Source organism: Acinonyx jubatus, chromosome A2, assembly GCF_027475565.1.
Source record: "Acinonyx jubatus isolate Ajub_Pintada_27869175 chromosome A2, VMU_Ajub_asm_v1.0, whole genome shotgun sequence".
Classification (NCBI taxonomy): Eukaryota; Metazoa; Chordata; class Mammalia; order Carnivora; family Felidae; genus Acinonyx; species Acinonyx jubatus.
In genome coordinates this window covers 76,642,122-76,786,300 of record NC_069383.1, presented here as the reverse complement: position 1 = coordinate 76,786,300, position 144,179 = coordinate 76,642,122, and the positions used below count along the sequence as shown (strand labels likewise).

Sequence of the window (144,179 nt, the reverse complement as noted above, 5' to 3'; positions counted from 1 at the left end):
CCCCTAGCAAAGTATCCTCATTGAGGCAGCTGAGCTCCTAGAGGGAGGTCATTCTGCCAGTTTCAAGGACTTGTCAATGGGCTGTAGACAGTAAGGGAATTTAATTTTTCATTTGCCTTAGTTTCCCACATTGCCATGGCAAGCACTTAAACCCTTTTCCTTTGTTCTTGGGTAGCCAGGAGTGTCCAAGGAATATCACACATATTCCATCTCAGGGTGGGGAGTGCTGTTAGCCTGTATTTTGTCCTCAGCTTTCCCCACACTCCCTCATCAAGAATATTTAGCATGAAGTTACTTAACTGACCATCTCTGCTTCTAAAGAGCTCTGTATATACTTACATCAGGTCCTCAAGGACACTGAAAGAGAAAGAGAGAAGTAAGGGAAGAAAAAGACAGACTAGGAAGATACTTTAGAGGAAGTAATATGTAATCTGCCTTTGAAGCACAAGTAAGAGTTCATAATCAGGCTTAGAATCCAGCAGGGAGTGTGAGGCACAGTGGTGGTCAATGAGCAAAAGCAGCTAAGGACTTCTATGAAGCCTGAGTACTATCTCGGGATCACTGGAGAGCCACTCATCTTTTTTTCCAGGAGAGTGATTGGGTCAGATTTGGATCTTAGATGGATAGCTCTGGCAATGGTGCACAGGGTTGGACTGAGGTTGTGGTGTGAGGGAGGGAGGTGGAGGGGGCATATAACAGGTGAAGAGCTTGGACCAAGTTCACTGCAGTGAGTGGAGAGCAATGGATGGGGTCAAGAGGCATTACAGACATTGAATGACAGGAATTTGCGAGAGGCTAACCATGAAGATAGAGAGAAGAGTCACAAGTCCACTAAAATGGCACCTAAGTGAAAATTTTAGAGGGCCAGGAATTACACAGGAGAAAGCGGCATCATAGAAGTCAAGGTGGTAAGATTGGAGGGAAGATGGTGAACAGTGTTGTCATTGTCCTGACCGCCTGAACTCGGGAAATTCCTACTAGATGCTTCTGCCTGTCAGTCTTACCTTTTAGGAATAACTCCTAGGACCTTCTGCCTAACTGGCAATCTTACCTTAAGAAATAACAGACTGCTCGAACAGCAAAAGAAACATTGGAGGAAGACACCTGCTCAAAAGCATCAAAAAGTGCCTCAGCCTCGTTATGATGTTAAAATCCGCCTCTGAATATTCATCTCAAGCCCTAAAAAAATGAGCCTGCTTTCCCTTGCTCAGGGAGTTACAGCTTTGGAAATGATTCCCCATGATCTCCTTATTTGTACAAATAAAGATGACCTTGTGTGATAACTCTGCCTGGGGTAGTCTCTTGTCTCTAGCACGCCAAGCAGGGGACCCATTTTGGTCCACCAGCAGTGTCACATGCTGCAGAGGTGAAGGAAGGTGAGGATGGGGAAGGGAAAGAGGTCATTGAATTCCGCTGACCTGTGGCACTTAGGATTGGGGTCACAGAGGCGGTTGCATGGATAGTTTTAGAAACACTATATTTTAGAAACAGAGGGGAGTGGGAGAGGAATGAAGAGAGTCTACTTGTTCAAGAAATTTACAGGTGAAAGGAGAAATCAATTTAGGGGGATGCATGATCTGTGGAGAGAGTTTGGTTTATGTCTTAGTATGTGCAGCAAATGAGCAATTTGTATAAGTAAGGCAAAGAATCCAGAGATTAAAGATAAAGGAGAATGAGCAGATAAGCTTTGAGTAGCTCCCTTAGCAGATGGGAAAGAATTGCATCAATAATACAGGTGAAATCTGGTAAAGGACGCTTCTTTCCTCTGCTGTAAAAAGGAAGAATGTAGACTTGGTAAACCTGTGGATGAGTCCAGAGGGACAGAGAAAAGAAATTGAGGAAATTCCTGACTTGATGGTGTCCACCTTCCCTGGGAGGCCAGTGGGAGAAGTCAGCAGGCTATGAGTCTTGTAAAGCTAATACAAAGGTATAGAGAAAGAGAGGGTGGAAGTCGCTTCAGCATAGGAGGCTGTGGCAAAAAAGGGCATTTATGTCAAAAGATGTTTTTTAGGGGTGCCTGGGTGGCTTAGTCGCTTAAGCGGTTCAGGTCATGATCTTGTGGTTCCTGAGTTCAAGCTCCGCATCGGGCTCTGTGCCGACAGCTCAGAGCCTGGAGTCTGCTTCAGATTCTGTGTCTCCCCCTCTCTCTCTCTGCTCCTCGCCTGCTCACACTTGGTCTCTCTCTAAAAAATAAATAAGTATTAAAAAACATTTCTTTAAAAAGGTGTTTTTTACTTACTGTAAAATACACATCACATACAATTTACCTTCTTGACTTAAACATTTTATTAAAAAAAAATTTTTTTTACATTTTATTTATTTTTGATAGAGAAACAGAGCACAAGTGGGGGAGGGGCAGAGAGAGGCGGAGACACAGAATCCGATGCAGGCTCCAGGCTCGGAGCTGTCAGCACAGAGCTTGATGCAGGGCTTGAACTCAAACAGCGAGATCATGACCTGAGCCCAAGTTGGATGCTCAACTGGAATGAGCCACCCAGGTGCCCCATTCACTTAAACATTTTAAAGGAATATTTCAGGATGGTAAATGCTAGATTGTGACCTAATATGTGAGTTTTTGTGTTGGAAGTGAACATCCTTAAAGCTGAGGTGAGGAATGATGAAACTCAATGAGGGAGAAAATTTTTGAAGGAAGGTTGTAGAAGGATGAATTGAAAGAGGCACAAGGCAGAGTCAAGATTACACAAACTCTGTTTTCTAATCTAGAGATAAGGATGTGGGGGTGAGCAGACTCCACCTGATCCTCAGGAGGGTAATCTTCATCAAGGAATACACTTCAGGTCTTCAGTTACAGTGCAGAGATGGCAGCATTTTAGGCAAGAGCTAACTTTCTAGAGAGAGCTCTTAGAAATTAATCTGTGGCTTGAGAATACAATCGGAAGATTTATTTATTTACTTATTTATTTATAAATTCAAGTTAGTTAACAGTGTAGTCTTGACTTCAGGAGTAGAACCCAGTGATTTGTCTCTTACATATAACACCCAGTGCTTATCCCAATAAGTGCCCTCCTTAATGCCCATCATCCATTTAACCCATCCCCCCCACCGCCCTCCCCTCCAACAGCCCTCAGCTGGTTTTCTGTGTTTAAGAGTCTGCTGGTTTGGTTCCCTCCCTGTTTTCATCTTATTTATCCTTCGTTGCCCCTATGTCCATCTGTTGTGTTTCTCAAATTCCACATATGAGTGAAATCGTATGATATTTGTCTTTCTCTGACTGACTTCTTTTGCTTAGCATAATACACTCAAGTTCCATCCATGTTGTTGCACATGGCAAGATTTCATTCTCTTTGATTGCTGAGTAATACTCCATTGTGTGTGTGTGTGTGTGTGTGTGTGTGTGTGTGTGTGTATACATACACCACATCTTCTTTATCCATTCATCTGTCGATGGACATTTGGGATCTTTCCACGCTTTGGCTATTGTCGATAGCACTGCTATAAACATTGGGGTTCATGTGCCCCTTCGAAACAACACATCTGTATCCCTTGGATAGATACACAGTAGTGCAATTACTGGGTTGTAGTGTAGTTCTATTTTTTATTTTAGAGGAACCTCCATACTGTTTTCCAGAGTGACTGCAGCAGTTTGCATTCCCACCAGCAGTGCAAAAGAGATCCCTTTTCTCTGCATCCTCACCAACATCTGTTGTTGCCTGAATTGTTAATGTTAGCCATTCTGACAAGTGTGGGGCGGTATCTCATTGTGGTTTTGATTTGTATTTCCCTGATGAGGAGTGATGTTGAGCATTTTTTCATGTGTTGGTTGACCATCTGGATGTCTTCTTTGGAGAAAAGTCTATTCATGTTTTTGCCCATTTCTTCACTGGATAATTTGTTTTTTGGGTGTTGAGTTTGATAAGTTCTTTATAGATTTTGGATATTAACCCTTTATCTGATATGTCTTTTGCAAATATCTTCTGTTCCATCAGTTGTCTTTTAGTTTTGCTGATTGTTTCCTTCACTGTGCAGAAGCTTTTAATTTTGATGGGGTCCCAATAGTTCATTTTGCTTTTGTTTCTCTTGCCTCCAGAGACATGTTCAATAAGAAGTTGCTGCGGTTGGGCTCAAAGAGGTTTTTGCCTGCTTTCTCCTCTAGGATCCTGATAGCTTCCTGTCTCACATTTAGGTCTTTCATTTAATTTGAGTTTATTTTTGTGCACGGTGTAAGAAAGTGGTCCTGTTGGAGAAGTGAATAAAGTATGCCAAAGATGGCCAATGGGGTAGAACAAACTCTGGTCTCTAGCTTAGCGACCCCTCCTCCATATTCTTCTTCCTTGTTTTCTGTGCACGCAAAAACCCCACAGACATGGAAGCTGACGACTATAAATTACCCTCCTCACTTGCATTCGGCGCTCAGATCTTTGGAGAAATGATCTCCTCTGAGCCCGCTGGTGTTAAATAAATCTCCAATCCACTAAGATCTCTGAGTGTCGCTTGGTTTTTCCAACAGCGTTCCAGCCTGGTTCCATAACAGTCCAGGTTCATTTATCTGCATGTCACTGTCCAGTTTTCCTAGCACCATTTACTGAAGAGACTGTCTTTACACTACTGGATATTCTTTCCTGCTTTGTCAAAGATTAGTTGGCCATATGTTTGTGAATAATTTTATCTTTATGTACAAATTATCCTGTTGTGATTTTGATAGAAATTGCATTAAACCCACAGATCAATTTGGGGAGAACTGACATTTTTGCCATGTCGTATCTTCCAATCCATGAACACAGTGTGTCTCTCCGTTTGCTTAGTTCTTCTCTAATTTCTTTTATTAGTGTTAGGTAGTATTCATCATATAGGTTCTGTACATGTTTTGTCAAATTTACATCTAATTTTTGTTGAACGATTGCAAATGACTTTATATTTTTAATTTCCCTGTTCATTGATAGTTCATTGATAGAAATACAGTTGATTTTTATCTTTTATCTTTGTGACCTTGCTGAACTCATATATTAGTTCTAGAAGTTTTTTGTTTGTTTTGTAGATATCTGAAGATTTTCTGTATAGACCATTATGTCACCTGTAAATAGGGGTAGTTATTTTTTTTTTTATGTTTATTTATTTTGGGGAGAGAGACAGAGTGTGAGTGGAGGAGGGGCAGAGAGAGAGGGAGACAGAGTCCAAAGCAAACTCCAGGCTCTGGACACAGGACTCAAACTCAGGAGCTGCGAGATAATGACCTGAGCTAAAGGAGGATGCTTAACCAACTGAGCCAATCAAATGCCCTGATACTTACTATTTTTTTTTTGATACTTACTATTTTCATAAGAAAATCTTACTTATAGGTGTGCCTAGTTGGCTTGCTCAGTTAAGTGTCTGACTCTTAGTTTTGGTTCAGGTCATGATCTCAGGGTCATGGAATCAATTCCCACATTGGGCTCCTCACTGGGTATGGAGCCTGTGTAAGATTCTCTCTCTCTTCCACTGCTGCTTGTACTCTCTTTCTCCTCTATTTCTCTCAAAAAAGGAAGGAAGGAAGGAAGGAAGGAAGGAAGGAAGGAAGGAAGGAAGGAAGAAAGAGCCCTTACTTACAGCATCATGTCATCTGCAAATAGATATTGTCTTATTTCTGATCTGTCTGCCTTTAATTGCCTTGCCTTGTCTATTCTGTTAGCTAGCACTTCCAGCACTATGTTCAATAAGAATGTTAAGAATGAACGTCTCTGCCCTATTTTCTATCTTTGGGGAACATCATTTGGTCTTTCACCATTAAGTATAATGTTAACTATAGTTTTTTGTAGATGTTCTTTGCCAGGTTGAGAAAGTTGCCCACTATATGTAGTTTTCTAAAAGTTTGTTTTGTTTTGTTTTTAAATAGTGGATGGCAACTGAATTTTATCAAGTGGTTTTTTGGCACTGATTGATGTGATCATGTGATTTTTCTTCTTTAGCCTGTTCATATAGTGGATTACATTGATTTTTTTTTTTTTTTAATTGATCAACCTTGCATTCCTGGAATAAACTACACTTGGTCATGGTATATAATTCTTTTTTATATTTTAAAATTCCATTTGTTAATATTTTATTAAGGACTTTGCATCTTTGTTTATAAGAAATTGTAGTCTGTAATTTTCTTTATCTGGGCTTGATATCGTAGTAACAGTGGCTGTATAAAATGAACTGGGAAGTGTTCCCTCCTCTTCCATTTTTAGAAGATTATGTAGAATTGGTGGTTGGTTTTTTTTTAAATGTCTTGTTAGAACTTTCCAGTGAAGCTATTTGAGCCTAGAGATTACTGTCTTTGGGAGTTTTAAAATTATGAATTAAATTTTCTTAATAGTTATTTGTCTATCCGAATTACTCATTCTATACTGAGTGCATTGTGGTAGTGTGTTTTTTGGAGATTGATCCATTTTGTTTATCAAATTTATGTTTGTAGAATTATTCATAGTATTACCTTATTGTCTCTTTGATGTCTGTAGTCTTCGTAGTAATAACCCCATTTCATTCCTGATACTGGTAATTTGTGTCTTCACTTGTTTTCCTTTGTCAGTCTTCTTAGAGACTTGTCAATTTTATTGATCTTTTCAAAGAATCAGCTCTTTGATTCATCGATTTTCTGTTACTTTTCTATTCAATTTCATTAATTTCTACTCATATCTTTATTATTTTTTCTTTCTTTTCACCCTAGGTTTATTTAACTCTTCTGTTGATATGCCCCGATTCGAGAGACCCCCCCGAAAACAAACCACCAGAGTCCAGAGTCAAAGCCAAGCGGCAAGGGTCGTTTATCGCAGGTTCGAACCCGGTCCTCCGCGCACTCCTTGCCGGTGACGTGAAGAGGCCCCGAGCAAGGATCTTACAGCTTCTTTTATAGACAGGCACAAACAAGTTAGGGATTTTTTGAGGTTACAGAGTGGTTATTGGTTGACATTTAAACTTGATTGGTTCCCGCCTTTAGATCAGACTACAACCAGGTTTCGGGAATGCTGGGGGGGGGGGGGGTGTCTTTTCTTTGCAGTTGTGAGTACACCTGGTAATTTTTCTCTTAGTCTCTCACTTTGTCTAAGATATTGAAATGAGAAATTAGCGGGGCGCCTGGGTGGCTCAGTCGGTTGAGCGGCCGACTTCGGCTCAGGTCATGATCTCACGGTCAGTGAGTTCAAGCCCCGCATCGGGCTCTGTGCTGACAGCTCAGAGCTCAGAGCTCGGAGCCTGGAGCCTGTTTCGGATTCTGTGTCTCCCTCTCTCTGACCCTCCCCCGTTCATGCTCTGTCTCTCTCTGTCTCAAAAATAAATAAACGTTAAAAAAAATTTTTTTTAAATAAATAAATAAAAGAAATGAGAAATTAGCCTATTGATTTGAGCCTTTTTCTTCTTTCTAAAGTATACAGTTAGTACTACAAAATTTTTCTTCTAGCATTGCTTTAGTTATGTCTCACAAATTTTCATATCTTGCATTTGCATTTGGTTCAATACATTTTTCCCCTTGAGACTTTGTTTGACCCATGGATTATTTAGAAGTGCATTGTTTAGTTTCTAAGTGCTTGAAGTTTTTAAAATTTTTCTGTTAATTATTTCTAGTTTAATTTTAGTGTGTTCAATGATGAGGGAGCATAAGGCCAGCTGATACCCTGCAAACAACCCTCCCCCTCTACCCAGGTGGGATATGTGTGACATTCCTCAGGCATTCCTGACTGCCCAAGAACAAAGGAAAGGACAGAAAACAAATGGTTAAACTGATCGTCTCCATCAGTTTACAATATCTGAGTAAATTACAAGAAAAAGTCAATAGCCTAATCAATAGCCTAATCCCCAAGAACTCCCTACTGTCTTAAAAATAATGCTTTGCTAGAGGGAAAAACAACCTTAGCCTGAAAATACCCAGGCCTCCAGTAATTTGTGAGTTTTCTTTAGCATGTAGAAATCCCTTTAAGAAACTTCCTCTTGACTTTATCTCCCCCAACTCCACAGTATATCAGCAGTCACTCTTCACAATCCCAATGCAGCTCTTTTTCTGCCCACGGATCCTGTCCCTGTGTTTTCATAAAATCACTTTTTTGCACCAAAGACGTCTTGAAGAATTCTTTCTTGGCCGTCAGCTCCGAACCCCACCATCACTTCAAGACCCCATCATTCTGTTAGTATGTCCTTGGAACCACAGTAGAGGGGACAGCCATCTTGCCAGTGCAACCCAAGGAAAAGCCCCTAGTAATGTGCCAGAACGAATTGGAGGTCAACCAATCACGGAGCCACAGCACGACCTGATGCGGAAAAAGGCCCACCCGGAACTGCTGCAGCTTAAAAACCCCAACCCACCACACCTGGGTGCAACTTCCCTGACTCCTCTCTCTCTCTCTCCCTCCCTGAGTCACGGAACCTCGCCCTAGACCTTAGTTCCCAAATAAAGCCTTTGACTGCTAAAATTTTTTAGCCTCTGACTCCTATCTTTACCCTTCCTTACGCCTGACCCTAACACATTCAACAATTATATTCTATGATTTTGTTTCTTTGAAATTTGTTGAGGATTGCTTTACGGTTCAGGATATAATCTAACTTGAGATATGTCCCATGTGTTTTATTTTTGTCCAAAAGTTTCTGTATAGCTGATTCACCACTCTTCTAGTCCCTTGGTTAGAGAGCAGGATTTCATTGTTTGGAAGTTTTTTCCTTTCAGCATTTTGTATCATGCCACTTCCTGCTGGCCTGTAAAAGTTTCTGCTGAAAAACCAGCCGGTAGCCTCATTCCCTTGGATGCAACAAGTTGTTTTTCTCTTGCTGCTTTTAAGATTCATTAACCTTTCACATTTAAATTAGAATGTGCTTGCTATGGACGTCTTTGGATTCATCTTATTTGGAATATTTGTGCTTCCTGGACCTAAATGTCTGCTTTCTTGCCCAGGTTAGAGAAATTTGCAGCCATTATTTTTTCAAGTAAGTTTTCTGCTCCTTTCTCTCTCTTCTTCTGAGATCCCTATATTGCAAATGTTATTCTGTTTGATGCTGTCCTAAAGGTCTCTTAAGCCACCTTTCTTTCTTAAAATTCTGTTTTCTTTTTGCTGCTCTGTTTGGGGGAGTTCTACTGCCCTGTTTTCCAGGTTGCTGTTTCTGCCTCATCTACTCTGCTGTTGAACCCCTCTAGTGTATTTTTCAGCAATTGTATTCTTCAGTTCTGTGACTCCTGTTTGTTACTTTCTTCTATTTTCTAACTCTCTATTGAGTTAGAGAGTTCATTCTTTTCTCAAGTTTGGTAAACACTTTTGACCATTACTTTGAACTTTTTATCAGGTACATTACTTATCTTCATTTCGTAAAGGTTTTTTTTTGTTTTGTTTTTGGTAGGGGGGAGGTTATCTTGTTCTTTCGTTTCAAACATATACCTCTGTTTCCTCATTTTGCTTTTCTCTCTGCATTTGTTTCTATGTATTAGACAAACAGCAACCTCTCCCCTCTTGGAAGAGCAGCCTTATCTAGGTGATGAAACTTATCTTTCAACTTTGCCCTAGTTCATGGTTATCTTTTGAATCTTTGTGATTACCTAAGCAGCCTTATCTTTTCTTGGTAGGCTTCTGCCAAGCCCAGTCAGTGCTCCAAAACGTGGGAGCTTGGTAAGCACCTAGTTTCAAGCTGATTTGAAGCCAGACCCTCTGGTAGTAGCTTTTAAAGTATATACAAATGTATACAGTACTGTGGGACTGCACTCATAATTCCTGCTGGCCTCCACATCAGGAGATCTTGGTGTCCCCTTGGTGACAGCTGTGACAACTGGGGCTCTAGACAAGTCTATAAACTCCTTTTTGGGAGGTACCAGGGAGCTATAGCAAGGCCAAGAGGAAGTGCTAAGCTGGTGTTCCCTGACCTACAGTCCCTGAGAAATCCTCCACATACTCTAGATGTGTGGTAAAACTAAAGCCTGCCCCTTAGGAAGAAGTTCCAGGACAAGTAAATAGATCTTTGTCACATGAAGATTAATGGTTTGTTTCAGTCTGTTGTCTGTGCAGTACCCTGGGGTTGGTAACCTGCCTAGAACTCTCTTTCCAATTGTTTCGGTCCCATAGGGTTGAGTCCCCATGTCCCCATGGCCACCAGAGCCAAGTGTTTGAAAGGTGTTCCCTGCATGGACTATGCACCCTTGTCTGCTACAGTGGGGCTCTGGGAGAGTGCATGGGTGAGGTGAGCCCCCTGGCTATACAATAGGGCTGTAGGAATGTGTGGGGGTGGGACAATGGGAGACAGTGACAGTGGGACAATGGGAGAATGTGAGGGTGGGACAAGTCTGCTGGCCTAGCCAGGTAGAAGGAGCACAAAAATGGCACCCACGAGGGCTGTTAGTAGCAAACTCGGGTGAGCTCACAAAAATGATGGCCACCAGTGTCTCCTTCCTGGAGAAAATCCTACCAGACCCCGGGGTCTCCAACAGACTTTTGAAAACAAGCTAACGAATCTGCTTTATGTATCATCGTGATTTTCAAACTTCTGCTTTGGTGCTGGATCCAGAGTGAGTCTGTGTGCAAACCCTTTATGAACAGACTTTTCATTCCCCACAGCCTTTTGGATGTCTGGGACACAAGCCCCATTGGTATTCAGAGCCAGATGTTTAGCCAGATGTTTTGGGGGTTCAACTTTCTGAGGTAGGTTCCAAAGGTTGGGGTTCCTGATGTGGGGTATAAACCCCTCACTCTTCAGGGAGAAATTCTGTATTTGTGAAATCCCTCCCAATTGTGGGTTGCCATGACAAGGATGGGTTCAGGGTAACATTGCTTCTCTACCTCTCCTAACTGTTGTGCTGTGACCCTTTGACCTTTTGTTGTGGAGGAGCTCTTCAGCTAGTTTTCAGGTCATTTTCAGAGGGAATTAATCCATATGTAGCTATACACTTGGTGTCTCCATGGGAGGAAATGAGTTGAGAATCTTCCTATGTCGCCATCTTGAATCATTCTCTCAGCATAATTCTTTTTTTTTAACATATTCTTTTTAAGATTATACATGTTATTACATTTATCAGTAATTCATTCATTTTTGTAGCTCAGCAGCATCCCATTGCATGGATATTCCACAAATTGTTTATTCTAAACTAACTTTAAAAAAATTTTTTTTAACGTTTATTTATTTTTGAGACAGAGAGAGACAGAGCATGAACGGGGGAGGGGCAGAGAGAGAGAGGGAGACACAGAATCAAAAGCAGGCTCCAGGCTCCGAGCCATCAGCCCAGAGCCCGACGCGGGGCTCGAACTCACAGACCCGCGAGATCATGACCTGAGTCGAAGTCGGACGCTTAACCAATTGAGCCACCCAGGCATACCTCAACTAACTTTTAAACATTGTTTTCTAAGCATCCATTGAGGAATTAAAATGTGCTGGGTATAGTAGCTTACAGTCTAGTGGGGGACTTATTGTCCTGTGAAACAAGACTTATTCAGTCCTTAAAAGAATGTGTCAGCACTGCCACATGGGGTTTACAGTATTTATAGTTACTGCTTAATAGTTTCTTTTGATCTCTTATTGAGAATGTAGATACAACATTTATTAATGATAAAATTTAACCAATTAAAAATACGTTAAACAAATATGTTAAGCATTAATACATTAATTCATTAAACAAATACAAAGCCAAATCAATGGCTTTAGATGCATGTGTATCAAGAACTCCAAAATGGATCATTAGAAATCCATGTGCTTATTTTTGTATTTTTTACCTTGTGACCAAAATAAGCAAAAGCTTTTCATGAAGTATTGGCATCAGAGAACTAGCAGTATCATCAACAATATGATAAATGTCTTTTGCAAATGGCTTTTTGGATCACAGGTCTGTTCCAGCATATCTTACACTGGACACTGGCGATGGAAACGATAGATCTATAAATGCTAACACCAAGATACAGTATAGACCTACAGTCTTCTATTAATGTTACACTACTGCTTTAAGCAACTCAAATAAAAATAGTCCTATCTGTTCAAGGAAAGTTTGTAAATTTGCCAATGAGATTTTGATAAGATAAACTAATGGAGGTAAGATTGCCATTTGAAAATGGTCCCAAGGGGTCCTGGATGGCTCAGTCCGTTGAGTGTCTGTCTGCCTTCATTTCAGGTCATGATCTCATAGTTCATGAGTTGAAGCCCAAGTCAGGCTCTGTGCTGACAGCTTGGAGCCAGGAGCCTGTCTCAGAATCTGTGTGTCCCTCCTTTGCTCACGCTTTGTTTTCCTCTGTCTCAAAAATAATAAAAGCTAAAAAAAAAAAAAAGAAGAAAAAAACCATCTTCTTTTAAAAAAAAAGAAAAAAAGAAAATTGTCCCTAATTATTGTCTTTATTGAAATATTTTTTATTTAAAATAACTTTATAAATTTATTCACATCTTATTCTCTCATAAAAATATTTGCCTATATATGTCTTTACTCTCCCAATATCTAGGTCAGTGTGATAGTAAGATTCTTCATGCTGTTTCTTGACCTCTTTCTTCATGTTACTCAATACATTAAAAAAAAATTTTTTTTTAATGTTTATTTTCGAGAGATAGAGAGAGAGAGAGAGGGAGAGAGAGAGGGAGAGAGAGAGGGAGAGAGAGAGTGAGCTGGGGAAGGGGCAAAGAGAGGGAGACACAGAATCCGAAGCAAGGCTCCATGCTCTGAGCTGCCCACAGAGAACCTACCACAGGGCTCGAACTCACAAGCCACAAGATCATGACCTGAGCCAAAGTTGGACTCTTAAGTGACTCAGCCACTCAGGCACCCCTACTCGATACATTTTTTTTATACTCCATGGATTTTTCACTCAAGTGCAAGTGTTGCCTTAATTTTTGATTTTCTCATCTCTTTCTTTCATATTACTATCTCTTTTCCAATGTATCCCGTCCTTCCTCTTTTCTCTTATTTTTTCCCCTGTCTCTGCCTTTAGGTGACACCAAGAGGCTTAAGACACTATTTAGTCCCACTGACATTTGAAGATAAAGGTGTTGGTGATTATTGTGACATCAGAAATCACTAATGTTTAATATATTTGCAAAATCAGGGTCGATAATTAGGTGAAGGAGGAAATAACCCACGATCTACCACTAGTTTTTTTCTATTAATGTCATCAACAGAGATTAACAATACAAATCTCCTCTCTGGACTTTCTCATTTAAATTTGTTAAGTCTGTTGAAGCTACCTATCTAAACGAAGTATAGAATGAAATTTTACTCTTCACAGAAATTTTGCCCTTCAGTGAAATTTTCCAGTTCACTTGGAAATCTACAATATTGGTAATATCAAAGTGCACATTTATTCTTTTCAGGGGTAATAACCTCCTGTGTCACTTTGTTCTTTGTTTTAGTTTTGACAAAATATTTGGAAAAAACCAAAGCTTTCCCTTCTAGTTCAAAATATTCTCTCTGGAATCCAGGTATTTTTGAACTTTGATATTTGACACTGATATGAACTGTATGAGCTGGAACTAATTTAATCCAAGTAAATAATCCTTGATTTGATAACATAATTTGAGACAAGTAAATAAAGCTGCATTTGGTAAATCAAGTGCTACTGAAATGAATTCCTATATAAGCTGGTCTTCAAATTGCCTACAGAGACCCACTTGAGCTTTATGGCCATTTTGGGGGAAGGTTATGCAGGTTTACAGGTGTGACCAAAGTTGTCAAAGAAAAGTACCTATGGAGGGGCGCCTGGGTGGCTCAGTTGGTTAAGCGTCCGACTTCGGCTCAGGTCATGATCTCGTGGTCCGTGAGTTGGAGCCCCGCGTCAGGCTCTGTGCTGACAGCTCAGAGCCTGGAGCCTGTTTCAGATTCTGTGTCTGCTTCTCTCTGCCCCTCCCCCGTTCATGCTCTGTCTCTCTCTGTCTCAAAAATAAATAAACGCTAAAAAAAAAAAATTAAAAAAAAAAAGAGTACGTGTGGCAAAATATCTAACTTGGCCAGGTAATGATTTCAATTACAGAGTAAGTATCATTAGTGGACAAATAGATAAAACAGATGTACTCTATGTAATACATCCATGACCCCACACACATATACAGTGGGTATTACACAACCATATATGAATGAGATTGTGCCGTTTGCCACGACATGGATGGACCTAGATGGTATTATACTAAGTCAAGTAAACCAGACTGAGAAAGACAAGTACCATATGATTTCGCTCATATGTGCAATCTAAAAAAAAAAAAAAATGCATTAAACAAAAAGCAGAATCAGACCTATAAATACAGAGCACAAACTGATGGTTGCCAGAGAAAAGGAGGGGTGATGAGTGAAATTGGTGAAGGGGAGTAGGAGATACAGGCATCCAGTTATGCAATTAATAAGTTAGGGGAATAAAAGGTGTAGCATAAGGAGCATTGTCAATGACACTGTAGTTATGTTTTATGGTGACAGATGGTAGCTACGCTTGTGGTGAGCTTAGCATAATATATAAACTTGACATATCACTAAGTTGTACACCTGAAACTAATGTAATATTGTGTCAAGTATACTCATAAAATGTATAAAAATGTATTAAGAGAAAATGTTAAATATATACAAATATTTGAAGTGATTGGATATACAGGGGCCAAAAAAAGAAAAGGAAATCTCACACCTTATTCAAAAATTAACTCAAAATGGATAATAGATTTAAATGTAAAATATAAAATTACAAAATGTCTAGGAAAAAAAAGGGAGAAAATCTTGAGGATCTAGGTGAAGAGTGCTTAAGATATGAAAATAGGATACAAAAAGGGAAAAATCGATAAATTGAACCTGATCAAAATGAAACGTTTTCTCTGGAAAAGACTTTGTTAAGAGGATGAAAAAGTCAGTACAGACTGGGTAAAAAAATATACCTATTTGCAAATCACATAGCCAACAACCAACTGTACTTAGAATATATAAAGAACTCTCCAGGGGCGCCTGGGTGGCTCAGTCGGTTGAGCGTCCGACTTCTGCTTGAGTCATGATCTCACAGTCTGTGAGTTCGAGCCCCACGTCGGGCTCTGTGCTGACAGCTCAGAGCCTGGAGCCTGTTTCAGATTCTGTGTCTCCCTCTCTCTCTGACGCTCCCCCGTTCATGCTCTGACTCTCTCTGTCTCAAAAATAAATAAATGTTAAAAAAAGAAAAAAAAGAAAAAAAGAACTCTCCAGACTCAGCAGTAAAAACTCAAACAGTCCTGTTAGAAAATGAACCAAGTACATGAAGAACTATTTCACTGAAGAGGATATACAGATGGCAAATAAACACATGAAAATAAGTTCAGCATCTCTAAACCACTGAGGAAATGCAAATCACGACTGTAATGAGAGGTCACTACCCACCTATTAGAATAGCCAAAAATTTGAAAATTTGTAATATCAAATAATGGTAAGGTAGTGGAGAACCTAGATTTCTCATACATTACTGGCGGTAATGTCAACATGGTACAACCACTCTGACAAAGGTTTGGAAGGTTCTTGGGAAACCAAACATACACTTCCCATGCAACCCAGCAATTACATTCCTGGTCATTTATCCCAGAGAAATGGAAACTCATATTCACACAACAACCTGCACATGTCCACAGCAGTTTTATTTCTAGTATGCTTAAATGTAAACAACTCAAAATGGATAACAGATTCAAATGTAAAATATAAAATTATAAAACTTCTAGTAACATCTGAACCTTGAACATCCGATATGTCTGGTACATCTGAACCTTGAAATGCTACCCAGCAATAAAAAAGAATCAACTTTCACGTACAACTACTAGGACAGCTATCAGCAGCATCTTGCTGAGTGAAGTAAGCTAATCTCAAAAGTGTGATTCCATTCTTACAACATTTAAAAAATGTTTATTTATTGATTTTTGAGAGAGAGAGAGAGAGAGAGACAGGGAGAGAGACTGAGAATCCCAAGCAGGCTCCATACTGCCAGTGCAGAACCCATATGTGGGGCTCAATCTTATGACCCACAAGATCAGAACCTGAGCTGATATCAAGAGCAGGATCTTTAACTGAGCCACCCAGTCGCTCCATCTTATACAACATTCTTGAAATGACAAAGTTGTAGAAAAGGAAGACAGACTAGTGGTTGCCAGAGTTTGGGAAGGGAAAGGAAGGGGAGGGGAGAACAGCTCTATTAATAAAAGGTTAGCACAAACGCATTTTTGTAGTGTTGGAATATTTCTGTACCTTCTTTACAGCTATAGTTACACAAATGTGATAAAATAACATAAAATGGTATACACACACATTGTTCCATTGTCAATTCCCTGGTGTTTATATGTACTATATTATATTAAACTATGTGGGGGAACTAGGGGAAGAGTACCTGGGACTTTTCTACACTACTTGTGCAACTTCCTGTGAATCTGTCATTATTTCAGACTAGACTTTTTTTTTAAGTCATACCTTAAAAGTTCAATTCTATTTTAAGTTTCTATAAACTGCTAACTTACACACTAAAGTAATATGTAAAAACAAAACACACACACACACACACACACACACACACACACCCTTACAGGTCAAGAGGACTTGTGTGGTGCATTCTACCAAAAATTCAAGAAAAAAGTAAGACCTATTTTACTCAAACTTTTACAGAAAATAGAAAAAGACACAACACCATCTCTATCTCATTTTATGAGACTAGTGTAAACTTAATACTAGAATCCCAGAAGGACATAACTAGAAATTACAATTTTAGGCCAATGTATTAATGAACACAAATGGAAAAATCCTAGATAATATATTAGTAAACCAAATCCAGTAATATATAAAACAGATAATACGTTATGACCCAAATCTAAGCACTGCAAATTAGTAATAGGTCTTTCTTTTAGCCCTCATGATTTCTGCCCCTTCTTTCTTTTTTTCTCCTCTAAGGCTTAAATAAATGTGGAATTTTCTAGATTTCCACTCACTTAATTAGTATTTATGGTTTTTTATATGTTCAGCATAGAAGTCAGGAATGCATTCACGGAAAGCCTGATAAAAGCTACATGCAAAACAAAACACAAGTAGGGCTGGAAATGGATCGTGATGAAAACAGTGGTGTGGATTCAACAACGACAATCTTCTTTTTTTTTTTTCTCCTTCCGTCTTCATAATCCTCATGCTTTCCATTTACAATGTCTGACTCAAGGCAGGGGTTCAACCTAACTGTAGCCTGGACTGCATAAGGCAGCTCTAAGTAAATCATCATAGATTCCGTAAGAATCACTAGGAAGATGAAGAGTTAACCCTTTCTTGTGCTTGGCAAGGAAGAGTTTGAGGTTGTAGAAGCAAGAAAGCCAATAAATATGAAGGAGGTGATTTGCAAAGTGACTTAAAAGGTGATGCTTACAGTTATAATTTACATTTAAACATTTTTTTTCTTTCTGTGGTGAACATAGCATAACGTGTCAACTTGTCAAATCACCAAGCTGTACACTTGAAACTAATGTAACATTGTGTGTCAAATATTCAAATAAAATAAATGAAATTAAATTTCTTTCAAGTTGGATTTTCTGCAACTGACGGTCCAGACATTTGTGCATTTAAAATTTCTATCTAGTCTATCTTTTCAAAAACAATCTTAAACAGTTTACAACTCAACACATAATGGCATTCATAAAATGGAGATTAGAAAAATTAGAACCAAGATAGAAAGAATAAACGATTAATCTTTAAAGTGATGGTGATTGAACGTGACCTAATCTGCCAGCATAGATAGCCAGCACATGTAAGTGTATTTGCTTTGTATGTAACTCTAAGGACCTTAAAGTGTTACATGATCAGTCTTTTTCTCCATTTCTTCTGTAGTAGGAAAGGATCTAGCATTTTATTTCATGAGTGGCTGAGTGATGTCTCTGAGCATCTTTTCAAAGTAACCTGTAGAGCTGCTCTAACGCCACTACTTTTAAGAACTAATTGGCCACATCTGTCGCTCATTTCCAACTTGACTGGCCATCTGGCTCAATAGAAGGCAGTTGTTTACAGACTCACATTTTCAAGAGCTTCTGTTCTTTTGTCTGTCATCCTCTTTATTCTTTCTATTCACCCTAGTTATAAACCATGAAACCTGAATGCTGATGCAGTGTGCTAAAGGTCTTTATTAAAATGTTAGTGTAAGCAAAGGATGAACGAACTTTATGTATGTGAAGCACTTTGTGTATTGCTAAAAATGTGAACACTCAAGAATTCAAAGTAGATCATGGTGATAGTAGCAGTTAAGTGTAGTGGGGGGGGGGGGAGACAGAATGGAGAAATTCTCTTTCACTCAAGATTTGCTCTGGCCTTTGTTGTAGTTGGTCTTATCCACACCACTGTTGCAGGGAATTCTGTTTGGAAGACTGATGTGATACCAAAGCCAACTCAAAATACTAGGACATATCCTTTTCTCAGCTATTTCAGACTTTTGGAATAAATCTTTAACTCAATATATCTTTAATTCAATAAATCTTTAACTCATACCACTATGAGAGTGGTTTAAGTATAACTTTGGGAGTCACAGAGGATCTAGGCTTGAACTGTGATCCATCACTTACTAGTGATGTTAGTGATGTGGCCTTGGGCACATATTTGGTATGCTTATTTTATATTAACTTCCTCTTGCTCCTGTAATGAATTACAACATATTTAGTGGCTTAAAACAACATAGGTTTACCATCTAAACTCAGGAAAAGGGGCTAAAATTGTGGGGTCAGTGGAACTGTATTCCTTCTGGAAGCGCTAAGAGCTATTTTGTTTCTTTACCTTTTACCAGCTTCTAGAATCATCTGCATTCATTGGCCTGTGGCTCCCTTCCATCTTCAAACCCAGGCAGGAATCACAGGATTCCAACATCTGACATCCATCTTTACATCTCCCTCTCTGACTCTGACCCACCTACTTCCCTCTTTTTAAGAACATCTGTGTACATTAAACACATCTGAGTAACCCTGGAAGTGCTCCCTATCTCTGGGTCTTTAACTCAGTTACTTCCGCAAAATCCCTTTTGTCATCTGGCGTAACATATTCACACCCCAAATACACACCAACATTGGGCAATATTATTGCTTTAAAAATATTAGTTAATTGTGTAGGTCTGAATAAAATCTTACCTTTTTAAACTGTCCAAAACTGGAATACCTTGAATGCTCAGACGAATTTAGTGAACTTATCCAACCAAGACAAGGTTTTCAAAATGAACTCCTGGCTAAAAATTTTCTGATGAGGTTGTTGTAAAACAATATGGACAGTCTGTCTTTAAAAATGCTGCACTCCAGCAGTCTGAAGTATCCCTCTCCCAAAACATAGATCAGAACGGCCATTTAAAGCAGCAGCTGGGGCACCTGGGTGGCTCAGTCGGTTAAGCGTCCGACTTCAGCCAGGTCACGATCTCGCGGTCCGTGAGTTCGAGCCCCGAGTCGGGCTCTGGGCTGATGGCTCAGAGCCTGGAGCCTGTTTCCGATTCTGTGTCTCCCTCTCTCTCTGCCCCTCGCCCGTTCATGCTCTGTCTCTCTGTGTCCCAAAAATAAATAAAACGTTGAAAAAAAAAAATTTAAAGCAGCAGCTGAAGTTTAGAAGCCTCATGCTGATTTGGACGGTGAGCATTCCTGTGTGAGCTTTCTCCTGTCCTACCTCTTCTCTTGACACGCCTCCTCTGCTTCTTGGACCTCAGCCACATGGATCTTATTTGGGATCCCTCAAAGTCTTCGCACATGATTGCCTTCTACATAGAGGACTCTTTCAACCATCTTCACCTGGTAAGAGCCTAGTTACCAAGGCACCCCCAGGAACATATTCATCCTTCAGGTCTCAGCTTCATGTTATCTATCCACGAGGTCTTCTTTTACCAAGTATATAAATTAGATATTTTATTTCACTTACTATCTTAATAAAAATTTTTAATGCTTATTTGATATTTACTTGTGTATTTCCTTTGCTTGTTGGCTGTCTCCCCATCTAAACTGTAAACTCCATGGGCTAGAGGACATGTCAGTCTTAGGCTCCACTTTATTTCCTGCACTTACTACCGTGACTGACAATAACATGGTAGAATAGACGGATGGATGAACCAAGGAGAAAAAATAAATGTGCCAAATTATTAGGGTAACAGCAGGACGCAAACTTTCACTTGTTTACAGGTTTGTGGACATTTATCTAGGATTGCGAACATTTCTAATGGTTGAGTATCATGTCCAAAGCCCAGGTTTCATTTACGACAAACCTAATCCCACCCATTGACCTTATGTTTGCTGAAAACACTTCTACTCCAGTAGAAAAAGTCTCTCTCTACCTCCAGCAATTCTGGTGTTCCCAAACTTCTTGCAGTCTGCCTCTTCCTTCTTGCATTCCACCTCTCTGCCATCTGGATCCAAGACCATGCATGATGGTGACCCAGGAAGGCAGCGGGTGAGGCTGAATGGGGCAAGCAATTGTCCTGGCTGGAGTTGGCCTCAGTCTATTCTGGGGGGCTCTGGAACAGGAGCTGCCCCCAAATTAGCTCCACCTGAGGCAAAGGGGCTGGCTTTTGTACCCTCTGGTCATCGCTCACTAGCAATGCCTGCCCCCGAAGGAGTGGAGCCTCCTGGGCCTGTAGCTCCCCTGCGTAGGGGCAGCGGTGAGCCGAGCAGTGGCAGCCGTAGGCTATTGTTGCAGCTGTCTCAAATGCCCATCTTCAGTGCTTATCACTCCTGAGCCAATTACTGAATAAAGGCTTCTTGTAGCATAAATATTGACCTATTACCTCTCAGCATTGGGCACTGTGTAATTTGAGTGGTATGGAATAGAGCTACTTTCAAGCTCAGCTTTGTCATGTGTGACCTGGATGCAAATTACATCATTAGGTGTCAATAAGAAAGTGAGGAGATTGGGGGCTGGGGGTAGGGAATGAGGCTCGGAAAAAATTAAAAAATAAATATGGTGATGAAATGTACTTTATATTAACCTATTGTATTTTCATAAAAGTATTACCTCAAATGCTAATTAATACATAAATATTTAATAAACTTTAAAGCAGTTTTTAAAAATGAGGATGCTGTAAGAGACAAGTAACAAGGTCTTTTCTATTCTTGACATCTTATGATTCCAGAATAGCTTCTTGAAGTACTCATTAGCTATTTTCTCTTCAGATAAATACTATTGCCATATTTGCTCATGGGATTCCCCTCTACTCTCACAATATGAAACATCCTTATGTACCACCAAGGCTACTTTAATTTTTATTTATGTATGTTTTTTAAGTAGGCTTTACATCCAGTGCTGAGCCCAGTGCAGGGCTTGAACTCACGACCTTAAGCTCAAGACCTGAGCAGGGACACCTGGGTGGCTCAGTCGGTTAAGCGTCCGGCTTTGACTCAGGTGGTGATCTCACGGTCAATGAGTTCGAGCCCCGTGTGGGGCTCTGGGCTGACAGTTCGGAGCCTGGAGCCTGCTTTGGATTCCATGTCTCCCTCTCTCTCTGCCCCTTTCCTGCTCATGCTCTGTCTCTCTCTGTCTCAAAAATAAATAAACATTAAAAAAAAAAAGATCAAGAGTCAGCTGCCTAACCAACAGAGCCACCCAGGTCCTCCCACCAAGACTACTTTAAACATCCCTTCTCCAAAACCACACCAGCCTGAGCCTGGCACCACTATTTTTGGCCTCATGACTTCTACATGTGACTCCGACAGTCTTGCTCATGACTTCGTGTGAACACTTTGAACTTCCTTTATTTAGTTCTTTCCAGTTCCCAGTCGGACTGTTATTAGTTCACACTTCTGTGCCCATGCTTCCCTCTGTCCAATTCTTCCCCTTCCTTGGCTGCAAGCCTCCTTCTCCCTTTTTGTACTGAGCCTTCTGCTCAGATTCCTAAGTTCCAGACATGGCACTGGGTATTCTCTATCATTTTAATTTTTGCTATTCTTTCTTAGGATTCTTAATGTGGGATGTGTAGCAGACACCTAGGTCCTGAGATTCTCACTTGCTATGCACTCCGCATACTTGGAGGGTAGGGAATGACTGTCTCCTTAGAGACGCAGATTCTGGGGTCCCACTGCTCCCTCCAATTCAATTAAAGCCTGGGGCAACCTTTGGGAATCTGCATTTGATACAAGCATTTCAGGTGTTCTGATGAAAATTGTAGCCCATGCTTTGATCAAGGCTGAAAGGGTATGTATGAGTAAGCTCCAGGGCATCTGTGAACCTTCAGAAATTTTTTACACTTTGTTTCTATATGTGTATTTGTATTTCTCTGAGGGGAGGTTTTCATAAATTTATGAATTTGACTTGTTGATTTGTTGATATTGAATTGAATGTTAGGTAAGGAGCAGTGCTCAGTCAATACTTGCTTGTAGGGGTGCCTGGGTGGCTCAGTTGGTTAAACGTCTGACTTCGGTTCAGGGCATGATCTTACAGTTTGTGAGTTCGAGCAAAGGGGTCTGTGCTGACAACTCAGAGCCTGGAGCCTGCTTCCAATTCTCTGTCTCCTCTCTCTCTCTGCCCCTCCCCTGTTTGTGCTCTGCCTCTCTCTCTTTCTCTCAAAAATAAATAAATTAAAAATAAACACTCGCTTGTATAGCCTTTTATCTCTGTAGCTAATCACATATGAATGTGTATGAAACACACGAAAAAGGAAGTGAATCTTACGCACACCAAAGCAGAATCCAGGATATTTGGAATGCTAACAAGAAAACTACAATAGTGGGCGCCGGTGTTGACAAGTGAATCAAATTGCTTAGTCATGTTAACTATTCAGGTTACGCATCTTTAGTGATGGAGGGAATTCAGGGTGCAATTGCAGCTGAGAAGGGTTCACAATGATTACACAAAAGGTGGGCAGTGGAAAGGATTTGTGAGGAAACAGGTACGCAGTCAGCCTGGGTTGCTGGTAAGGTGAAGGAACAAGAACGGGAAGGAAGGTTTCCCACAGCAGTTTGCGTGTTACGAAAGAGTGGATGGCAGCTGCAAGAGATGATGAAACCCATTTTGTGTTCTAAGGACTCCTACAAGTTTCGTGTGGCTGATTGTAAATCCTGCTCAAGCCAGGATGACTCCAGTTTCTCTTGGGGCTTCTGCCCAGCTGGAGACATGGGCATGATGGGCCCTGCTTTGGGACACCTGGTAAATCTTATTGGGAGTTTCTCAGAACTATAAAGTAGGAGCATGGAGCTTGGAGAGTATCATTTTATTTCCCAGAAAATGCCAAAGCCTGCCTACGTGGGGTTTGCATGATGAATCCTTGTGCAATTGAGAACACATGTCTCGCAGGTGCAGAAGTAGGTTTCTAGACCTTCTTGGCCTCTTTGCATCCAGCATACTTTGTTTTTGGCTGCTTCCCAAAATGACCACCTTTTTACTGCCTCCCCATTAAAAATAAGAACACTATGTCTTCCATATGTTCATTTTATACACTGGGATGAAAGTCAAGATCTATGCTATAGATTAGAGCTATTTATATGTTATTTCATTACTTCTTAGTGACAGGTAGTGACATAGTAAGCAGGCTATGTCTGAGGACCCAAAGGGGGTCTTATAGGACTGGAGGGTCCTTGGCTTTGTACAGGATAGAAATCAAATATGAGCCGGGAAGAAGTGAGAGCAGAGTTTAATGAATAACCTAAGTGATAGCACAGAACAGATAGAATACCCCAGATGGAGTGTCTGGGAGGCTCAGAAAAGAAGTGAGTTTCTCCACTGCTTAGGATTAGGGCTTTATGTTGGAAAGGGGTCCAGGGCATGGGTTCCTTCACGAATCCAGGGTAGGGTCCAATCAAAGGTGAGTGTCAGGTGAACAATAGGTGTTATTCCACAAATCACCGAAGGAAGGGGCTATCGGCACCAGTGTCTGCTGAGATTTGTTCTTAAGATGCTATCAGGTATATGGGGGCCTAGGACGAAACTCAGAGAATGATTAACTTTCTTGTTTCCCCCTTGGAATGCAAACATAATAGTTTCTTTGGTTTACTCAGATAAAAGATGAAATATAAAACATGAGCAAATGGGCCTAGCAGACAAACAGCACAGATGGACCTTTTCTAAAATGGATCCCCTTTGGGGTACCTGGGTGGCTCAGTCGGTTGATCCTCAGACTTTGGCTCAGGTCATGATCTTATGGTTCATGAGTTCAAGCCCCACGTCAGGCTCTGTGCTGATGGCTCAGAGCCCGGAGGCTGCTTCAGATTCCATGTCTCCCTCTCTCTCTGCCCCTCCCCGGCTTGTACTCTGTCTCTCTCTCTCAAAAATAAATAAACATTAAAAAAAAATAAAAAAATAAAATAAATCGGATTCCCTTCAGTTTCCCCATCACATTAGAGTTACAAGTCTTAGCAGTAAGCTAGTTGTACTTACTGGACTCATCTCTAAGGGCTTTTTCTATTTGTAGCATAGTGAGAAAGACCTATGCAGGACTAAAAATGAAAGATCTTTTATGGCAACTTAAAAAAATTTATTATCACCACTTATAGTACTTACAAGTTTTTCTGTAGCAAAATATTTTGATTCACAATCAGTTCTTAATCTTGGTAAAACTTACTGTTATCAATGTACTTCATGTGCCTGAAACATCTTCCTCACTAGCTAGTATCTTCCATATCACTCTAAGAAATGCAAACCAGTTAGAATTTAACTTGAACAGAACATAATCTGGAGTCTGCCATTAAAGTAGTTATTATGCATTTTGAAGAAAAATCACTTATATGCTTTTAAGGATTATTAGTACATATGCTTATCAGTATATTTTAAAATCTTTTTAAAAAGGTTTATTTTTAAAACTTTTTCTTAAGGTTTATTTATTTTTGAGAGAGAATCAGAGCGCAAGCAGGGAAGGAGCAGAGAGAGAGGGAGACAATGAATCCGAAGAAGGCTCCAGGCTCTAAGCTGTCAGCATAGAGCCCGATGTAGGCCTCGAACCCACAAACTGCAAGATTATGACCTGAGCTGAAGTTGGACGCTTAACCGACTGAGCCACCCAGGCACCCCAACATTTATTTATTTTTGAAAAAGAGAGCAGGTGCGCATGGCACAGACAGAGATAGAGAATCCCAAGCAGGCTCCATACTGACAGCGCAGGGCACCCATGTGGGGCTCCATGTCAGGAACCATACAATCATGACCTTAGTTGGGTGCTTAACTGACTGAGCCACCCAAGTGGCTCCTCAGTATATTTTAAGCTTACATTTTTTCCCTGCACACTCAAGTCTCCATTCCTGTCATTTTCATTCAGTCCATCTTTTTCCACCTTTCAAGAATCCAGGAATCTTTACAGAAATAACTTGTTTCCCCATAAGTCACAAGAGTAGGAGAAAGATAGTGAAGAGACCCTAACTTCTATGCCATCAAAAGGCATTAAATAAGCATAAATTTTTCAAGAGGTGCCAACACTCATCAGGAAGAAGAAAAAAGTACGATGAAGGCTTTTGAGCAGCTTTTTATTACTTTATTATTCTGTGTAAGAATACTATCTTATAAGCCAATTGTAACATTATCCAGAACACAACATTTACATACTGTGAGAAATATTCTTTATGACACCTTCAGAAACAACTGCTACAAATTTACAACTCCTATTCGAAACCTGTTTGACCTGATATAGTTCAGAATTCAGAACTTTTATTAGAAAGGTGTGTCTGTCATGTATTTTGCGACACCTTCAGCAAGGGCTGGAGCTGCACCATAATCACCCACATTAACAGTTCTGTAGGAAATTTAGGAATATTCAAACCAAGTGAATATTCAGTTATACATAGCTTCAGTTCCATTCACTTCAGATTTAACTACCAGGGAGTTAGGAAAGACAGATAAAGGATTGAGACCTGCATTGATATGTTAATTAGAAACCCAGTTCTTTATATTGGATATTTAGTTCAGAGCCAGGGTAAAAGATTGGTCTTTGCTTCCACACAAATGAAACAATGTATTTAAAATGAAAATTCGAACAGTATATTTTGTTTCAGGAGGTAAATGTAAAATAGACTGGCCTGTTTAACGAAGTTAATCACATTGTGATCTTCTTGAACTCGTCTAGCTCCATTTTGGTTGAAAACTCTATTTTTGGGCGCAATAGTAAAAAAACATCAGATCAACCCCAAGCTTGCAGGGTAAGCATCCCTTGGGGCTTCACCGACCTTGGGCATCATTAAGAATTGTAGACGGGTAGGGAAGCCAGGGATGCTGCAGAGTGCTTGAAGCATTATCTTCGCTGGGCAAACTTCAGTCTCAGTGGATAGAGAAAGAGATTAAGCAGATAATCTGTGTGGTCACTACTGTCTTGCCAAGACACAGGGTGAACAAGATTCCTTTAAAAAGCAATGGTATAAATTATTGCTTGAGGGTTGCAAAAAGAGTCGCACTGGTAAGGGGAAGAAGGAGCGGCTGGCAAGACAGAGCTGGGGCTAGAAGAGGCAGGTAAACAGGGCGCCGAGTCTTGCACAAACTGGACCAAGATGAGTCTGAGGCATCAGTTACTACGCCCGTCCCAGGGTTGTGTACCTGCGTAGGCGGAGGGCTGCCTGCCCGGAGTCTCCCGCTGTATCCCTGGCCCGGGCGCTGGGCTCCACCTGCTGAAAGCAGTCAACCGCTGTCCAGCAGGGCTGGGGCCGTTTCTCGGGCGTCGGGGAAGCCCCTCCCAGCCCCGCAGCCTGGAACCCAGCCTCCGGCAGAGGACGCCCGAGTGAGATTGGGCTGGGTCCTATCAGAGCGCAGGCCCGGCCCGTCCCAGGCTTCAAGTACGGGGCGGGACCCTCGCGGCTTTCCATCCAATCTTCGTTCGCCGGTGCCTGCGGGGCGGGACCCTCGCGGCTTTCCGTTTAATTCCTGCTCCTCGGGGGCCGCGGGGGAGCGGGCCAGCGCGGCTGTGGGCCGCCGCCGAGGAGGTGAAGGGCAAGCGGTGAGGACCAGTAGGCCCGATGGGGCAGCGCTCCCTCTCTCCCCCAGCCCGTGGAGATGGTGGGGAAAAGTTAAGTTGCGTAGAACATAGTTCCATAGCGTAGAACGGCGGAAGTGCCCGGACTCGGCAGGAGTGTCGTGTAGCCAGGCAGCTCGCCTGCCGCGGTCGTAGACGTACCCCGGAGGTTGGGCCGCCGGGCGGTGCCGTAGCGCTGCTTATTTGGATTTCTCTTACTTGGTGTCCTCTTGAGTGTGCAGAGCAACTTTTGGTGTGGTGGGAGAAGTCTGAGCTCTCCTCGCTCTGCACTTCTGTATCTACAGCCAAGCTTTAAGCTTGTCGCCCTGCGTCTGGGCGGGGGCCCCAGATCCCGGGCACCGGGAGCACTTTGTCTCTTGAGTGTGGTTGTCCAAAACCTGGTGAATCCCGTAACAATTGTTCGCCAGCTGTCTCGTAGATGGACTCTTTTGAGTGCGTGCTCTGATTCCCAACAGTTTTAAGTCTTAGGGCTTCATAGTCTGCAGATTTCTTGTCTTCCATTTTCTTAAGCCAGTTTTTGGTAAAAATTTCCATGTCCCCCCCCCCCCCCCCCCGGTCCCCGGCGGTTGTCACGCTAGTTTCTTGCTTCCCACAGTCACCAGCCTAGTTCAAACCCCTGTGTTCTCAAACAGGATGGTTTCAGCGGCCTCCTGGAAGTCCTAAACAGTTCATCTTGGTGTACCGGTATGTGACTATTTTTTTACTTGCTGTTCCCGATTCTCTTTTCCAATCTGTGTTTACATTTTATTGCCCCCAGGAAGCGATCCTGTAATTAAATCCAGTGTCATGATTTTTCTTAGTGCGTATGTAGGTTCTTTTAGACTTCATCTTTGTAGTTGAACATTCAAAACAGTCCTTGCTGAAAAAATCTCCTAATTCATATTTTCACTGTGTACGTTTTGGTGAGTTAAGACCATATAGGTATGGGATTGGTAGTCTTGGTATCATTTTTCTAGCGTCCATTAAGTACTAAGGGAGGTAAGTATACAGAGAATAGCTTATCTTTTCTACGTATGTGTATTAGATTCTTATTGCTGCCATAACAATTTACCATAAACTTAGTTAAAAAAACAAAACCACACAAAATCACAAAGTGGTTATCTCACAGCTTCTATAGGTCTGAAGTCCAGGTAGTTTCAGCTGGGTACTCTGCTTAGCACCTCACAAAGCTGAAATAAAGGTTTCTGTAGTCCTGGGCTCTGGTCTGGAGGCCCTGAGGAAGAATCCACCTCTAGGCTAAGTGAAGGTGCAGAATTTATTTTCTTGCAGGTGTAGTAGGGCCGAGGACCCGATTTCCTTCCTAGGCTCCAGCTGGGGGCTTTGTCAGTTCCGTAAGACCACCTGTATGTTCATTGCCAGACAGCACCTTCAATCCTTTTCATGCTTTTAATCCCCCTGACTCATCTGCAGCCAACTGTTGGAGTAAGCTTTCTGCTCTTGAGAGCTCAAATGATTAGACCCACCTGGATAATCTAAGGTCGCCTGTGCTGTGTAAGACAACGTGATCACAGTCATGGAAGTGATGATCTCGTTATATTCACAGGTTTTGGAGAGTGTAGGGGTGAAATCATGGGAGCCATTCCTAGAAATTCTGCCTAGCATAACATGGTTGTCTCAACTAGATTGCTTTATTTTTACTTTTTTTATTTGTTTTATTTTTTTAAACACTTTTTTAAATGTTTATTCTTTGAGAGAGAGAGAGACAGCACATAAGCAGGAGAGGGGCAGAGAGACAAGAGACACAGAATCTGAAGAAGACTCCAGGCTCTGAGCTGTCAGCACAGCTCGAACTCATGGGGCTCGAACTCACGAACGGGCAGATCATGCCCTGAGCTAAAGTCGGATGCTTAACCAACTGAGCCACTCAGATGCCCCAGATTGCTTTATTTTTATGATGTGTGTTTTTTTGTTTTTTATTTTAAGTTTATTTAGAGATTGCGTGCCAGCAAGGGAGGGGAAGAGAGAGAGAAAGAGAGAATATCCTAAGCAGATTTCTTGGTGTCTATGCAGAGCCTGACAAGGGGCTTGAACCCACGAATTGTGAGACCATGATCTGAGCTGAAATCAACAATCGGACTCTTAACCGACTGAGCCACCTAGGCGCCCCTGTGACGTGTTTTTGCAGTCATTTAAAAACAATCCTGGAGGCACCTGGCTGGCTCTGTAGAACATCTGACTCTTGATCCTAGAGTTGCAAGTTCAAGCCCCAATTGGGTATGGAGCCTATTTAAGAATGATAATAAAAATAAATAAAACAATCCTAACAACAACTCTTTCTGATTTTATGATTATCCTCTCTACAGATAAGGGAATTTGGTTCAAGTCAGTTGCCCAGAGGCTCATGACTAGAAAGTGGTAGAGTTGGCATATGGACCCATGCCTACATTTCCGTTAAGTCTAAAGCTAATGTTGGTGGATGGTCAAAATAAAGTGCAAAGTCATTAGATAGCAAGAAGCTATTAAATGGGAGGTCTTTGTTTTACCTTCTGGATTATATCTTTTTATTAGTGCTGTAGGTTGAACTGTTCTAACAAAGCTCGATGACATGAATGACACTGTTTTCCCATACATCTAGAGGGTGGAGGCTAGGGGTAATAGGAAGATTCTGACAACCTCAATACATGGTGTCTGTAAGCAGTTGAGATGTCTGTAAGGTGCTGCTTCCGTTGGTCATACCTGTTAGGAGAGAAAGCACAGGGAGAACACATGTAGTTAGTCCTTTATAGGGGCATGACCTGGAGGTGACACATTACAAAGTCATACTGAGCTCCAAGGCAGGGTAGGAGATAAAGCTGTGTGGCTTTATACCCAGTTGAAAGTCAGGATTCTGTTAAGAAAAAAAAAAAAAAAAAAGGAAACAGTTAATATTGGCTGATAACAGTCTCTGCCACACCCTTGCTTTTGATAATGTTTTATTTTTTAACCTATGAGTGGAATATTTTATTTGGTTTGCTATCAGTTTTAATTTAAAAAGGTTTGAAAGCACAGATAATTCTTAAGGTTCCTTGATTTCTCAGTTGCTATTAAAGACTTTGAGAAACTTAGTTTTCCTTTTAACATTTGTATACCTCATTCACATTTTGGGTTAATTTGATTTCTCTGATGAAAATTAATTGTTCAAGATTGCTGGGGATACTTGAAGTCATTCTGGGTTGGCTTCAAACCATCTGTATGCGGTTACAACAGCTTGTCGTATGATTGATGAATTCTGTAATATTCTACAAGTCCACAGCTGGATGAATCTTCTGCTTTTCATACTAGGCTCTTGGGAGTGCTCACCTTCCACCCAGCATAACTTGCTACACATCTGAATTCTCCCTACCCATTTAGAGCTCCTGTGGGTTCTCTTACCCGCTCTCTAGTAGCTTTTGTTTAAGGGGAAGATTGGAATCAAACAGATCTTGACCTTACTAGAGTTGGTAAATTGTCTTTTGAATTTTGGTTTCTTGGTATGTAAAATGTCAGTGAATGCCAAAAGGCAGAGATAATAGGAAGATTAGATAAGGTCTTCTATGATACCGTAGTACTTGGCAAATAGTAGGTACTGACTCTGAGCTCCAGCTCTTGGAATCTACATGTTTTTTTGTTTTTGTTTTTTTTGTTTTTTAATAGATTTTCTCACTCTGACAAGTTTATGACTTCTGTAAGGACTAGAACAAAGTTCTGTATATATTGTGGTCTCTAGATAATGATTTATTGCATTGGAACTAGCATATATAAGAATATTTATGAGATTGAAATTGTGAGGGCTTTTTTCTTTAGTTTTCCTGTTGTGATTGCATCATGGAAAATCAGTTGGCTAAATCAACTGAAGAACGAACATTTCAATACCAGGATTCTCTTCCATCTCTGCCTGTTCCTTCACTTGAAGAATCATTAAAAAAATATCTTGAATCAGGTATGTATGTTTGTAATTTTTTCGTATGTATTATATTATTAGTAATGTAGGAAACTATGAAATTACTTGAAGTTGATGGGGGTGTAATTGTTTTTTCCTTGAGACTCATGGTAATGTATCCTTAAAATGTGCAGAACTTTTTTGTCTTTATTTCTCAAGTTACTTTTTCCATAATTTGAAAAGCCAGATAGTATTTTTAGGTTTATAATAAAAAGTAGCAGGCCTCTGCGTCATTCTCTACTCCCACCCCCAAATCCCACTCCCTCAGGCAAGCATTTTCAAATATTTTCTCAGTTTTTTGATATTGTTTATCTCCAGATATCTTTTATCTCCAGATTTAAAGTAACATTTTTATGCTACTATTTCCTTTTTTTTTTTTTTTTTAGTTTTAGATATTATAAATTTGTTGGTAAAAAGATGTGGATTTAGCTCTTCCACACCTTTTACCTTTCCACTCTTCATGCTCAGCATATATGCAATCCAACATATCCACATTTTCCTTTTCATTCTCTCAATATAGTTGTACAGAATCACCATTTGGGATTAAATGATTAAAATTAGTATTCACTTGATTGAACTCCAGGTTTTACCTCATTTAAATCAGTATGTACCTGTGTTACTTTACCTGATCATTTAGGGTTTATGATTATGCAGTTAATCACACTGTGCTTTGGTTACCTTTTTGCTGGTTTTTTGTTTTATTTTGCCTCATTTTTCATTTGCTTACTTTGTATCCTTAACTAATTCACTCCCAAACACTTCAATACACTGAAAACCCTTATGTACATTATATATGATACATATGTGTATGTACCTGTACATATATTAAACACATAAGCTATTCTCTGAGTTTCATTTCTTGGAGACATCCCTCCTAGGGCCCTCTGTCCTCTTCTTTCAATCAGCATACTTTTCTTAAGTTGGCTGATAGCTGTTCTCTGGGGACTTTCTTTCCCCCATTATCCTAGCAGTTTGCTTCACCTCTCCCTCCTTTATTGGATTCTCTGGTTCCTGTCTTTCTTTTTCTTCCTCTTTTCACTTATATTTGTGAAGTATATCTTCAGTAGCTACTTGAGAAAAGAATTTCTGGGAAAAAAAGAATGTGAGACCTAAAAATTTATTCTACCCTCATATCTGATTGTTTGGCTGAATATAGAATATTCTGGGTTGGAAATGATTTTTCTTAGGAGTTTTGAAGGTACTGTCTGTTCTCTTGAGAGGTCTAATGCCATTCTGTTTGATCCTTCATATGTGGCTTGTTTTTTACTTTACAGATGTGTTTGGAAACCTTTTTATCCCTACCATTTTGATTGTTTCCATGTCCCTTAGTGTGTAGATTTTTTTTTTCTCATTTATTTCTCTGAATACACAGTAGGTTCTTTTAAGTTGAAAAATTCAAGTTACTCAGTTCGAGGAAATTTGAAAAATAGTGTTTCTTGAATAGTTTTCTCCTTTGTTTTCCCTCTCTTTCTGGAATTCCTAGTAATTGGATCTGGGGCATTCTGGACTAAGCTTTTAATTAAAAAATGATTTCCCTTATTATTAGTGCCTTTCCCTTCCTGGGAAAGGGTCTGTTTATTGTTTGGGACCACCAATCCTATTTTTGCTTATTCTGCCTTTGACTGTCATGTGAGAGGCTTTCCTCAAATATCAGAAAATCTGTAGTCTTCATATTTTAGAGTTAGACCCTAAAAAGCCGATTGGAAGCTCTATATGTGTGGGTAGGGATTTGGTGACCAGTGGGCCTTCTAGTGACTCTTGTTGCAGAGATCTAGCAGTTCCAATGGGACCATGCCCAGATCTAAGTAATAATTTTTCTTGGACTGATCTGTTTCCCCAAAGAGTCCTCTTTTGTTTAGAAGGCATGAGCCTGATTTCTAGTGTTTTGGGAACTAAGTAGGGGAAGGAGGCTGGAGGGGTCATTGTTCTGGGTGTACCCTTTCATCATGATTTCTTTTTTTCAATATGACTTAGAAGCCATGTATTCTGCTTGTCAATTTTTCCTAAGAATAAACCTCTAGATTTCTGCTGGCATTGGTAGGAAGTTGCCTGGCTTTCTAGAGTGGAGAAAGATCTACAGGAGACCTGTTTTCAGCCACTTTTTGCCCCCCCTTTGAAAGTCCATTTGCCTAGAATTCTTGAACCTTTCTGGGATTCTACTGCAGGAATTGACTTGCTTCTTGGTTTGCACCTAACCTTAACCTTGTATCTTCCTCCCTTCCGCTGTTTAGGCTTTAGACAGGCTTTCTCCATTCTACAAAGTCCCCATTTTCTCATGTGTTTTCTAATTTGTAAAATGTTAGCCTAACTGGTCTGCTGTCCTCTCCTTCCATATTCTTGGTCCTTATAGGTTTTTGCCTTTTTAATTACTGTGATTTTACTGAATTCTAGGAGGTTTGGAGATAAATGTATGCATTTGGTTCACTTTCTTGAACTGAAAGCCCTTGATGTTCTTTAAATTTCTTCTTTTCTCTTTTTCCTCAGGTACTTTTATCTGGGAATTCAAGTTTCTTTTGTAAAAATTTTGATGATTATTCACTGTTTTTGATTATACATTTCACTTGGACTGTTTCTAAATACAGCTGTTTAAATTGACTTTAAGATAGTACTTGGAAGAGACAGAATCATAAAAAAGGAAGATATTAATGTCCTTTGATTGCTAATTTGCTTTTCTCGGTAGCAAATTTTCAGAACAATTGGTTTTCATTTTCATGGACTAAAATCCTGTATTTTATTTGTTTTTGTTTTGTGTGTGTGTGTACACACAGTTTGGAACAGTTTGGAAGGAAACTCTTATTGGCTCTGGCTCTGGGCTGGAGGCAGGCTTTACACTTAAATTTACGTACATATTGCACTTACATACATGATGTTCAAGGCTCTGCTTGAACATTAGTGGAAAGAAATTTTAATTTCTCTTATTCATGGCTAAACAGGATTAACTTTTCTGTTGGACTAATAGCTAGATGATAGTTCTATCTTTATCTTTTTAATTCTCATCATCCAGAATAATTTTAAAATAATTTTTCAGAAAAAGGTTATCAGAATACCCAGTATCCACTGTTTTATTTTTCACCTTGTTTTGCATTGTTGCTTTTCAGCTATTTTTATGTTGTGAACTCTGGCATAATTTATTGGACTGCTGTGATAATTAATGCATTTATAGTTTTACATAATTAAGTCTCAAGATTTATGTAATAATGTGAGTTTATGGTACTTGATGTCTAAGTATTTTAATGCATGTTTTATCTTTATAGTCAAGCCATTTGCAAATACAGAAGAATATAAAAAAACTGAAGAAATTGTCCAAAAATTTCAAGATGGTATTGGAAGAAAATTGCACCAGAAATTACTTGAAAGGGCAAAAGGAAAAAGAAATTGGGTATTTGTGTTATTGTACTTATAATTAGAAAATTGATGATGCTTGAATGAAAAATAAAAATGTTTTATTTAAATAGCTTTCAATTTAAAATTATTAGTGTAAATATCCTTGCAGTCGTTGTTGTAATCATCCAGAAGAATGAGGGAATTGTTTAACTCTAGGGAGTTTTAAGTGTTATGTGTGAACTTTTCTTTTACCACATGGAGAACTTGTTAAAATGCAGACTTCCTGGGACCAGTGATTCTGATTCAGTATCTCTGGAATGGGGGCCCAGAAGTCCTTATTTTAACTTTCCATGTGGTCCTGGTGGAGGTGATCTGCAGACCCTGCTTTGAGAGAAACATTTTGTTCAGGTAATCCTAGCCTGAAAAAAATAGACATGCCACATAGGTGGCATACAAATACTTAAACATTGCATGGGAGAGAAAGGGCCATTACAAAGTTGGAGTGGAGAATGGTTTTGAGTATCATATGTTGGAATTAGATAGATTGAGGGGGAGATGTTGATACAGTCATTACTGAGGCAGTGCATAATTTTCTTTAAGGAATCTTGGGCTTCTTCAGCTTAACTACTCTGCTTCTGTAGTGTGAACCAGAGGTTAGGTTTTTGTAATTTAAAAAAATTGCCAGGGTGCCTGGGTGGTTCAGTCAGTTAAGCTTCTGGCTTTGGCTCAGGTCGTGATCTCGCAGTTTGTGGGTTTGAGCCCTGTATTGGGCTTTGTGCTGACAGCTGAGAACCTGGAGCCTGCTTCAAATTCTGTGGCTCTCTCTCTTTCTGCCCCTCAATGACTCGTGCTCTCTCTCTCATAAACATTAAAACAAAATTGCCTTAATCTAGAAATAATGATTGTAACTATTTAAGCTTTAGAAATAAAAAGCAAGTTGATCTTTCCATTTGTCATTGATAACTATGAAGGAGTAACAGAATTTTATACTTTGAGATTTCTTTCTTCGCAGTCTTGAGACTTGAGCAATTTTAATTGAATCAGGGTAAGGTAAGAAGTCTGTATCCTTTTTGGTTACTTCCTTTTCTGAATGATTATAGTTTATAACATCCATTTCTTAAAAATAACTCCAGATAATTTGATGAGATCTGCATATCTGCCTGAAATTTAGTTGCATATTATAAAAGAAGGACACAGAAAGCACTGAAAATTCTAAATTAGTTTTATGTGTACTGAAAAGGTTTCATATTTCTGATTTAGCACTGCAGTTTTTGCTTGGAAAAGGAAAATTGCAAATGTCTTACTAGTTGTTATAATTAAGTGAGGATTTGTTAAATATTTATTATCCCCAAAGTACTCTGGGAAGACTCACCTAAAGACTTTGGTGTTCTGACTTCAGTATGATCTATCTGAAGGTGCCTTTTCAGTGCTTTCTTGTTGCCTGTTTTTGGTAATGTAATTATAATTAAGATCCTGTAGTTCCGGAAGAAAGAAATGATCATAACACCATTTTTCAATATCTGTGATAATTTAAAACAAGAAAGTGTGTTTTTATTTTTTATCGTTTTTTTAAAAAGAGCTTACTGAGGTAAAATTGACTTAAAGTCCATTGTCCGTGTACAATTTGATGTGGGTAAGTAAATGTGTTTTTAAGTGTTAAAGAGTAAAGAGAAAAGAACAAATACAGTTTTTGTTTTTTTGGTTTTCTTTGGCAGCAATTATACATTCAAGTATACCCAATTGCATTAGGCTGAAGTTCTTAATTTCTTTTAGCTGGAAGAATGGTGGCTGAATGTTGCCTATCTGGATGCTCGTTTACCGTCACAACTGAATGTCAATTTTGCTGGTCCTGCACCTTATATTGAACACTACTGGCCTCCAAAGGAAGGGACTCAGTTGGAAAGAGGAAGTATAAGTCTTTGGCACAACTTGAACTACTGGCAGCTATTAAGAAAGTAAGGACAGTTATGTGAATTTAGTAACAGGTTTACCTACAGTTTTAGGTGGCAAAATGTTGAGAAGCTGAATTTTAGTTATTCAAGGATACTATAGTTGTGACTACTTGTTTTACAAGTGTTATAAAGACTCGTTGACCAAAATACTTTTTTTTTTTGTTTGTTTTAATAGGGAAAAAGTGCCTGTTCATAAAGTTGGAAATAATCCTCTAGATATGGATCAATTCCGAATGGTGTTTTCCACATGCAAGATTCCAGGGATTACTAGAGATTCAATTATGAATTATTTTAGGACTGGTAAGTAGAAAACATGGGTACTTTTTTGGTTAAGTCATTAGGATTTGGATAGTTGTGCTGTGGTTTCTACTCTGATGCTGTGGATGACTAATTGGAGGCTTTCTGTGAACCTTTTAGTTGTAAGTAATTTATGGGAATGGGTTTTTTTTTTTTTTTTAATGCTTATTTATTTTGAGAGAGAGAGGGGCACAGAGGGAGGGGATAGAGAGAATCCCAAGCCGGCTTCTTGCTGCCCGCCCAGAACTTGACATGGGGCGTGAACTCACCAATTGTGAGATCATGACCTGAGCTGAAATCAAGAGTTGGATGTTAAACCAACTGAGCCACCCAGATGCCCTGGGAATGGATTTTATAAAATGTGTCTTACCTAGTTCTATATAAAAGCTGGTGCTTATGTTGCATCATTTGAGTATTTAAATTTTAAAGAATATTATCAATTAGAATATTGGGAAATCTGGAGCATATGATTTGGATCTTTCTGTCTCTACCCTCTTACTTGAATTTTCTTTTTGAGTGTTTGCTTATATACGGTTATTATGCCCCATTTCTCTGTGAGTATGCCCTTCCTTCCACTCCCAGCCTTTTGAAGTGAGAGCCTGGTGTCAGTCTTCTTGAAGGCATATGAGTTCAGATTGACTCACCAAAGTTTTTGTTTTTACTGTCCGCTTAATGGTAAATTCTGCTTGGTGTGGTAGCATATCTCAAAATGGAAAAATCTATTGTAGTAACTACTTGTTTTTGGTTATTTCAGGATCTTTTTCTTTTTTATATATTTAATAACATAGTTTATAGTTACTGCAGAATGTAACTATGAAAGGATATGTTTCTTACCTGAAATTTTGTTTAAAAGTAAAATTTCTTTGCCAGTTTTGCTTGTAGTGTGAGGAATATGAGTTTACTTTCATAAACTCCTCTTTGTAAACCTCATTAGATGCTGAGATATTTAATGTCCTCAGGCCCACACACATTTATCTTGATGTTGCAAGTGAAAAACCTGGTTACTTAGGGCATAAAGTTTAATGCCCAAACATGAATGGAAAAAATGAACAGGAGAAAATGGAATAGCCGTAGCAAAGAGAGAAATGTGCGTATCGGTTAAGAACTCCAATCAGTCAACCTGGTTTTCAAGTTCAATCTTTACTATTTCATAGGTATGTTCTAAGATAGATAAAATAATCCTTTAAGGTACAGCATGTATTGCGAGTTAAAGTGTGGGATTGTGATGCTTCCAGCTTTGGTTTTCTTTTTCAACATTACTTTGGCTATTTGGGGTCTTTTGTGGTTCCATAGAAATTTTAGGATTGTTTTAACTCTGTGAAGAATGCTGGTGCTATTTTGATAAGGATTGCATTGAGTGTGTAGATTGCTTTGGATAGTTTCGACATTTTAACAATATTCTTCTAATCTATGAGCATGAAATGTTCTTTGATTTCTTAGTGTCGTCTTCAGTTTCGTTCATAAGCTTTGAATAGTTTTCAGCATACAGGTCTTTACCTCTTTGGTTAGGTTTATTGCTAGATATTTTATGGTGTTTGGGCATGTAAAATGCAGTCACTAATTTAACAATGTGCCTCTTAATACAGTCCTTCAAGCTATCATAAACTACATTCTTATACTTACAGCCATGCAAAGAGGTATAGTTAGGGATAAAGCTGAGGTAATAAGTAAACAAATAACAGAGTTGGTGATAAATACTGTATAGAGAATTCAAATAATGGGTAAGCAGGTGGCTGTTTAGTCAGGGAAAGCATCTCTGAGGATATGAATAAGATGTTACAGCAGTTTTTTGTCTTTTTATTTTTGATTGGTTCATATTGTTTTTGTGTTGAGGGAAGAAATCCCCTGGGCATGAATAAATTTGGCATGTTTGAAGGGAAATATGGATGGAGCACACTAGGCCACGGGGAGGTGGCCTACTGGAGTGGTGACTAGAGGCTGGATCATATGGTAATTTGGAAGCCAACTCGTGGATTTAGATTTTATTTAAAATGTGAATAAGATAGTATTAGTGAGTTTTGAGGAGGAAAGTGATGTGATCAGGTTTATGTTTTGAAAAGATGATTGTACCTGCTGTTTGAAGATTAAGATTTTTAGGAAACAGACAGTGGTAGAAGCAGGGAGATCAGTTAGAAAATAGTTTTAGTAGTTCTAGTGAGCTACAATAATGACTTGTACTAGCGTAATAATATGGAACTGATAAAAAGTTCTTTAGATTCTGGATATATTTTGGTTTTGGGTTTAGCAGAATTATTCATAGATTGGTTATGAGATGTAAGAAAAAAAAAGGGGAATCAGATGACTTCAAGGTATTTGGCTTAAGAAATGGGGTAGATAAGTGTGTTGGTTGATGAGGTGGGAAAAATTGGGACGAAATATTCAGGGAGGAAATTAAGAGGTCCCTTAGGCTATGTTGAGTTTAAGATGCCTTTTAGACATCTGAAGTGGAAATGCAAGTAGATAGTTGGATGAAAAGTTTGGGCTGGGGGAGCAGTTTCAGTGCTGCACCAAGAGATTTAGGAATCAATATTAGCAGGCATAGAAAACATTTTAAAGCCCTAAGAGTAGCTTTTGTAACACATAAAGAGGAAGATTATCAAGTGAACAAATAATGATGCTTAGCACAATTAAATATGGTATTTGGTGGTCTGAAGAGTCGAACACAGCAAAAGAGACTAAAGTGGGAAGGAAGCAAGGACAGTGGTCTCCTGGAAGCCAAGAGGAGGAAGTGTTGTACTGAATGCTCCAAAGGTCAACTGAGATAAAATTTAAAAGTGACCAAATTATTTGTCAACATGACATGGACCGGCTGCCCTCGACAAGAGCAGTCTTAGTGGAAGTTGGGGAAGGGAGCTCGACTGGAGAAGATGAAAGGAAGCCAAGTAAGTAGTGACAACATGGAAATAATCCTTACGGAAGAAGTTTTGATGTACAGTGGGAGATACTTTATTTTTTTTTAATGGGTACTATTGTATAACAAAGAGAAATAAAAGGCATCCAAATTGGCAAGGAAGAAGTCAAACTTCCACTATTTGCAGATGACATGGTACTGTATGTAGAAAACTCAACAGATGCCACCAAAAAATTGTTAGAACTAATACATGAATTCAGCACAATCACAGGATATAAAATCAACATGCAGAAATCTGTTGCATTTCTATACACCAGTAACAAAGTAGCAGAAAAAGAAATCAAGGAATTGATCCCATTTGCAATTACATCAAAAAACAGTAAGATGCCTAGGAATAAACCTAACTAAAGAAGTACTCTGAAAACTATTCAACACTTGGGAAAGAAATTGAAGAGCACACCGAGAAATGGAAAAGCATTCCATGGTCATTGAAGAACAAAACATTGTTAAAATGTCTATACTACCCAAAGGGATCTATACATTTAATGCAATCCCAATCAAAACACCACTAGCATTTTTTGCAGAGCTAGAACAAACAATCCTAAAATTTGTACGGAACCACAAAAGACCCCGAATTGTCCAAGCAATCCTAAAAAAGAAAAGACTGGAGGCATCATAATTCTGATTTCAAGCTATATTACAAAGCTGTAGTCACCAAGACACTATTGTTACTGGCACAAAAAGAGACACAAAGATCAATGGAACACAATAGAAAACCCAGAAATGGACCCACAACTACATGGTCAACTCCTCTTCAACAAAGCAGGAAAGAATATCCAATGGAAAAAAGATAGTCCCTTCAACAAATGGTGTTGGGAAAACTGGGCAGTGACATGTGGAAGAATGAAGCTTAGACCACTTTCTTACATCATACACAAAAGTAAATTCAAAAAAGATGAAAGACCTAAATATGAGACATGAAACCATCAAAATCCTAGAGGAGATCACAGGTAGCAACCTCTTTGACCTTGGCAACAGCAACTTCTTACTAGACACGTTGCTGGAGGCAAGGGGAAAAAAAGCAAATGTGAACTGTTTCATCAAGATGAAAAGCTTCTGTACAGTGAAGGAAGCAATCAAAACTAAAAGGTAACTTATGGAATAAGAGAAGATATTTGCAAATGACGTATCAGATAAAGTCTATAAAGAACTTGCCAAACTCAACACCCAAAAAACAATCCACTGAAGAAATGGGCAGAAGACATGAATAGACACTTTTCCAAAGAAGACATCCAAATGGTTAACAGACACATAAAAAGATACTCAACATCACTCATCAGGGAACTACACATCAAAACCACAATGAGATAACCACCTCATACCTGTCAGAATGGCTAAAATTAACAACACAAGAAACAACAGGCATTGACAAGGATGCAGAAAAAGGGGAAACCTCTTGAACTGTGAGTGGGAATATAAACTGGTGCAGCCGCTCTGGAGAACAGTGTGTAGGTTCCTCAAAAAACTAATAATAGAACTACCCTATCATCTAGCAATTGGACTATTAGGTATTTACCCAAAGGATACAAAAGTACAGATTCAGAGGGGTCCACAGACCCCAGTGTTTATAGCAACATTATCTACAATAGTCAAACTATGCATGTATGCATATATATGTGTATATGCATATACACATATGTATACACACATACACCCACACAACGGAATATTAGGCATCAAAAAGAATGAAATCTTGCCATTTGAAATGACATGGGTGAAACTAGAATGTATTAGGCTAAGCAAAACAACTCAATTAGAGAAACCATATGATTTCGCTCTTATGTGGAATTTAAGAAACCAAACATGACCATATGAGAAGAGGAGGTTGGAAAGAGGGAGAGAGGAAAACACCACAGGAGACTCTTAATGATAGAGAACAAACTGAGGCTGATGGAGGGAGGTGGGTGGGAGATGGGCTTAGATTGGTGATGGGTATTAAGGAGGGCAGTTGTGATGAGGACTGGGAGTTGTATGTGAGCGATGAATCACTGAATTCTGCTGAAACCAATACTGCACTAGATGTTGGCTAGCTAAAATTTAAATAAAAATGAGTGCTATTACATCATGAGATTGACATAGGAGAGAAAGAACAATGATCTTACAGGGGTAAGAATAAACAGCCAGAGTCTTTGAAAAGATAAGAGCTGAGAGGGTCAAAAAAGTAGAAATGGTGGAGGGGTTGGTCTTTGACAAGAGCAATGATGAGAGGGAATGCAGAAAGTGTGCATCTAGATGCAGACATAATTGACCAATTTTGTTGTGGGAAGATGAGGAGGTCCTATGAATTCCTTGTGTTTTCATTGGTGAAATGAGAACTGAGGTCATCACCTGGGGTAGAAGATTTGAGGAGAAAGGAGATGGTGTGAAATACTAGTCATTTTTGGAAAGTGGGAGAAGCACATTTGGTATGGAAATGTAGGGTAGCTGATCAGTGTTGAGTGCCCATTTGAAATGGTGTTTACGAATTTAAAATTGGATGATATATTCTTTTTTTTTCCCTACAACAATCAAGCAGGTGCAGAAAGAGAAAGTGGAAGATTTAAGTGTTTTGGAAGAGAGAAATTAAAATGGGTCATGAAATCTATCTTGGAGACAGAGAAAATTGAAGAAATGATGTATGTGGAGGCAGCCTGTAAGCTGCTGTGGCTCAAAGGATGGTGTCAATAAGGAGGCAATAGTTAGAACTATTTTTATTTTTACTTCCTCCTTAAGAGACCATTAACACTAATTCCGTCATGCCTTTTGCCCTGTTTACCTCATTTTGCCTAGAAGTTCAGACTTCTCAGATCATAGCCTGTCCTCTGGATTCGTGGATTTGTGCATAGCCTAATTTGATCTACATTCCTTACTACTGTGACCCACTCTCCTTTCCTTTTCCAGACTCTTCTGTACTTCCTGAAGCACACAGTCAGCAAAATCCTTTATATCTTCAATCTTTTCTCTGAAAGTTCCTGTTTACTTTGAAGGGTTCTGTTACTGAACCTGGTTATTCTCTGAGCTTACTGCGTTCCCTATAACCATCTCAAGTGGGTATATTTTCTCTCATACTTTGGTACTAGAAGAAAGGTAGGAGATGTTGTATGCTCTTTATCTCCTGTTACTCTTTCCACTTTCCCTTCTTCCTTACAGTTTGAGCTCTGGAAAAAAGGAAAGCTATCAGGTGAGATCCCCAGAGCTTGTCATGATTGCAGTGACTTTGTTTTTGACCATTCCCCTTTGTTCATTGATTGGTATAGCACCAGGCTCCCTGCATTTCTTTCCATTACTACCTCAGTCACATCCTTGATGACTTGAACTTCCAATTGTTGATAATCTGTGACTTCTGCTTTCCTTCACTTTCTTCCTCTAGTAATCTGCACCTCCATTCCTTCTCAAGGAGCCACATACTCCTGTGGTCATGCCCTAGACCTTGTTATCAAAAACTCCATCTCCAATTTCGATGCTGCATGGTAATTATAAGCATCTCACTCCATGGTAATTATAAGCATCTCACTCTGATCTCCACCTTGTCTTCACAACTCCCTTCCTTTGGGAGTCTACCTTAGCTCTTTCTTTGATCACATTGTGACTTAAATGCAGTTATTCTACAGTTCTTCACAGTTCCATTCCTGCCACCTCCACTGTAATCACTCCTTTGCATACACATTCAAATCTTTGCCCACCCCCCCCTTCCCCACTCCACCCACCCCTCATCACTGTTTAATTATAATCTTCTCTCTTACCTCTACATATTACCATAGCAATTTCCTTGGCTTGAGAAAACCTCACTTAATTTTCTCAGTTAAACCTCAAATGGACCCACAGCATACCTTGCCATATATATATATTTTTTAATGTTTGTTTATTTTTGAGAGAGAGAGAGAAACAGAGCATGATGGGGAAGGGGCAGAGAGAGAGGGAGACACAGAATTAGAAGCAGGCTCCAGGCTGTCAGCACAGAGCCCGATGTGGGGCTCGAACTCACAAACTGTGAGATCATGACTTGAGCCAAAGTCGGATGCTTAACTGACTGAGTCACCCAGGTGCCCCGATCTTGCCATATATTTTTGTCAGGTTATTCTCTCTCTTCCAGAAAGACTGTCTCATGGTTTTCTTTATTCTCAGCTAATGAACTCTTATTCTCAATAAATGTAAAGCAGTCTTTCCATCACAAAATTTACCAACCTGTTAGGCAGAATAATGCTCCTCAGCCCCCCAGAGATGTTTGCTTTCTAATCCTTGGAGCCTGTCAGATGTTTTAGGTTACATAGTAAAGGGGAATTTAGGTCAAAAATGAAGTTAAGTTTGTTAATGAGTTGACTAGACATGGGAAGATTATTCTGGAATATTTATGTGGACACAAAATAATCACAAGAATTCTTAGAAGTAAAGAAAGAGGCAGAAGAGAACCCAATTGATGGCAGGATGAGAAAGTCATGATCCTCCTTTGATGGTTGTGAAAATGGAGGAGAGTCCTAAGGGCAAGAGTGTGGGCAGTCTCTAGAAGCTGGAAAAGCAAAGGAAACTGATTCCCCCCTAGAGCCTCCAGAAGGAACACAGACGTGCTGACCTTCATTTTAGACTAGTAAGACAAGTTTCAAACTTCTGTTCCCCATACCTGTAAGATAATCCATTTGTGTTGTTAGTGGTAATTTGTTACAGCAGTCATAGAAAACCTACTCATTCAAATACTTGTCCATCCTGCAACCCCCTCACATTACATTATTTTACGTTCTGCCTTCCCTTGTTTAAACGGATGAACTGCTTTGTCTCATAAAGACAACCTTCTGTATGGTACACTGGGCCCCACCTCTTCTTGTGTAATCAAGGACCTTGCTGCAGACTTATCTTCTCTTTGCTGCGTTGTCAGTTTTCCCTCTTTACTGGATTGTTCTAATCTGTAGTATCGCTCATCTGGAAAGAAAAAAAAAAAATTGACCTCTTGTCTGCTTCAAGTGTCACACCTCATTCAAAGCCACCATCACCTTTCACATAGATCCTTGTCTCCTAGATCACTTTAGTTATCTCTCAACTGATCTTGCTGTATGTTCTCTTCACTGTTATGATCTCCTCTTCATAGAGTAGCCTGAGTGACCTTTTTCAAGTACTAATGAGGTCACATTATTACTGTCTTACTTAAAACCCTCCATAGGCTTCCTTTTCATAATATTTAAAATTGGAAGTGCTTTCTGAGGCCAATGTAACCTGGCCCTGATCCTGGCTACCGTTCTACCCTTTTCTCTCTCTGCTGCAGCTATACTGACTTTTTTTTTTTTTTAAAGCAAACTATCTCATTTTGTCCTAATGCCTTTGCACTTGCCATTTCCTCTGCTTGAGATTCTCTTCTTGCAGATATTTCCATGCTCACTCCTAACTTCGTTTAGGTCTCTGCTAAAATATCCCCACTTAGGCCCATCCTGAAGTAGTACCCTCCTGTCCTGTCACCCTCCCAACATTTGTTGATGAATTTGCCATCAGGCTTATTTTCTTTTTTCTTTTCCAGTCCTAAATTTTGAATAGGGGGTGGTCAGTAAATGGCAACAATAAGATGTAGTAGTATTAAACGTAAAAAGATGAGGAGGTTTTTGAAGGAGAAGAGAGAAGAAATGTATTGGAAGTAGCCATGAAAGACAATGAAAATACATAGCTTACCTCCTAGAACTGGAAGAAATAGGATATAAGAGAAAAAAAACAGTGCTATGAGGAGATGATCTTTCCTCATAGTTGATGGGTTTCATGAGATAATGTGTGTAAAGCATTTACCACAGCTAATTGTACATATCAATCAGTACATTTCCTTCCATTGGCAGTGTATGTCTTTTCTGTCTTTTTTCTTAGAGTAAAGGAACAGGGACCATATAGGAAGACCTTTGTCAAAGGCAGTGGTAATAGAAAAGTGAGGCTAAATCAGAATATTCTGAGATTTACAGCAAACATACAGTTCTTGGAGAGTTAAAGTGTGCCCAAAGAATCATAGAATCAATTATCAGTGGCTTGCCAGGTGTGATTAGAGCCTTAAGTAAAACTAGATTTGGCAAAAAGCATTCTCCTTGCCACTCAAACAGTGCCCTTTTTCAACTGAAAACTATTTTATTTAGAAATCATAGCTAGATATTACTGCAATTAAATTATCTGATAAGCAGTCAACATTGAAATAAAGCCTAGGAGCAACTAATTCTCATAGCTCTTCTACAGGATTTCTTGCTGCCCTTTTCCCTTTGTCATTTCTATCCATGAATAAACTAGAAAGCCCTGCAGGAGTTTGGGATTATATAAGTCTCAAGGTGTACAAATATTTGAAACTCCATGGATTTTTGGCTGTTTCACATGGACAGATTTCAAGAGTGTATATTTATATCATAATTGAAAGTGCATCACCTTATTGTTCATATGATATTTTTGATGAATATATGAATATATTATCAAGTATTGGAGCAAGGATTATTTTCTTCTTTTGGATGTAAATAAGCAGTTTTACTCTTGTTTAACTTTGAGAGATTGAGTTTGGATTCCCTGTTTCTTTTTCCAGAGAGCGAAGGGCGTTCCCCAACTCACATTACGGTGCTTTGTCGAGGCCGAGTCTTTGTCTTTGATGTAATGCATGAAGGATGTTTGATGACCCCACCAGAGATTCACAGGTTTTCAAGCTACTTTCTTGAGTCTTAAGGTGTTAAGTTTTTGCTTGAGTTAAAAAAATAAATTTTGTTCACAATTGCCTTTGTATAAAGGGACAGTAAGCTAAAAAGAAATAACTCTGTATATGCTGATTTTTGCAAATTTATTATTTTTAGCTTTCATTAATTTTTAACTTTACTAGATGTATATGAATCTATTCTACTTGGAGAATATTATCAATTCCACTTCTTGCCCCAGAATTTATCACCATTAACTAGTTTGGTGTATTCTGTCCTTCTGTATCTGTTCTAGTGAATTTATATGCACATAAAGACTTATAAAAAAGAATGTAGTTTATATCTAGTATGTATTTAAATGCATATAAATAGTATGTACACGTAGTATGTACGTATAGTATTTTGTGTGTTTATATTTTCAAAGTATATTATGGAAAATTTCAAAATTTTGAGGGAACTGTATAATGAAGCTCTTCCATGTTCTCATACCCCAGCTTCAACAGTTATCATCTCCTAGCTTCAACAATTACGAATTCAGAGCCTTGTATCGACTCACCTTTTCTCCTCCCCTCAGTCTCCTATGGATTATTGTAAAGAAAATCTCAAGACATAATGTTTCCACTGAAGTATTTTAGTATGTACCTCTAAAAGATAAGGACTCTTAAAATCATACACATGCAGTACCATTATCACACCTAATGACTTGCTTCTTTTAGAAAATGAGGAATTCTTTAATATCATTAATATACAATCATTTGTTCAAATCTTCCTAGATTGTCTTATAAATGTTGAGTTGTATGTATCTATATATATCTTTAAAATTTTTTTATTATTACAAACATGTACAAAAGTGCATACAGAAATATACAGCTACATACTCATGTAACCACCACCAGGTCAAGATAATAGAATATTTCCAGTATTTTAGAAATTTCCTTCATACCACTCGTCAGTTACCATGCTTTCTCTTCTTTTCAAGGGTAATTATTTAGGTGGCTTACGGTTTTTACTAGAACAAAAAATGATGCTGTGAGAATCCTTGTACGTTTTCTTTCTGATTACACTTAGGAAAGGACTTGTTGAGTCATAGGGTATGTGAACATTGAAATTCAGTACATAATGCAGTTTTTGAAAATAGTTATACTAATTAGCACTTTCATACATATATGACTATGTGGGAGGAGTTCTTTATACTTTTTGGATGTGAGCCTTTTGTTGTGTTTAGGTGTTGAAATCCACGGAATAGAAGATGTTTGTACCCTATTAAAGTATCTTTTTTTTTTTTTTTTTTTTTTTTAGTTTTTCTATTAGGGAAGTTGGCACACAGTGTTAGATAAGTTGAATTTTTAATTTTTTTTAAATGTTTTTATTTATTTTTGAGACCGAGACAGAGCATGAGCAGGGGAGGGGCAGAGAGAGGGGGAGACACAGAATGTGAAGCGGGCTCCAGCTGTCTCAGCTGTGCTGACAGCTCAGAGCCAGATGCGGGGCTCGAACTCAGAGTGAGATCATGACCTGAGCTGAAGTCGGACGCTCAACCGACTGAGCCACCCAGGCGCCCCAGATCAGTTTTAAGTGCGTAACATAGCGATTCAACTTTTTCCTGTGTTACACTATACTTACCAGAAGTGCAACTACCAATCGTCACCATACAACACTATTAGAATATCATTGGATAAAATTAGTAAGAGTTGGTGATTGGGCTTAGAAAGAAAAGAAGGTATTAAATAGGACTGAAATTTTTAAACATGGTTAGGTAGGCAAGTAGTATTATAACAGAAGGAGGCAACAGAGGAGGAGGAACCATTTCATTTTCTTTCTTGTTTTTAATAACTACTTTATTGAGATATAATTCACACACCATACCTTTCACCCATTTAAAGTGTGCAATTCTTGGGGTGCCTGGGTGGCTCACTTGGTTGAGTGTCCGACTCTTGATCTCAGCTCAGGTCATAATCTCAGGGTCATGGGTTCAGGCCCCACACTGGGCTCTGCTGGGTGTGAAGCTACTTAAAAAAATAAGGGTGAAATTTGGCATGTTTTAGAATATTCACAGAATTGTGCAATCCTCTCTACAATCAATTTTAGAACATTTTGTTACCTCCAAAAGTAACCCTGACCCATAAGCAGTAAAGCCCTATTGCTCCCCAGCTTTCACCCCATCCATTAGTAGACACTACCCATATCTCCCAAACACTGTAATCCCATTAGTCTGGCATAACCACCAGTGGACTTTTTGTGTCTGTATATTTGCTTATTCTGGGCATTTCATACAAATGGAATCTTAAAATAGATGGTCTTTTGTGTCTGGCTTCTTTTACTTAGCATGATGTTTTCAAGGCTCATCTGTGTTGTAGCATGCTTTATTACTTTATTCTTTTTAATGGCTGAATATTCCATTCTGTGGATATGCCACATTTTATGTAAATATTCATCACTTAATGGACATTATGAATAATACTGTCCTGAACATCAGACTTTTGTGTGAATATGTATTTTCATTTCTTTTGGATACATAACTAGGAGGGAATTGCTAGGTCGTAGCTCTGTTTAACTATTAGAGGGAATGCCAAACTGTTTTCTAAAATGACTGCACCATTTTACATTCACTTCAGCAGTAAATGAGGGTTCTAATTTCTCAGCATCCTCACCTCACCAACACTTGCTATTATCTGTCTTTTTGGTTATAGCCATCCTGTAACCTTGGCTATAACCAAAAAGTGTGACGTAGGATCTCATTGTGGTTTAGTTTTGCTTTTTTATAATGACAGGGATCTTGAGCATTTTTTTAAATGACTAAGAACTTTATTTTTTTTTAAGTTTTTGTTTTAATTCCAGTTTAGTTAACATACCTAACTGTATTAGTTTCAGGTATACAGTATAGTGATTCAACAATTCCATACATCAGCCGGTGTTCATCATCGATTTAACCCAATCCTCCCCCCACCTCCCCTCTGGTAATCATCAGTTTGTTGTCTATAGTGAGGAGTCAGTTTCTGGGTTTGTCTCTCCCCTTTTATCCCCCTTTTGCTCATTTGTTGTGTTCTTAAATTCTACATATGAGTGAAACCATATAGTATTTGTCTTTCGCTCACTTATTTCACTTAGGTCCATACATGTCATTGCAAATAGCAAGATTTCGTTCTTTTGTATGGATGAATAGTTTTCACTTGTCTATGTATACCACATGCTTATCCATTCATCAATCAGTGAACACTTGGGCTGTTTCCATGTCTTGGCTATTATAAGTAATGTTGCTATAAACATAGGGGTGTATGTACCCCTTTGAATTAATGTTTTTGTATTCTTTGGGTAAGTACTCAGTAGTGTGATTGCTAGATTCTAGGTAGTTTTATTTTTAACTTTTTTAGGAACCTCCATACTATTTTCCACAGTGGCTGCACCAGTTTTCATTTCCACCAATGGTGCAGTAGTGTTCTTTTTCTTCTGTGCTGTTGAGCATCTTTTCATGTGCTTATTGACCATTTGTGTATCTTCCTTGGAGAAAAGTCTATTAAAATCCTTTACCGATTTTTAATTGGATTGTCTTTTGATTATTGAGTTGTAAAACTTCTTTGTATATTCTAAGTATGTCTCTTACCAGATACATAATTTGCAAATATTTCTCTCCCTTTCTGGAGTTCTCTTCTCATTTTATTCTTGACTTCCTTTGAAGCACAAATGTTTTAATTTTTACAGAGTCCACTTTTCTATTTCTTTGGTTGCTTGCGCTTTTGGTGTTGTATCTGAGAAATCGTTGCCTAATCCAAAGTCATAAATATTTAGGGGCACCTGGCAGGCTCAGTTGGTAGAGCATCCCACTTTTGAGCCTAGCATCATGAGTTGAAGCTCCACATTGGGCATGGAGCCTCCTTAAAAAACAAAAACGAAGTCACAAAGATGTATACCTATGTTTTCTTCTAAGATAAGCTTTTTTTCTTTTAATTTGGAAAGGGGACAGGGAGATGATTTTTAAATCTAGTTTGGAATGCTGACTGAAACTGAAGTAGAGATATCAGCAAGCATTAGGAAATTTGGGACCAGAAATTTTAAGAGAAAGTGGGGTTAAAGTTAGAGATTTGGTTGCCTCTTACACAAAGGTAATAGACAGTTAAAGCTCTTAAACAAATTGATGAAATTACCAAAGGAGAAACTTGTAGAAGACATCAGGAGAGGTCAGTGACAGATTTGGGGGAACGTTTGGTGGTGAAAAGAGAACAGATGATCAGTGAAATAGACTAAGCAGAAAGCGAGGTAAGGAGACTGCCGTGGAACAGTGCTACAAAAGCTAAGATAGAAGATAATTTTAAGATTTACTCCTGGGTGTTATATACTCTGTGATCAGGAAAACAGGACTGAGATAAACCTACTACATTTGTTTTATGGGATACTGTTGGTGACTTTCAGAAATGCAGTTTCAAGATAATCATTGGAGGACAAAACCAGATTATAGTAAATGAAAGTGGAAAGTAATGAAGGCAGAAACCAGATTGTGAGAAAATCTCAAGTATAGAATATTTTGAAAGGTGTAGGAGTCTGAAATGTAAATACTGGTAATACAAATTTTGTGCTTTTAAATATCAAACAATGCATGTGTAGCTAAAAAACAGATGCATAGATGGCCAAATTAAAGGAAAAGGGGTTATCCTAGTTACCAAATCTGTAGCATTTAAAAAAATTTGAACAGACTTTTAAAAACTTTATTGAGGTGTGATTGACATATGAAAAGCTGTACATGTTTATTGTGTACATCCTGATGAGTTTGGAAATAAGTACACACCCATGAAACCATCACCACAATCTACCATAAACCTATCCATTACCTCCAAAAGTTGCCTGCCTCCTTTATTTAGTAATTTTTTTGTGATAACACTTAACATAAAACCTATCCTCTTAATTTTTTAAAGCATACAATACAGTATTGTTAATTACAAGCCCTGTGCTCTACAGTAGATCTCTAGGATATTCATCTTGGATATTCCACAAAGCTAGAACTTTGTGTCCTTTGACTAATTACCCACCCCCCCCACCCTTTCCTCCTTACCCATGTCCAGGAAACCACCATGCCACTCTATTTTAGCTTGCTCCTGTAAGTGATATTACATAGTATTTGTCCTGTGTCTGACTTACTTCACTTAGTGTATTGTACTCCAGGCTTATCCATGTTGTTGCCAATGGCAGGATTTCCTTTCCTTCTTTTTTAAGGGTGAGTGATACTCCATTGTACATATATGTTACATTTTGTTTATCCATTCATCTGTCAGTGGATACTTAAGTGTCTTTCACCTCTTGGCTATTGTGAATAATGCTGCAGTGAACATGGGAGTGCAGATGTCTCTTAAGGTCCTGACTTCAATTCCTTTTGGATATACACTCAGAACTGGGATTGCTGGGTCATAAAGTAGTTTTGCTTTTAATTTCTCAAGGAAACTCCTTACTATTTTCCATAGTGGCTGCAGCAATTGACATTCCTACCAACAGTCCACAAGAGTTCTTTTCTCCACATCCTCACCAACACTTACTTCTTACTTTCTCATAACCATCCAAATAGCTGTGAAGTGATGTATCATTTTGGTTTTGATTAATATTTCCCTGATGGGTAGTCATGTTGAGTACCTTGTCGTGCACTTGCTGGCCATTTGTATGTCTTTGAAGAAATGTCTGTTTAGTTCCTTAACCCATTTTTAAATTAGAGTTATTTGGTTTTTTGGTATGAGTTGTAGGGATTCCTTATATATTTTGAATATTAACCTCTTATCAGATACATGGCTTGCAAATACTTTCTCATATTCTGTAGGTTGCCTTTTAATTTTGATGTTAACTGTGCAGAAGCTTTTAGTTTGATGTAATTTTTTGCTTTTGTTGCCTATGCTAAACCTCTGTGGATTTTGGATTGATGAAAGTGTATTTCTTTATTGAAGAACCCTGTTATTTGCCTGTCAAATGTTTAAAGATACAGGAAACTCATCAGTTTGGGAGTATAGAGTACTTTGGAGTGATATTTTTTCTTTAATAGAGTCTTTAAAATGATTGTAAGTAACATGTGAAAACATTTAAAATTGACAACGTATTCTATTTTTGAAGTTACCCACAAATATTAATTGGTTATAGAGTAATTCTGTTAAACATATATGCACATAGTTTTTAGTTAGGTAAGATGTACATAATATTTGTGATATCATTTACAGAATATTTTTCAAGTTCTCTATTGTAAGGGGTATTTACTTAGACCCCAGAAGTACATGTACATTTTGAAAATATAAATAATACCAGCCAAACAGCAAATTTAATTACTTAAAGTTATTAAATATACTTTTGTGTTAATAGGCCACACACTCACTTTAAAAAAAAAAAAAAAAGGAGATAAGGTGTGGGAAATTGCTATTGAGATCATAATCCCTTTCTTTGGATAATACATCAAAACAGTTAAGTACTGATAAACAATATGACCTATTAAAGGCTAAAAGTAGCTAGTGATCCTGCTTATGCTTTTTTTTACATATTCTTTCTTTAATCTTCCCTAAGGCAATTGACATATATTCACAAGAAGTGCCATAGTGAACCCGATGGACCTGGGATACCAGCATTAACCAGTGAGGAGCGAACCCGATGGGCTAAGGTTATAATTTATAGTTGTGTGTTTTTTTTTTTTTTAACTGAAGTATAATTGACATAACATTATATTAGTTTCAGGTGTACAGCATAATTAGATATTTGTATATACTGTAAAATGATCACAATAAATCTCACATAATTAAATTTTTTGTCTTGTGATGAGGACTTTTAACATGTATTCTCTTAGCAGTTTCGAAATATGTAACAGGGCATTATTAACTGCACAAGTATCTCCCACTTTTTGAAAGTTTTGGTTATGTCACTACACTCTCACAAAGTACCTACATTAGTACTGGGTTTTGTGCATTGAAAGAAACCCAAGGAGGATTTTTGCTTTCATGAAAAAAGGCAAAAAGCAAAAATAGTGTCAGCAAGTGTGTGTCACAGCACGTTCCTTGAGCAGCAAGAGTGGCACACGAAGCTCATTCCCCTGGAGCTGCCTTCAGAATCTCACCATCAAGCTCTGGGCATCTGTATCTGGGAGCACCTGTGCTTTATCTGACTTTATTTGTGCATCCCTTCACAAGATGTGTCCTGTGTTATCAGTAAAGCAAAAGCGAGGTTATTTTTGGAGAACGTTCAAACCTGTTTCCATATAAATTAATGGTAATTGCCTCTTTGCTCTTCTATACCATTTTGGCTCATGAAAGATTTCATAGGAATAGTCTACTTTCAGGTAGAGGTTTATGCTTTTCTTAATAAACCTTTTCCCTAACAGACTATTTGTAGATTTTCTGGATATATTTAGTTTGTAACATTTAATCATTATTTCTTTGTCTCTTAGGCACGAGAATATTTGATTAGTCTTGATCCGGAGAACTTGACTAGGTTAGAAAAAATTCAAAGCAGTTTACTGGTGTATTCCCTAGAGGATAGCAGTCCACATGTAACGCCAGAAGATTATTCTCAGGTACTTGACTATCTTGTTCTGTTACTTCTTCTCACAGATTATTCTGGAAGGCTCTTGTGTATATTAAAGATGAAAAGATTTTTTGTTACATGCAGTTTCTTAAAATTTTTACTTAGCTGTCATACATACATTTACCAGATTGAAGCTTATACATAAATAATCCTTTGTAAATTCTTGCCTCATTGTTTAGGTAATTTAGATATATCTTGTACATTATTTAAAGAAGTATGGCTGTTGTTTGGATGAACGGAAAATTTGCATGGGACTCTGGGCTAAGTGAGCTTATCATGCCAAAGGTGACATGAGAACCTTCCGGTAACCCACAGCAGTGTGCCTTGACATCTTAGTTGGTGAGGTCTGTTCTAGGAGTTATATCACTCTTGTAAGTAATTTATCATTTGATTTTTATTGACACACTGACTTTTAGTGAGGTACAGAGTACAGAGTAAATGTGGCCTTGCTTACTTACTTACAGAGTGAGGTACGAGTACAGAGTAAATGTGGCCTTACTTTGTTTCCTTCCCTGCCCCCCCAGGGTAATGTTATCATTTCCTGGGAAACAATAAAAGGTAGTATTCGTACCTGTAGAAGTCTCTTAGGCTTTTGAAAACACTTAAATTATTTCATAATGGATTCACCACGATTAAATAGTAGAAAAAATAAAGGATTGAAAAATTTTGTAAGTAAAAATAACTTTAGCTGGACTTTTTTAGTAGGAAAGTCTGCAAGCTTTTTTTAAAATTTTTTTTTAATGTTTATTAATTTTTGAGAGACACCGACAGACCGTGAGCGGGGGAGGGCAGAGAGAGAGGGAGACAGAAAATCTGAAACAGGCTCCAGGCTCTGAGCCTGGCCAGGGGCTGAACTCAGCACAGAGCCTGATGCAGGGCTCAAACTCATGAAGTGTGAGACCATGACGCGAGGCAAAATTGTATGCTTACCCGACTGAGCCACCCAGGTGGCCTGGGAGAGTCACCAAACTTCTTGAGGAAAAATGTATTTTAATGTAGTGTTTGAACTTTTACTGCAGTCTAGTTAGACATGCATTTAGGTTGTAGCCCACTACACGCGTATACACACATAATGGAAGTTTCACAAAATAGTAATTACTTTTACTATTTGTGATAGACTCTGATATTTATTTTTATTTTGTACTTTTTTTGTAATGAATGTTTACTCTGATGTGCTAAATTGTTCTCATGGCTCACTAACAGGCCAAAACCTACTGTTTAAGAAACAGGCTTAGTAGGGTATGAGTTCTTGAATTATTCTTCTTATAACTAGACTCTAATGACGAAACTTATCACAGCTTCGTAGACTATTCAAGTTGCAAAAGCTTTGTCTTTTCCCTTTGAAGTTCTCTAAACACCCATGAGTATTTTACCAGCTTTCTGTTTACTGGTGGGATTTCTTGAGATTTTGAGAAATACCTAGAGACAGGGCTGGAATTAGTATGATCTCTTGAGTATAATTATTATCATTTTATTAAATTTGGTTTACCTGAAGAGGAAAAGTGGGTTTTGTGTGTGTTTGTGTGTGTGTATATATACACGTTTAAGGTATAAATACTTATATACCTTTTAATATTAAAATTCTTTTAATTTTAAAACATTGAATTTGTTTTAGGTAACTGCAATGATTCTTGCAGGAGATCCAACATTACGCTGGGGAGACAAATCTTATAACTTGATTTCCTTTTCCAATGGAGTATTTGGCTGTAATTGTGATGTAAGTAAACTACTAAAGTTACTTTTCCTTTCAATTGTTGAGGTTAATTTAGTGGCAATAAACTATAGTAGTTAAGCTGTGCTGTGGTCAAATAAACACTTGGGTAGTTCTGTAACATTATACTAAAAGGCTTAGTTATGATTTCCAGTGAAGACAGAGTATAGGACAAGTTATTTTTATTCGTAGTAAGGCTGACGGTTTGACGTGTATCTGCAAAGTGGAATTTGCGTGTATTTTATGTAGTTAAGGATTTTAAAGAGTTTTGAAGGTCTTGAAGTCCACTGTTACCTGTTGGTTGAGAGTTACAACCTATTTTAAAAGATAGAGCATTGGGGTACCTGAGTCAGTTAAGCCTCTGACTTGGGCTTAGGTCATGATCTCATGATTCGTGAGTCCAAGCCCCACATCAGGCTCTGTGCTGACAGCTCAGAGCCTGGAGCCTGCTTTGAATTCTATGTCTTCGTCTCTCTGCCCCAACTCTGCTCACATTATCTCTCTCAAAAATAAAGATAATAAAAGCATTGAAAAAAAAAAGATCATTATGTGTATGTTCTGTGCACAGAGAGATATATGTGGATATATCTCTAGATTTACCCAGGAATTATTAAACTATTTTCCTAAAATGGCACATGATCCTTGGAATTTTTATTTACACTGTAGATATTAAAGTGATGCTTCTACAATTTTTTACCTTCTTCATAATAAAAAGAAAAAACTTGTTTCTTTTATTCTCCTTTGATCATCTTTATTAGCTCTACCTTGCCATTTTCTGATGGCCATTCAAGAAGTCTATAAACCAAGAAAATTAAAAAATCAATCAAAGTCAGAGTTGCAGCATACACTTGTAATCTCATTTTAAGACCTTTCATAAAATACGTAATTTGCTATAAAGTAGTATTAGGTAGATTGTTTTTGGTTGCCTTCCTCCAGAAGCATTTAGCAACTATACAATACTAAAAAGACCTGTTATGTTGATCTGCGTTCAATAGTTGTGTTAATCAGTATTCAGTGGTGGGTGATAGAAACCTAAATTATACTGGCATTAGCTTAAGGTATTTGTTGGCATAAGGGTACAGCTGAATTTGGGTAAGGCTGACTTCCAGTGTCCAAATGCTTTTATTAGAAATTTCCCTCTTTAGGGGCGCCTGGGTGGCGCAGTCGGTTAAGCGTCCGACTTCAGCCAGGTCACGATCTCGCGGTCCGTGAGTTTGAGCCCCGCGTCGGGCTCTGGGCTGATGGCTCGGAGCCTGGAGCCTGTTTCCGATTCTGTGTCTCCCTCTCTCTCTGCCCCTCCCCCGTTCATGCTCTGTCTCTCTCTGTCCCAAAAATAAATAAAAAACGTTGAAAAAAAAATTTTAAAAAAAGAAATTTCCCTCTTCATTTTTTACACTACTTCCTGTGTTTGACTTCAGGTGGACCATCCCATGTGGTCGTTGTACCCAAAATGTCTTGTCTTCACATTCACAGCTCCCTTCACAGATTAGTGTTCTTCATGCAAACGTCCCCCAAACGTCCCCCTCCCCCCCCACACACCGCCTCCACCATCCTAGTGGTTCCAGCAAAAGCCCTTGGAATAATGCTCACTGGTTGTGATTGGCCTTTGTCTATCATGTGCCCATTCTGAGGGATCAGGTGCTCTCATTTGTGTGGCCTGGGTCACATGTTAAACCTTGGAACCTAGGGGGTAGAATCACTCTCATTCATACCACCACAGCATATGTGTTGGTTGCCTACAGAAAAATAAATCTCAGAAGAGGGTGAAGGGTTGATTAGCAGGTAATAAACTAGGTGTCTATTATAGTACCTCATCAGAGTGCAAGTTTGTTTTGAGTCATTTTAAAGATTTCTTGTCTATTATCTTCCTTGGGATTCATTGTTGACAAAATACTTGTTGTTAATTGCCTCCATTTTCTTGAGTTCCTTCTATTCCCCGGAAACTATCCTTTGTATAGTAGCTAACTACTTCCTAGTGTCTTCCTCTCTCTTTCTCTTGACTTGTCTGCTGCAGTTGATTACCTTCTTCATACATATTCTGACATTGCCTCCATCTCTTAACAGTCTTGTCCTGTGTACTGATTCTGACCTTAGTATTAGTCTCACTGTTTCCTCTTATGTGTGCTCTCTCCTCTGGTTTAATAGTTTCATTGACCATTTGTATATGGGTAGCTTAAAGTTATTCGTTTTTTTTTTCAAGTTTTTGTTTAAATTCCAGTTAACATGCAGTGTACTATTAGTTTCAGGTGTACAAAGTGGTGATCCAGTACTTACATACAGTACCCAGTGCTCTTTGCAAGTGCCCTCCTTAATCCCCATCACCTATTTCACCCTTACCCCCACCTACCTCCCCTCTGGTAACCAGCAGATTGTTTGCCATAATTAAGAGTCTCTTTCTTGGTTTGCTTCTCTCTTTTCCCTATGATCATTTTTGTTTGTTTGTTTCTTAAATTCCACATATGAGTGAAATCATATGGTATTTGTCTTTTCTCTGACTGACTTGTTTGGCTTAGCATAATACTCTCTAACTCCATCCATGTTGTTGCAAATGGCAAGATTTCATTCTTTTTTATGGCAAAGTAGTAATATTCTATTGAGTATGTATACCACAACTTCTTTATCCATTCATCTCTCAATGGAGCAGTTATTCTTTTCTAGTTTTTACCTATTCTTATTTTGAGAATTTTGTTGCATTGTATATTGTTCAAACTGGTTGTTATATTGTTACATAAGGGTAAATTATTCTCATCATCACTTTCAACACTCAAATCCCTCCAAAAAACTCCTTGCACTACTTTGACTTTTACTAGTAGCACTAAACTCTTGATACTTGCTCAAATTCAGGATGAAAATAACTTTAATGATGTTTTTTCATCTCTAAATGAAGAATATTGGTCTCAAAATGAACACACATCTCAGCTCAAACGAGATGTTTTCCTGTAGTAAGTGTATGGACATGTTTTGTGTGTATTTATTAATATCCACTTATTTTAAAATTCAATGTAGGTTTCCCTTGTAACCTGAGATGATTACAGAAAAAAACAATTTAACCTATGTAAAATATCATTAATAGAGTGTATACAGTTGACCTTTGAACAACATGGGTTTCAACTGTGTGGGTGTAAATACATGGATTTTTAAAAGTATATATTTTATTTTTATTTTTTAATTGTTTTAAGTATATATTTTATATTGTGATTGAAAAATAGAAGTTGCCAAATGACTAAAAGTGAAGGAAAGGTAGAGAAGAGATGCTGGGAAGGCTGGAACAGCAGGGCTCCTACGTGCTCCTGGCAGTCCTCACCTCACTACCTGTGCGAAGTTTGGTTCACTGAGGTCCTGAACTGAAAGGAGCAGAGGAACTGGAGGCCAGTCATTGTCCACAGTTGGCCAGGAACCACAGAATGATAATCTGCACTCCTTCCAACCCTTTCTCCGTGCCACGGGTCCAGGAGAATATCTGGGGCAGGATAGCACCTGGCAGGAACCTGGGTTGCAGAGCTCAGGGCAGGAAGGAATGCTGTCTGAGGTGCTGAAAATTCTCTGAAGTAGAAAACTAATACTGCTGGGAGCCGCTTGCCAGCACTTGCCACAAGCAGAAGCTGAGTTAGAACCATGCAGAGGGGTCAGGGGAGCAAGCAACCTAGCGAGAAGGGTAATGGTGCTCTCTCTTCGCCATTTCTCTGCCTTCCCCTAGAATCTTCTTGGAACGAGGTTTCCTGCATTCCTGGGTAGCTTTGCTAATTTGGGTGGGAATGAGGAGATGTGTAGTGCCTTGTTCTACTAATGTACTATACAGTAAGTGTATTTTCTCTTGCTTAGGATTTTCTCAACGTTTTCTTTTCTCTTAGCTTTATTGTAAGAATGTAGATATAATACTTATAACACAGAACATGTTAATTGACTGTTGATGTTATTGGCAAGACTTCGTTCGGGTCAATAGTAATTAAGTTCTGGGTAGTGAAAAATTATATATGGATTTTTGATTGCATGAGAGGTCAGTGTTGTTCATCTGTATACTCTAAAAGTTGGTCTACTCTATATCCAAAGCCATGTCACTGCTGTATTCCATTGGTACTTGAATATGTACTTTTGTGATTATAGCAGTTAATTACATTTCCCTTTTGGGGTTTAAAATCCTGGGGTCAACTATTTTGTCTTCTCTATACAGGCTTTGTTTTAGGGCTTTGTGAAGGGCACATAAGGAAGCATATAATAAAGTAATTAAATAATAACAGCAGTTACTGATGATTGCTGTGGTCCAGGTTCTGTAGTAAGTACTTTATAAGCATTATTAAAATCATTTTTCTCACTAAGTCTGTGATTATTATCCCCACTAACAGATGAGGCAGATTACTTAAAAAATTAAGTAACTTTTCAACACTTGAACAACTAGGAAATGGTAGAGTTTGGACTCCGAATCAAAGCCCTCATTCCTAAACAGTATGTTACACGTATTGTCTCCACATAAATAAAAAGAAAAGGAAGTTAAAACTGTATTAACAGATAAAACGTCACGAAAGCATTTAAAGTTTTCATAGTTCCTAACTTTTAAAAAAATAGATAAGCTTTCTACCATGAGATGGGTAGGGTAGAATTATAAGTCAAAGAGACTTTTATCCTCCAGTCTTGCTTTTTCTTACTGGCTCTAGTAAAAGAGTTATAAATTAATAGTGTTTTCTCAAATGAAACATTATGTGATACCAATAAAAAATTCTTTGTAAAGTTGCAAGATGCAGTTAGAAAATGTACTTGTCACTGATCTGTGTGTCTTAGGGGTGCTGTTGCTGACAGGTGGGGTGAGTTGTTCATGCATCTTGTTGTGAACTCTCTCAGGAGCCGTTCCTCGTGTTGTGGCTGCTCTCTAGTTGGTAACAGTATTCATCTGTACTTCTAGGCTCCACTGGGCTGTTCGAGAGGGCAGCGGATCTCTGTAATGTTAGGGTGATATTTATGATACCTAACTCCCTCTGAAACTGGGTCCAAGTGTGCTCAGTTCCTATCTTAAGCCTCCATCTTTCTCTCCAAGGCTGGTAGTGCCACATACAGTTCATGGATGGTAACTGTTTAAAGTGAAGCAGTAACATGGAGAAAAAATAAAACTATTTGATGCAATTGTCAAAGGACATGGGAAAAAGAAGGCATAAAGTTTGTCTTCCACAGTAAATGATGGAAAAATTCACTAGCTGCAATTCCTTTCTCTTAATATAGTTGTCAAACACATAATACCCCTGTAACTCAGCCCATCTTTCCAGGATTCCTTAAAGGTTGAGAATTATTTCTGCCACATCTGAACAGTTTTGTAGACATAAACACAAAATTGTTATGCTTTTTGATACTCAACCTAGTGGTCTATGTCTTCACCTAAAAAGTTTGCATCCATGCTCAGTTTGCCTTCAGAAAGTCTGCCAGCCTTATTTGTGTTTTGCACAGTGCTCTTAAAATTTCAGAGCATCTTAGCACTGCACACATACACCTGCTTTCACTTCCAGTATAAATATCATTACCTAAGGATCTCTAATTAGGTGCTTCTAGCTTTAAGTATTTGTTCTTTTGCAGCAGATAAAATATAGCAGTCATTTATTATGCCATATATTCTTATTAGGTGAAGCATTTGAATTTTGCAGTTTATTCTGTATTAAGAATGAAGGGCAGGGAAATTGAAAATGAAATATTGGGTCAAATTTTAAGTTGACATAAAGTATTCAGTATCTTGTATATTTTCATTTTAGCATGCTCCTTTTGATGCAATGGTTCTAGTAAACGTCAGCCATTATGTTGATGAGAAAATTGTAGAGAATGAAGGAAGATGGAAGGTATGTCAGAAAAAATATTTCATCCTTTTTTTTCCTGGTAGTTTTTTGATTGAGCATTTTTAAGTCTTCCCTATTTTCAGGGTTCAGAAAAAGTACGGGATATATCACTTCCAGAGGAGCTCGTTTTCACTGTGGATGATAAAATCCTAAACAACATTAAACAGGCTGAAGCCCAATATCTCAAGCAGGTAGATTTTTTTAACTTTTTTTCTTAGAAACTGATGCTTTGTCTTTTAACTACCGTATATAAAAATTTGGCTACCATCCAAGCATGACAACATAAAACATTTTAAATTATAGCTTTTGATACCTTTATTATTTAATATCTAATGATTGATGCAAATGATGATTTGGTTATCTTTGGGGTATTCTTCTTAGGTGATTTTTCATTTTTCCCATTTAATTTTTTTTGTTAGGCATCTGATCTGCAGATTGTGGTGTATGCCTTTACATCTTTTGGCAAAAAACTAACCAAGAAGAAGAGGCTTCACCCTGATGCATTTATTCAGCTTGCACTTCAGCTGGCCTATTATAGACTTCATGGACGGTGAGGACCATTCAGTTTCCATTTTCAGATCTTGAAGTCCAAGGGTATATCTTTACCATAGGTATTCCATCATAACTCCTTCCCATTGTTTTTCCTGACTTTTCTCCCAAGTAGCACCTTGTCCTAATTGGGACTTAACATCATTAGTATATTAGAGTTTTGATCTGTGACACTTTCATAGTCTTGTTTTTCATAACCTTAATACTTCTGAAGTGTCTGCTTTGTTCTACGAGGGGTTTTATGTTCTTTGGAATTCAGATCACTTGGTTTTCTTGTAGCCTCAGTTTCCTGATGTGTTCATGATTTTATAGATTATCCAGTCTTTACTAATTTTTAGGATTGGAGAAATGGTATGTTGAGACTTTCTTAAATCTTAAGCAGAAGAAGAAGCTCCTTGATCTTGCTTTTTAAAAATCCAGTCTGAGGGACACCTGGGTGGCTCAGTTGGTTAAGCGCCTGACTCTTGGTTTTGGCTCGGGTCATGATCTCACAGTTAGCTCAAGTCCTGCATCTGGCTCTGCGCTGACAGTGTGGAGCCTGCTTGGGATTCTCTTTCTCCCTCTCTGTTTCTCTGCCCCTTCCCCACTCCTGTTCTCTTTCTCTTTCAAAATAAATAAATAAAACTTAAAAAAAATCCAGGGGCATGTGGGCGGCTCAGTCAGCTGAGTGTAAAAAAAAAAAAAAAAATATCCAGGGACACCTGGGTGGCTCAGTTGGCTGACTGTCCGGCTCTTGGTTTCGGCTCAGGTCATGATCTCTTGGTTCTTGAATTTGAGCCCCGCATCGGGCTCTGTGCTGACAGCTCAGAGCCTGGAGCCTGCTGTGGTTTCTGTGTCCCCCTCTTTGTCTGCCTCTTCCCCACTCACGTGCATGCTTGTGCTCTGTCTCTCTCAAAAATAAATAAGCATTAAAATTAAAAATCTAATCAGGGAATATGTGTCCTTTTTTTTTTTCCTTTCTCTTTTTTCTTTTGAGAGAGAGAGAGAGAGCATGCTGCCTGTAAGCATGGGAAAGGGCAGAGGGAGAGAGAGAGAGAGAGAATCTTCAGGAGACTCCACACCCAGGGACGCCTGGGTGGCTCAGTCAGTTGAGCTTCTGACTTCGGCTCAGGTCATGATGTTGCAGTTCGCGAGTTCGAGCCCCGCATCAGGCTCTGTGCCGACAGCTCGGTGCCTGGAGCCCGCTTCAGATTCTGTGTCTCCCTCTGCTCCTCCCCTGCTCATGCTCGCTCACTCTTGCTCACTCTTTCTCAGAAATAAAGAAACTTAAAAAAAAAAATTAAAAGAAAAAACAGGAGACTCCACGCCCAGCACAGAGAGCGTAACGTTGGGCTTGATCTCATGAGTATGAGATCGTGACCTGAGCCAAAATCAAGAGTGGGACATTCAACCAACTGAGCCACCCAGGCGCCCTGAGAATATGTGTCATTAAATAGGATATGTAGGTCATTTATATTTAATATAATTATCAGTAATGATAGGTTTAAGTCTACCATATTGCTGTTTCTTTTCTTTTTATCATATCTGATTTTTGTTCTTTTTCATCTTCTTTTGATTTTTTTTTAATGTTTATTTTATTTTTGAGAGAGAGACAGAATGCGAGTGGGTTAGGGGCAGAGAGGGAGACACGGAATCCGAAGCAGGCTCCAGGCTCCGAGCTGTCAGCACAGAGCCCGACGCGGGGCTCGATCTCATGAGCTGTGAGATCATGACCTTAGCCAAAGTCAGAAGCTCAACTGAGCCACCCAGGCGCCCCTCATCTTCTTTTGAATTCATTTTTTTTCACTTGTTCCCTTTTGTTTCCATTGTCAGATATACTGTTTTGTTTTGCTTTTAATAGTTGAACTGGGGTTTATAAAGCACATCTTGAACTTAACAGAGTCTACCTTTAAATAACATTTTCCACTTGAAGTATAATGTAAGAACCTTAAAACAGAATGTTTCTATTTTGATTCTCCCATCTTTAGTGCTGTTGTTGTCATAACATTATATTTCTACATATGTTACAAGCCTTACAGTACACTGTTAGTATTTGCCTTAAGCATTTGAGTATCTTTTTTTTAATGTGGTAAAATATATAAAATAGAACTTGCCATTGTAGCCATTTTTAAGTGTATGATATAGCAGCATTAATTACATTCATAATGTTATACAACCGTCACAACTGTCTATAGCAAAATTTTTTCATCACCCCAAACAGAAACTCTGTACCCATTGAAAAATAATTTCTCATTCCTACTGTTTCCTCAGCCCCTGGTAATCTAATCTACTTTCGGTCTATATAAACTTGCTTATTTTTATAGATATTTTATGTAAGTGGAATTTGTCTTTTTGTGTCTGATTTATTTAACTTAGGATAATGTTTCCAAGATTCATCCATGTTGTAGAATCAGAACTTTATTCTTTTTTATGGCTAAATAATATTCCATTATGTGAGTATACCACATTTTGTTTGTCCATTCATCTCTTGGTTGACACTTGGGTTGTTTCTATGTTTTAGATCTTGTGAATAATACTGTTGTAAACATTCACTTACAAGTATCTGTTTGAGTCCCTGTTTTAGTTTCCTTTTGAGTCTGTACCTAGGAGTGGAATTGCTGGGTTGTGTGATAATTCTCTTTTACTTTTTGAGCACCTGCCAAACTATTTTCTACCATGGTTATACCATTTTACATTCCCACCAGCAATATGTAAGGGTTCCAGTTGCTCCACATCCTTGCCAACACTTAATTTTTCATTTAAAAAATTATTTCTATTATTTGTGAAGTAGTATCTCATGGTGGTTTTTACTTGCATCTCCCTATTGACTAATGAGGTTGCGTAGCTTTTCATATGTTAATTATCCATTTGTATATCTTCTTTGGCAAACTGTCCATAAAAGTCCTTTGTGTATTTGGTAATTGGGTTGCCATTTTGTTGCTGAATTGTAAGAGTTCTTTATGTATTCTGGATATGAAACCCTTATCAGATATGTGATGTGCAAATATTTCGTCCCATTCTGTGGGTTTTCTTTTCACTCTCTTGATAGTACCCTTTGACGCACAAGTTTTTAATTTTGAAGTCCAGTTTATCTGTTTTTTTTTTTTTATTTGTTGCCTGTGCTTTTGTTGACGTATTCAAGAAATAGTTGCCAAATCCAATGTCATGAAGTTTTCCCCTTACATATTCTTGTAGGAGTTTTGTGTGGTAAGGGTCCAATGTCATTCTTTTGCAAGTGGATACTCAGTTTTCCCAGCATTATTTGTTGAAGAGACTGTTCTTTGAATGGTTTTGATGTTGTTGTTTAAAATCAATTGATTATAGACGTAAGGGTTTAATTCTGGGGTTTCAATTCTATCCCATTGGTCTGTATGTCTCTTCTTATATCAATACCATACTATTTTGAGTGTCATTCAGCTCTTTTCTCATCTGAAGGTACTCAGAAGGGATCTGCTCCCAGGCTCACTCATGTGATTATTAACAGGGATCACTTCCTCCGAGGCTGTTTTCCAGAGGCCTCCCTCAGTTTCTTGCTACCTGGGCCTCATTGTAGGGCACCTTCCAGCATGGCAGCTTGTGTTCCTCGTATTGAGGAAGTGAGAGCAGTGAGATCTCTTTGTAACCTTATTTCAGAGATGACATCACCTTTGTCCTGTTCTTTTCAATAGAAGCAAATCATGAGGTCCCTCTCACACTCCATCTGAGGAGTTACACCAGAGCATAAATAACGGGAGGCAGGGATCACTGCGGGTGCATCTTACAGGCCATCTACCACACACACTCCAGTGTACATAACCTCAGAGCAGCCAAGCCTTGGAAACAGCCCGTATTAATACCAGGCCTTGTTGATCAGAATACCTTTTTGCTCTTTGATACCGAAAATAGTCTCTTTGTTATTGAAAGTCTCGACTGTGGTCTGTATTACAGAACTTAGTCTCTGACCAAAGCCAGCTTTATTACGTAAGCTTTCTTTGGATGATGTTTGAGCATTTTCTTTCTTGTGACACATCCTTGTATTTTCATTTTTTCTTGTAGCCCTGGCAGCTGCTATGAAACTGCCATGACCAGATACTTTTATCATGGCCGCACAGAGACTGTGAGGTCATGTACAGTAGAAGCAGTCAGGTGGTGCCAGTCCATGCAGGATCCCTCTACTAGTGTGAGTATTTGAAAAACAAAAAATTCATAGTATTTATTTACTTGTTTAAAGGATCCTTAGACCTTGAATAACGAACCCCTTGGCTTCAGTTCTCCTGGATCAGTAAAATACTTTCAGATATTTTTTTCTGAAAGTTTTTGAAGCATTCATTCATTTGCTAATGAAGTATATACTTGGAAAAATATGAAACAGGAAGGACCTGAGAAGCAGTCCATTTGTGTCTGTTTCCAGGCAAAGTTGGTTCCCTCCCTCCCTCCCTCCCTCACTCCCTCCCTCCCTCCCTCACTCCCTCCCTCCCTTCCTTCCTCTTCTAAGATTTTATTTAAATTCAAGTTAGTTAACATATAATGTAGTATTGATTTCAGGAGTAGAATTTAGTGATTCATCACTTACATAGAACACCCACTGCTCATCACAGAAAGTGCCCTTCTTACTGCACATCACCCATTTCCCCCATTTCCCACCCCCCCATCTCCTCTCCTGCAACCCTCTGTTAAGAGTCTGTTACAGTTTGCCTCCATTTCTGATTTTATCTTATTTTTCCTTCCTTTCCCCTTTGTTGATCTGTTTTGTTTGTTGAATTACATATATGAGTGAAATCATATGGTATGTGTCTTTCTCTGACTTACTTTGTTTAGCACAATACACTCTAGTTCCATCCATGTTTTTCAAATGGAAAGTTTGTTCTTTCTGAAGGCTAATATTCTCTATATATAGAGAGAGAGGCACACGCGTGTGCGCGCGCGCACACACACACACATCTTTATCCATTCATCAGTCAGTGGACATTTGGCTCTTTCCATAATTTGACTATTGTTGGGAGTGCTTCTGTAAACTTCGCGGTGCATGTGCCCCTTTGAATCAGTAGTTTTGTATCCTTTGGATAAATGTCTTGTAGTGCAGTTTCTGGGTTGTTAGAGTAGTTCTATTTTTAACTTTCTGAGGAACCGCCACACTGTTTTCCATAGTGGCTGCACAAGTTTGCATTCCTGCCAAAAGTGTAAGAGGGTTCCCCTTTCTCTGCATCATTGCCAATATGTTTCCTGAGTTGTTGATTTTAGCCATTCTGACAAGTGTGAGGTGGTATCTCATTGTGCTTTTGATTGGTATTTCAGCAAAGTGTCTTCAATACCATGAGTATTTTACTATTATTGATCTACCTTTGAGATAACACCAATAAAGTGAAGACTTTCCCAAAGTGCCTTAAAAGGAAGCTTTTCTTAATGTGGTTGAACATTTTTGAAATCACAGATTCTTGTTTTAATGTGTTGGAACCAGAACAGTTTTGTTTTATATTTTTGTTTTGTTTTAAAAGTAATCTTTGTACCCAATCTGGGGCTTGAACTCACAACAGCGAGATCAAGAGTCACATCTCCTACCAACGAAGTCAGGCAGGCACCCCTATACTTTATTTATTTATTCATTTTTGAAGCATTTAGACGATAGGGTAGTTCCTTCCCCCTGGTATTTTGGTATTGTATTTTTTTTCTTTAGTTTTGATAGACATAGTTATGTATGTGTTAATTTATTTTAGTGTCCTAGAACTGCTTCCTTATCATTTTGAACAACTGTGTGTTAGTATTGAAATCCTACTTGTTTCTGTCTTGACAGTTGTTAGTGTCACTTCAGTGCTGCCCACAAGTTCCTATTGTTTTTCCTGTTCTGGGAAAGAAAGAATCAAGATGCAGGACCTATAGGAAAGAAAAGGCAGTAGAAGTGAGGAAAATAAATAGAAGCATGTGTCTAAAGGTCTTTTTAGAAATCTTTTCTCTCTCAGATGACCCGCATCCTAACTACATTGAGCTCAGGTTTTTTTGTTGTTGTTGTTGTTGCTGCTGTACAGTTTATTGAAATATGTCTTGATTTTTAACACAGCCTCTTGAGCGACAGCGAAAGATGTTACAAGCTTTTGCAAAACATGATAAAATGATGAAATATTGTTTGGCTGGAAAAGGTACTTAAATTGGAATTATTCTGACTTAAAAAAATTCTCTCATGTTGAAAAATGTTTTCTAGCTTAATACTTGGGGTTTCATTGCAGGATTTGACCGTCATCTTTTAGGTCTTTTACTCATAGCAAAAGAGGAAGATCTTCCAGTTCCAGAACTCTTTACAGACCCACTTTTCTCCAAAAGGTAATATAATGTAATGTAGTGTTTAATAACTTAATCAGTTCCTTCTTTCTGAAGGTTACAAGCTTTTTTTAAAATTTACATTTATTCATTTTTGAGAGAGGGAGACCGAGTGCCAGCAGGGGAGGGGCAGAGAGCGAGGGAGACACAGAATCTAAAGCAGCTTCCAGGCTCTGAGCTGTCAGCACAGAGCCCAAAGCGGGGCTCAAACTCCGCAATCGAGAGGTCATGACCTGACCTGAACTAGGAGGCCTAACCAACTGAGCCACCTCTGGGCCCCTAAAAGCTTTTCTGAAGTAATGTAAGTTTCTGTAAGCCTAGTAAAATATTCTCTCTTTATGGCATACAGTGGAGGAGGTAGAAACTTTGTTCTCTCAACAAGTCTGGTTGGGTATTCAAGAGTCCTGGGAGTGGTGGTTCCCATGGTACACAATGGCTATGGATTTTTCTACCACATCAGAGATGACAGGTGAGACTGCTCTTCTCATTCTTACTGTGCTATAGAGTAAGAGAGCTTTTATTCTGTCTTTTGAATGTCTTTCTTGCACTGTAATTCTGACTGTGTTGTCATCTGCCACTCGCTAAGTAGGTAATTATTTTTACCACGTGGGCATTTAATGTGTGTTTGTTTCTCTATCCTGCTTTTGGGACACTGGTCAAATCAGTCCCTTAGGCATTTTGTGCAGAACACCGATTTAGGTTGACTCAGTGATATACTGCCATCATCCTTAAATCTCAGTACACATATTAACATATTCTGGGCAAGGTGTTTTATGGTAATAAAACACATAAAATGTAATTGCCTATAAATATGTGGTGGTTCATGTAGTCCTAACAGTACTAATGTGACCAAGATAAGAGACTAGGTAAATTAATTTATATTCCAAAAAAGAATGTTTTACCTGCTCAGATGCAATTTCAGATGAGGTTTGATTGGTGTTTGTGGAAAGAAAGAGAAAGAAAATACTAAAACCTGTTAGGTGGAGAATAAGGTAATATGAAATTGGAAGAATGGCTTGCAAGGTCTTCATCCATATAGTCTGGCCATCTCAGAGATCTTTGAGAGCTTGGGGGGCTTTGTAAAAAATCATCTGGCCACATTTAGCACTATGTGAATAAGATGGTAGGATTGGGGGCTTCGGATGGAATGTGAACAATTGGACTGATAATATGTCTGACATATTTCAGTTTGTAATTTATTTTTTTCATTAACTTTTTAAAAAGAGTTTACAGTCAGGGTTGTTCTGCAAAATGTTCTCTTCTGCCTCCGTGTCAAGTGTGACCTGTGCATATAGTCTCTTACACCAGTGGTACTTACATTTGTTAGCATCTAAGTCCTTAGATATTTGTTCCCCTAGGATTTAGTTTATGTCCATGAATGTACAAATTAAAGGTTAAATTACAAAGGTTCAACATAGATCTTACTATGTTTTCATATAAAGGGTCTACGGTCTAAAATCATGACCAGACACAGAGCATAAGCATTCTAACATATTTCCTGACAAGTATGGATCTTGTATTGCATGCAGTGACAAGGGTTCAGTCCAGACACACCAGGTCTCTGACTTTGGAAGTCCCGATCCTGGGGCAGAACATCCATTCACTCATTCAGGAAGTATGTAGTGGAAACTTGTAGCGTTTTAGGTGCTCAGGATGCAAGACAGACCAGATTTTCGCTTTTAGAGATTTTATTTTCTCCTGGGGAAAGAGGGACAGAAGCAAATAAGCAAGGTAAGTAGTGACAAGTGCTGGGAACCAGAAAGCAAGCTGATGTGGTAATACAGACACACTGGTGGGGAGGGCGAGATCGAGCACCGCTTTACTTAGTGTGGTCAGAGAGCAACAGGGAAGTTGAGATGTTAGGGATGAGAAGGAATGAATACTATGCCAAGAAAGCAGCTCTCCAGACTCTGATCACCGCCTCCTACCTCCAGTGCCACCATCCGGGCTGAGCCACCGTCTTCTCCCACTGAGGTTATTGCAACAGGTTCTCACGTGGTCTTCTGGGTCCACCCTTTCATTCTTACGGACCACTGTCTACACAACAGCCCTGATGCCCTTTTAAAAATGTGACTCAAGTCCTATCATTCTTCTCAAAATTCTCCAAGAGCTCATCTCACTCACAGTAAAATTCAGAGTCCTCCTGTGAGATCCTGTCTGATCAAGTTCTCAGTCACAGATCTGACCTTTCCTCTCTAGCTCTCCTCCTCTTTCACTCTACTGCAGCCACCCTTGCCTTCTTGTACCTGTAGTAGAGCAAGCAAGCTCCCTCCTCCTGGCATTTGTGGTTGTGATTTCCTCTGCCTCCTACTCTTCCTTGAAATAACATGCAGGGATCACTCCATTAGTCCGTACAGGTATTTGCTTAAAATTTGCTCTGGTCAGGGAGGCCTTCTCTGATGGTCTAAAATAGCCCTTGTGCCTCCTTCACACACACCTGCTGCATTTTTTTTTTTTTTTTTAGAACACTCATAACCATCCAGTGGGTATCCATGTTTGTTTGTATGTTCTCTTTCTTCCCTTCCTAGGATATAAGCCCAGAAGAACAGGGGTTTTGATTTGTCTGTTGTTGTATCCCCAGCCCTGTAACAATGCCTTCTAAATAAGTAGAATACACTTAACGTTTTCACAGTGACTTTGCTGGTGAACAAAATTATATGGTCGTGGGGTAGGAAAGAGCCTGATATTTATAAGGAACAGAAAGAAACAGCATGACAATTAGCAATGAAGTTGCTTTGGGTGGGGGTAGAAGTTGAAGAGGTCCTCCATTTGGAGGACCGTGTTCTCAAGTCTGGGTACACATGAGGATCACCTAGAGAGCTTTAAAAACATTGCTTCTGGAGTCTTGGTTTGGGTGGTCAGTTGATACAGGGCCTTGAAATACAAGAAGTCAGAATTTTCTCCTAAGTATAATAGTAGGCATTTTACCAGATGGTGTAAAGGTCATGGCTGTGTTCATCATCACCATGTGGAGCCTCTTTGTGTTGTGATTTTTGTATAGTACTTAATCATTTTTTATTTGTGCTTCACAGGTTTAATGTGGCCAGTACAGCCTGGAAATCCTGCCCAGAAACTGATGCAGAAAAGCTGGTTCAGCTGGTTTTTCATTCTTTCCAAGATATGATGCAGCTGATGAACACTGCTCACCTTTAGAGACTAGTCATTTATTAAGCATTTACAAAAATATTACACTGGGTGTGGAGAGTGGGTTGTTGATGTGAGATAGGAATATTGATTTAAGGAAACTTGTTAAATGTAGAAATAGGTAGAATCACGTTTTTTAAATCTATTCTCACCTAGAAGATAAAAATAGGATTTTTAAGCTTCCTCTGATGCAGTAGCAATGCAAATTGATACAATGAGATATAGCATCATGCGAAAGTTGAAGATGAGCCTCAACAATGCAAGTCTACAATTTTTAATAATGCAAGTCTTACTCTTAACTTACAAATATTTTTGTTGGTACCTGTATAGGTTATAAATCCTCTGACCATCATTGTAGAGTCTGTCTTCCAAGCACTTTAACATTTTCTAGTTGCCAAAGGATATAAAGTACATGATGAAATGCTAACTCCCCATGAAATCATTGCCTTCCACATTCAGCACAGGGATACAAGCCTGCTTTGTTTGATGGGAAAGGCCACTACAATTCACTGGTCATTTAAAAGAATTTCTGTTGGATATAAGAATTAGAGGGAGGTTTATACCCTGTGATGCGTATAGACAAAAAACCTATCAAAATTCATTATAACTAGTTTGTGAATATATAAAATGAAAGCACATATTTAGAGTTGGCGACTTTAAAAAGATTAAATGTTGAATCAGATTCTCAGGATTTTACAGGGTTTTTTTCCCTGCTGTTCAAAATAGAAAATAAAGCTGTCAATCCTATAGCTTCTTGTATGGTGTTTGGATAACTAATCGATTCCTGTTTGACCTTCTACTTTCTGATGTAACTTAGGTGCTGCTGTGTACACCACCGAAAACTAACGGTCTTAAATCAATTGATTATTTCACACGATGGTGTCAGTTGACTGTGCCCAGTTGGGTAGTTCTTCTGATCTTGCTGTAGTTTAATGTGGCTGCATTCACTAGGGTGCTGGACTGAGGCTGTAAAGCCCCCACTCCCTGGGGACTTGGTACCTGGGACACTCTCCACATGGTCTCTGATCATTCAGTATTCTAGCCTTGACTTCTGTACTTGGCATTGGGAGTGTTCCCAGAGAGAAAGGTAGAATTTGCAAGACCTCTTAAGGCCTAGGCTCTGAAGTCACCTGATGTCACTTGTTTTAACCAATAAAATGCCAAATAAGTTGCAATAGCAGTGTAGATTCGGGGGGAGGGGTGTCATTTCTTGATAGAAGAAACAGCATTTTTTTTTTTAGTTTTTTAAATGTTTTTATTTATTTTTGAAGGAGAGAGAGAGAGAGCATGAGTGGGGGAGGAACAAAGAGGGAGACACAGAATCCAAAGCAGGCTCCAGGCGCTGAGCTGTCAGCACAGAGCCCGATGTGGGGCTTGAACCCACAGACCGTGAGATCATGACCTGCCCTGAAGTCAGAAGCTCATCCGAGCCACCCAGGTGGCCCCTGTTTCTTTGTGAAAAGTTGAGTGGGCTTCTTTAGCAATGGATACATCCTTAACAGTTCATATTTCCTCCTATTCTGTACTTTGGCCCTTTTTCCTCATTAGTACAATTTTATAGACTACATTGCCATGGGATTTAGAATCATTTGGTTCGCTGTTGTTGAATAATGTCTAAAGACTTGGGTATTTTAGAGACTATTCACCTCCTGCAGAGAAACCTCTTCTGTCCTACTTTAACACGTTTCCCTAACCTGCCTGATGTAAAAATCATCTGTAATGCTTTTTACAAAGAGCTTTCTGGGTCTCAACCCAACTGGTAGTAGTAAAATTTTCAGAGGCTTTTGAGTCACCACTTGGGTATTGAACCCCTTGCCCTATTCTTCTCTTGGTTAATCTGAAATTTAGTCCACTACCCACATGGTTCCATGTGAAAAAAATCTTTGGTAAGATCTGGTTTGTTACAGATAGAGGAACGGAGCTGGGGCAGTTTATTTACCTAAAGAGCCTGTGACAGAAGTGAGAATGGATAGTGCCTCAGTAAATTATAAACAAATGGGAAATTAAGGAAAAACCTTTTAGTATGGTTACAAAGGTTGCCTAGATTTCTTTTCCCTATCTCAACATATTCTGGGCAAATTAGGATTAGTGATAAAAAGTAATAGAGAACCTAGCATTTTATTGTTGTTTCCAATGTTTCAAATTACCCTTGAGATAACTGCAATTTTTATGGAGTTAAAATTTTAATTAATGTTCAATTTTTTATTTTACAGGAACAGATGTGTGCCTGTGAAGTTAGCTTGTGTAAGAATCTCATTTTCTCTTGGACTTTGATGATAAAGTTGGGAATCCATTCTTTTGGAAAAAACAAACCTCAGGTCCCCAAAAGAATAGTTCAGAAACTCACCAAGGTAGACAGTAGGCAGTGGAACAATGAATGTCTTTTTCCTTTTTCTTTGGAAAATTTTCCAATCTATCCGGTCATCTACCCAGCTATTCAGGACAGTAAGAAGTTTCCCTGTGTCTGTGCTGTTAGCTCTATAGCTTTATTTTATTTGAACTTGTCTTTTCTCTGTATGTTTCTGATAACTCAACAGCTAGGCTGCCATTTTTATACCTCAAGACAGGTGTCACTTGTAACTCCTGAATTTGCACTGCTATAGTAGCAGCAGCAAATCAGATGTTCTAAAACTTACGGAATGAGATACATCTGAATTATATGATTATTTGTAAAAAAACGATTTCTAGTTTAAATCAGAGAAAGCTATAATTTGAATCTATTTTTAAGATGTAACAAGAGTTCATAAGTTCTGTGTCCCAGCCTGGACACTGACCATGGAAAAGTAGATGCCTTTCTGAGCCAGCAGCTGTTGATGTGTGCCATGCTCCTTGACCTTGCCATTCTGAAACACCACTATTAGGTCTGCGTTCTGGATGGTGGACAGGCGGTGAGCGATCACGATGCAGGTGCGGCCTTCTCTGGCTTTGTCCAGGGCTTCTTGCACAATCTAATGATCAATCAGAACAGAAACCTTAAACTTTCACCATCACAGAAGAATATTTTACTTTTTATATTCTCATCTCTGAATCTTTGAGTCTTTGGTTTTAATGCATGTAAATTTACATAAATGGCATTTAAAAAGTATTTTCTTTTTAATTATAATAAAAACCGATTCTCACTAAATCACAGGTATCTAAGTTTTCTGTCCAGTTCTCTTACTTAATAGTTCCCTTTTATTATTTTCTAGTTTTTCATTATCTTATTAGTCCCCCTTTATTTCTGTTTTATTATTGTGCTAAAAACGTGATGTATGCTGCTTTTTTCTTTTGAATATTTTTGGTTTAGGAAATCAAATAATTTTACAAAATTTGGGAAAAATTTGTTTACTTTTTTTCGTAGTTGATAGTGCACAAAAACTATTATGCAAAGTAAATGGAACATCAGGGCAGAGGCCACACCTTTTCACTTTCAGTATCCAGAGCTGATGTAGCTTCATCCAACAGTAGGATTTGAGGTTGTCTGATAAGGGCTCGGGCGATAGCAATCCTCTGTTTTTGACCTCCTGAGAGCTGAGTTCCCTTATCTCCCACTCTTGTTTCATATTTCTGCAAGTTAACCATTAGTAAAGTTAATCAAGTCCTAACCCCCCAAAATGATTCATGGTATACTGAATAAACTTGTACTTTGCAACATTTGACAGTTCTGCTTAACAGGAAAAAAATATTTGGAAACAGAAGTTTACATAACAGCTACGTGGTGATCCATTTAATTTTTCCCCCCACTTAATCACGATCAAACTAGAAGAAAGTTCTTTAGTTCTCACTAGTGTTCTGCAACAGAAATTTGAGCAATAAATTCTTGAGTTCCCACCATTCTCATAATGCCAATTGATCTGATGTCTTTGCAGTCTTTAAAGGTTAAATATAAATATTTGAGTTTTAACTTTAAGGTTAAATATTCATATGGAACCTAGTGTATTCTCTTTTCAACTCATTCATTCACTTAAATATTTATGGAATACCTGTTATACCAACAACTGTGAGAAATATAAAAATGGAGGCAGCTTTTTTTTGTTGTTAACCCTGAAGGAATTTATAATGTGAAGAGATCAGCCACCTATACAGCACTCTATTTAAGGTCAAATAGGTGCCAAATGAGTAATATATTCAACATGGTATGAAAGATCAGAAGCAGCAAATAGCAACTATGGAGAGAAAGGAGAACAAACAAGAGATACATGAAAGAAAGAAACCTTTGTGTATGAAGGAAAGAAGTTGGAAAGCTGCATCTTGAGAAAGAACATTCTAGGCTGGGGGGGAAAAAAGCAGAAGGAATAAAGGGCCAAAAAAGTACTGTAGGGCTTAGGCAGTAATGTGAATTTCCTCAAGTCCAATATCAGTGAAGAGCTGAAGCTTTAGCTTTTCTGCTAATCAAATTCTATATGAGGGTCCATGACTAGGTGTTAAGGGTGAGTAAGGTTAACCAACATGGAGGGTTTGACAGTGTATGACTGTGATTGTTAGTTACAGCAGAAGAGAAAAGGTAAAAATAGTTGAGATTTACTTCAGCTTAATTCAGTGGAACCTGAGATGCTAGCTGAGACACAAGATTAATGATCCCTGCCATCACTTTCGAGTTTCAAATAATCTTTGCAGGACAACTCACCTTTACCAACTACTGGAGAAAATTGTTCCACTGAACTTTTTCTCATTTTTAAATCCATAGTGACTTAAATGCACTTTGGCTACAGACACAGTAGCTACAATAAGCTAACAAGGGAGAGTTGGGGACCATGCAAATAAGAGAATAATGCCCTCTCCAAATGAATAAATTGAAACAGTAAAGAAAAACTTTATCCGAAAATATAAAACTTAAAAAAAGATGGAGAAATTCTTCAAGACCTGGGGCTAGGGAAATAGCCCTGTTTCATACCAAGTGCACAATGTGTATAAAGAAAACGTGTTAACTGGACCTTATCAAAATTAAACACTTGGCTCTGCATAGGACCCACCCTGTTAAAGGATGAAGAAATAAGCTATCGATTGGCTCAAAATATTTGCAAACTATGTATTTGACAAAGGACTAATAACTAAAATATGTAAGTATCTGTCAGAACTCAACATTTTTTTCAAATTAGAAAATAAGTAAAAAAAACAAGTTATTTCACCAAAAAGGAAATACAGTCTGTATTTCCAAGTAAGTATGTAAGTATGTAAAAAGATGTTCAACATTTCTCATTAGGAAACCCACCACAATGAGTTATTACTACACATCTACCAGAATTACAACAGCAAATGCTGGCAAAGATGCAGAGAAGCTGTAATTCACACCTGCCGTAGGAACACAAGATGGTACACTCTGGAAAACAGTTCAGTTTGTTAGAAAACTGAACACACAATTACCATATGGTCCAGCAACTGCACTTGTGGCATGTATCTGAGATATAAAAACTCCAGTTCACGCTAAAACCTGTACAGTAATACTTAGGAGATTTTAATAGCCAAACCTAGACACAATGTAGATAGGCTTCAACAGGTGAATGGCTCAACGAGCTGGTATATCCGTACCATGCAACCTTACTCGTCCTACTAATCAGGATGGCATGGCACTAAAGAGAGAAAAAGGCATGAACTATAGAGAACAAGAACTTGCGGGGATTATGCTGTGTGGAAAAAGCTCATCTTAATAGTTTATGCATGCTTATATAGCATTCTTAGAGTAGAAAATTAGAGGAATGGAAAACTTAGTGGTTGGCCAAAGGTTGGGTGGAGTGAGGAGAAAAGGGAGAGGTGCCTGACTGTAACGGGGCAACATGAGGGATGCTGGGGAGGCGTCTGCACGTGCAGTAACAGTGCAGAGAACTAAACTCAGAAGCAAATGATGACTAAAACTAGAGGATCTAAGATGAGCACGTTCTATCAGTGAATATCCTGGTTGTGATACTGTATTACAGTTTGGCAAGACGGCACTGGAGGCAGCTAGGTAAAGGGTACGTAAAATCTCTGTTCCTTACAACCACATGTCCATGTTTACCTCAAAAATCATTAAAAATATAAGTACCATAAGGGATAAATCAAACAGGACTGCAATCTGAATGCAGCCCACAGCCACCAGTTTGCAACCTGAGAGACGGTGTTTGCAGCTAATGTCACCTCATTTGCCTCTCACTGCATTTATAAGATCTAGACATGATGACCAATATTCTCATTTGCCAGTAAGGAAACACGGTATGCAGTTCAGTGTGTTGTCCAAGGTCCCAGTGCTACTAAAGAGATAAATTCTCCTCTAAGATTTTGTTGGTGTGTAACTTTGTATACTGCTTGGAGGATGAAAACCGTTTGCAGTTGACTGTGATTTCATCCTAAGAAGTGACGCATTAACTTACGCGGGGTAAGGTCTCGATGAAAGGATGGATGTTGGCTGCTTTGGCTGCGTTCACAATTTCATCCTGTGACACCACCCGGCTGTTGTCTCCGTAGGCAATATTCTCAGCAATGCTGCAGTCAAACAGGACCGGCTCCTGGGACACAATTCCAAGGTGGGCTCTGAGCCACTGGATGTTAAGTTTCTTTGCCTCTTGACCATCTAGGAGCTGAAAACCAAAGTCCACAAACTATAAGACGGGCTTAAAAAGAAAAAAAAAAAAAACAAATCATAAACTAATAGATTTACCATTTGGAGCATTGTTGCATGTGGGCATCATCAGTTTGTGAAGTAACAAGACTCCCAGCCTCTAAGTGCTCACATTGTTGGAGGCCAACAAAATGATTTTTATGGTGACTAGGCCATCCTTTCCTGTATCTCACCAGCAAAATGGTAGCTTATTTGGCCTTGTCTTTACAAATTCCTCTTCGTCCTTATCTGCCCTCCTCCAGGCCAGTGTTCCTTCTGCCTCTAGAAGTCTGCAATTAGGTGTCCTACTCATATCTGCTGTTCCTGGAATGACTCCAACCTTTCAACTTGACTTTACTCCCCTCTTCTGGGTGGACCAGTTAAAAAAGCTGGTAAGTATGTGGCCCCAGATTCTGAAAGTTGGGTATTTCCTGTCCTACCTCTACCACTCTTTCCCTGAGGACTACCAGCCTTAAATTTCTCCCATTTCTCTTTCTGATGGCACTAAGGACAAGAGTTCAATACTACATAAAACAAGTTCAAAGGACACTGTCTTTGGGAATATGGTTTTGGTGGTGGTGATTTTTTTTAAGCAGGAGGCACAGTGCTTCTAGAGAAGTCTTGTGATATATTAGCTGAGAATGCAGTAACCTTCTGGGTGAGGGAATAGAAACAAGTACATTTAGTCTTGACCTCTCCATAAATAAAGATATTCCCACCAGAGTATTAGTACAGAATACCTACACAGTGTAGTCAAGCTATTGTTACCCTATTGTTCCCATCTCCTCATCTAGGGGTGCCAGTTTGAGGTTTATAGAATGTGGTCATCACACCAAATAGGATTATAGGCCTTTATTTGCCCCATTTTTTTCCATTACAAGAATACTGGTTTATCAGCCACTTGAAGTAAAGCCTTAAATCAGGTTACAAACTTAAGAAAGTGTGCTCACCACTGTTCCGGCCATTGGGTCGTAGAACCGCTCGAGGAGCTGGACCACCGTGCTCTTCCCGCAGCCACTGCTGCCCACGAGGGCCAGCGTCTGGCCCTTTTTCACCTCCAGGCTCAGCCCCCGAAGCACTGGGGTATCTGGTCGAGTGGGATAGTTGAACAGGACTTTATTAAATGTCACATTTCCTTCCAACTTATCCTAAAAACAAAACAACACCAAAGTTTAATGTTGCTATTATAATTGGTCTGATAATTATTACAAGTCTTTCACAGCAACTTTAGCAAAGATAAAGTAGAAAGACATAAAATTCATATTCAGTTTAAGTGTTGGCACTGGTTATTACTGAAAGCAAGTTGTTGTTACATAAAATGAAGATAGGAGAATGGGGTAAAAGTTAGAGTCACATTAGAAAGACTTGTTCTCTAAACTCAATTTCTGGTTCATTTAGATAACTATTTAGCTTTCCCAGATGAGGATTCTGAGGCTAGAGCCAAGCCAGTGGCCAAAGGCTCAAAGGCTTGGGCGTTCAGTGCAGTGTCTGAGTAAGGTGTCGGTGGACAGCCCTGGCCTCCAACCCTGGCACCTTTTTTTTTTTTTTTTTTTTTTTACTTTTTGTGAGAGAGAGAGAGATAGAGAAGGAGGGGCAGAGAGAGGGGTGGGGACAGAGACTCCCAAGAGGGTTTTACACTGACAGCAAGAGAGCCCAATGTGGGGCTGAAACTCATGAACACTGAGATCATGACCTGAGCTGAAATCAAGAATCAAGACACTTAACTGAGCCACCCAGGGTACCCCCTGGCCACCTCTTTATCTCATTCGTGGGGCACGGCCATTTTCTCAGCAGGTGACATCCATGATAAAGTCCCAGAAAAACTAACTCCTCATTTCTTTCCCCACACTGCTGCTTGTGCATTATAATGTACAGCAGCTCATGTCCTACAATGAACATTCAGATCTAAATTTGAATTAACTTTGGAGACAGTATAGCATTATTACTCTTAATGTGAATGAAGGAGCCTTCTTACCAATTTAACACTGTCATTACAAAATGTGATTAAAGCCCAATTGCTATTTTTAATATTTTTTAAAGATTGTATTTTTTAAGTTATCTCTCTACCCAACATGGGGCCTGAACTCACAATCCTGAGATAAAGAGTTGTATGCTATATCCACTGAGCCAGCCAGGCACCCCAGCACAATTGCTATTTGAATTTACCCATAGAATTACATGCATAGACCTTCATGCAGAAATAACTAACAGTTTTCATGGGAATTACTTAGTTCCTGTATATCTGGAGTATTTTAATTTTTTTTTAAATTTCATTATTATGACTTTTCATTCGATACAGGAGGTTTTAGCTTTTCAAGATTAAAAAAAAAATTTTTTTAAGTAAGCTCTATGCCCAACATGGGGCTTGAACTCACCACCTCAAGATCAAGAGCCGCATGCTCCACTCACTGAGCCCAGGCTCCTCTTTCTTTACTTTCAGTGTACTCTATTTCAGAATCCTTGAAACCTCTTATGAAATGTTAAACTGTTAAGGATGCAGGCCAAATATTAGCCCTGTAAATATCCCAGAGTAAGCTAAAACAGGCTGATAGAATCATTACAAACATATCCTGCAGTTATAATCTAGCAGACATCAAGCCTTTCGGAAAAATTAAGCAAGCATTCATCAGGCAACGGAGAACTCACAGGCCTCAGGCCCTCTTTACTGTAGCTGTCAATCAGAGGTTGCCTTTCAAGCAGCATGAATAAGTGGGCTGCAGACAGCTTGGATTTTGCATAGTCCGGAGCAAAGGAGCTAGCGTGTCCTAGGGCTACCGCACCAAACACAATAGCTGTAAAAACCCTAGAAGGAAGGAGAGGAATGAAAACCTTAGTTTCTATAATTAGCTCTGTGATATTTCAAAGTCCAAAGACATACTGCTTACTAGTATTGATTTTCTTTACTCCCTTGAGTACCCCTTCACTGATCCCTGCCTCCCCCCGACCCCACCACAAGACCACTACACACATTTCCATGAAATTCCACTAACAAAGGACATCTAGAGAAGAAGCAAAAATTGATGTAACTTGCCACGGTTTTTCTTTTTCAGGAAGTGGCTTATAACTGAATCTGACTGTGACCTCAAGTACTTTTAATGACTAGTTATACCCTTTTTAGACCTGAGGGAACTGAATGAAGTACATACAGAGTGCTGGGGGGGGGGGGGGTTGGGAGGGTGGCTGGGGGGTGGGTGGGAGGGTGGCTGGGGGGTGGGTGGGAGGGTGGCTGGGGGGGGTTTGGGGGCAGGTGTGATCAGCCTCCAACAAGAAAGGATGTTTCCTATTGAAATGCTGGCCCTGACTTCCAGTTGGTAGTTTCTTCTAGGCTCCCAAACAGTATTAATCACTGTAGTTAAAGAAATTTTGTTAGGGAAAATAAGCTCTTTTACTAGAACTAGGTTTTCTCTTACAATTCAGCTAACTATTGGCACTACCCTCAGAAAAACAACTGCCCTAAAGTTCTATTTTCCAATGATCTTCTCTTTGAAGAATAATACATTATAGTATCTTTTAGGAAGGGCTAAAGATTCTGAGATCTGTATCTCCACAAAACGATTTACTTCTGACATCAGAGCTTCCCTAGAAAAAGGGGAGGGGAGGAAAATTTTTATCTAGCAATACTTAAAAAAATTTTTAAAAACTTTCATGTCCCAAACTTCTAAATCTAAGGTATCAAACTATGTTTTAAGTACATGGGGGGCAGGAATGGTGGGTGTAATAAGGCTTTCCCTTAAATACTGGGTAAGTTTGGTTACCAAAAACTAAATTTTAAAATAGTAATGAACCAGCATGTTGCTGCCTAGCTTTCTGATATAGCCTATAAATTAGCTTTAGCATTGAAGATTAAAAAGTTGTCTTCCAATTATCCAGAATTTAATTTATTAATGGTAGTGATGAAGTTTTGGGGGGATGGTGGGCTGGTGCAGAGCCAACGACTAAGAAAGAATTCTTGAAGATGTCTTTGTTACAAAAAGGTGATTTTAATAAAGCATGGGGACACGACCCATGCAGGGGAAAGAGCTGTATGGTATGGGGTCTTGACGGGTAAATCATTATATACCCTCAGGTTGGGAAGGGGTCAGGGAGAGAGTAAGTCTCTAAGGAATTTTGGAAGCAAGGTTTCCAGGACCTTGAAGGGCTAGCTGTTGCTAGGAAAATGCCATTTTTTACCATTTAATAAAACCCCAGCCATGAGACCCTTCAAATGTATACTGGGGAGGGGGGGCATAAGCTTGGAGTATGATTGCCAGCATATATCCTGGGGCAATTGAGATAAAGGAAGTAGAATTACAGGATCCTTGAGGTTGGGATAATAAGCTAAGGTTCTCTTTTGCCCCTAACAAAGTGTCATTATCTAAGCAGCTCAGCTCCTGGAGGGAGGTCACTCTGCCAGTTTCAAGGACTGGTCAATGGGCTGAGGGCCGTAAGGGAATTTAATTTTTCATTTGCTTTAGTTTCCCACACTACCATGGCAAGCACTTAAACCCTTTTCCTTTGTTCTTGGGTAGCCAGGAGTGTCCAAGGAGTATCCCACAGATCCCACCTGGGGACTGGGGTGGGGGTGGGGGGGTTGCTAGCTTGGGCTAGCCTGACTCATATTCCCTCATCAGTAGAAACAAAAAAGCAGGGCCAATTTTTTCAGTGATGCTCTTCTAGAAAATAAAAGTTGTAATTCCCAGAGCTGGATATTGCCCTTTGTGCCTCTCCAACCACTTTCTGCTCTCCACCTCACCCCCACCCCCCATCTTGTACCATCTCACTTCCTGCCTGAGAGGCTGACCTTCATGGATGGCATCAAAAGGTTTTTCTTGTCCTCTGGCTTTTGATGGGGTTTGGCCATGAAAGGCAACAGCAGGGGAAGGGAGGGCTGGAGGAGTGTGAGGCCAGGGTATTGGCTCTGTCTGGTTAGGTTCTTGTGTTGTTGGTGTCCCTCCATCAGGGACCACAGACGTCCCCCTATGCGGGGTTCTGAGATTCTTCCCCTCCTCTGGCCCTTTAGGCTGAGGCTCTCAGTGGTTGGTTCCTAGCTGCAAACTGCTGGGGTGTTCACAGCTTTCCTGGGTAGTGCTTACCTTAACTCTTCTCACACCTTTATAAACAGACCCTTTAGCAAACTCTTAGTTACCACTTTGAAGGAGCATCTGTTTCCTGCTGGGATCCTGAAAGCTATGAACATTATATATATACCTTTTTTCATAGTTATTTTAATTTTGGATGAAAACGCTTTCCTTGTCTTGACCCTGTTCAGAAAAAAGGCTGCTCACTACTACTACTTTAAAATCAACCCATTAGAGCAGAAATACGCCCAGTGATCTTAAAAAGAATGGCTTCCCTTTGGCAAAACAAGAATGCAACCTAATTGAATGTATTTAGCATATTTTGAAAAGAGGAATGCATCCGTTAGGAAGACCACTGGTTAGCCTTGGAAACCGAGAAAAAAGGAGAGGCTACGAGGCAATGCTGGCAAGGTCATCCCAGGCCTAGTCAGGGGAACAAGGCTCTGCCAGATTTCAGTTAAGCATTCCCATCCCATTATCAATGCCATCTTTGGTTGCAGATCAACAGCAAGCTATTTAACCCTCTGTTTTGAGTCCATGGTAACCAGCGATTTTCTCATTACAATTTATTTCTGCCTACACTCGCTCTCCTCTTGACTGGAGTTCTGTGTATTACTACAATTCTGGTATATGATCATTTTTAGGAGCTTGGTTCATTTTAGTTCAACTCGGATGTTTAAATTGTACTTGGAGTATTATCAAGATCAGATTTCTGTGGCAGATTCAACTCTCTGACCTCATTTTAGAGTACGTGTTTTTTTTTCTATTCCCAAACTTTACATAGACCTACTAAAACCTTTTTCTAAAACCTTTTTATAGAATAATTTTTTTTTAAATTTTTTTTTACTTTTTTTCCTTACATTTATTTATTTTTGAGACAGAGAGAGAGCATGAACGGGGGAGGGTCAGAGAGAGAGGGAGACACGGAATCTGAAACAGGCTCCAGGCTCTCAGCTGTCAGCACAGAGCCCGACGCAGGGCTTGAACTCACGGAGTGTGAGATCATGACCTGAGCTGAAGTCGGTCGCCCAACCGACTGAGCCACCCAGGCACCCCTAGAATAATCTATTTTTAAGTTTACTTACAGAATAACATCTCTGAAGCGCATGTGTCCGTTCACGATGAGATACGCACCAAATCGAAAACAACCGGCATAGGAAAAATACATAAATGCTTGTGAAATACTAAAAGTAATTCCATAGACATGTGCCTTCTGCACAGAATTCCTGAAAGGCAAGTTAGTATATTCATAACCCTCTCTTTGGCCTCTCTTAGCACTTTGTCATAGAAAGAGCAACAGCTTCTAAGGCTGGGTTTATATTCTGACTCCAGTTTTATTAGTTTGAGTGAGTGACAATCTCTCTGTGTATCATCACGTTTTCCAATTTGTATAATGGGAATAAACAGCATGATGCAGAATTCTTTTGAGGATTAAACAAATATAAATGTCTAGCAAAGCACCTCATTATTGGTTGTTCAAATGAGAGGTGCTGATATTATTAAATGTTAGTATCTAGTCAATCAGATATTCAACCCCTATGATATAAATATGACTGTTTTATCAAAAATGTGGAGGATGTAAAGTTAGGACTAAAGTTGGAATGGTCTCAATGCAATTTCTTCATTACTATCTTGCCTTCTAATAATGACAAGGTATAGCCTCATACGTCAAAATTCACATTTCAGATTCAGACAAGTAGGGTCACTGAGGTTTATGCAGACACCCATCAGAAACTCCTCCCTGAGCTAGATCCCACCAGCCCCAATACAATGTGTTTCACACCATTTCTAATTAGACCACATGCTATCCTTTATCAGTATAGCTACTTTATTATATATACTTCAGTATTCTAAATCCTCCAAAAGAACAGTAATTTATTTTCTCCTAGATTAAAATAGGAAGTCATTTGGAAAGACGGGAAAATTGAAAATATTACTGATTTGGATATTTTAACTTATATCCTGTGAGCACGGTCAATATGTAAAATTACTCAACAATTTACAATGCTATTCAATCTTTAAATTATAATCAAATTGAAAATGAATTCTCCCTTAATTCCCTTGCAATTCAAATTAACCTTAAGTCTTAGGTAATGGCACATACACGTATATGTCAAGCATCAAATGGAGAGAAAAATTACTTCATGAAGTGTACATAACTAAGGAGATAGAATGAGAATTTCAATTCTCCCATTTCGAATTTATAAGCGTTCGAACTATTGTTCTCGTCTACAAAGTTGTACTGTAAGTTGTTTTCATTTTTGTTAGTTTTAAAATATATTCATTTATAAAACTAGGCCTTGTCTGGTTGGAAACCAGTGGCAAATAGTGCCACTGAGTTTCTTAAACTGCTCGAGTAAGAACTAGTGAGACAGGAGACGTGTGTTTTCAGAGTAGGTTGGGTCTGGTCCTCATCCAGAGAACAAATGGAATAGTCTAACCAAGTAAGTCTCATCTTTAGTTCAGTCTACACAGTTCCAAGAAAATAAAAGTTTGAGGAATTCCCTGAAATAATATTGATCCTTAAACGCCTACACTGGGTGTCTGGGTTGCCTACACTAAGGAACATTTGTTTGCACAGACCTCTGTGTCATTTAGGTCTTGGAGAACACACCTATTTTTTCTACGAGATGTAAAAATCCAATCCTATAGCGCAAAAAGCTACTTACTTTCAGTGAGATACTGAGAAAATATCATCCTTCCAGTTCTATTGTTGTTTGAGCACAATTTTTATTATCTTTTGGGAACAATAAACCTCAGCAAAGCAGTAGTTTCTTAGCAACAATCACATATGCTCATTACCTGTAAGCTCCATACAATTTTTCAACGTACATCGACTCAAATTTTCTTTCCTGGGTTAAGGACACAACTGTCCTAATATTTTCTATTGCTTCCGTTGCAATCTGTAACACAGAACAGATCTTGATGAGAAGTGGGGCTTTCATTTTTGGATAATGAAAAATATACACTTTAGGGCTCTGTCAAAAGAATCCTCAATATTTTGTTGACAGGTTTTTAATTTCTTCAGTTTTGACAGCAATGGCATAAGGTGTTCTTCAAGATGAACTCTGTGACAAAATTGGACATCTTAAAAGCAAATCTTGTAAGACTTGGTGGGCAAGTCTTCAGATGTCCAGGGAGACTGACAAGCTTAGAGCAAACATACTGGTCTCGACACCAGAAACCGGTTTTTATTTGCAGCCCTGCCAGCAGTCAGTTACTTGACTAGTTTTAGTCACAGCCTTTTGTGGCTTTGCTTTCTTTACAGGGTAGGGCCCTAAAAGAGAGGGTCCTAGCATTATGCTATGGAATTTATAAGGGCCCACTGAAGGGGCCGGTCATTTCCTCCACGCACATATCCCTAGAGAAACTGGTCACTCACAACTGGAATGAAGATCCCGATTGTAAACAACATGACTCTGCCTTAAGTCCCTGCTTAAACTAGGGACAGACACCAGATGGATAGGTTTACTAGACTTGGAGGCCACTGCTTGACCCAGGATGTCCTGTGGATTCAGAGATGAAGGTCTCCATGTGGGGAGCCACACTGGGTATGCGGAGAAAGCTGGTCTGAATATTCAGCAGGGGAGGAAGGGAACAAAGGTGTAAAGAGACTCAGACACCATGGAGCTTGTGGCTCTAACAGAGGACCTGGTGGCGATTTTACAGTAATATAATCCATGTGTATTCCCTGCACTTCCCTGTGTCTTTATCTCAAAACCCTTTTTACCCAAGCCAGTCAAAGCAGTTTTTTGACTTTTATAGCCAAACCACCCTTGACTAATGTTAATGGTCTGTGACTTAGTTTAAAGCATAGTTCCAGGGACACCTGGGTGGCTTAGCCCATTAAGGGTCTAAGGGTCTGACCTGGACTCAGGTTACAATCTCACGGTTCTTGAGTCTGAGTCCTCTATTGGGCTCTCTGCTGTCAGTGCAGAGCCTGCTTCAGATCCTCTGTCTCCCTCTCTGTCTGCCCCTCCTCCTCCTGCTCTCTCTCTCTCTCTCTCTCGCTCTCTCTCAAAAACAAAGAAACATTTAAAAACAAATAAATAAAGCATAGTTCCACAGGCGGCTCATCTAAACTATTAACACAAAGAGCATAAGAGTTTATGTTTTTGTTTGATCAGATTTAAGATTTTTACATCAGTTCTCTGCAACCAGATGAAGGCAAGATATTCGATATTTTAGGCTGAATGACCTTTTATCTTTAATTAGAAATGAAAAATCTAATGGTAATGATAGCCAGATTAGAGAATACTTGCTTTGTGAGCTTTTGCTATGTGCCAGGTATTCCTTCACTTAACTGACAGGCTCCCACTTAGCCTCACACCAACCCTGTGAGATCAGTATTTTCCTGTTTTTATAGATGTGGGAACTGGGGCACAGAGAAGTCACTAACTTGCTGAGGCTCCAGAGTTGAAAAGTAGGCAAGAATTCCGTGTCTGCATTCGTAACCCGTCATGCTTACTGCTTGCCCTGCTTTGTAATTTACACAAGGAGAAGCTAGTTGTTAATGACTTCACACTCACCTCTTGATTTTCTGGTCATGGGCTAGGCTTGGTTCAGCGGGGTTATAATTTCAGTCATTAGGCAGGGCCCTTGTCAGGAGGATTAAATGCAGCCTCTCCCCACCTCTTTACCAGCCAAAGAGTCAACATCCTCATTACCAAGCCCTTTTTGGAAAATGGAAATGGATCCCAAATCCTGATGTACTTAACCATGATTAATCTATACCCAGGTTAATAAGAGCTTTTATTTTTGTGGGGGAAAACAAAAACAAAAACAACCCACAACCAAAAAACTGTGATGGGGATGGGGGGCGGGGGTGTTCCAGGACCTTTTTTCTAACCCTCATTCTGTGTTAAGAGTTAACTAAGTAAACAAAATTGAATTATGACTCATTGCTAACAACATCTAAAATTTCTAGTTTCTCACATTATAAATATATACACACACAGCTTTTTTTTTTTTTTTTTTTTTTTTTTGAGAGAGAGAGCTAGGGGCAGATGGAGAGGGAGAGAGAATCTTAAGCAGGCTCTATGTTTAGTGTGGAGCCTGACACAGGACTCAGTCCCACAACCACGAGATCATTACCTGCATAGAAATCAAGAGTCTGATGCTCAACCGACAGAGCCCCCCAGGTGCCCCACTCACATTATATTTAAAAAAAAACTTTATTGGGGCGCCTGGGTGGCGCAGTCGGTTAAGCGTCCGACTTCAGCCAGGTCACGATCTCGCGGTCCGTGAGTTCGAGCCCCGCATCAGGCTCTGGGCTGATGGCTCAGAGCCTGGAGCCTGTTTCCGATTCTGTGTCTCCCTCTCTCTCTGCCCCTCGCCCGTTCATGCTCTGTCTCTCTCTGTCCCAAAAATAAATAAACGTTGAAAAAAAAAACCTTATTAGGTTTAACTGGTTATTAAAAATAATTTCAGACTGGACATTCCAGGTTATTCTCTGGTTCCTAGAATGAGAGTATTAGCTGGAAGAAAGAAGGGACATTATTGGATCAAATTTCTCAGTTCATTAAAGTATAAAGTGAGGACCAGAGAAGTTGGGGATCTTCTCCTGTATCATACACAGTGACTACCAAGACGGAGACTAATAATCCAAGAGGTTATCTTTCATTTGCCATAAGGTCATTTCTAACTGCCCTCCTCCTGATACCTTTCAGTGTTCCTAGTCATTTTCAATAGAGTGAAAACTATTATCTTAACTAGATTCGAGATGTTTTCTTTCATGTAACTAGTCTAAGAAAACTTGACCTTCATTCTACCTACTGACAATTTTCCCTTCTGAAACGTGGAAGAAACAGGGTTCGGGGAAAAGGGAAATAAAAACTACAGAGTTTTTTTCAGCAGTTAGTTGTGCCAAACACAAGTCCAGGAGGTGATGCCTTAAAATATACACAGCCAGCAGCCAAGAGAATCTTCAAGCACTTTGAACACCCAGGGCTTCTCAAGTCTCAGAACTATAAAATGTCCTAGTGGCTCCAGGAGAGGATGTGGGCTGAAGAATGAAGCATTCTGAAGGAGACCCAGGGGTGATGTCAACATGACACTGAGCTACAGCTGATGTGGGTTAAGAGACAAACAGAAATGGTTTCCTTGGACATTAGTGGGTTAGTGCAAACATGCTTGCAGGGAATTTTAATCTCATACCTTAGGTGACATACATCTGGAACAAGTCACTGACCCTCTGAATACTTTCTTCCCTGTAACATGGCCATACTATTCACCCCCCTCGCATAACCAGAGTGAAAGCCAGTCGCAGTAACATGGTTGAAAGGGCTGTGTAAAGTGTGGTGCTGTAGAAACTAGATCACAATTTCTACTTATTACCTGTTTACCCTCCTCATCTTTCAATAGAGGATAATACTGACATAAATAAAAATATTCCTGGCTATAATCTATATTTAAATATTTAAAAGCATATACATGTGAGTAAAATGTTTAGATGTAGATTTAGATACATTTCAATACATAGGGACCACATACTAAAGGGCTTTGACATTAGACCAGAACTTGAATCCCAGCCAACGCCTTTAACTAGTTTCTCAAGTTCCTCATTTATAAAATCGGGATAACGTTAGTGCCTGCTTCATAGAATTACTCTAAGAATGTGATGAGTTGGTGCATAAACACAGTAATTGGTACATAGCAAGGGCCGAAGTAAATATTTGCCCAATTGCCAGCATAGTTGGAAGCACAAATCAAAGCATTACTGCCATCTGGTGGCCACCCACCTTAATTATAGAAATCACAGTCAAGAAGAAAAGACTGCTCCCCTATGCACCAGCAAATTACTAACTTAAACAATTCGCTTACGCTCTCTGCCCTAAGGACTCCTCCTGTGTAAAATAGGGGTGATATTTATTTCAACAATGGCATCAGGTTATGAAGTAAAAGGCAAAACAGACTTCAGATATTCAGAAATTCTTTATAAGAACCACACATAAAGTGCTTTTCTACAGGCTGAGACGCTTATATTAATGATCCCATTGTCAGATTATAGGCATTATTACAGATAAACTTTTTCATGCAGTGTTACAGTTATTCACTTGTATCAAGCACATTTAATTATCAAAACATGCATGTTGGAATAACTCAAATAAAATACATGTCTAAAAACAATACTTACACTAACTGAAGCCTTATTTGACCCACCTTTCCAGCAGTTTCCAGTTCTTTTTTATCTCTTTTGGCATTTCCGGCCAACATTTTCATTTCAACGATTCCTGATAAAGCAATAATTGGAACAACTGATAATAGCAAAAGGGTCAATTGCCAACCGTAGATAAACGATATGACGATACCAGTTCCAAGGTTAGCTGCATTCTGTGCGATTAAAGCCAGCCTGGTCCCCGTGGCCTGGAAGAGCAAAAGAAAAGAGGGAGCTGTGTTTTAAGCTGCAAATCCCGCAGGCTTCCAGTTCAGAATGAGGAGAGCGTTGTGGGTCTGGCTTACATTTGCTCCCTTTCATTGCAATAAACCCACAACACCTGTGCCTAACTCATGAGGCTCTGCAGTTCTTTTTTTGGTCATGCCCCTCAATTCTCATTCCTGTCCTTCCCACCTGGATTCAGCCTTACAGAACCAGGCCATCAGCTGCTCTGCCCTAGGGAAAGGATGTGGGGCATAGGCACTCTTGCACAAAAGCAACATTTAGAGAGAAAACCCCAGCCTACTCTGGTCATTTGGAGAACGCTTTGCTGCAAATGTGTAAGAGGGGAATTTATATACCTCAAGAAACCATCTGTTATGAAGTGTACGTGTCCTAACAGACTACCCACCAGAAAGCATACATCGGATGAATTACTGTGTGTAGGCTCAGAAAAGGAGGGCTGGTGTTCGGGACGTGGCAGGTGGCTCTCCCACTGCTTCTGCATTGTGTAGGAGCAGGAAGCTTCAAAGGAAAAGCCCTCAGCTCCAAGGGTAGGGACCTACACCAAGGAGATGCGGCCGTCCCCAGAGACAGTTATCGCTAAGGGTTGGGCAGATAACCCAAATTAGCCTTAATTAGATTTAAGGGAAGGTGGTTGTTTGGTGGTTGAGGTACAGGTGGGCACTCTCTCACTGGACCCTCCTGTTTGTCGTTGGCAACCATCTTACCACCACGAGGAAAGGAGCGTTAGGATAAAGCCATCTTGGAAGACTGAAAGCCACTCAGTCACACACACAGAGCCACACACAAAATCACACACAGAGGGCACACACACACACAGAACATACAACACACAGAGGGCACACGCACACACAGAACTACACACACATACACACAGAGGGCACACATGTCCTTCATGACGGCTTTGAGTCAATGGATCAATCAACCCTGAAGTCCAACTTTCCTCTTTATTGTTTAGGTTTGAGTTTTCTGTTATTTCCAGCTGCATCACCGATGCAGCTATGCCATATTTGTATTCAAAACCACAGTAAAGAAAAAGAGTAGAATGCAGTCTACATACTCCTTGGACCTGGGAGGCATCAGTTGCAAGTCTTGTAGAAAGGGCACCGGTACTGTTTTTATGATCATCAAACCAGCTCATGTCCTGTGGCACAAAGCACACCTTTAAATTAGTTCCAAATTAAAACGAGCCAAGAAAAGTAGATGAAACCTCCAAAACCTTCAATGCTGGAAATACCCATACCTAATGTGGCCCCGGAGTCAGGGGAGAGTGGACATGCAGTGCGGAGCTGCGGTCCCTGACAGGAACACGCACCCTTGGGGTCCATTAGGACCCCTGCTCCAGGCTGCCCTGCTGTGGCCGGGAGAGCACAGCTGATCTGGGGGCCGGGAGTGGGGTAGGGCTTCTCTAGCTGCAGCTGTGTTCCCCGTCAGCTGCACCTGAGGGGGTGGGCACAGGTGGGCACATTTCACCACCCCATCCTTACCCCATGCACTGCAGACACCTCCTCCCTGCTGAGGTGATGTACTGCATAGATGGGATGGAGTGGTGCTCAACACAGCTCCTGTAACTCCTAAGCAGGAGAAAATCAGCCCTGCTTCCTCACCGTGTTTTGTTTGGTTTGGTTTCTTTAACCAAAAATTGAAAAAGCGTACGTTAGATAAGATTTTAACCGCAGCCTACACTCATCCATAGCATGTGAGTTTCACAACAAATCATCTTCCCCACATAGCAACACTGAAAAGATACTGCAAAAAACGTTTCTCAACTCAGACCTGCTCTAAATAGGATACCTGCTATGGGCTTTTTTGTGAGCACGGATATAATCACTTCCTGTCAAGTGCATGGATAATATTCTGGCCCTCTCTCTTAAGCCTCCTCCATAAAAACAGAGAATTCATATAAGCACATTTCCCCATATGTCCTGCACTAAGACTGTGGACTTCTCAAGAGGGCACATAATGCATTTTATAGTCCCGGCTAATAGCACAGGGGCTCATAGTTGGTAATGACTGAGTGAATCAACACATGAATTAATATGAAAACAGAGCTCAAGACAAAACCGAAACTCAGTTACCAACATTTGGGAAAATGTATAGTTAGCACAGTCAGTTGTGGCACATGAATCCTACTAACCACCTTCTCCTTTGTTTCAAGATATCTTGGGGTCTCAGATTCCTAGCTTGGGCCTGCATAGAATCCAGAGAAGAGAGATACAGGTCCTTAAAAATGACAGTATACATATGGATAGAGACAGTTACAAAATAAGCTCAAAAAGCTACCTAAATTAAGCATACTCCCATGAAATTCCTGAAAAGTCTTTGGATATTGAAAGACCAGGACAACTGGTAGGGCCCTGCCCAGTCCCTGCAAGAAAGCATGGATGGGGTAGGTGGGCATGGTCATGAACTACACACACCCAAATGACAGAAAGAGGCTGTGAATTTAAGAAATCTGAGCAGAAGGCATTCTCCAGTGCACACACCTACCTGTCTTAGCATTGCTTTAAAAGCCATTAACCGAAGCCTTGTGGTGAGGATCTCACCAGCTTTGCCCAAAGTGAAGCCCTGGTTAAAAAAAAAAAAAAAAAGCTGTTGTCCCTTTTGATGATCGGTAGTATTTGACCCAAGTGGGTATACTCATATTAGTTTTTACATTACACATACATTAGTCCACTATTCAGGTAACAAAAGTCTATGACCAAACATTAATTCCAAGTCCGAATTTCAAATTCATATACTTGCCCAATCATTAGCATACAAAAGAATCCTGAGACCAAAAACCTTACAAATGTCCAGTTATGGCTTCTGAAACATTCTTTCAAAAAATTTTTTTTAATAATTTATTTTTGAAAGAGAGAAAGCACGCAAGCACGTGAGCAGGGGAGTGGCAGAGAGGGAGAGATAGAGAATCCCAAGCAGGTTCCACACTGTCAGTATGGAGTCCGACATGGGACTAGAACCCATAAACTGTGAGAAAGTGGCCTGAGCTGGAATCAATAGTCAGATGCTTAACCGACTGAGCCACGCAGACACCCCTGGCTTCTGAAACATTCTAAACGTGTTTCCTTTCCCCAACTTTCAAGGGCATCTCAGTAAGCACAGAATCATACAGAATTACAACTTTTGGCATGTTCCTGATACTTTAAACCACCGGAAGCACAAGTAACAAAACTCCAAGCGGGAACACATTCTGTCTTGTGTAGTGTAGAGGGAAGGAGGAGGTCTGTACTATCAAGTTCCACACGAGTTTGCTGGTTCTCTGTCACAGCTCCACCTGTTCTCAGATTGGGGGAACAATTAGGCTATTCTTCCTCCTCAAGCGGCCTTGCCGGAAAATTCCTCTCTCAATTATGCCATGTTCAAATGGAAGAGCAGCACAGATGTCCACCGCTGGGCTGGGTGAGACCTCCAGGCACACAGAGCTTTGGTGTAGGTGTGCAGAGAATGCTCTGGGAGGACACATCAGGAGTCTTTATTAAGCCAGGAGAGTAGGTGATCAGTACCTGGGGATGAGTCTGCCCCAGGAGTCCAAGCCCGGGCTACTGCGGTCTCCTCCTTCCTCGGCCGGCACAGCGCTCAAGGCCAATGTGGGCAGTGCAGTTCTATTCGTCATCCCACTCTTCCCACAGTATATAAAATACATTTCTACAACTATCCCCACTCCCTAACACACCAGGGCCTGGGATGGATTGCATCACTGCGTTGCTACCAGTAAGGCAATGACTTCCAAATAAAAAGCTTGGCTTACTTTTACCATTGGCTCAACAATGACAGAAGACAAGCATAGTGGACAAGACTAGGAAACCTCATTTTGCTGACTTACTGGATGGTATTGGAAAAGCCTGTGTGGTGCTGAGTTACAGAGACAAAAGAAATTTAGTAAATCTAGGTAGAAAAGTACAAACAGAACAGGCTTTTTAGTTCATTTTGCCCAGCTTTACAATATATAAATGCAGTATTATAGATGTTCTTACACAGAGTTCATCTGTTAAGAAGGAAAAGATCAGAGAAGTTGCTTGAAACGGTACCAAAAGTAATAGCAAAAAAGAGAATATACTGGTGTACTGATTTTTTTTCTAGTTTATAATGAGTTTAACTGGTACTTATGTTCTCTTATGAATTCAAGTCTCTTTTTTCCTTTGTAATGAATGTCTGCTGTGGGCAAACCTGGGACATAATATAATTTAGAACATAGCCAAGTCTCTATTCCTTCTGCTCAGGACACTGCCCTCTGAAAGAGCTGCACAGACTATGTTTGCAATTCATTTCAATTTAAGATTCAAAAGTTCCATTAGGTTTTAATTGATAATTAATGTATATTAATAGATAATAAAACCTAATAGATAGTTTATATTCTCTAATAGAAGGTAGACTTACGAGAAGATGAAATCATAGGTACCTACCTGAAGGAAGAAAGTAAAAAAAGAAATAATTCCCAGACCTAAAAAAAGCAACGAGAACATGTTGCATTTCCACTGCTTTACTTCATCATCCCCTGGTCCAAAAACCTACAAAAGAACATTTAAAATGCCCACTTGGATTACATGATTCTCTTCACTCTTCCCATAATAATGGCTTCAGCATTACAGTTTAAAAACTGGGCTTTGAACATGTGGGGTTTTATTTTAAATTGTAAAATACATACAATAAAAACTTTGCCATCGTAACCATTTTTAAGTGTACGATTCAGAGGCATAAGATACATTCACTGTGTCGTATCATGCAACCTTCACCACTACCCATCTCCAGAACTTTTTCATCATCTCAGATGGCAACTCTGCACCCGTGAAACAGGAACCTCACCGTACCCACTCCCCAGGCCCTTGGGGACCGCGATGCTACTTCCCATCTCCCAGAACTTGAGGGTCACGTGGTAATTAACATGAGAAGAAACACTGCATCTGGATTGTGTGTGGTTGCACATTTTGGTGTTTGTTCCTGTTCCTCTGCACTGCTGTTCCCTCTGCCCCAACTGGTGCCTGCCTGGCCCCAGCCCTGCACCCCTGCCCCACAGGGGCTCTGCCTGCTCCTGACCAATTAACATCAAACAGCACCTCCACCTCCAGCCCCCTGCTGCCAGGCCCTGCCTTTAAAAGACTTGCTGTCCCCTGACACGCTACGTGTTTGTGTTTTGTTTGTGTGTTCTGTGTTTGTCCCAACAGAAAGTAAATTGTTTGAGGGCAGGGCTTGGTTTATTTTCTGCTTTATCTCTGGTGCCCAGGACACCATTTGGCATGTAGGAGAGGCTCCAAAATAGAAATACAGTCTGCACAGCTCTTGAATTGCAAGAGAGCTAGGGATTGCTTTATTTTCTAATTTTAAAACATTTGAAGGGTCCTTTCTAATTTACTACTGTTTTGGCTTGTGCTCTTAATTGGAGACCAACGTCCCATGTCACAAGTACAATAAACTTATAACATGATGAAGAAGAATTTATCTTAACAAGAAAGTCTCTGCAATAATGTTAGGGGTTGACTAAGATTATACAATATAAATGGTGGGTGTAATGGAGCCTTAGATGTTTCTGATAACTTTCTCTAAATGTTCCCCAAGGAAGTTGGATTAGATACTATGAGTTTTCTTAGACTCTTCAGGCCAGGGAAGGATTGCTAAAACAATGATGTACTTGCTGTTAGTTTTTGAATACTCACTCTGAGGCAGACACTCTTAAACACTCCCCTTTGTAGTTATCTGTAGCATCTCTTTCCATCCTCAGTCAGCCTGTGAGGCAGGATTACTTTATACATGAAGGAACTGGGGACCGACAAGGGCAGCACCCAGCCCACGTATGCACAGCCGGGAAATGGCAAGGCCGGTCTGTGCCCAGCGCTTGGTCCTTGGGGGCTGGGACTTGAGCCTGTCCTTCACCTCCTCCCAGCCTTCCTGGAGCCTGCACCTGCTCTCCTCAATTGGGAAAAGGAGCACCGTCTTCACCTCAATGAAGAGCTAATTAAAAGCCTCTGTTAATGATTTTATAACTTACAGTTTCATTAGTATCATAACTTGGAATCGTTTGAAAGGCTACCTTTTCTTTTGCCTTGCGTCTTTCCTCAAAGGGGAATTAAAAACTTCAGCTTACTCCAAAATGGAGGCAGCTTTACTCCAAAATGGACCCAGTGGGGAGGTCGGCACAAAAACGGATGTTTAATTTTTATTAATTTTTATTTTTTTTCAAGCTTACTTATTTTGAGAGAGAGAAAGCATGCAAGCGGGGAAAGGGTAGAGAGAGAGAATTCCAAATAGGCTCTGCACCATCAACGTGTGGGGCTCGAACTCACAGACCGTGAGATCATGACTTCAGCCAAAATACAGAGTTGGATGCTTAACTGAGGCACCCAGGTGCCCCGAGAACGCATTTAATTCAAACTACTACATGATGGTTTCAAACTTACCGCTAGCATTTCTGAGAACATGATTGCAAATGCCGGCTGAAGGGCCCCATTGGCAATGGCACATGCTATTCCCACCACGAAGTAGGGCCATTCTGTTTTATTCAGCTTCAAGATCTTCAGAAAAGACACTGGTGGCACATTTTCATCCTATAACACACACATACACACACACACACACACATCTATGTATCAGGACAAACTGGTCATAACACAACAGTTACCACCAGAGTTTGTAGACAAAGACACAGCATTGTCCTCAAAGAACTTCCAAACTAGGTGCTGAGAATAACCAGTCCACACCAGTCTCCTAGAGAGTAAGATGGTCTGTTATCAAATGTTAACAGTGTCCACTGATTACATAAGGTAAGAGCTGTTCACTCAAGAAGCAGTCTTCATGATGTGACTAGCCCAGCAGAGGGAGGAGAGGCAGGACCTGGGCACAAAATGCTCTAGAATCTTGTCCCAACTCAACACAGGGATGATGTTGGGGTTAAATGAGATAATACCCATGAAAAGATGGATAAATGTCCTTATAAATGTGGGATACCATTATGAACCTGGACCTGGTCTCCTCACCCCCAGAACCCTGTCCAGTGCTGCCTTTTTCCGTGACGTGTTCCTAACTCACAAAACCAAATTAATTATGCCCCTTTTCTTTTATCACTGTTCCTTGGCTTCTCCTATTTCAAAGCTTAGCTTATTTTGCATTTTCCCCCATTTACTTATTTCCAAGCCTTGTTTTTTAATATGTTGGGTTTTTTTTTTTAAGGTGAAGACTATGTCTTTTTTTTTTAAATTTTTTTAACGTTTTTATTCATTTTTTGAGAGACACAGAGACTGTGAGTGGGGAAGTGGCAGAGAAAGAGGGAGACAGAATCTGAAGCAGGCTCCAGACTGTGAACTGTCCACAAAGAGCTCGGGGCTGGACTCGAACCCATGAACCATGAGATAATGACCTGGGCTGAAGTCTGCCACTTAATCAACTGAGCCACCCACCCGCAGACTATGTCTTTATATCCTTAGAAACTATCCTAGTGCTTGGCCCATGTCAGATTCTCAGCAAATGTCAAATTCAAGGTTTGCTCAAACATGAAGGATTTAGGTCATATAAACTACTTTTGGAATCAGAATATTCTCCTGTAAAATTAAACTAGATAGAAAAGGTGCACATGGAATCCCATAGCCTTATGGTCATTTAAATAGGTCATGTTTGGGACTCTATGTTTTGTTGTTTTAATGTTTATTTTTGAGAGAGAGAGAGAGATACAGAGTGCAAGTGGGGGAGGGCAGAGAGAGAGAGAGAGAGACAGAATCTGAAGCAGGCTCCAGGTTCTGAGCTGTCAGCACAGCGCCTTACGTGGGGCTTGAACCCATGAACCGTGAGATCATGACCTGAGCCGAAGTCGGATGCTTAACTGACTGAGCCACTGCAGAGCCCCATGTTTGGGTCTCTATGAAACATAGAACATAGGGGTAGATTCTACTCAGCTTTCATTTTTCAAGCCACCCATTTTCTGTTTTATTTTACCTCCCCCCCCCCCAATAGTTAGCATTATCTCTAAGACCTGGTCTCCAGCCTGATAAATGAGCCTTTACTCAGACTGCTCTTCAACACAACACACGCAAACAGGTGTCCCCAGGTCCCTCTCATCACACTTAATTCCTCCCTCTCCTTGGGCACACTGTCAAACCCTCTCTGATGGTACTTGTGACAATTTGTTGACTGTGGCATTTTCTGCCTTCCCCTCTTCTCTGTGCAATTCTTCAAGGGAAGTGCATTTCCCTTCAAGTGGTCCTCTGAAATACCAGACTGTAAAGACTTAGCAGCACAGCTCTTAAGATAAATGAGAAAAAACTGGAAACTTCCATAGCCAAAAGATGGGGGGTATTTATATTACTTCAGATAATGCAAATTCACAATAGTATGATTGTTACTCTCCTTTTCATAAATATACCAAGATTAAGACCTCTAAGGGAGCCCTTGTAATTTCTGAAGTAATGTTGTGGGCAGAGAAAAACAGATGCAGCAAACTCTCAGTACGATTAGTTTTTTAAGGCTAAGACAAGAGTAAAAATAAACTCAACCTTTATCAAGTAATGTGTTTTCAAACAATCTCTTGAAATAAGAAACTATGTTTTCTTGGAATGGATTTCCCCTCGATTACAAAAGTTTCTGTTGACTTGAATTAATGATATCACAGGTCTTCGGGTGAGAAGTGTTAAAGAACATACAATTTTTGCTATTTCTGAACATTCTCCCCTTCTTTTAGTAAGAGAATTCCAATCCAATTCAGAGTGGTAATAGCATACAGTAAAAAGATTCAATTTCTTACCCTCCCTTGTAGCTAGGTGTGGCCGTGGGATGAAGTTACAGCCAATGATATAAATAAAAGCATTGTATGGAACTTGTGGAAAATCTCTGTTTCCTCCTGCTGTTGGGAATAAAGATGTTACAGCTGGAGCTTCAGGGGCCCTTTTAGGTCACATGGGTGCAAGTCACAGGCAAGGACAGTGAAGATAAGGATGAAAGGAGCCTGAGTCCAAGGGAACTGTAGAGCCACGACCATGCTAGCCTTGGGTTTCTCACCACTAAGGCTTTTTTATGTCAAAGAAAAATGCAGAGTCTTACTTCATTTAAATGGATGTTATTCTGGTTTTTTCAGCCCAGGCCATGAGAGGTAATTGTCCGTTAACAGAATGCAAATATCGGAGCCTTTTACTTTAGACTAGCTTTATCTCTGGATCTCAAAGATGAATGGAGTATCTTTTTAATCATCGAAACACAGACTGTGTATCTGGATCTACCAGAAGTCCACTTTTAATTGGAATTGATTTCAATTCATTGTCCAATACATTTAAAATTGCAATTTCCTTTTTTCTAGGAAGGGTATAATTCACAGTAGGAATCATCTGTGCCTGCAATATACTTGCAAGGATAAGAATTTCAACAGCCAAACTACATCACAAAAGATTTAATTTAAGTGAAAAGCAACTTACGAGTTCTTTGATTTCCACATCAAGGCCATTCTGATACTTTCGTGAATTCCTAAGGCTTTTATGGGTGGAATTCCTAAATATGCGGGATGTCCAGCCATTGGGGGCCATTCCTATGGCAGCCTTTTCATTACTTAGTTCCACATCAAATTCTCCTGACTCCATCTGATTTCCTGATGTCTGAAAGAAGAACAAAATGTTAAGTTGTGCACATGTGTGCGTGTCCCCAAAGGGAGATAACCTCCATGTTTAGAACCATGGAGTCACGGTGAATATTACATGTGTCATGACTTTAAGATTCTCTAACAGCTTTTCAATCAAGGTTAGCTTGAAAACTGTAAAGAGGTGTTACAACACACAGAAGTTGTGTTCAAGGTTAAAAAGGACAGAAAGGTTAAACTCAATTTGAACAATATAAATATTGGAGTATAAAAGTGTTTCCCAAAAATTAAAAGGCCAAATTTTCATCATCCGGCAGGTATATAGGAGTTCTGTCAACATGCAAGAATGCAGGGGCCAGGTCATGACCACCACCAAAGGGAAAAAGAATAAATAGAAACATTACCAAGGGCTCATTTTTAAAGCTACAAAGAAAAGCTGGGTCACTCCCCATGGGAGGCAATTAAACTGCTTTCCTTGACTAGCTGACTGTAATCATTTTCTTCCTTGTGTCCTGCTCAGACTCACGTCATCACAGGTGACCTCACTTGCAGGCTAAGCCTCACTGCCTGCATGGGATCAATTCTCTCCTTAAAGGGACCAAGCTAAAGGTAACTTAAGGACCTCTAGCTCAATGAATGACGAAGAACATCAAGCCAACCTTGTGGGAATCTGAGTCTGGTTCTCCATTTGCTTTCTCCATGTTCAAGTGCACATCTTAATGGGTTATACAGGGCCTGAGTTATTATAGTATTGTGTGTCTTGTTCTTGCTCATCTTCAGGTCCTGTGCCCAAATCCAATCCTATGACTGTGCCTTACTGCACCTACAGTGGCCTATCTAGAGCTCTGCATATAATCTGATCCTAGCTTTCCAGTTGTGCTTTTGATACCTGACAAAATATCACCGATGTGCCTGGAACCACATTGCAGTGATATGTTCTGCTTGGTGGACTTCCTTACTTGCTTATAACTAGAACTATTTTATACCATCTCCTAACCCAAACGAACCTAAAGCCTTGGCCTTGTAACTGATCCCTGCATCCTCGCTACCATCCACTCCCACACTGGTACCAGATTCTTTTCTCTAAAGGGCGGTTCTGCTCAAATCACATCCCAGCTCAAAGTCTTCCACAGGTTCACCACATGCTCAGGCCTGGCTCCCCCAAGTTCTAGCTCATGGCCTGGACCACCACTGATGAAGGCATTTTCTTTTCCTCTTTTTGTCATCTCCATGCTACCAAAGGGTCCACCTCAACAGACAGTTCTCCCAATAAGCCCATTATGATTTTAGCCTTCTATGACCAAATGAACAATCCCTCTCTCTCTCCTGTAATACGTTTTTCTGTGTCCTACCTGAAGCCCTCATTTGGTGGGTGCTGAGGTCACTGAGCTCCAAAGTCAAGATGGCTACTTTCTGCCAGGTGATGAGACGCATACGTTTAAAACCACTAGCCCTTATTTATTACACCTGAATGTATTTTAGCTGTTTTAAATATTTAATTATCAAAGCAAAACAATAAATGTTGAAAGAAAATACGATGAATATCCTAAGAACAACTCCAAATCCTGAAGACGTGAAGAGAAAAAAAATGATAATATAACTACATACAGTTTTAAATCTTTTTTATGGTAGCTAAACAAACTACATAGTGAAACTGAAATAGCAAAGCAGGAAAAACATTTCCAATACATGCAGGAGTATAATTCCTTTTCATGCAAGGAGTTCTTAGAAGACAACAAGAATGTCATGAACAACCCAACAGAAAAATGGCCTAAAATAGGAACACTTTAATGTAAGAAAAAACACAAATGGCCACTGAACATGTGAAAAGAGGCTCAATCTCATGAAAATTAAAGAAATCTGGAAATCCTGTTTAGCTCTTTCAGGCTAGCAAAGATGAAAAATATATACTAAATGGCTGCTAGTGATTATCAACAGGGGTTTGGATTACGGGGAGTCTTTCAAGTTTCAAAGATATTCATGTTTGGATTTTTTTTTTAAGCTTCAATTTTTAAAAATAAGAGTGCATTACACTTATAATCAGGAAAAAGTTAGTATACATGTAACAGAAACAACTGGGGCACCTGGGTGGCTCAGTCGGTTAAGCATCTGACTTTGGCTCACAGGTCATGATCTAACCAACCTCTGTGGGTTTGAACCCCATGTCAGGCTCTGTGCTGACAACTCAGAGCCTGGAGCCTGCTTCAGATTGTGTGTCTCCCTCCTCTGTGTGCCTACCCCCACCCCCCACCCCAACTCATGCTCTGTCAAAATTAAATAAACATTAAAAAAAATTTTTTAAACAAAAGAAACAACTAAGAGCCAATAATCTAACTAATGAAAAAGCAGTGACTATTCTACTTAGAAACATAACCAAGACCAGGTTTTATTAACACTAGGTTGGGCTTTGGAAAAAAAAAGAAACACGTTAGTTTGAGCATTTAGCGAACACTCAGGCCCACTGCGGCTCTTTCCTCCATCTCTGCAACAGCACCAGCAAATAAATGGTTAAGTAAAGCCTACACCAGAAATGAGAAATGCGAGGGTACCAAGACAAGAAGTTCAAAGGGGCTAAGAATCACGGAATGCCAGAGCCAGTGGAAATAGCGGTCATCTTAGTGCACACTCCACTCATTTAAAAACCGAGGGCGCCAAAACGCAATGACTTGCTGAAACCACTGCCTAGTTGGTGACAGGCCTTGTCTATCACACGACACCGTTCCATCTTTCACTGTACAACTTCTCCCAGGAACAAAAAGTTAGGGAATACCTAGAGAAAGGTCAGAGCTGTCCTTACCCCCCGGCGGCCTCCCAGCCTAAGTGCCAGTGGGAATGGAAGGTCATTCTTTTAGGGGCACAGACGCAGGCCAGACAGGGGAGAAAGTGGCCACCTCTTTTGAGGATGTAAGGTGTCTTCACAGGCAAAACCGCACAGCCTTAGTACCCATTAATACAATGAAAACTAAAACTAAATTAAATGAACATTATTCATATTTTTTAAACTAGGGAAATGATAAAGACCCTGTGATGGCTAGGACATATAAAGAGAGGCAGTTAGTAAAATTTACTCCCATTCTGCTGGAAAACATTCTCTGGCAAGTTGTGGCAAGAGGTATAATACTTTCTATCATTTCATTTGGTATTTTTACTTTGAGGACTTTTAAATTTCAGCAACTATTATTTATCGTGCATCTATTTTGTGTTGAGTGCTTCTTTTTTTTTTCTAATTTTTTTTAACGTTTATTTATTTTTGAGACAGAGAGAGACAGAGCGTGAATGGGGGAGGGTCAGAGAGAGAAGGAAACACAGAATCCGAAACGGGCTCCAGGCTCTGAGCTGTCAGCACAGAGCCTGATGTGGGGCTCGAACCCACGAACCACGAGATCGTGACCTGAGCCGAAGTCGGACGCTTAACCGACTGAGCCACCCAGGCACTCCGAGTGCTTCTTTTCAAATTTTTTTTTACATTTATTTATTTTTTAATAGACATAGACACAGCACAAGTTGGGGAGGGGCAGAGAGAGAAGGAGGCACAGAATCTGAAGCAGGCTCCAGTCTCCAAGCTGTCAGCACAGAGCCTGATGCGGGGCTCAAACCCACAAACCGTAAGATCATGACCTGAACCAAAGTGGGATGCTTAACGGACTGAGCCACCCAGGCACCCCCTGAGTGCTTCTTTTTAAAAACCTACAGTTTTATTGAAACAATTCGCATACCATAAGAGCAACTCTTTTGAAGTTGTTGTTTTTGTTGTTGTTGTTGTTTTTTAGTATAATCAGTTGCTTATTTCTTAACCTTATAACAAACTTGCATGGTAGATTTAGTACTTTTTAAGTGTTTATTTATGTATTTTGAGAAAGAGAGAGAGAGAAAAACAAAGAGCATGAGTAAGTTGGGGAGGTGCATAGAGGGAGAGGGGGAGAGAGAGAGAGAGAGAGAGAGAGAGAGAATCCCAAGCAGGCTCCTTTCCATCAGCACAGAGCTCCATGCAGGGCTTGATTTCTTGAACCATGAGATCATGACCTTTGCCAAAATCAAGAGTCGGATGCTTAACTGACTGAGCCACTCAGGTGCCCCAGAGTTAGTATTTTAAATGTGGAAACTGAGGCTCAGAGAAGTGACTTGTCAAAAGGTAAAGCCAATTTTTGACTTAACATTTTTAGTACCATGTTTCCAAGGGACAGTATAGGTATCCCCTGCTTTTTGAACATCAGCATTATGCTACTTCATTTTTATGAAAGATCTACATTAGTACCTGTTGACACTAGCAAAACGAAATATGAAGAGAATTTTTGCTCTTAGGAAGAAAGGTGAAAAGTGAAAACAGCGATTAGCATTTGTTTCGTAGCCGATGCCAGAGAGGCAGTGCCCCTGGGCATGGACAGCGGCCCCACCAAGCTCTTTCCCCAGAACTACACTCAGCATTTCAGCAACAAGCCGCCAGAGCTTTTTTTAAAATTAATTCATTTATTTATTTTAATATGAAATTTATTGTCAAATTGGTTTCCATACAATACCCAGTGTTCATTCCAACAGGTGCCATCCTCAATACCCATTGCCTACCCCCTCCTCCCTCCCACCTGTCATCAACCCTCAGTTATTTTTATTCTCAGTTTTTAAGAATCTCTTATGGTTTGGCTCCCTCCCTCTCTTTTTATTTTTCCTTCCTCTCCCCCATGGTCTTCTGTTAAGTTTCTCAAGATCCACATAAGAGTGAAAACATATGGTATCTGTCTTTCTTTGTATCACTTATTTCACTTAGCATAACACTCTCCAGTTCCATCCACATTGCTACAAAAGGCCAGATTTCATTCTTTCTCATTGCCACAAAGTATTCCATTGTGTATATAAACCACAATTTCTTTATCCATTCATCAGTTGATGGACATTTAGGCTCCTTCCATAATTTGGCTATTGTTGAAAGTGCTGCTATAAACATTGGGGTACAAGTGCCCCTATGCATCAGCACTCCTGTATCCCTTGGGTAAATTCCTAGCAGCACTATTGCTGGGTCATAGGGTAGGTCTATTTTTAATTTTTTGAGGAACCTCCACACTGTTTTCCAGAGTGGCTGCACCAGTTTGCATTCCCACCAACAGTGCAAGAGGGTTCCCGTTTCTCCACATCCTCTCCAGCATCTATAGTCTCCTGATTTGTTCATTTTAGCCACTCTGACTGCCGTCAGAGCTTTGAACTATATCTGCGAGCATCTGTGCTGTATCTTGATTTCTTCTGTGCATCTGTTAGCAAGGTATAGCCTAAGGTATCAGAAAAGCCTAAGAGAGGTTAATTTGGAGGGTCTGGGAATGCTCAACAATTTTTCTATGTAAATTAATGCTAATTGCTTCTTTGCTTTATGCCATTTTTAAAAAATATTTATTTTTGAGAGAGAGAGGGAGAGACACACACAGAGTGCAAGCAGGGGAGGGGCAGAGAGAGGGAGACACACAATCCACAGCAGGCTTTAGACTCTGAGCTGTCAGCACAGACCCCAATGCAGGGCCCAAATTCACGAGCCACAAGATCATGACCCAAGTTGAAGTCAGATGCTTAACCAACTAAGCCACCTAGGTGCCCCAAGCTTTACGCCATTTTGGCTTATGAAAGGTTTCATAGGAACACTCTACTTTTGGATAGAGGAAGAAACATGTATTTAGAATAGAGAAATACTGGAAATAAACCAAGTATTCAACTTTAGAAAAATGACTAAGCAATTCATTACATATTAATACAATGGACTGCCGAGCACCCATTAAAATGTTAGGATCCAGATGATCTGTATCTGAAATGTTAATGGAAAAGAAAAACAACAAAAAAGTCCATGACCATACTAATTACAGTTATATTTATAGAAGTATATACATTTGCTTGGTCTAAGAATCATATTTATAGAAAAATACTTACAGGTTATTTATTTTGCAAAGTGCACAAGTGAACACAATACAAGGATAATACAAATAAATAATTATCAGTATTACCTGTTTTAGGAGCTGCAGCGCATGATTTTTTTACAAAGAAGACAAAACTATTCACTTCCTAGAGTCATGAATCTTGCTGTCGGTTTTGTTAGGATCTTCTAGGAAGCGTTTCAAAATCACAAAGGCCCTCCTCCCACCATTAGAGATCCTGGCATTGCCCCCTTGCTCCTACCACTTCTCCGATGGTCCCTAACCTTACGGTGCAAAAGACCTGCAAGTTTGAACACATTCCCCAGGCAACGAAGGGTCTTTGTCCTGAAGAATAAATGCAAAGTGTTTTTGACATTTTTCTCCTCCCTCACCTTTCTCTCTTCCAGCAGGATTCTTTCGCTGATTCTGAATTGAAGTCTCAGATGCACATTTTAGGTATCTTCCTGAAGTTTTATATTTCTCAGCACGTCATTAGCTGCCCAATATTTTACTAATATAAAGAATACTATATTGAGAAGCAAGAACATATCCTGGGGAACACATTACCTGCATGTTAACAAGCTTGAAGTACACCCCTTCCTTCTTCATCAGCTCCCCGTGGCTTCCTTGTTCCACAATGACACCATCCTCAAAGCCGGCGATGACATCTGCATTTCGGATTGTAGACAGTCGATGGGCTATCACAATGGTGGTCCGGCCTTCTCTGGCCTAAAAGGGAGAAGGACAGACGTGGTGCGGCAGGGTCACACTGTCGATATACCGTCAGTAGCACACACAGTCAAGCATTTGGATGCCTGTGTTTGCGGTGGATGAGAGTAGCTTACCCAGTGTGATTAGGGCTCACAGGCATCCTTATCTATGAAAGGTCACAGGGACACTTGAGTTCTGGACCAGAAAGGAGGCCAACCGTTCCAGTATAAGGATGGATAATTCTGCAAGCTCACCGTGCAGGCTTACCCAAGCAAAACAAGAAAAGGCGTGACCTTTCTCAAGTGTTTTTACACTTGTCTGGGGAGCCTATCTTGCCAGTTATATGGTACGCTAGCTCTTTAGCAGCAACATGTTGGAATTATTGTCAAATGCAGCCTTCTCTGGGGTTCTTCTCTAGGGTTTCTTCTGAAGTGCCTGATTTCAATTGTAATTCTGATGGGCTCCATGCAGGCAGTTTAGGTGAAAATGTAGTTCGAGATGAGGACAGTTTAAATTATAGTTCAAAGACCATCTGCATCACTATCTCCAGAGTGGGACCCATAACTGCTTTTTAACAAGTGCCCCCATCTAGCCCCAAGCTAAAATCTACAAATCACCCCAGTAGGTAGTTCAGTGAACTCACATGTTGGCTTGGTGGGTTTATCAGTGGGCATTTAAATCCTGGAAAATGCTCATCAAATTATTCATGTTATGTCATTAATAAAGGTTATTCTTTTTGATTCTCTTTAACTCTATTAAGATAACAGCTTCTTACGACCACTTCTATTCTGAGGCAATAAAACCACATCATTAGGATGGTTATTGGAGTCCAGCTTAATTCACCTAAGTAGTTAAAAATACAAATTAAAACGACAGCCTAGATTCATAATAATCAAAAAGTGGGAGTAATCCATGTGTTCATCAGTTGATCGAAGGATAAACACCATGAAGTACATTCATACAATGGAATATTATTGGGCCATAAAAAGGAAAGATATTCTGATGCATGTTTGAGTATGGATGCACTTTGAAAACATTATGCTAATATCAATTATAGCCAAACTATGGAGAGAGCCCAAGTCTCCATTGACTGATGAATGGATAAAGAAGATGTGGTGAATACATATAATGGAATATTACTCAACCATCAAAAAGAATAAAATCTTGCCATTTGCAATGACATGCATAGAGCTAAAGTGCATTATGCTAAGTGAAGTAAGTCAATCAGAAAAAGAAAAATACCATTTGATTTTACTCATATGTGGAATTTAGGAAACAAAACAGATGAACATATGGGAAGAGAAAAAAAGAAAAAAGAGAGGGAAGCAAATCATAAGAGGCTTTTAATGATTCAGAACAAACTGAGGTTGATGAAGGGAGGTGGGTAGGGAATGGGACAAATGGGTGATAGGTATTAAGGAGGGCACTTGTTGTGACGAGCACTGGGTATTGTATGTAAGTGAGGAATCACTAAATTCTACTCCTGAAACCAATATTACACTACATGTTAACTAACTAGAATTTAAATAAAAATTAGGGAAAAGAAGAAAACATTACGCTAAATGAATGAAACCAGTCACAAAAGACTAGGCATTGTATGATTCCATTTATATGAAAAATCAAACTTAGGCAAACCCATAGAGACAGAAAGTAGATTAGTGGTTGCCAAGGGCTGGGGTGAGTATGGAGTGGAGAGTGACTGCTAATGGGTACAAGGTTTCCTATGGGGATGATGAAAATCTTCAGCAATTAGATAATGGTGATGGTTGCAAAATGTAGTGAATATGTTAAAAAACCACTGAGTTGTACATTTCAAAAGGGAGAACCTCATCGTATATGAATTATATCTCAATTTAAAAAAAGAGCAGCCATGAAAATTCTGGAAAAGAAGTTAGTGAGAGGGAAATACCTCCACCAAATATTACACCATTAAAAGCTATAGCAATTAAATTAATAAAATCCAGGGGACAGTATCACATGAATAGGCAACTTGATCAATAAAACAAAATAGAGGGCCCAGAAATAGACATAAAACATTTAAGAATTAATGTCTGATAAATATGGCATTGTCTATCAGAAGGGGAAAGGTGGAATATACAAAAGAATGGTATTGAGCCATATGTGTAGGCTCCTGGAAAAAAAAAAAAGGGTCTTTCTCCTTCTGTCCTTACACTAAAATAACCACCTTCAACTGTGTTTAAATAAGTATAAAAGAGTTAAACCATAGGAAAAGACAGAGACTAGAGCATTGCTCTATTGGACATTTAAGACTGTCTGATTTTTAGTACATAGGCCCCAAAGAGGCATTCAAAAATAGTTACTGATGTGGAAGTTGCACGGCTCAGTCCAAGGCGCATAGGAAATAACTTGATCAGTCTAATCATATTCATGATACTAAAAATAGTGATGTGTAAATTGCTAACAGTGATTATGTTAACATTATGATAATAATAGGTTGATACTATGTCAACACTAAAAAAAAAAAACAAACCCAGAGGAATTACAAACAGACTTATGAGTAAATGATCGGTGTGCAAGAGAAACAAAGGATATGTTGGTGAATTTAAAAGTTAGCAACTGTCACCCTTGACCAAAAAATCTTGGCCAGAATAGAGATTTGACACAAAGAGATTTCTTTTCAGAGTTATCAGATGTTCCAATGATGAAAAAACACTGGCAAATAAATATCCAAGATTCAAGGACACCAACTATTAAGAAATTTGGACCTTCTGCTAATTTTGGATGTGCAGGGATGAAAGGCAGGCCCAAACAAAGGGAGTACTGATCCATTAACCTTTCTGGAACTTCTGAGGAAAAAAAAGAGGTGGGGGAGGTATATAAAGTGAAACCTTTGGAGTCATTTGATAAAAATCACATGAAAGCTATTTTTTATTTTTCTCTTGCCCCTCCAGTATGGTAACACTGTGAGTAGGCGAGTCATGTAGGTATAAAATCTTGTGGTTATTGACTTTCTTTAAAAAATCAAAATAATAAATCTACATTTGTATTCTTTAAGATCTTATATTGAAGAACCTGTTGTATGTTTTGATAAATAGTCATTGAGTCAAAAGCTGATGTCGTCATTAAATTCTTTTTACGTAGTCATGTATGATTTCAATGAGCTGGATCACAGTAATCAATTCAGTCAATATTTATTTAGGGTCTAGTATGTGCAAGGCAGCGATTGTTAAAAAGATATAAACATAGGTGTGCCCAGCTGGCTCAGTTGGTAGAGCATGTGATTCTTGATCTCAGGGTCCTGAGTTCAAGTCTGGGATAGAGCGTACTTTAAAAAAAGATATAAACACGAACCATTCAGTAATTCTGCTTCTTAGAGAATTTATTCTTTCCAGGAAAGAGAAGGCATATAAATAAATAACTAAATAAATAACTACAGTAAGGTGGTGCCACACGTGAGGTACTGATAAATGTAGAAACGATCCACAAGAGGAAAATATTCTTACAGGATAGGTAATCAGGAAAGAATAACAATAGATGAAATAGTGCTATATCCTTACGCTCCTCAGAGGAAAGATAATGAACTGCAAAATTCAATTTTTCATTGTTAAAATGTGTTTATACCTTAGAATGACTGGCCCAACTGACTGACTTGTAACATTGAGGGGAGTGTAGTGATAAAAGATTTCCCCTTTAAAGATACAATTTATTGTCTGCAAAATATATTAGCTTAGTAATTTTGCAAAATATGGAGTCGATTATGTAGATTATAAACTATTCATGGCAGCTATGGTACATTAAACATGGCCACAAACACTTTGCAGGCATTCCCATCCAGAGGGGAAGTCTGTTTCTCCATCTCCTCAACTCCAGGCAGGTCTTGTGACTTGTTTTGACCAAATGAATATGAAGGAATTGATACTTGTGCAATTTCCAGAATCTGGACTTCAAAAGGCTTTACAGTTGTGTGTTTGCTACCTTGAAAACATAATAAAAGGAAATCTGTCTAATCTACTGGAAGATAAGAAGCCTCATGGGAAGAACTGAGCTGCCTCAGCCAACAGCCATCACCAACTAACTGCCAGGCACAAGGGTGAGGCTATCTTGAATGTTGCAGCCCAGCTGACTCTGGGTTGGAAGTAGCTGCCTGAGGGAGACTAAGTAAACCAAAAGAGGAACCACACCAGCCACCTCACTAAGTTTTGGCTTAAAACAACTGATGCAGAAATACTGTTAGTAACAGGGCGCCTGGGTGGCTCAGTTGATTAAATGTCCGCTTTGGCTCAGGTCATGATCTCGCAGCTTGGTTTGAGCCCCACACTGGGCTCTGTGCTGACCACTCAGAGCCTGGAGTCTGCTTCAGATTCTGTGTCTCCCTTTCTCTCTGTTCCTCCCCCACTCATGCATGTGTGCGTGCATGCTCTCTCTTTCTCTCTCTCTCAAAAATAAATTTTAAAAAACATTAAAAAAAAAGAAATACTGTTAGTAAAGTCTAGGAGAAAAGTAAGGGAATTGGTATTGGAGCCTGGAAAGAGGGTTACCTGCATTATGCAACGTTGCAATAATTGCTTAAGAATGTTTCCTGCAGTCACTTGGAAGAAAGTTATTTTATCTACTGAACTTGTACATCTAGTTTCCAGAGATCTCTAAATAGAATGTTGAAAGTGCCAACTGGATTCCAATAGCTGTATTTTATAAGGTATGGAAAGAGAAAGGTGAGCTAAAGAAAAGAGCTATTTGGTTTGCAAGGTGAATTTAGAGGAAACATAGAAGACCCAGTGCCTGCTTGGTTGGAAAGTGTATCGTTAACCATCTAGGGAAATGAAGCCAAAGATCAAATCAGTGTGTAAGATTTTTTGTTAAAATCTCTGAAAGATTTAAGGTACAGTCTAGTACACACCTGCATCTACATAAAAGGGTTTCTAAGACTCTTAAGTAAGGGTTTTCTCATGGCAGCTTCACACACAGCCCAAAGTAGAGGGAAGTTTATTTTTGAAAAAAAAAATTATAGATGTGGCTTTGGAGGCTTGAGTGAACCATAGCCAGATTCCAAGTAAACTAAGTTTTTAAGAGAACTCATCAGCTTGGACTGAAAGAGACTGAGAAAATTCAAAATATGAAGAGGCCTGTAGGTCCCAAATTTCTATATGCAGAAAGCATACTGAGAAAGCTGATCAGAGGCAGACACAGGCCATTTCTTATTGAAAAGGAAAGACTTCTCAGAGGGAGGATCTAAGAGCTCAGAATGTTCCACTACTGGGGATAGAACTGGGCCTTAATCAAGGACCGCTCCTTTTCCCTGGAGCAGCGGGGTATTTGGCTACATGCACCTGACTACATTCAGAATTGTATGGACCAGTAACTGCTATGTGCTTCCTGTTCTAATTTTTGAACAAGAGCGACTACCATTATCCTATCCCTGAATCAACAGTACATGTTGGGTGTATCTGTGGAAGAAACTTGTCTCTTTCAGTCACAGATCTCTGGATCAAGATGAGGTTTACGTGAAGAACTCATCCATATCTGGACCACATACAGGTCTTCAGATACTAGACTTTGAACCTGAGCTCATATCTGCATGAAAATTTTGAGGGTATTGGGAAGAGGTGAATTTATTTTGCACATGGGAGAAATATAAATAATTGTGAGAGAGGGTGTGCTGTGGAAGAGAGGGTGTGCTGTGGAAGTCAAAGATTCTTTACAGCTCACCCATTAAGAAGTGGAATCTATTTCCTCCTTCAGTCTGGGGCTGCCTTGTGAATTGCTGTGACCAACAGAATATGATGCCAATGACACTGTGTAAGTCCGGGAGGCTAAGCCTCTAGATGTCTTCTGGTTTCTGCCTCTGGGTACAGTGTCCTGAAAACGCCATGTAAGGTAGTCAGGCTAGCCTACTGCGTGAGTATTAGTATGAGTATGAGAAGTCACAGGAGATGCCCAGCCGACAGCCACCATGTGAGTAAGACCGTCTTGGACTGTTTTAGCTAAGTCAACCTTTCAGGTAAATGCAATCATATGCTCAGGTGAAAACAGCAGGTCTAGCCAGCCAATCCACACAACTACTGTTTTAGGTATGAATTTGGGATGGTTTGTTATGCAGCAATAGGGCACCAATTCAGCAGTTACCTAAGTTAATAATAATCATGGTAATGGTAGTTACCGTAATAATAGCATCAGCTAACATAACCAAGTGTTTCCCATGTGCAAGACATGTGCTAACAGCTTTACATGTAGTACTCATTTAATCTTTTCAATCATCCTATGACATTATTTCTCCCCCCCTCCCTAATTAAGTCTGCAGTAGATCAGGCTTAGAGATGTTAGTTAATTTGCCCAACCAAGGTCATGCAGCTAGAAAAGGGACAGAGCCAGGACTCCACCCTCAGCCTGTCTAGCACCAAAGCCTGTGCTCTTAACAGCACCCCCCGCCAAAGTTGCTAATGGCTTTTCTTGAGGATTTAAAAAAATTATGAGTGATTTATCAGCTATTTTTAAAACCTAAAAGTTTATCAACTGGGGAGTGTGGGTCATAAGCCTAGAGAATACAAACTGCTAAAATTGATGAAGTAACTTGTCCAACTATGAATTAAAACCTGCAAGACTACAATTTTTCTGAAATTATCCATATCACAAAAAAATAACATGTCCAATAATTGTGTTCTTTTAGCACAGAAAGTGCTAATATATTGAATACTTATATCCTAGAAAGTATTGGGACCTGGGCTCTAGGGCTGAATGGGACTTTTTGCCCCATAAATACCTTTCTTATCCTACCTGACTTTTCCTGAAAAAAGTCCATGTCAACAGATAAATGCCATTTTAAGTTAATTTTTGTTTTTTTTTTAATTTTTTTTTTTTTACATTTATTTATTTTTGAGAAACGGAGTGAGACAAAGCGTGAACGGGGGAGAAGCAGAGAGAGTAGGAGACACAGAATCTGAAGCAGACTCCAGGCTCTGAGCAAGCGGTCAGCACAGAGCCCGATGCAGGGCTCAAACCCACGAACTGTGAGACCATGACCTGAGCTGAAGTCGGACACTCAACCGACTGAGCCACCCAGGCGCCCCTAATTTTTAATATATGCATTAAAAAAATAATTTCCTGCTTTAAGTCATGCCTGATTAACCAACCAAATACTAGTTTCCTATGTATATATTTTGATTCCTCAATATTGAGACTTAACATACATGAAAGCAATATAATTCAGTGCAAGAATTTGTGAGGAACAATTATAATCTCATTAATCATCATTAGATTAAATTTTATGAGATAAGCCAAAAGATTAATCTGATAAACTGGGAAGCATTGATTAACACAGTTTATAGCACACACAGTGTTTACTTAGGATTCAGGTAGAAATTTTCCTGAGAAAATAAGATACATACAGCTTGTCTCTAAAGTTGCAAGAGGTAGTTTGGATAGTAGCTGTTCAGTAACTTGCACATTTGATTATTAAACTTTCTCAAGCCAAATATATTTGTGATGTTTATGTTTTTGAAACCCATTTATAAGGTGTCTTCTGACTCTGGTTATTATACTGTGTTGTTAGTACAGATGATATCAGCATTGATCACAGGAGTGTCCCAACATAAGGTTCTTCCTGTGAAGTTTCCGCTTTTAAAAATGGTAGTGAGAGATTTAGAAATACCTGAGCTGGGCACATGAGCTCAGCATCCTTAAAATGCATTGCTTCTTTATGTGCTTAGACAAACACACAAATTGAACTTTATTTCCTTTTGCCTTCCTTTTGCCTTCCTGAATAAAGATAATGTTACTGCCTACAAAACAAGGCAAGTATTTTGAGCTGTTTTTCAGCTGGACCAGCATCTAGGTAACAAGATTTTTCTCTGCACATTTTAACACAACTACTTTCTGATCAAAGCAACAGCCTATGTGCAGGAAGTAAACGAAGCTACGTGGCTCGCTGCATAGACCTGGATTTGGGCTCTGTGCACTTCAGTCAAAACACACCAGTTAATGGGCCATCTACCTCCCTCTGCAATGTGACTTGACAGAAAAGGGAAATCAATAAAACCCCAGGAGAGAGCTTCACTTGCTTTTATGTTTATGTTTTTCAATCTAGACTCACAAAGCACTGGCAAGAATTTCCAATAAAGCTTCAGTTTGCTGGTCCTTCGGGTGTTCAGGGTTGACTGACCTTATCCAGGGCCGTCTGAACCTCTGCTTCACTTTCGGTGTCCAAGGCTGATGTGGCCTCGTCCAGCAGGAGGATCCTGGGGTTGCGAACCAGGGCCCGAGCGATGGCGATTCTCTGTTTCTGTCCACCGCTCAGTTGGGCCCCCCTCTCTCCAACCAGGGTTTCAAATTTCTACAACAGAAAACATGGAGGAGTTCCTGATGTATTTTAAATAGAAAAAGCTATGGAGTCTAAAATTCATCAAGGCAACACGGAGCTTCATTTCGACTATTGTAATGAGTCCTAAATTACAATAAAATCAATGAATACTGAATTCTAAAAAACTACTTACATATACTCGGTATAAAATTTTACAGGATTTATGTACCAGACTGTCCATATACTCCCAAGTGAATAATTTAAGGGATTTTCCTAAACAAAGTTGGACAACCTTACATCTCAAACATTATTAGTTTAAACTTTGAAGAAAGAACTCAGACACATGAAGTCAAATTCTAATTTCAAGGGCAACTGCATTAACAAAGTCTTTACCTGTGGTAGTTTCATGATAAAGTCATAAGCGTTGGCTTCTTTAACAGCTTTCTTTATCTCATCCATGGTGACATTTCCACGGCCATAACGAATATTTTCAGCAATTGTGGTAGAAAATAGCACTGGCTCCTGACTCACCACTCCAATTATTTCCCTGAGATACCTTACATTAAAGGTCCTAATATCCTGCCCATCTATGTTAATCTGAAAGACAGAAATATTTCCATTAAATATTTTAAATCCATCTGACATCCAAAACATCAAGACTCTTTAATTTGTTACAAAAAGTCTTAGCTAACATTTAACTTATTTACCTTATTGTGGTGGTTAAAAATGGTTATAAATGAGAATTAGAAACAAACAGCAATGTGCAAAAATAAAAATAAAAAGTATACTTACTGGGGTGCCTGGGTAGCTCAGTTGGTTGAGTGTCTGACTTTGGCTCAGGTCATCTTCTCGCGGTTCCTGAGTTTGAGCCCCGCGTCGGGCTTTGTGCTGACAACTCAGAGCCTGGAGCCTGCTTTGGATTCTGTCTCCCTCTTTCTCTGCCCCTCCCCTGCTCATGCTCTCTCTGTCTCTCTCTCTCTCTCTCAAAACTAAATAAACATTTAAAAAAGTATATTTGTTATCTTACACACACAGTTTTTTCATGGATGGATTATTCTCCATAAGCAATAATAGGTTATAGATTTTGGGCATACTATTATTTTTTGCTTACTGCTCTTTAAATTTGATTAAAATGTCCACTTACTTACTTAGTGTACATATCATTTTGATGGTATTATGATGTTTTACAATATGTAATATACCATAATTTACTGCATTTCCCACCTGCTGGACATTTGGCTTCTTTTAAGGAACACTGAAGAATCACTGGAGAAGTAGAGAGTTACCAGGCTAAAGAGTATGATTTATTTTTTTTCTCTGATAACAATTACTTACCTGTGCAATGACTGGTATATGTTGGGTATTTACTATTTGCTGAGTAAAGGTTGCATAAGCAACACTCTAAAAAGAATTTAATAATTTACAGTGCTAGCACTGTATCTGCTTTTTTTTTTCTTTTACAATTTACTACCTCTGAGTTTTATCATTTTGCTTTTTTTTTTTAATTAATAAGTGCAAGCCGGTACCTTATAATTGCTTTGTTTTATATTTATTTATAAATGAACATATCTTGAAACTTTTTACAAATGCATAATTATATTTATTCTCAAAGATTTTCATGTTCATATCTTACCATAGATCCAAATTTCTCAAATATTAAATATAATAGTTTTATCATATATAAACCATAGTTTTATGTATTGCTTTCTTTTATTGAAGCTTTACTGATTTTTTACTGAAGAGAAATTTAGGAAAAATTAAATGAAAACTATACCACTGGACATTTATTATTTGTGTAGTAAGAAAATTGTTAAATCATGATGTAAACACTGAATATCTCTGAGTTACAAAATTTCTGAAGTTTTTTTCCTGTTGACATGTATATTTAAAGTTTATATATTACTCCAATAATTATTTTATTTTATTTTATTTTTTATTTAAAATTTTTAAAATTTTAACTTGAGTCTACATCCAACGTGGGGCATGAACTCATGACACTGAGATCAAAAGTCTCATGCTCCTCAGGCTGAGCCAGCCAGATGCCCCTATTCCAATAATAATTTCAAAGATAAGATAGTTTCGGGGCGCCTGGGTGGCGCAGTCGGTTAAGCGTCCGACTTCAGCCAGGTCACGATCTCGCGGTCCGTGAGTTCGAGCCCCGCATCAGGCTCTGGGCTGATGGCTCAGAGCCTGGAGCCTGTTTCCGATTCTGTGTCTCCCTCTCTCTCTGCCCCTCCCCCGTTCATGCTCTGTCTCTCTCTGTCCCAAAAATAAATAAACGTTGAAAAAAAAAAAAATAATAAAAAAAGATATTTTCAAATGTGTATTTTTAATGGTTAGTCTTTTACTAGGTTGTTTTAAAATTTTTTTTAATGTTTTTATTTTTGACAGAGAGAGAGAGAGAGACAGAGCATGAGCGGGGGAGGGGCAGAGAGAGAGGGAGACACAAATTCCAAAGCAGGCTCCAGGCTCTGAGCTGTCAGCACAGAGCCCGACACATGGCTCGAATTCACAGACCACCAGATCATGATTTACTAGGTTGTTTTTAAAAAATAAAGAAAAATATTTACACTTGAGCCAATTTAGAGTTAGCTTTAGCAAATGAGGAAAGGATTATGTTCCTCCTTAGTAATATCAGATTTTTCCAAAATGTGTATTTTATTAAATTAATTAAATAAATAATTCATGAACCCTAAAACTCTGTACTCATTTCTGCCATCTCTATTCTATCTCAGCGCCTTTTAATGTTTTTTGTTTTTCTTTGTAACTTGTAATCTTCTGTTTTCGTAATTGTTGAATTATATTTCAGTATCAGGTAAACTCAATGTCCTCAGGGTGGTACAACTGAGGAAATTTGAATATGTACTGTAGGCTAGTGCTGTACTAAAATTAAATCTATTGATTTTGATAATTGTTTTGTGGTTATGTAAAAGAATGTCCTTCTTCTTAGAAAATATGTTCTGAAGTATTTAAGGGGCAAGGGACATGATGTCCTTAACTTAGTCTCAAAAGTTCAGAAAAAAATATGCCTGTGGGGTGTGTGTGTGTGTGTGTGTGTGTGTGTGCAGGCATGCATGTGCATGTATGTTTGTTATATATACATAGGCACATGTGGACAGAGAGAGAAGACAATAAAGTAAATGGGTCAAAATATCATTAGTAAATGTGGGTGAAGACTATGTCTTGCACCTTTTGTTGAAGTTTCAATTTTTTTTATTTATTTATTTATTTATTTATTTATTAAGTTTATTTATTTATTTTGAAAGAGAGATAGAGAGAAAGAATGAGAGAGCATGAGTGGGGTAGGGGCAGAGAGAGAAGGAGGGAGAATTCCAAGCAGGCTCCACACTGTCAGCGGGGAGCCCAATGTGGGGACTGAACTCACAAACCACAAGATCATGACCCGAGCCAAAATCAAGAGTCGGACACTTAACTGCCTGAGCCACCCAGGTGCCCCTGAAGTTTCAATTATAAGGAAGTTTTTAACAGGTAAAAAAGGTACCCTAGGTTATTAATGTCCCCCATGTCCCAGAAGTCATTTTTTTAAAATTTTTTAACGTTTTATTTATTTTTTGAGACAGGGAGAGACAGAGCATGAACAGGGGAGGGTCAGAGAGAGGGAGACACAGAATCTGAAACAGGCTCCAGGCTCTGAGCTGTCAGCCCAGAGCCTGACGCGGGGCTCGAATTCACGGACCGCGAGATGATGACCCGAGCCGAAGTCGGCCGCTTAACCGACTGAGCCACCCAGGCGCCCCCCAGAAGACATTTTTTAAGAGACAATCCCACTTTCCCCTGGAGATATTCCAACATTTAAGAAAACTCAACTATCTTTGATGAATTTAATTACTGTCCTAATTTAATTACTTCTTGTGACATTGATATCAGCTTGTCAAAAAATGCTGGATGAAATATTTTTGACCAAACCCCAAAATTCTTTGAAAACAACAGTCTCAGTGGCCTCCAGTCCAAATGTTTGAATGCATTGTCTAGATGCATTGCAAGTCTATAGCTTTTTTATTAAAATTGATTCACATGCCAACTGTTGCTAAAAACAAAACAAAACAAAACAAAACACTTTTGAAGGGCTAATTGGTACCCAGCTTTCACTTTGGAGAACTTGGTTCTTCCCACTTACCGTACCCTCATCAGGGTCATAGAGCCTCTGTATCAGCTGCACTGTCGTGCTTTTCCCACAGCCGCTGTTCCCAACCAGGGCCACCGTCTGCCCACTCTGAACCTTCAGGTTGAGGCCCTTCAAGATCTGTGAGGGAAAAGAGAGAAGAAGAATCATTTACAACAAAATCCTGAAAGGGGACTAATTTGATTCAGTTTTAAATTTGAAAAAAGTATCAAATAAGGGAATAAAACCCCAAAGGAAAAAGGATATAAACATCAAAATAATAGGGAGTTTAGGTCCTTTATAATGATGAAACAATCCATCTGAGTTAGGAATTCTTGTAAATATTGCTTACGGTACCTTGACATTAGCTCGAGCTGGATAAGAAAAATGAACATCATTGAACTCCAAATTCCCTTTGATGCTGTCTGGTTTGTGTCCTCTCTCTGAAAAACTGTCAATTTTAGGACTCTAAATAAAACAAAATTCAATGACTATTCCATCATAGGACAAACAATTGCACTTTTAAGGAATATGGCTTAGCAAATTCCAAAAAACAGGACCTGGAATGGCTCAGTTTCCTTCACATGAGACAGAACGCTAGTTGTAGATTTTGTGTGTGCATGTGTGCATGTGTGTGTGTGTTGTGTGTGTGTGGAAGGAAATATTCCTTCTCAGAAAATAGACATTTTCTGAAAAGTACAGAGGGACATATTAATTCGATTTCTTATAATATCTTGCTTTAAGCTTTTGGCATATATTCATAAATTTTTGAAATGGTCAGAGATGCATGCTTATACACCTGTGATAACAAGACATATTATAATTGATAGAGCCAGGTATTTTAGCTTGTTCTGAAGATGAGCTTATTCCTAAACAGCACATGCCATGGATTTGGGTTGTGAAGACTGAAACGTTGGTTGGGGCCAAGTTATTTAGGAGCAGTGTAAACTGCAAGTATATTCAGAAGCCACTCAGTTTTCTCATGACTTAGGACAATGACACAGAAGGAACTGCCTGAATTAAAGGGCCAAATTTCATTAGCGACTTTGCATTTTATCCGCAGAAATGCAGCAACATGTTTTAATATGTGAAAATTGTATTCTTTATTTCACTGCAGCTGGTAAAACCCATTCGATATAGTGGGTTAAAAATCATATGAATCATGCAGTGATTTTTTTCTTTGAAGGGGGCAACCCACAGCAAAATACACGGCTAATTTTTCCACCCATTCTTCCTGCATATGAAAGTCATAGTATTCTTGGTCTAGCTGCACCTTGGAAGAGAAAAAGAGAAAACCTTGGAAGAGCAAACGTCTTTACTCTGAACTCTAATAATAAACATTAGTGCAGATGTACTTTTCCCAAATGAGGTCAGTGTTATTCTATTATTTTAAGACGAACTTTTAGAAATATTATTAATAAGAGGTACTTTTGTTCTCTCACGAAGAAAAGGTTCCTTATTTTCACATAATTAATTTTCACAGGATTTATAACCCAAAGCCAAATTTAAGTATGCAAGCCTCAAAGTACGTTTTGACATGGAATGAATAAGTGACTCACATTATCTATAATATTGAAGATAGCATAGGCTGCCCCTCTTGCATTGGCAAAAGCGTCAATACACGGAGCGGCCTGTCCAACACTGAAAGCTCCGACCAGAATTGAAAAGAAGACCTGAACAGGAGAATATGAGGAAAAGTTAGAAGCAAGCCCCATTCTGGTGCCCACTGTTACCTCAGATATGACTGAACATATTACACTAAGGATTGAGTTTAGTTTATCCTTTTAACATTTTGTTTTTTTATTTAGCAAAACGGCAAAATTTATAAGGTTAATATAGTATTCCGTCGCTCAATGGGCTTCTTCAACATCAAAAATATTTTTTTTTTGTCTAGCTTGCTGAACTATCTGTTGTTCTCCTGAAGTTACACAGAGTCAAAAAGATTTCTCAAACCTACTTCTTTGACTCTGAAGCTAATGCCACTAGAGGGAAACATTTCCCATCAGTATTGTTATTCAGTTCTTTGTGACTTTCTACACCTATACACGAAATTACACAGAATGTTCAAAATGAAACATGAAGGATTTTGGTCCCATGGAATTTCCTATTTTTTAAATGGCATTTTCCATATGTATTTTGATAAGATTTTTAATGAAAGAGTAACAGTTCACATATTATAAGCCACTAAATCACATCTGTGTGCACTAATTCCTTTACACAATTATTCTATACTATAGCAAACAAAATCTAACACATTTCCCTTTAAATTAATATAGAAGCACCAGGAATATAGCTTCAGGAATCCATATAATTAACATACTAGGAAAACATAAATGTAGAGAAATTACTCCTTTCTCTCTGGTCATGATGAAACATCTACACGTAGCTTGACTGTTCTCTGAAGACAGTAACAGTAACACTTCACATACCCAGAATTCAAATATCCCTCAAATATCTATCCACTATCTGCAGTACCGGTAAGGACCAGTAAGGAAGCAAAGAAGTCTCTACCAAAATAGATGTTATAAAGCTCATGCACCAGAGCTCCTGCCTTTTACGAAGAGGGTATTGCTGGGTTCTCTACATCATGACTATCATTCTCCAGCCCTGCTGGGAAGATATCACCATCCACATAGTACAAATGAGGAAACCAGGTCACAGAGGAGTCAGGATTCTGTCTCCTTCACAAAATTTAGCAAATGAGGAAGTGAAGAAGGTGGAGAGCTTATGAGCTGACCACCAGAAAGGAGACCAAAATGAGAAAGAATAGACTCCTCAATTTTGAAACCTCATCGAGCAAACAGCCCTCAATATCATTGGAAACTGAAGATATCACCCCAGAAAACATTTTCAGATGATTAATTTTTACAATGGCCCTCATTTTTCACCAAAGAGCCAAACTGTGTTCAGTATCCTCTGTTTAGAAACACAGGGAAGTGTAGGTTTTAAAAGGTTGCTATTTGAATGGTTACATGTTGTTTTGATCATCAATGACATGTAAAGATGGTCACAAAATATTGTTGGTTTATAAAAAATACTGCTGGTTATAAAAAAGGTTATGGAAAGATATGCATCATAATCCCAGTTTTGAAAGAAAAATACATACATACAGAATGATCTGGAGAATCTATACCAAAAGTTATCATTTAAAAAAATTTTTTTAATGCTTATTTATTTTTGAAAGAGAGAGACAGAGCATGAGCGGGGGAGGGGCAGAGAGAGGGAGACAGAATCTGAAGCAGGCTCCAGGCTCTGAGCTGTCAGCACAGAGCCCGATGCAGGGCTCAAATTCACAAACTGTGAGATCATGACTTGAGCCAAAGTTGGACGCTTAACTGATGAGCCACCCAGGTGCCCTCCAAAAGTTATCATTAAGTATATATGGATTAATAGATTATAAGCAACTGTAAGTAGTTCATAATTTTGAAAACTCTGTTTTCTAATCCTTTGTATAACTAATGTATGTTATTTTTAGAATCATAAAAGAAAGCTATGTTCATTCTGAGAAACAAAATGACTTTCCACCTTATATTTTGTATAACCGATGTTTTATATTCTATAAATTTAGCATTATCTCATACTATGACCTGTCTATAATAATATTTACTTTCTTTTTTTAAAAAATGTTTATTTTTATTTATTTTGAGAGACAGGGAGAGAGAGAACATGAGGGGCAGAGAGAGAGGGCAAGAGAGAATCCCAAGCAGGCCCCACACTGCCAGCCCAGAGCCCGACACCAAGCTCAATCCCACGATCCTAGGATCATGACCTGAGCCAAAATCAAGACTCGGATGCTCAACAGACTGAGCCACCCAGGCGCCCCTGTTTACTTTCTTACATGATGAAACTCAATGGCACAAAGAGGATGCCTCCAATCCATATTTGTTCATTCATAAATGTATCCAATTTTTATTTCCTTTTATATGTTATATAGCTTTTCAATTGGTCTAAATACATGCCACTTTTTTGGCCCCAACTCATAATTGTGCCTTGTGTATCCTAGAAGGCCAGCTCTGCCCAAAGGACAGAGCAAAGATTCACCAAAAGAAAAAAGCCTGTAATCATGGCTCATACTTCGAAAAGGAGGGGTATGAAAGGAAACAAAAGGTAGATGGATAAACAATATTTTTGGTTTCTTCATCAATATTAGGAAAACTACTTACTGTCATTGCATTTCCAATAGTATATTCTTTTGCTATAACTAGAGTGGATCCATACCAGAAGGCCAGTGCATATGATGCATATATTAATAGGAAGGCAATGCCCATTGAAATGCTTGCTGAAATCGCCTTTTTAATTCCAATCTTTTTGGCATTTTGTAGATGTTTCTCATACCTACCAGAAAATGAGAGGCAAATGTTGTACCAAGAGAACAATCCACAATCAGAGCCATATTCACCTCCTATACAGTTGGAGGTTTAAGGAAGAAAGCCATTAAAGTAAGAAACTTGCTGGGACCCAGTTTCCTGGGAAGTGAACCAATTCAGGATCAGCCAGGACTAGAACCCATCTGAACCTTCTCTTTACTGGTGGGAACTCACCTCCCTTGGTCCCTACAGTCTCCTGTAGCTGTTCCAGTATTGAACGTCACTCTGGGATATGGTAGAGCTTCACCTTCACCTTCACCCTCATGGCCAACGTTAAGGTGGAAGAAGAGAAACCAAGCCAAACAGGAATGGCATCAAAATGTAAATACTTTTCAGGATGCCAAAAATAGTTAGACTCTACACAACTCAATTTCTCTTCTCTAGGCAAGAGAAAAACCTCCCTCTACTGCCCCATTGCATGAGGGACAGGAATTTTACACTCTACAAGTACTTAAACTTGGGCCTTTGCTGTTTTGTTTTGTTTTGTTTGTTTTCTGGTCATGTGATCTTCAACTGTCAAGCCAGGGAACAAGGTTATGAAGTGATCACTACTCATAGGATATGGGTTCTTACTGAATTTTTTTAGATTTTCATTACGCTTTCTGTAAAATGGAGTAAATAATGCCTACCTTGTAAGATAATTATGATACTGAAGAACAACATTAGAAAGTAGTTACCACAGTGCTGGTACACAGTTGGCACAACCTAGTAATTCCTATTCCTGTTATTATTACTATTGTTGTTTAGAATTTAATCTCCTCAATATTGCTCATTCTATTACACTTTTGAGTAGCAATTAAAATTCATATTACTGGGGTACCTGGGTGGCTCCATCAGTTAAGCGTCTGACTTCCACTCAGGTCATGATCTCACGGTTCGTGAGTTCAAGCCCTGCGTCGGTTCTGTGCTGACAGCTCCGAGCCTGGAGCCTGCTTTAGATTCTGTGTCTCCCTCTCTCTCTGCCCCTCCTCCCCCTCAAAAATAAACATCAATAAATAAGTAAAATTCATATTAGTGGCTTCTAGGATGTCATACAAAGGTACAAGTGTCTACAATGGGTCTGTTAAATTATAATTTTTTTTACATCAATTTATATTAAATCTACCTTTCCATGCTAGAAACAGCAAGTGTGTAAAATCTAATTTGGGATTCCTAAAATTAGGGGAAAAAACACAATGTATATAAAATGATACTGTAGGGAAAATATATAAAAATAGTGTGTTGCCAACAAAAAACAAATACCATTCTTTTTAGTTTAGCCAAATGAGATATTGAGCATGTATTAGTTTTTTAAAAAATGTAGTTGTCACCAAAAAGTTTCTTTGTTTAATTACTTAAAGCAGCCAGCTTTCCAGCATGCTTTCCTCAGTCCCGGGCACTGCATTCATTTAGCAGAGGAGCGTCCCTGGGGAGACAGCCAGCATGCCGCGTCCAGCACTGTGATGAGTCTCGTGTGGCTGGGCCCCAGGGCCCAGGGAGATTCAGGCCAGTCCCGTGTGACCCCCAGGCTCCAGTGACAGTGGTGGATGTGCTGTAATTACCTTCGCTTAGGTGGCTTGCTTACTGCGGCTAATGGAGCGGTACTGATTACACTCATATCCTGAGGTCCGAGGGAGGGTTAGTGTACTCTGTGTGGGCTATTGTGTGCAGGAAGCAGCAGCAAGAGAGAAAAAGGAAGAGATTAGAGAAAGGAGCATCTCGGTTTTGAAGAGGGCTTAAGGAACAGAAAAATAGAAAACGAAAATGGAGGGGATTAGGGGAACTGTTGCTTTCAATGCTGGAGTATTTCCAGAGAATTTCTCTTTCAAAAAGTTGTAGGTATCAGGAGTCCCACAGAATGGCAAAAACAAACAAACAAAACAAACAAACAAAAAACACAGAATCATACTTTCACTGTATTAAGGAATGTTATTTAAAGAAAACTGGTTGGGGACATTAAAGTAAGGCAGCCTAGCCTTTATCAGCGGGCCTTGATCTGGCATTTTGGTTTTTGTATGTCAGGTTCCTTTAGAGCAGGGTTCTGGCCTGGGATCCATGGTCAAGGAATTTGAATGTGGAAAAAATCATATAATTATTTTCACTGACCTATACCTGAAATTTAAGTATTTCCTTGGATTATCAATGCAGGCAACAAACCCTGGTAGAATTAGCAGTAACTATGACTTTGTTGCCAGTAGAAATCCCGGATCAGTTTTATATCATGCTACAAGTGATACAAATATCTTGAAATAACTTTTACCTGTATTTCTCCTTCAGAGTTACAGTAGTTATTGAACCCATAGTTCGCTCTTATTAATATGTTACCAAGGAAAGCACATATTTACTATATCGTAATTTAAAAATATTTTGAAAACTGTACTTCATTATAATTGGTTTCCTTGGTAATCCTATCTATTTCTGTCTTAGGAGTTTAAAATCATTACTCTAAGAAGGGAGTCCATAGGCTTGATCAGACTGCCAAAGGGGTCTACGGAACATAAAACGGGTAAAAACCCTGCTTTAGGGGCTGACGTTAAACTGTATATTTTGTGGGGGAGGGATTAATACTAAGAAAAGGAAAGCAGCAAACACATACCATAGAAGAATGAGCAACAAAAAATATAAAAGCGGAGAACCTTCCTGACCTGTCCAGCTCTTTGTTCTGGCCCCCAAATGCTATCACAGTCCTGATGGCCCCCAGAGCCTCCTCTGCCACAGCTCCTGCTTTCGCATATGCAGCCAGTTCTTTGTCACTAAATGCTGAGAGTATCTGGACAGAAGAGAAACATTCATGACTTTTGTATGGGGAGAAAAGTTAAAAGGCAGACTGTCAACTCTTCATTTTACTTTTTCTTTCCAAAATCTATCCCTTCCCGAAAACTGAAGTCACTAAGTGAACGACACTCAGTGTACCAGATCCAATGGCTTCTCCACCCCCTACAAAGGCTAGATCTGACCCACCCTGGTGATCTGCTCCCCAAGAGTAGTCAGGAACAGAAAATCCACATATAATTCTCTAATACATTTTGAGGAATAATGTCACGTCCCATATCTACTATGTTTTTTTTTCTCTTCTAATTGCAAAATAAACTAAACTAAAATCTTAATGCTTTGGAAAATCACTATTCTTTCCTTTATTGTGTCATGATTTCTAATTACAGTAAAACCTTGATGTATGAGCATAATTTGTTCTGGAAGCATGCTTATAATCCAAAGCACTCATATATCAAAGAATTTCAAGAACCATTGGCTCAATTGTGACCATGTGACATTCGGCATCACAGACTACTAACAGTGCAAGACATGACTCATTTATCAAGTTAAAATTTGTTAGAAATGTTTGCTCATCTTGTGGAACACTCGCAGAACAAGTTACTCACAATCCAAGGTTTTACCGTACTATGAACACAATACTTCCAGATCTACTCATGGGCATTCTAAGATGGCTAAACAAGACGCTGCAGGAGAAAGGTAAAGGAATAATCCAAATAAAAGGGGTACAAGTAAGTTACTAGATAAATCATCAACCTCCAAAAGAGAGAAAGTTGTCAGAAAAATTTCTCAACTCTACAGTATTGTCTGAAGTAGAACAGGTTATACACATTTTATAGCAAGGCAAGACTGGCAGGGTGCCACTTAACCATCACAGGTAACACTTAAAAGTAAATAAACCCAAACTTTAATTTTCTTATATTCATGCAATGGTTTGGAAGAATGTTATGGTTTAAAGTTGTGTTTCCTTTATAAGGACATACCATGTAAGTAGTTTAAACTGCTATGCCTGACGATTTACCCAAAGCAATAAGAGCAGTGAGAAAAATCTGTGAGGTAATAAGTGACATTTTAAATCACATCAGAAATAAGTTTCTTCATTACAGCATTAACAACATGCTGGTTTCTTCATTACAGCATTAACAACATTGTGGTTTCAATCGACATGGAACACAGATCTGCACAACTGCAAGAACCAGAGTCCTACATATTAAAAATAGCTCTTGTATGTGTGGCCTGACACACGTGAAAACGCCCCGGTTTCACACACCTTTGCCCAGACAGCTGCAGAGAGTCCCAGGATAGGGCTGATGGCCATTATCACGAGGGTGAGCTTCCATCCTCTAATGAACCCTACTATGAATCCTGCAAAAAACGTGGCTACTGCTTGAAAGAACATTCCAACCTTGTCACCAATTCCTTCACTGATTTTGGAGATGTCACTAAAAAAGATCACACTAAGTGGTTACAGGCAGGAGATCTTCGGCTGGAAAGCTGAAGTAGACATCTAACAAACACACAGACAGGTAAAACTTGTTCACGCTACAGCAAGCCGCTTTCACAGTCTTAGCCTCTTGAACGATATTTTTCCTTACCTAACTACTGCACAAAGGAAGAGTTTCAGGATCAGTTCATGCCTCTAAGAAGTTAGTATCATTAAAGTTGATACTATGGAACGAGTTAATCCTGTCTGAGAAGGATTAGCATTTTGAACAGATGAGTCAATTTGTTTAAAAGCGGGAGTTAGGAAGGGCAACTCAATGGTAATCGGAAAGTGCCACTTGCTTCTACCCCGGGCCCGCTTCTGAACCCACTCTATTCTCCATACAGCAGCCAGTGTGATGCTTTGAAAACGGAAGTCTGAACGTGTTACTCCTCAGACCAAAAGCTCCCAACGGCTGCCCATGTCACTCCGAGTCAAAGCACAAGGCCTTAGTGAGGTCGAACCAGGTCCTAAATGTCTTGACCTTCCCTCCTTTTTTACTTCATTTGCTCACTACACTTGTGCCAGGGCCTCCAGGAAGAAAAAGTTTACCATCTATCTCCCTCTGCGGGAAAGTAAGCAACGATGACAGTGAGCTTAGTCTTGTTCGCTGGTATAATCACGAACATCTAGAATAGTGCTTGGCACAAGTAGCCCCTCAAATACTCGTTGAATAAGTGAAGAGCCAACAATTAACTAAGAAAAGTCTCTCTGTGACTTCATTCACACATTTACTTTTTCATTCAGTCATCTAAATTGAATGTATAACATCTGTCAGGCCCTGTGGTAAGCTCCACTGAGAGATAATATAAGATGTGAGCACATCTTCACATTAGCCTACCCTACCACTGAGGAGAACAAACTAACATAAGGAAAATGCATTGTGGCACAGGCTGTAAATGCTAGAAAGGGCTATCAGATGATCTAGTCCCAGTACGTATTAAATGCTTCATCTAGTAATTGTTTTAAATTTAAAACCTAACCATGACAAATGTTCGCATAGTTAGTGGTTAATTTCGTTATGAAAGTCTGACATTAACAATACACTTACTCTGTTAACCTTGTATTCAGTTCACTAGTGTCGCTGACATCAAACCAGCTTATTTCTTGTCGTAGAACAGCGTGAAAAAACTCCTGCCTAATTTTCCTGACTTGCCGGCCGGCTGCCAGAGTCCAAAATGAAACCTGTATATAAGCAGCAACAAGAACTCCAGCACCTAATCCTGAGTAATAATATGCATATCTGGAAAATAATTAGAAAGTTTCTTTTAAATACTGTCCTTTTTTCATCTCTTTCAGGAAAAATCTTCAGAATTGGCAATTAAGTTTACTGAAATCACAAAGATTGTGTAGGACATCATAACAAATACACATTAAAATCTTTTCTCTTTTCCAGAGGCACCTGGGTGGCTACGTCAGTTAAGTGTCCAACTTCAGCTCAGGTCATGATCTCATGGCATGAGTTCGAGCCCCGTGTCGGGCTCTATGCTGCAGCTCAGAGCCTGGAGCCTGCTTTGGATTCTGTGTCTCCCCCTCTCCCTGCCCCTCCCCAGCTCGCACTCTTTTCTCTCTCTCTCAAAAATAAATAAGCATTAAAAAAATTTTTTTTAACCTTTCCTCTTTTCCTAAATTTTAAGAGGATGATGGCAAATCTATCCACTTGAACTATCAAAGAAAACATAATTTTTTGTGCTTAACTACAAAAATCATGACATTAATGATTTTAAAACTGATACTGACAATTTATAAACATGGTATGTTTTTTCTTTCATTATTTAGATTTTAGACTTGTATATCTGATCCTATTGAAAAACTTCACTACTATTCACAGATTACAAGTTACAGGAATAAAGAGACCAAACATGTGAAGTGGGTCTTAGTGTAAGTTTTCTCATATTGTTTACAGAAAGAACTCCCCCCGCATAACCTCTTCCTATTTGGCAGAATTTGAAAATATTTTTTTAATAGTATGCTAAATATGTCATAAATTCATACTAATTTTGAGTAAAGTCTTAACTAAATTACAGGAAAGTTAGTATCTTTAAAAGAACAAATTCAGTTTTGACATTTTCAAATACATTTTTGATATAATTTTACAAACTATTTCCAGATGAAAGCCTTTTGGGTCTATAATAGTATACAGATGTGCTCACTTAAATCAGCAACATTGATGGATAAGTAAACATACAAACATTATGTTACAGGCCCTTGAGATTTCTATTAGATCAAACTACTGTATCGATATTAAATTTACTGACATTGATAACTGTGCTGTGGTTATGAAAAGAATATCCAGTGCTTAGGAACCACACTGAAGTTTTTATGAATAAAGGGCCATGATGATGTATGCAAGTTACTTCAAATAGTGGATGTGATGGGGGTGGGTATAAATGATAACAACAGGTCAAAGAATATAACAAAAAGTAAAGAGCATACAGACACTTTTTTATATTCTTAAAATTCTCTGTAAGTTTGCCATTATTCTCAAATAATACATTTTTAAAAGTACATCATAAGGGCACCTGGGTGGCTTAGTCAGTTAAATATCTGACTCTTAATTTCCACTCAGGTCATGATCTCAGTTTGTGATTTCGAGCCCTGAATTGGGCTCTGCACTGACAGCACGAAGCCTGCTTGGGATTCTCATTCTCCCCCTCTCTCTGCCCCACTCCCACTCTCTCTCTCTTAAAATAGTTAAATAAATGTTTTTAAAAAGCACATCATATTTATATATATATAAGTACCTACATTTATATATCATAACTACATATATATCAGCCAATTACCTAGTCATTTCTTCTTCCAGAATTCTGCCTGGATTTAGCGTTGACAATGAAAAATTCACTAAATAAAAACAAAAAAACAAAACAAAACAAAACAAAATAAGACATTTTTGAAAGGCTGAACTACTAACAGGCATTACTAGGTTTTAAAAATCTTTTTTCCTTTCACCCTCAATGAATTCTTTTCACTTTACTCAAATAAAAAATCCAAGGGTTTAGATGCAGGACATCTCTAGGGTCCAGATGGGGAAAGGTGGCCCTTCCAGGTTCGCCGCGGTCCTGGAGAGCTCAGGCCTTTAGCAAAGCAGCTTTCTGAGGCAGCAGAGAGGAGCGGATACAGAAGACACAGGAGGAAAAAATAAATGGTCTCAATAGAAAACACAGGATTTAAGGGGCATTTTTTCTTAGTGGCTAAAAGCACTTTATAGATAATTGTTTTTGTTGATTTTATTTCAATATATGCATGTTTTCCCTTACACGTTTCCTTTTGTGGTAAGTAACAGAAAGGCTGAGTTACATCCATTGTAAAGGAGGGAAAATTATATTGTCTATTAATTTGAACTAATTTGATAAAACTATCAATGTGCCATTTCTGTTTTAATAATAACAAGCACTTACTGAACATTTATTATATACCAGGCTTTGTTCTGAACACTTTACATGTACTAATTCATTTAATTTTCACCACAATCCAATGAGGTATGACTACTTTATGAATCCCCCTTTCACAGATGAGGAAATTGAGACACAGACAAAGTCACTTATCCAAAGTCACACAGCCACTAAGGAGGCTGAGAGTCCTAGCGCTGTACATATAGTTCCTAAGTTTATACTACACTGATTGTTTCATGTGGTAAGGACTTATTTTCACTTTTCAAAAAACACAAAGTGGAAGGGGCACCTGGGTGGCTCAGCTGGTTAAGCACCTGACTCTTGGTTGTGGCTCAGGTCATGATCTCACAGTTCATGGGATCAAGTCCCACATCAGGCTCTGTGCTGACAAAGCAGAGCCTTCTTGGGATTTTCTCTCTCTCCTTCTCCCTCTGCCCCTCCCCTGCTCGCTCTCTCTCTCTCTCTCTCTCTCAAAAACAAATAAACATTTAAAAAAAACCCACTAAGTGAAAAAAAAAAAAAGGAAACAGCCCATGTCCACTGCACTCACAAAATAATAGGACAAAATGTCACCACAGTGTTGTGGACAAAATATACCAGGGTATTTCCCATTTACCAGGACTCTAGGAGAGAAACTAGTGTTTGTTCCTTTAACACATGGAAATAATCCAATATTCATGTTTTCTGCATGCAGTGTATCTTCCTTAGCTTCTTCCAAAGAGGGCTAAAATTGAAATGTATTTAAAACTTAAACTACTGTCAGAATCAATTACCAGTCAGGATCAATAACCAGGCACGTGGGCCTGACTGTGGCATAATTTCTCCCTCAATATTGCAATTTCTACTGATGTTCACAGGGAAGTGTTTCTGCTTCTTAATCTGTTTTTTTAAGCTATCAGATCCTTAAGGAATCATACCCTATTTTACTTCTGTTCTAATCAGTTCAGTTGTGTGTGCTCATTTCCTCCCTGGGTTCTTCTTCTTTTTTTTTTTTTTTTAATTTTTAAATGTTTATTTTTGAGACAGAGACACACACAGAGCATTTGACATACACAGAGCAGGAGTTGGAGAGGGGCAGAGAGAGGGAGACACAGAGCCCATTGCAGGTTCTAGGCTCCAAGCTGTCAACAGAGAGTCCAACATGGGGCTCAAACCCACAAACCATGACATCATGACCTGAGCCAAAGTCAGACGCTTAACCAACTGAGTCACCCAGGTGCCTCCTCCCTGGGTTCTTAAATATGGCATCTTTGGGATGCCAAATTGGAACTGTATTTGGAATTAGAGGCAGACAAGCTACCTAAAGCTGGGTATTGGTGGAAATCATTGTTCAAACCTTGGGAAAATAACACATATATGTGTATAGGGCTAGTTTCCACCCCCCTCCAGAACTTAAGATATCAGGTAAAATTTAAATGAATTTTATTCTTCTCCAGTGTTTACTGCAAATGTTAAAATTCTCCCAGTGAGGATATTATAACTCAGACTGATCCTCCATCTTAGGAAATAAGAATCTATGGGCATTCAAAACTTGAAATGCTCTGTTCTCAGAGTCCAAGCTGAGAATGGCAACCTAGGTCTGGGTTAGTAACCCGAGGAGCTCCTAGGAGAGTTTCTGCTGCCTAAGGACTAAGGTAAGGCAGATGTGTGCTGATGTGTTCCCTGAAAAGTCATAGGACTCTAGATCTGGAAATCTCATGGGATTCTAGATCTGAAAGGGTCTAGGCCTGGTCTTCTCAGATGTTACCTACTCTACCCCAGTCTCATAAACAATCTCCAAGTTGTTGTTGGGGGTTCTCAATGCCATCTGCCTGTTAGACTCACATGCGGAGCTTAAAAAAAATAGAGTTGACCAGGCTCCATGCAAGAATAGTTAAATCAGAACCTCTGTCTGAGTCTAGAGCATCACATTTCTAAGAAGTACCCCCACTTGATTCTTTTTAAGATATATTTTTTAAATGTTTATTTTTGAGAGAGAGAGAGAGAGAGAGAAAGCACAAGCAGGAGAAGGACAGAGAGAGAGGGAGAGACAGAATTTGAAGCAGGCTCCAGGCTCTGAGCTGTCAGCATAGAGCCCGACGCAGGGCTTGAACTCACAAACCGTGAGATCATGACCTAAGCCGAAGTCAGACCCTTAACCGACTGAGCCACTCAGGTGCCCCCCGCCCCACTTGATTCTTGTTAAAACAAAATGTTTATTTTTGAGAGGGGGGTGCAGAGAGAGAGGGGGACAGAGGATACAAAGCAGGCTCTGTGCTGACAGCAGACAGACCAATGTGGGGCTTGAACTCACCATCCACGAGATCATGACCAGAGCCAAAGTGGGACACTTAACCAATTAAGCCACCCAAGAGCCCCTCCCCACTTGATTCTATAGCACAAAGATGGATAACTCCCACTCCGGTCTGCCTGAATGCCTCCCAGAACAAGGAAACGGGGAATTCTTGAAGTTGCCTATTCCTTTCAGAGAGCTCCCATAAAATCTATCTTATGGATGAAGAAACAGAATATTAGAGTGGTTGTTTCATTTCCAAGTTTTGACAGCTACTTTCCCCCAATATTTATTGATCATTTACTATGTTCCAGATGCTTTATATAAATGGTCTCATTTAATTCTATCAGTAAGTCTATGATTACCTTTCAAAGATGAGAACAATAAGAATTACAGAGGTTAAGTAACTTGCACAAGGTCATACAGCTGGTAAGTAAAGGGCTTAAGTAACTGTACATCTTAAGGATTACAGGGGAGATATTACATAGAGTCCTGAATGTCATGTTTAAGTCTCAAATCAATGTCTGCCTTCCTCCATTCTGCCTAGAACTTCTCTTATCTTATGGAAATATTCAGCACAAAACAAAGAGCTAATGTTTATCCAGACAACTTAGGCAGTATGTGCAGTTAGGTAAGGTAACGGGTCTCCAAAATGCCTTTTCCTCTCAACCATGCAGCAACGCAAAGGTGTGAGGGGTATATTGATTTCTCTACAAAAATTTCCAGCTCATTACAGTCACATAGACTTGACACAACATAGATAAAGTTCCTGATACTCTGCATAAAAATGTCTCCTATGACTCTGTCCTTAAAGTTTTGGACACAGAATGTGCACACTTTCTGCACAACTGAATCATTGTGAGGGAACAAACCTTGTCACCAACTAGGTTTATTCTGTTGACAGGATGGGCTCTGTTCACAGGATGGACTCTGTTCACAATTATTCACTGTCATACCTTGTAATTTAAACCTTTTTTTCTTCCAACATTCCCTTCTTGTTGGTTCCCATTAAGTCCAGCTGTCCAAGAATCCAAAAATTCTAAGGAATAGACTTTAAATAAATATCATCTCGGGGCGCCTGGGTGGCGCAGTCGGTTAAGCGTCCGACTTCAGCCAGGTCACGATCTCGCGGTCCGTGAGTTCGAGCCCCGCGTCAGGCTCTGGGCTGATGGCTCAGAGCCTGGAGCCTGTTTCCGATTCTGTGTCTCCCTCTCTCTCTGCCTCTCCCCCATTCATGCTCTGTCTCTCTCTGTCCCAAAAATAAATAAATGTTGAAAAAAAAATTTAAAAAAATAAATAAATATCATCTCTATGAGATGAGCAAGCGAGCTCAGCTAAGGCTAAGTACAGCTAAGTACCTGATCTTGTCTCAATCTCCATGATTTCTGCTGAACTCTACAACTCCCAACATACCAGGGAACTCTCTGGATTTAGACTGAGTATGAAATTTACAGATTTCATTTTCTCCAAAGAGGTATGCGAATACTATATTTACAAACTACTGAAGAGTGGACATTGGAAATTAATAACATGTGAGGGGCTTCCTACTGCAAATCATCCAAGACAGCCTATAGGCCTGATGACAAATGTGGCTATAGAAGACCAAGGGTCATTTCATTTGGTGGCTACAGAAACTATGTTGGCAACTCTGGGGAGTTTATCAACCCTGCAATCACAGCTTTGTAAGTGACTTGCTTGTGTCATTTCCCAGAGAGACCTTGAATTTGGCACTGGGCCCAGCACATGGCACTATCTGCCATGCTCAGCTCAAAGCAATTTGGTTGCATAATTAGAAACAAGTAATAAACACACAAACTGTTCCAAATAAGAAAGTTGTGGAATTATTCTGGTGTCAGTAAAACCAAAAACAGGACTATTAAAATTGGCCCAAACACTAACTCATCTGTGGTAAGTGTGATGCATTATTTTAAGCTCATTTTAAAAAATGTTTAATTGAGATAAAATACATAACAAAACTTACCACCTTAGCCATTTTTAAGTGTACTATTTAGTAGCGTTAAGTACATTCACATGACTCAGTAGTGTTAAGTATATTCACACTGTTGCACAATCTCCAGAACGTTTCATCTTGCAAAACTGAAACTCTATGCTCATCAGACAGCAACTCCCTATTTACCCCTTTCCCCAGCCCCCAGCAGCCACTATTCTACTTTCTCTTTATATGAATTTGACTACTTCATATAAATGGAGTCATTCAGTATTTGTCTTTTTTGGGACTGGCTTATTTCACTTAGCACAATATCCTCAAGGTTTATCCATGGTGTAACACATGTCAGGATTGCTTTCCTTTTTATGACTGAATAATATTCCATTATATATATATATATATATATATATATATATATATATATATATATATATAATATTTTGTTTATCCATTCATCCATTAATCTAATTTTTTAGCCCTGAGTTGAAACTAGCCTTAATTGATGTGTCCAAATCTGGGCTACATCCTGCCATATATGTAAACACATAATAGACCTATAGATCTTCTAAGAAGTAAAAGGACAACAAATAGAAAATTCTTACTCCTCATTTCCTTAAAGACTTTTTAAACTATCCTATCTTGCTCCAATTTTACCTTTACAATGTTTGTGTTAAAGTTTCGGTCACTGGTCAAAGTAATCCATTTAAAACTTTCCCAAACCCATTTTTGCTTTTATAAGAAAACCCACATTTTTACATTGGAGTATAGTTGGTTCCTGAGCATTGTTTGGATGGCAGAAAGGCCTGGGTTCGAATCTGTCCTAACCCCCACCAGCTATGTAATTTTGGACAAGTTATTTATCCTCTCCAAGCCTCAGTTTCCTCATATGTTACAGAGGATAATATTACCTACTGTGAAGGATTGTTCTTGTAAAGGTTAAGTGAAATAGGACCTAGCATATAATAAATACAATAAAAGATTACCATTATCATTGTTATTTTATGATAAAGAGGTTCTTCTCAGAGACGACAGTATTTGAGCAAAAATAAAGTGTGCTTTTTTTTTTTTAGGAACTTTAATTATTCAAAAGACACTTTTACCAGATTTCTAAAAGATATTAATATTTACGTAAACAGATCTTATTGTATGAATTAAGCAATCATATTCTCTTAAGTAATTACACTTAAGCTCTACACTGCTAACCAAATACGTAGCCCTGAATCAGTAAACACTGAAAACTCTTACTGATCTAAATGATAGAGTCCACTTTTTCTCAGGTATCTTTGCTATGTTAAGCTGCCTTTCCTTTATCATTTTTTTTCCTTATACTCCACCATCTGTGTACCGATAAAGCTTCACTCAGTGTTATCCAGCCTAGCGCCCACAGGGTCTCTTGGGATCCCGGAACTGAGCCATCAGGCTTGGTAGAAAGGACAGACATCTTTCTTTCTGTGTTGAATTTGGCCACTATGAAAATAACTCTGTCCATTGGAACCGGAATCCAGAGCTGTTGCCCAAGTCTCTCTTACAGATGACATTAACTTATGGGACCCCTTTGGCTCTTCAGTAATTAATACTCCTCTGCCTGAGTTTCAAAACACATCATTCTCATATTGAAACCATTCCTCTTTAATGAAGTGTTATATCAAGGTTCAATCAACCTGGTTGATCCAAAAATTAGAGACATAAAATGGTATAATTTTAACAGAAAGGGTGGAGGGAGAAAAAAGAAAAATAAAACCAGAAACAGAGCTATAAGCCGAGTATAGCTAAGAAGTAATGCCATGCTAACTGAGGTATTTTGAATTCTGTCAGTAATCACCAAAGGGAGGGACATACTCTGTTATAGTTCCACAGCCTTCAAGTAAAGGGACTGCCCTGCTTTATTGAGATGCAAAGCTTTCTGTATATTTCCCTATTCTGTATTAAAAGTCAAACAGAAAAGTCAAACATACACCCATTTGTTGAAACTTAAATGAGTATTTGAGGAATTTTCTGAGAATTTTATAACTCCATCAGTGATATCTAGAGTCACCCAGGAATCCAAACCATTAAACAAGTAGATGAAGAACAGCAAAATCAACATCCAATCTTTCATCCTGTTAGAGTACAATGTATGTTTTTTAAAAAAATAGAGAAATGCTTACCTGGAAAGGAGAAATTTCCTGCAGTATCAACAAATTTGTCAGTCATTTGTCCAAATACTATCATCATGAGGGGGAGACCTGATCCGTGAGCTATGGCCATGACAGTGCCCAGGGACATCAATAATTTATCCTGCCAGTCAGAATATCGAAACTAAAATATAAAAAAAAGGGGGGGGGAAGGGGGGAATAAAATACTACCTCATAGAAAAGAATCTCTCTTTCTCCACAACTATATGTTCTTTGGGTTTTTATTTAAGGTCAGTACTTTTATAATAGTTGCAGATAAATGTAGTAGGGAAGACGAAAGATTTCAATCCAAATTATTGACAGATTAATTTTATGATTCTACTTATTTTGTATACTGTGAAGAAATCAATCTGATTTTGCTTAATTGCTTTTTTATTTGTTTGTTTTAATTTATTTGTTAATCAATCTGATTTTGTGCTGACAGCTCAGAGCCTAGAGCTGCTTCAGATTCTGTGTCTCCCTCTCTCTCTGCCCCTCCCGCCCCTTCAAAAATGAGTAAACATTAAAAACAAAAAAGAAGAAATATTGTTTGATCTTCCAAAGCTCCTTAGGTAGTGAGTTAAAAACAGCTAGGAGTAAACATTAAGAACACACACATGCACACACACATCACATCCTTTAAAACAACATTCAAAATATTTCAGAGGGAGAATTACAAAGAAGGAGGAAACAGACACCCTAAGTTTTATGGATAAGTTTCCTTTAAGAAGTTTGTTGGCTTTTAAAAGGAAGCTCAGAAGTGAAGTGAAACAAACATTATGGAGTGCCTATATGTGTAATTTGGAGAAGTCGTGCTTAAAGAGATGATGCTCACAGTAGAATCTGGAAGGATAAGGGAGAATTCGCTGAAGAACTGGGGAGTACAGATGAAGTGGAGGGTATTTAGGCCTAGAATAGCAAGGTGCCTAGCAAGCTGCATGGAGTGCTCAGATAACCCCATGAGTAGAAGTCCTGAAGTGTGCAGTGTGGGACATGTTATTAGAAAGAGGTATAAAAGACTTGGACCACACCAACCCTCCTGGACTTAAGACTATCAATGCATAGTGTACTTAGTACTATCACTTAGAAGGGTGATACCAGTTGTCACAGTGACATGCACAACACTCAAGAACTAACCAGCCAATCAATGTCCTAATACTCCAAAGACTTTGTCCTTACTGTCTTTTTAGCTCCAATCTCACTTTTTCTTCCCATTTTTGATTGACTGCTCTATGGTTCTCTCTGTTTTCTTCTTTCTTTCTCTGCCTTCTAGGTTACATCCTTCTTCTCTTATATTTCCATTTCTCTACCTTCCCCTCCATCCCTTGCATCTCCCTTCAACCACCTTCTTCATCTGTTCTCTCTACCCATTTCCATCACCCCACCCCCTTTTGGGGATGAGGCACAGTCATCAGGAGAATGAGTGATGAGTCAGGCTTGGCAGAGTGGGGTCTTGGAGAGCTGACGCAGAGTCAGACAGGGTCAACAGGCCAGGGCAATGTGAGGTCACACACACTTGGTGGGGAGGAGGGGTGTGCAAACTGTTCTCACAGAGTTCCAGAAGTTCAGTATGGGGAGGCCAAATTCCATCATCAAACACGCAGGGCAAGCAAGAGTACCGAAAGAGTCAAAGGTTCAGTGCCAGGGAGAGCTTGGCAAAGAACAAAGGGAGCAGGTAAAGTTAAGAGCAAATGGTGAAGTTTCCCTAAAATTGCTACAATGGGGACTAGTGTCCCTAAGGTTCATTTTAGTGACTCCCAGGGAATGGAGATACAGCACTTGGGTCTCCTGGCCAGTTATAAGTACAGGATTGGGCTGTCATGTAATGTTCTCTTTAGTGAACATTTATATGAAATTGAGGATCATTTTAAATACTTTTCATACTACTTAAATAAAATTTCATTGTCTCTAAGCTTAAATTTAAAATTATAAGAATTTCACAGCAACATCCTAAGTAAACTTAGATTTGTTTTAAGTGATTTTCAATAAAACAATTAATTGCTAATTCTTGTTGGAAACAGTTTTTTCCAATGTCTAACAGTTGTCCTGAACCTCTTTCAGGATAAATATGTATTCAGAGGCAGAAAAGATTATATTTCAACTCAGTCTAAATTTTAACTTTTAAGGTCAAATTAAATGTTCTAAATTTCTACCTCCAGATTTGTGGTGTTTTACTTCCTGTAGGAGGCAGATTTAAAACATGTGCATTAAAACTAGACTTCGTTTTACAAACAACTTATTCTCTAAAGCACTGAATTAAAAAAAAAAACAGACACCTTTAAACAAAAATATTACAAGAATCAGGGTGAGGAGAATGGGGCTTTGCGGTGACATGAGAAATGTGCAACAACATTTGGGACTGAAGACGTTTTGGTGTCTTTTCATTCATTTACTTACTAAATTGGAGATTTCAGCTGACATGCCACTTAATACCAACTTCTTTGCTATGGAATAATGGCTGTCATAGTTTGAAACCCATCATATTTACTCAAGGCAGGCAAACACTTCCTTGGGCCACCTCTCTGAGACATATTACAAATGAAAAACTGATTAGACTTCTTCCAAAAATATACTGGCTTGCCTTGTACCAGCAGAAAAGCACTGAGAATTGTGTTAAACATAATCAGAATCTCTAATAATTACTCCACATTTAATCAATTTTCTGGGAGGCCAAATGTAAACAGAGATTTCTTAATTATTTCTAAATTTCTGTAGTTAACAATCACTTTCTTCATATGCAATCTTTTTTTAAAAAAAATTTTTTTAACATTTATTTATTTTTGAGACCGAGACAGAGCATGAACAGGGGAGGGTCAGAGAAAGAGGGAGACACAGAATCTGAAACAGGCTCCAGGCTCTGAGCCGTCAGCACAGAGCCCGACGCGGGGCTCGAACCCACGGACCGTGAGATCATGACCTGAGCCGAAGTCGGACGCTTAACCGACTGAGCCACCCAGGCGCCCCATATATGCAATCTTATTTAACCAAAATTTGGTGGGTGTGTGTGGTGGCAGTGGTGGGTGTGTAAGTGTGTGTGAAACAGATACATAGATGCGTTTTCTAGAAATTGGTGAGTTTGTGAGGTGCTATGAACACAAGTCGTGGCTCTGCTCTGTTTCATAGCCAGCCTATCCCTACCTCTTTTATCATCTATGTTGAGAATGTGATCTGTTGATTGTAAGAAGCCAACCTAAGACAATCTTAAACTACTGGCTCCATAACTACTGATTCAAGACACCAAATCTGAATGAAGACAAGAATTATTCATACTTAATATTTCACAGCTTACCAAGGTTAATGGTCCAATCAAGTTCACGCTCTCCTTTTTTTTCGTGTCTGGGTTGCTGTAAAAAAATATAATTGTTTGAATTTAAATCTGTTACCAAATGTTTTACAGTCAATTGACTATAAACTTGAGTCATTATCACATTCAAATATTCTAATATTTCCAAATATAAAACAGTGATATCCACACATTGTCATCATTATCCAGTTTAACAAACACTGCAAGGCAATCAAGTGCAAAGGTAACTGTCCAAGGTACCACAAGGATATCTGGATTAATGAGAAATGGCCACCTGCCTTGCAGAGGCCACACACAGAAAGAAAACACAGAGGTTAAAATCTGCCAAATAATTAAATTCTTCTGTTGCTTAAAATATGTACTGATCTAAAAATAGTAAAGTCTACTCTTCTGAAAGACTGTAAGGAGTGATGTCGGGACATCCTGTTGGCTCTACTTTCAAAATAAATCTAGAATTCAACCACTACTCACCACTTTTATTACTATCCCAGTAGCCCAGGAAAACTCCTGCTTAGTCTCTCTACTTTCAATTATACCAACTTCAGACTACCCTCAACACAGAATCCACACTAATCATTTACAAACTCAAGTCATATGTTACTCTTTTGCTCAAAAGCCTATAATGGTTTCCATTTATCTCAGAGTAAAAGCCAAAATTCTTACATGAGATTTTGGTTCCTATATGATCTGTTTCCTTGTTACCTCTCTGACCATATTTTCCCTACTCCTGTTTGCTTTGCTTCAAGCCACCCTGGCCTCTTTGCTGTCGTTGTTCTGTGAACATACCAAACATGGTCCTGTAGTAGGTCTTTATATTGTCAGTTCCCTCTGCCGGGAATGCTGTCCCCTCACACATCCATATAGCTCTCTCTTCTCGTGTCTTTCAAGTCTTTCCTCAAATACTGCCTTCCCAATAACACCTATCTTAACCACCCTATTAAAAATTGCAACTGACTTTTTCTGTGCACTCCCGATTTCTTTAGCCTTGATTAATATTTTCCATAGCATTTATTATCTTCTAACATTTGCTGTAGCTTATTTAGTTTGCACAAGTATTATTATGTCTGTCGTCCATATAATAATGTAAACTCCATGGGGGTAGAGATTTTTTTTTTTTTACCTAAATGCACTTATTTAAATTTTTTTTAACGTTTATTTATTTTTGAGACAGAGAGAGACAGAGCATGAACGGGGGAGGGGCAGAGAGAGAGGGAGACACAGAATCGAAAGCAGGCTCCAGGCTCTGAGCCATCAGCCCAGAGCCCAACACGGTTCTCGAACTCACGGACCGTGAGATCATGACCTGAGCCGAAGTCAGACACCCAACCGACTGAGCCACCCAGGCGCCCTTAAATGCACTTATTTAGCTTAATTTGTTAACTGTTTAGTTTAGGTAGGTGATAAAGTTTTGCTCAGAAGACTTGATCCCAAATTATTTGGAACATATATTAAAATCAAAAGACAGACATCTGACACTAAATATGTTCTGAAGAAGGTGCCATAGGCAATATAGCAGCATGACTGGAACTATCATATGACTAACTTGCCACTTGCCCTAAATAACTAATGTGTGCTTGACTTCCTTTGAACGAATAAGCTTTGGTCTGCTTTTTTATTTTTTTTATTTTTAATTGTTTTTTAATGTTTTATTTATTTTTGACAGAGAGAGAGAGAGACAGAGCATGAATGGGGTAGGGGTAGAGAGAGAGGGAGACAGAATCCGAAGCAGGCTACAGGCTCTGAGCTGTCAGCACAGAGCCTGATGCGGGGCTCGGGCTCACAGACCATGAGATCGTGACCTGAGCCAAAGTTGGATGCTCAACCGACTGAGCCACCCAGGCGCCCCTGGTCTGCTTTTTTAAATAAAAATTAGTCTCAACATTTACTTTCACAATCTTACAGTCTTAACTAATATTAACTTTCTCTATTTCTCTTCTGAACTGTTTTCTCATGTTTGCAATACAAGGCTGCGAACTTCACTTCTGAGACCTCCTGTGGGTTCTGGGGGATTACTGCGTCTTTTGCAGTGATAGCTCCTTTGTACACTCATCAAATGTTCAACGGGTGCAATACATAAATATAGCCTTCATAAAAATGCCATCTATTTATGGATTCACAGTCAATCCCAGCCTAAATTGCCAGCTTACGAAAACCACATTTTTTTCCCTATAGAAATAATACCATCTATCTGGTTCCTAATTCTAATTGGCAAACTAAATTTTCTATGAATGAATACCACAGTACTTAGAAGGAGTGGAGCAATATCACTGTATGAAGATGTTAACAGACTAAAATAATTCTTTAGTTTAAACATCAGATAGGGTATTTTCATTTGGATAATCAGGCCCCTTGCAGCTTGAGGACTCACTACAGAACCTGATAAATTTGTCCCTCTGGGTGATTACTTGATGACACAGGTCAATTAGTTTTGGGTGGCCTGGCATGAACTCCCATAACAGCCTCAGAAACTATTTGAGGCTAAAGGCGAAAATGATTCACTATTCCCACACTGAAAGAGGAAACAAAGACAACACACCATTGACTGACTGGTCGCTTCTACCCCTACTAAGGCCTGTGAAATGCTCTTAACAAGGGCCCCAGCATACCAAACAGCCAGTCACGGAGAAAGAGGAGCAAGCAAATGAAGCGCTGAGGTGTCTCCTTTGCATCTGAACAAACACTGATCTGGAAGCTCAGTTTACCCAAGAATGAGTCTGCTCAAGGACCCCTTCCTCACCTCACTGCCCCAAAGGCAGAAATACAAACAAGGAGGTGCTGGGGGCAGAGGGAGGAGATAACCCAAGGAGGAAGAGGAATTAACAGGGAGAGGAGGGTTTTTGTTGTGGTTATTGCTATTGTTTTTGTTTTTTGTTTGCTTCACTACTCTTGTTCAAAAAGCACAGCCATCAACAGCAGATATCTCATGCTCTATAAGCATGAAAAATCAGAAGATGTTTAGGAAAGTTACTTATAAAAGTTTTGAGTTCTATGATGCAAGGAGTGTTACACAACACAGATATTCATCGAATCACACCGCACCAAGTGGGGAAGAGGCACTTTTGAAGCTAGCCTTCTCTTCTTGTAAGCCTGTTCAAAAGGAGCTTCTGTGCCACTCCTTCAGGAAAGTCGGAATCTTAGAAGACACCCTCCAGAGAAGCCTCCAAAACAAAGGCATCAACAGACTTTCTCCCCTTTCCAAGGCCGAATTGGGCCCTGCCGATTGGCGCGCTGGCGAGGTACCTGCTACTGCTCAGTTCAAAGTCGTCCTCCTCTCTCCCGGGGCACCGGACGCTTCCGTTCCTTCCCGCCTCAACATCCATGTCAACCTGGGGAGAAACCAACAGCCTCAGGTCCAGGGGCACCGGCCCAGCTCCTCACCGCTCGCAACCGAGGGGTATGAGCCGGGCGCAGGGTCGCGGGGCCAAGGGGCGCCCGGCGGAGACCCCGCTGTCCGGGTCTCACGCGCACGGCCGCCGGCGTTTCCCGCCGCAGGCCTGAGCGCGGGGGCCTGACTCACCTCCAACCTCGAGCTCTTTCTGTCCGAGCCGCGGGGCGCGTGGGGCGCTGCGGCGGCGGAGCCTGGACTTTGCTCGCAGGACCTTCGCCTCCGCCCCCTACGCGGGCCGCGCCCCAGCGACGCCTCCCGCCGCCGCCGGGGCCAGGCCCCCTACCCGCGGGAGCAGAACGCCGCCGCCCCCCCCCCCCCCAATCCCGGCTCCCTCAGCAGGCCAGGCGCGGGCGAGGGGCGCTGAGTGCCTCCCTCGTCGCCGGGAGGCGGGGGGGGGAGGGGCGCCCGGCGCGGCCCCCGCCCACCCGGGCGAGCCCCAGCCCCAGCCCCACCGCGCCTTCTGCTGCCGGTAAGCCGGCGACCAGCCTGGGGCTCCCGTTGCTCGGTGCTCGGAGAGGCTCGCCTGGCAGGGCACCTAAGCCCCCCCAAAGTGACTGTCATACTCTCTCGGTGCTCAGTTTTCTGTTTACACCCCCGCGGGAGGGGGGGGGGTTGTTTCCGGACCCTCAACAATCATAGGGCGACCGAGGGGCCGGGGAAAGCTCCAGACCCGCCTCCCACTTAGGCGTCCTCTGGTCTGGTGCTGGGGGCACAGAGCCCAGAGGACGCTCCCTAGAGAAGAGGAAAGCTGTTGGTGCCCTCTACTACTTAGAGACAAAGAACCTTAGGGCTGGAAGGGCTGTCAGAGACC

The 144,179-nt window shown here is 39.4% G+C and overlaps 2 protein-coding genes across 14 annotated transcripts; one reads left to right on the top strand and one right to left on the bottom strand.

Annotated features, from left to right (window-relative positions):
• Positions 1 to 26,620: 26,620 nt before the first annotated feature.
• Positions 26,621 to 73,896, top strand: CROT (carnitine O-octanoyltransferase). Of its 5 annotated transcripts, none has more exons than XM_015085878.3 (18): positions 26,621 to 26,720; positions 27,389 to 27,440; positions 30,519 to 30,654; positions 33,909 to 34,033; positions 35,752 to 35,933; positions 36,106 to 36,230; positions 45,647 to 45,755; positions 52,275 to 52,368; positions 53,149 to 53,274; positions 54,901 to 55,002; positions 60,729 to 60,812; positions 60,893 to 61,000; positions 61,229 to 61,359; positions 65,373 to 65,496; positions 67,372 to 67,450; positions 67,538 to 67,631; positions 67,978 to 68,097; positions 70,661 to 73,896. In XM_015085878.3, exons 3-18 carry the CDS (start codon positions 30,540 to 30,542, stop codon positions 70,779 to 70,781), a joined length of 1,839 nt encoding a protein of 612 aa, XP_014941364.1. In that variant the 5' UTR covers positions 26,621 to 26,720; positions 27,389 to 27,440; positions 30,519 to 30,539; the 3' UTR covers positions 70,782 to 73,896. The 5 variants fall into 5 exon arrangements, with proteins under 5 accessions (XP_014941364.1, XP_026927601.1, XP_014941365.1 ...); XM_015085879.3 differs by having other exon boundaries at positions 26,665 to 26,789; XM_053218525.1 differs by having other exon boundaries at positions 26,702 to 26,720; positions 27,352 to 27,440.
• Positions 73,467 to 143,647, bottom strand: LOC106987580 (phosphatidylcholine translocator ABCB4). Of its 9 annotated transcripts, XM_053218513.1 has the most exons (28): positions 143,498 to 143,646; positions 143,221 to 143,306; positions 139,966 to 140,020; positions 136,671 to 136,821; positions 129,695 to 129,752; positions 127,960 to 128,151; positions 126,696 to 126,867; positions 125,299 to 125,423; positions 122,471 to 122,642; positions 119,867 to 119,980; positions 118,665 to 118,775; positions 118,323 to 118,448; positions 114,578 to 114,781; positions 114,047 to 114,217; positions 105,787 to 105,948; positions 99,174 to 99,350; positions 96,177 to 96,323; positions 94,188 to 94,292; positions 92,272 to 92,349; positions 90,842 to 90,925; positions 89,544 to 89,747; positions 85,185 to 85,285; positions 83,468 to 83,608; positions 79,972 to 80,128; positions 78,276 to 78,473; positions 77,099 to 77,305; positions 74,172 to 74,318; positions 73,467 to 73,720 (listed from the first exon to the last, which is right to left on the bottom strand). In XM_053218513.1, the coding sequence occupies exons 2-28, from the start codon at positions 143,298 to 143,300 to the stop codon at positions 73,514 to 73,516; spliced, it is 3,846 nt and encodes a 1,281-aa protein (XP_053074488.1). In that variant the 5' UTR covers positions 143,301 to 143,306; positions 143,498 to 143,646; the 3' UTR covers positions 73,467 to 73,513. The 9 variants fall into 9 exon arrangements, with proteins under 9 accessions (XP_053074488.1, XP_053074491.1, XP_053074493.1 ...); XM_053218515.1 differs by lacking the exons at positions 73,467 to 73,720; positions 74,172 to 74,318 and adding an exon at positions 74,337 to 76,321 and having other exon boundaries at positions 143,498 to 143,647; XM_053218516.1 differs by lacking the exons at positions 136,671 to 136,821; positions 143,498 to 143,646 and having other exon boundaries at positions 143,221 to 143,286.
• Between the last annotated feature and the right edge of the window lie 532 nt (positions 143,648 to 144,179).

Excerpts from the sequence above, each read along its gene's own strand:
- CROT (XM_015085878.3), top strand. The coding sequence starts at position 30,540 with ATGGAAAATCAGTTGGCTAAATCAACTGAAGAACGAACATTTCAATAC. Across the intron at positions 34,034-35,751 it reads CAAAAGGAAAAAGAAATTGG|CTGGAAGAATGGTGGCTGAA; the intron begins GTATTTGTGTTA and ends AATTTCTTTTAG. Across the intron at positions 53,275-54,900 it reads CGCCAGAAGATTATTCTCAG|GTAACTGCAATGATTCTTGC; the intron begins GTACTTGACTAT and ends AATTTGTTTTAG.
- LOC106987580 (XM_053218513.1), bottom strand. The coding sequence starts at position 143,300 with ATGGATGTTGAGGCGGGAAGGAACGGAAGCGTCCGGTGCCCCGGGAGA. Across the intron at positions 78,474-79,971 it reads GTAAAGAGGGCCTGAGGCCT|GATAAGTTGGAAGGAAATGT; the intron begins GTGAGTTCTCCG and ends TTTTGTTTTTAG. Across the intron at positions 73,721-74,171 it reads TGGATACTGAAAGTGAAAAG|ATTGTGCAAGAAGCCCTGGA; the intron begins GTGTGGCCTCTG and ends ATTGATCATTAG.